Genomic DNA, 144,179 nt, shown 5'->3' on the forward strand with positions numbered 1-144,179 from the left:
CATTCAGCTTTCTATCCAACTATGTAACTTTAGGAAAACAGAGCAGAGATTTCTGTCTCTTGTTCATTGTTGTATCCCCAGGACCTACTACGGTTTCAGACACACAGTAGTCTGTTCAGTATACAGTCACAAAACGAATATCTTCCTTTGGAAACAAAGCCTTCAACCTAGGGGAGGGAGTAGGGAGGAGAAGGGAAAGTTCTCTTCAGTGGCAGAGAGACCGAGGATGCAGGCTGGTTTGGGCTGGGGAAGATCTGTGAAAGGGAGGCCTCCGGGTACTGGCCCAATCCCATAGGTCCAGTTTATTTGTCCCTGCTTCTGCACATCTCTATCATATTGGAAGGAGCTGGTCAGAAACCACTGGAAGAGCACCAGCCTCCAAAAGTGCAAAAGTGGTGACCAGATAGAATTTTAAAAGATGAGACAGAAAGGAGGTCCGAGAGCTTGGGGAGAGGGAGCAAAGAGCGCAGGTTCCTGTGAAAGTGAAGTGGCCCTTCATTTGAATGCAAATGCTATGTAAAAGTCCGAAGCCCCTTGACGTCAGGCCAGTCTATACTGGGCTACCAGTCACCTGGAAACGGTCGGGGTAGGAAACGCGGAATGGAGCAGTCTAGTGAGCGCAGAAGAGCGCGCGGTCAAACTACTCGCTGACCCATTCTCTGTTGTTTCTCAAAGTCGGTTTGGGACCTTAACGGGACCTCAGGATGGCTTAGGGAGTTCCTTCCTTCTACCCAAGCCACCATGTATGGAAGCTGCCTTTTGGAGAAAGAAGCGGGCATGTACCCGGGCACACTCAGGAGCCCCGGAGGAGGCAGCACCGCCGGGGTGAGCAGCACTGCAGGCAGCGGGAGTCGGCTGCCAGCCGCCAACTTCGCTGCGGCCCCAGGTTACCCGCACTACGTTGGGTATCCTCATATGCCCAGCATGGATCCCCACGGGCCATCGCTGGGGGCCTGGAGCTCACCCTACAGCCCCCCGCGGGAAGACTGGAGCGGGTACCCGGGGCCGTCCAGTACAATGGGCACAGTGCCCATGAACGACATCACTTCGAGCCCTGCCGCTTTTGTCTCGCCCGACTACAGCAACCTGGGCTCCACCGGCGGTGGGAGCCTGCCAACCTCAGCCAGCGGATCACTGGTTCCCATTGACTCGGGCACCACCGACGCCTGTTCCTCCAACAGAAGCCGCCACAGCCCCTATGCGTGGATGCGCAAAACCGTACAGGTGACGGGTGAGTAATCGATTCTGATGCCAGCACACTTTTCCCGCCCTCGCTTCTCCAGTACTCCTCCTGGTCGGCCAGCCTCCCTACTCTGCGGGCTTCTCCGGGGAGAGTTTGGCTGAGGCGACTCCGTATCTGGCTGACGCACTTAAGTACTTGCCTTGCGTGCGCTCCAGCTCAAATCATGCCGAATAAGGAGCGTGTAACTAAATCTCTCCTAGATGTGTTTTTCACCATCCCCTGGCGATCCAAGGGACTTAAGACCCAACCCTGTAGTTGTCCGGGAAAACAGACGCCCTGAAAGGCTTAAAGGGTGAATTGCAGGCCGACACCCCCCAGAGCTAGGGATACTGAACTTAGGTTCGCGGTGCGTGGCTAGCGGCAATTCCAGTTTAGCTAGGAAGGCTCCTCCAGCAAGGCAGCCTTATCACTCGGGGCTCTCTGGAGGAAGCTCTAGCTTCCTTCTCAGAGGTTGGCAGAGACGGGTTGTTCTCCAACCCGTTGCCTTCTTCCGACATTCTACCTCTAATGGGAGCGTTGAGGCGGGTGAGAAAGCTAAAACACCTAGTTGACACAGAAGACGCGACACAACCCTCACACCTGCCAGGCACGCACGAGTAGCAGCCCCAGCACTAAGAGGCTAAAGCCCTCATCACTATTCAGGCAGGCGTCCGGGCACGGCAGGGGCTCAATGCTAGTCTGCGACAGTGACGAGGATCCCAGTCTAACGCTGACCAGCAAGCCCAGCAAATCATTGGCCTATCAAACGCTGGAAGCTGAGGGCGGAGAAATGAGCGCTCTGCTTTAATCTTGGATGGTGAGGGAGATGTTTGTTTTCAGCTGCGGTTGTTCTTTTATCACCTGCTTATTATTCTCTGTCATTAGAGAAAATCAGTAAAACTTTGCTCTATCGCTTTCATCCCTCTGGGGAGGAAATGACATTTGTCCACAATGATTATGTTCCTGTTCACAGTTCTCCATTTTCTCTCTTCCAAATAGTAAAGGCCAGAAGATGGGAAGGAACAAACTTCTACTATTAGTAGGACTTTTAGCTAGGAGGAAGTTCCAGTGGACTACAATATTACTAGAGCGGCAATCCTGAATTCAAAGTAGAGCTTAAATACTTGGTTTCAAAGCATGTGTGTGAGGGTAGATGTAGATCTGAATATATATACATATATATATACATACATATGAATATATATATGTATACATACATATATACATATACATACACACATACATAGAGAAAGAGACAAAGAGAGGAAGTATTCCAATGCTCAAGAAGAATCTGAATATATATGCATGTGTGTATGTATGTGTGTGTATGTATGTATGTGTATATATATATATGTGTGTGTGTGTGTGTATGTATATGTATATGTATATGTATATATATGGTATTCTGGTTGCTAAGGAGGATTCAAAATAACATTAGGGTAGGGTATTCCCAGAGTTATTATATCTAATCTCAGTGTCCTAATTAGCATCCATTCACTAGAACCTAAGAATCAGCACACACACACACACACACACACCCAGAAAAGTAGTTGCTATCTGTCCAGGATTATTTTTTAAAGCACTTCAGGAAAGAAATATCACTGGCATGTTTTTTGGAACAGAAAATACTTTTTTTAAAGGACAAGATATGAAAAGTATCTTGAACTGTGAATTTTTATGTTTATGGGAAAAAAATATAACAGGTTTCTCTTCCATTTGCAGTTGGTTTGTATGAGCCAGAGCCTCTCTCTTGGGCATTTCTGCTGCCAGGAAAAGGGACCTCTTTAGTTTGAGACATATTTATTATTCAATAAAGCCTCAAACTTGACTTTACAATGCCTCCTTCACCCGATTTTCTCTAAAATTTTTACAAAAGTTTTCCAATTCAATGGAATTGAAACCCCCTCTGACTTTTGGCAACCTGTCCAATAGATGAAGTTTTATTAAATTCAATCTTTGTTTCATTTTAATGACTTAAAATTAAAACTATCCCTTTAATGTCTTGAAAATTAAAACTACCCTTTAACTATATTCTTGTGATTCAAGCTATACAGCAACAATGTAAGACCATTATGAAAATAAGGGCCATTCCCCTAGAAAACTGCACAAAACACACTAGCACACACACACACACACACACACACACACACACACACACGCTGTTTTGTATAATTTCTGGAGATTCATGAACTCCACTGAGGCCCTTTTGTGGGCATCAGGTTGTAAAACTCACAAAAAAGTTAAGCTGATCACCCTACTGGATCACTCTAGACCAAAATGCACCCATTTATATACTTAACACATAGTGAGTATCAAACAAATATTTGTTAAATGAATGAATGAGTCAGATCATCCTAAATTTCCTATTTTGCTCTGTGGAATTGTAGAACATATGGTATATGTCTGAGAGAAAAGTAGATGAAATATAGAATTGAAGTAAAGTTCCCCTGAATTAAGATAATCAAGTGAAAGTTCTTCTATGACTAAAGATTGTTTTAAATTGATTTAAGTTAAAAAAAAGAAAAGTATACATTGGGAGACAATCACAACACTTTCATAGTGATCATAATAGCATTCCATCACTAGTAAGAATAAAGATACTGACATATAATTGATTGTCCCTTAGGAGATGTGACTTTAAGGTATTTTTATTTTATTTAGTTCTTGAAGTGATTTGAAGAGTATATGAAAAGGTACCTGACAGAAAAATTTCTATGGGACGTTAAAGATTTTCATGCATTTTCATATTTTAAGTACTGTTAGTGCATTAGAGCAAGGCATTGCTGTTTGATTATTTTTTACAGAGAGCTGTGGCCTTGATTGGCAAGGTGGTAACCTAAGCAGGAATGGAAAGAGGCTTTCTTGTTAGGAGTGAAAAAGAAGGGGAGAAGAGGAAGTAATTTGATTGGTTCTGATAAGCCACTTGAAAAGTTGTGCTTAAAAGGATTTATTCAATTAGAAGACTTCATAAATTAAATTGCTTTATAATTCTTGAGGCTTACCATTGTCTTCTCTGGTTTTATTTATTTCATTGGGCAACATTTAAAAGTGAATTTAGATCAGTTTTTAGCTAAAAGCAGTGAAAAAAATACGATTAGATGAAAAGTCACCATACCAGGGCAAATAAACAGTACTCCTTACAAAACAACAACAAAAAAATGGTAGTGGAGGTTAGACCCAGAGGCTACACCCCCAGTCATACTTTATCTTTTTATTTTGAAATAGAGTCTAAGTTGCCGAGAGTCTTGCTAAATTGCCAAGGTTGGCCTCAGATCTGCAATTCTTCTGTCTCGACCCACAAATACTGGAATTATAGGAGTGTGCCTCCAAGCCAGGCTCTATTTTTTATTTTTTTACTTCATTCATTCATTCATTCTAAAATTTTTGGTATCTGGGGATTGAGCTCAGAAGCATTCTACCTCTAAGTGACTCTCCAGCCCAATTTTATTTCTTATTTAGAAACAAAATCTCACTTGGTTGCAGAGGGCCTTGTTAAGTTGCTGAGGCTGCCCTTGAAACTGTGATCCTCTTATCTCAGCCTCCCAAGTATAGAGATTACAAGCATGTGCCACCAAGCCTGGCTCTTATGTTTTATTTTGAAACAAGATCTTGCTTAATTGCTGAGGCAGGCCTCAAACCAGTAATCCTCCTGTCTCAGCCTCTCAAGTACTGGGATTACAGGCATGCACCACCATGTCTGGCTTCAGAAGAAAATTGATTATCATCTTTACCCCCTCTGCCATCATCTCTATCATCCTTAGGTTTGGACAGGGCTTTTCTGCCTAACAGCACATTTGCAGCCAGTCTGTCAAATGAGCACTATTTTAATTTCATTTAGGGTGATAATGAGTCATCATATAAGATGCCATTTGCTTGCAAACTCTGCCAGGATAGCGTCTCCTGGGTGATAGGAAGGACTGCATTCATCACTATGGAGGTCTGTCTGAGTCTTTGGGGAGGAAGCAATGAAATCCCTGCCATACGGGGATAAAAGTAGTTCTTTAATAAATCTTGGACTTCTGTTCCTTTCCTAAATTCACTCAAAAGAGCAGCTGAGAGTCTCTTGCCCCAGAATATCATTGTCACTGGAAAGAAGAGAATAGCTTGAACAATGAAAGCGAGGACCATCAGTGCTTTGTTGGTGCTGGATGTGAGAATATGAACATTAGGCTCTACCACATAGTGTCCGCGTCCCCTTCAATCATTTAAGGGTAAGAGACAATGGAGAGGAGAGGCAGTTCTGGGAGGGGAGTGCAAGGGAGCACCAGGACATTTAAATTTATTTCTCTTTGTAAACTGTGCAGTTAGTATATTCCCCTGAGCTATATCATCTGAGGGTGGGGAGTTTAGGTCTTATCTGTCAGATTGGGGCTACGGACCCTTTCAACACTTTGCTTGGCTTTGATATGCATCCAGGCTCTTCCTCATCCCTCCTTTCTTCAGGGGTTATATTGCCGGAAAGGGTGAGGATTTTCATAGCAAATAAAGAGGCCTGGTCTTGACTTTATTGTCCTCAGGAGAAGCTTCAGGAGGGGAATTTATGGCCAATGGGGGTGGAGTAGGACAGCAATGTTTCTAGAGTTCCTGAAGTCTGGTTATGTTTACTGATTATCAAAGAGCAGAAAACACAGACACATACAAGTTGAATTTTAACTCCTCTGTCTCAAGTTAGAATGTAAACACCCAGTCACTTTGGGATTATAGAGGATTTTAGGAAATATCTCCTCAAAGATAGATTTCTGATTCCCAGAATTGAGGTTCCGAAAATAAATTGAATCTCAGGTTTTCAATTTCTGTCCCCAAATATACTTTGTCTTTGCAAAATACCAAAACCAAGATTCCTGGTTTCCTAGGTTTCCGTTTGAATTTAGAAAACCAGCTCAAAACATGGGTCTTGGATATAGGTTAATTGACTGGGGTTCATCATTTTCCATTTTCAAGGTGGGGGATTTAGTTTATTAGCCTATGAGTTATTCAGGTATTTAGTTTAATCCTAAAATAGAATTTCTCAACTAGAATTTGTTACTACATTCTCTTTCGCCTTCCTTCCTTCATTCCTTCCTTTCTTTCTTCTTTCTTTCTTTCCTTCTTTCCTGGAGATAAAAGGGTGTCTGACATTTGTTTAGGGCTTGTAAATTCCAAGCCAATTGGTTGGTGTTTCTGAATGTAAAGAGGGTTCAGGATGGGATCTGATGCTATGTAGCTCCTTTGTTCAGATTATGCTGCATCTTAACACCTCAATGGCGTTTAGGGGACTACTTTAAAGAAGTCTTTGTCCTACAGATGGCCCCCCCAAAACCTCACATCAAAAACAACCAAGGAAGATCAGAAGGAGTTTCTAAAAGCCACACAGAAAAAGAGGAAGACCCTGAAGGAGGTTAGAGAAACTGAAAAGAAAGGGAAACTTCCTAATCACCTTTGGAAAATTTGAAAGGGGGCATAAAACTCTATTTGAAGGAGGACGTGAGAAATTAGTGATAAGTTGTAACACAAAACAAATGTTTGCATATCCTTTCAAAGTACATGGAGTACTCACTTTTTTCTGCTTAAATCAATATCTCTTTCTTCCACCTAAGAATGAATAAAAATTGGCTAAAGAACACAACAAATATAAAACTGTTTTTGCCCAATAGGTAATATAGGCAGTTTCAAGACAGAATCTGCTGAGTGAAAAGAAGTAAATGTTTTCTTTTAAAATTATTTATACAAGTCAAATTCTGCCTCAGTAGTATATGTAACTAACACATCAGTATTCCAGAGTAGTATATGTAACTAACACATCAGTATTCCAGAGTAGTTGCCATACTTGGTCCAAGCTTGATTAAACTGGTAAAAACAGCACACTAAACTTGGAGTCAAAATATGTGTTTGGATGCCCACTCCTAGCACAAACTTGCTTACTTACAAATAATGAGCCTCACATCTTTACCTGTACAATGGGAATAAGATGCATAATTCAAGGGGAGAAAGTAAGGGATTTAAGAAGAACCAACATGAAATGTAATGCATAATGGATGTTGCTGTTATTGTCATGACTACTCCCATATGTGAATGGGATGGAAATGAACATAATGGGTTAAGTATAGGTCAGTGGTAGTGATTGTTATTTGAGTGATAATGTTAGGAGAAGTATTAAGTAGAAGGATGTGTTTTCATATATATATATATATATATATATATATATATATAGAGAGAGAGAGAGAGAGAGAGAGAGACAGATAGCTATAGATATAAATATGTGATATATAAATATGCCTATATCTAGAACTAGAAAGATACATATAGATATAAATATTATAGACACAGATGAGAATGTACATAGTGGAGAAATTGACTTATGACATATTTCAGGGTTTTTTGTGGTACTGGGGGTGGAACCCAGGGGCTTTTCTACCTCCGGTCTATGCTCCCAGATCTATTTTATATTTTTATTTGGAAACAGGGCCTCACTAATTTGCTGAGAGCCTCACTAAGTAGCTGAGGCTGGCTTCGAACCTGTGCCATCCTCCTGTCTCCGCCTCCCAAGCGCGGGGATTACAAGTGTGGGCCACCGTGCCCGGCTGACTTATGACATATTTAGTTCAAAATTATAATTGCTTTACATTTCAAAGTAATAGATGAAAGCCGGGCATGGTGGCACATGCTTGTAATTTCAGCATTCAGGAGGCTGAGACTGGAGGATCGCAGTTCGCAGTCAGCTTCAGATACTTAGTGAGGCCCTCCGGAACTTAGTGAGACTGTTTCAAAATAAAGAATAAAAAATAGGGCAGGGAGTGTAGCTCGGAGGTCAAATGCTTCTGGGTTCCAACCCCAAATCCACAAAAACGAAGGTAATAGATGAATATGAGAAGCGTAGTCATGATTCCTTTAACCCAATCTCCAAAGCAGCAGAATAATATTAAATGCAGTGCTTTTTCCACCAACAGGGAAAACCAGGACAAAAGAAAAGTATCGTGTGGTTTACACAGATCATCAAAGGCTGGAGCTGGAAAAAGAATTCCACTGTAATAGATACATCACCATCCGGAGGAAGTCAGAGCTGGCAGTTAACCTGGGCCTTTCTGAGAGACAGGTATTTAGAAGTACATCCAACATGTCCCACATAGTCAATTCAATAGTCTGAGGTTTGGAAGAAGTCTGTAAACAGGGGTGGAAGAAAAACAGAAGGACCAAGACATTCTCCAGGCTCTCCTAAAGCCCATATTCATCCTACTGGAGCTCCTAGCTTAGTGTCATTGGTCAGTGGGTCCATTAACTATTATATGTGTGGACACCAGGTAGGGTTGGAAATAAGGGATGGGTCTTAGCAGGTGGAGAGAAATTACAACTCCAATAGAATTAATCAAGCGAGTCAAAACCTTGATCTGGTTCCTCATATGGTCACAAGCAATGTGTGAAGTGGAGATTTGGCCGCAAGGGCAATTATACAGTTCCTATTAGTCAAGCCACAAGAGTAACTGAACTCTAATATTGTTGCCAATATTTTCTAGTATTGAGGGTAGGAAATTTAATCTTCTATAGTCAATATAATCCTATGATGCCTGCCTCAAATTTAGTTTACTACTGGTGCTCCATGAAAATCAAATTATGGCAAAAATCAACACTATACATTTGTTCAGACTTTGAAACTACATAACTAACCAATGATTTTTTTTCATCACTTAAGTCCAGGAGTACTCCTGGAATCATAGGATTTTGGACTTGTAGAGTCCATTAATGTATTGCCTTATTCCAAACAATTTGCATTTCAACCACAGGTATAGGCAAATTAACATTACTCCTGCCTTTCATGACCCTTATTTATGCAATTCTATGTTTCATTAACCTTTTATTACTAGGTAGTTTTTCTTTATGAATGATTGTAATCACTTTGCTATTTAAATTTCTCCCACTTATCAGCACTACTGAGCATCTGTCACTATCATTGTTTTTACCTGTCTAACAAAGGAGGTGGATAAAGTATACCATAAAGAGCACTGCATTCAGAGTCAGTGGCCCTAGACTTTATCTCAGTTTCATTTTATGCAAGGCAAGTCTGAGCCTCACCTGTCTGTATGTGTGTGTCTGTGTGTCAGGGGGGGGAGGGAAGGAGGGAGAAGAAGAGGAAGGGAGGATAAGAGAAAGACAGAGACTGAGGATTGAATCCAGGGGTAATCTACTTCTGAGCTACACCCCAGGTGTATTTTATTTTATTTTGAAAGAAGGTAGCAAGGCATGGTGGCACACACTTGTAATCCCAGTACTTGGGCTAAGACAGGAGGATCGCAGGTTCTCTGCTAGCCTCAGCTACTTAGTGAGGCCCTCTGCAACTTAGTGAGACCTTATTTCAAAATAAAGAATAAAAATGGCTAGAGGTGTAGCTTGGAGGTAGAATGCTCCTGAGTTTCATCCCCAGTACCAAAAAGAAAGGAAAGAAAGAAAGAAAGAAAGAAGGAAGGAAGGAAGGAAGGAAGGAAGGAAGGAAGGAAGGAAGGAAGGAAAAGAAAGGTCTTGCTATATTATCATGCTGTAGCCCCAAACCTTCAGTACTCCTGTCTCAGCCTCCCAAGTCCTGGGATTTCCGCCTTAAAAAACTTGTTAAACTGCGTGTGGTGGCACATACTTGTAATCCCAGGATTTGGGAGGTTGAGACAGGAGGATCAGGGTTTGTGGCCAGCCTCAGGTATTTCGTGAGGCCCTCTGCAAATTAGTGAGAACCTGTTTCAAAATAAAGAATAAAAATAGGTGTGGGGGCTTGATGTAGTGGTGCATGCCTGCTGTCCTAGCACTTGGGAGGCTGAGACAGGAGGATCGAGGCCAGCAGAGACCTTCAGCAACTTAATAAGACCCTTTTTTAAAAAAATAAAAAAATAGGTGTGGGGGTGTAACTCGGAGATATAATGCTCCTGGGTTCAATCTCTAGCACCATACACAAAAAAACTTGTTAAATGGGCATATTTCACAAGTTCATTGTGAGGTTCAAATTAAGTAATGTGTTGAAAGGAGCTTTGTAAATATTAAAATCCTGGTACAGTACCAGCACTCACTATGTTAATTGCAGTCAGTACAGCACACCATTAAATACAAAGAATTTTCTATTTCAGGTGAAAATCTGGTTTCAGAATCGTAGAGCCAAGGAGAGAAAGATGATCAAAAAGAAAATCTCCCAGTTTGAGAACAGCGGAGGCTCCGTGCAAAGTGACTCTGGCTCCATCAGCCCTGGGGAACTGCCCACCACTTTTTTCACCACCCTGCCAGCAGTCCGTGGATTTCAGCCCATTGAAATACAGCAGGTCATAGTTTCTGAATGAAAGAAAGGCGAAGTAAAATGGAAAGTGCCCTTCCCTTAGCAGTGTCTTTCTGGTCTCTAAGATGTCAGCAAAATGGTTGGAATGGGGTGTCATTCCTTGTAAGGCAGTATCCTGAACAAGTGGACATACGATGTGTTGGAGATAATTCAGAGGACTCTTAACTTTTAGAAAGTCCAGAAAACTCCTGCTATGTGTTAGACTATACAGCATTCACTCAGGAAACTTAATGATGAGCTAATTAATTAAACACTACCATCACAAGCCCTGGCAGCTCTGTTCACAATTTCAGAAACTTGCTGTGAACAGATTGTAAAATACAGTCCTGCCAGAAAGCACATTTGTTTATTGTGTCTTTGTGATTGTTATTTGAGGCTAAATGTTTTCTTTTATGCTATCTTTATGGGGTGGGAAGAAGGTAAGCAAAAATGTATCTACCTCTAAATACCTTTTCAAGTACAATTCAAAAGCTAACAGAGTTTTATAACTTTTTACAAACTCATTAAGAGGCAACACTAAATCCATTGTTATTGGCTAATAAAAAATATTTTTGTCCCTCAATCAGACTTGCCTGACATCAATTACTTTATCTCAGAATTTCCCACTTACAGTGTCAATCTCAAATCTTGTCAAAGAAATGAAATTGGACTAGAACAATATAGGCCAGCTTGCTGGCCGTGGTGGCACATGCTTGTAATCCCAGCATTTGGGAGGCTGAGACCAGAAGATCCCGGTTCGCGGACAGCCTCAGCTACTTAGTGAGGCTCTCTGCAACTCAGTGAGACCCGGTTTCAAAATAGAGAATAAAAAATAGTGCAGGGGGTGTAGCTCGGAGGTCGAATGCCCCTGGGTTCCATCCCCAGACCTGCAAAAAAAAAAAAATATATATATATATATATATACATATATATCATATATATATATATATATATATATATATATGCCAGTTTGGTTGAATCATTAGCACAGCAGATCTCCTACGCACAAAATAAACCCTACAGTCTTTCTACTCCCACTACTGTTACGGTGAAATACTAGATTTCCATAAGCACCAGGACAGTAAACCAGTCTGTCGGAACCCCCACCCTGCCTCCAATCATCTTTCAATCTGTTCAGTTTTACTCATGCCATATTCTGTCAATACAGTGTAACCCAAGGAGCTTCAGTTTACAGATTATAAACACATAATTTGGGCAAGGGATGGGATTACAGTGAGCAGGGTTTCCTAGAGTTTTCAGTGTGTCTAGTTCTACTGTTCGCGTAGTGAAGTGGCTAGAGACAAGGCTCTGAATCATTTAAATTGAGGTGGTTGAAAGGAAAGATTGACTAAAATACGAAAAGCAATCGGATTCAGTTTTTCTCTCCTTTTCAAAATGCATCTTCATAGTTCTTAAGAAAATCAGGATTTTGAGTACAGCTAGCTGTCTTTAGATTGAGATTAAGAAATTTGTTTCTTCTCCTTGTGAAAATTTCCAAAACAAGGTTTACACTCCTGAAGGTACTTCATTTAATCCTGAAAATTTTTAAGAAAAAAACCTTCCATCTTTGACCCAATCTCTTGAGAATATATTCTTTATAACATATTTATGACAAAAGTATCAATTGCCCTATTTTTCTCATAAGGAAACTGAGATGTGAGTAATCAAAGTCACTTTCCAGTGACACAGAATAAGGCAATTGTATATGCTGACAAGAACACCTAGCTACATAGGGTGATATCCCCCAGTTTCTAGTAGGTCCAAACTCAAAGCACTCCTCTCTATTCATTTGTTATGTGATTGTATCATTGAAGTTGCATATAGCTACGTCATCAGTGGGTAATTACCACCCAGAAAAAGTAGGCTTTTTAAGCCAAGCATGGTGGTGCATGCTTGTAATTCCAGCATATGGGAGGCTGAGACAGGGGAATCCCATTTTGCGGACAGCCTCAGCTACTTAGTGAGGCCCTATTTCAAAATAAAGAATAAGGCCGGGTGCGAGGTGGCGCACGCTTGTAACCCCCGCGCTTGGGAGGCTGAGACAGGAGGATCACGCAGGTTCAAAGCCAGCCTCGCTGGCTTAAGAGACCCTGTTTCCAAATAAAAATATAAGAGCCAGGCGTGGTGGCGCACGCTTGTAATCCCAGCATTTGGGAGGCTGAGACTGGAGGATCGCGGTTCGCGGACAGCCTCAGCTACTTAGTGAGGCCTTTCACAACTCAGTGAGACCCTGTTTCAATAATAAAGAATAAAAAATTGGGCAGGGGTTGTAGCTCGGAGGCTGAATGCCTCTGGGTTCCATCCCCAGACCCGCAAAAAAAAAAAATATATATATATATATATAATATATATAGATATTTTATAATATATACATATTATATATAGATATATTTTATATATATTATATATATAATATATATAATAGGTCTGGGAGTGTAGCCCGGAGGTAGAAGGGCTTCCAGGAACCCCAGTACCACCAAAAGAGGTTTGGAGTATATCCTGGAGGTACAAAGCCCCTGGGTTCCACCCCCAGCACCACCAAAACAAACGAACAAAAAAATAAAATAAAAATAAAAAATCGGGCTGGGGGTGTCGCTTGGAGGTAGAATGCCCCTAGGTTCCATCCCCAGTGCCCCACCAAAAAGTAGCATTTTTCCCTATCTCACTTACCATGCTAGTCAGTGAACTTGGAGCTTCTACTTATAACACTTTATATATATGAATATCATATTTTCCCTGCACCTTCATGCTTATTTTATTATTTGGCTCAATATTCTCATAAGATATATAACAATTGCTGTCCCCATTTTATAATTTAAGAAAATAGGGACTAGAAAAACTTAAGTTTTTTTTTGTAAATCAACTCAATTTTTTAGCTCAGGTGTATATATTGAGGGATGAATGATAAAAATAGACCTATTTTAAATTCCCTTTCTCTTAAACTAGGCAAAATGGGGCACCCCTGTAATTCCAGGTTTGGGGAGGCTAAGATAGGAAGATCACAGGCCTAAGACCAGTTTCAGCAACTTAGACCTTACCCTATATTCTTTTTCTTTTTCCTTCCTTCCTTTCTTCCTTCCTTCCTTCCTTCCTTCCTTCCTTCCTTCCTTCCTTTCTTTCTTTCTTTTCTTTTTTTTTTTTTTCAATACTGGGGATGGAACCCAGGGGCATTTTACCTCTGAGTTACACCTCCCAGCCCTATTTTTTATTTTTTCTTTTAAAACAGGGTCTCACTGAGATGCCAAGGGACTCACTAAGTAGCTGAGGCTGTCAAACCACGATCTGCCTGTCTCCACCTTCCAAATGCTGGGATTAAAAGCGTGCCTACACCACACCTGGCCCCTGTTTTCAAAATAAATTAAATTGAGCTGGTGTGTAGCTTAAAAGTAGAATGCCCTTGGGTTCAATCTCCAGTAACACACACACACACACACACACACACACACACACACACACACACTTTTTTTTGAGTGCCTACACTGTGTGCCAGGTACTGTGCTAAGTTGTGTTTTTTGTTTTTGGGGTGTGTGTGTGTGTGTGTGTGTGTGTGTGTGTGTGTGTTATTGTGGATTGAACACAGGACCACTCTACTTCCAAGCTGCACTCCCAGCCCTATTTTATTGCTTATTTGGAAACAGAATCTCACTAGGTTGATGAGAGTCCCACTACTTGCTGAGGCTGTCCTCAAACCTCCTCCTGTCTCAACCTCCCAAGTTTTGGGATTACAAGCCTGCACCACCATGTCCAGTTTCTTTATTTTTGTTTGTTTGTTGATACTGGAGATTGAACTCAGGGACATTCTATCTCTGAGCTACACACCCAGTCTTTTTTATTTTTATTTTGAAACAGGGTTGGATCCCAACCTTCTGTCTCAGCCTCCCAATTACCATACTAAGGTGAGTTTTTTGGCAGTACTGGGGATTGAACCCAGAGGCATTCTACCTCAGAGCCACACCCACAGCCCTACTTTTCTTTCTTTCTTTCTTTCTTTCTTTCTTTCTTTCTTTCTTTCTTTCTTTCTTTCTTGGTGGTACTTGGGGTGGAAACCAGAGGTTTTCTACTCCCGGGCTATACTCCCAGACCTATTTTATATTTTGTTTGGAAACAGGGTCCCACTAAGTTGCTGAGAGCCTCACTAAGTAGCTGAGGCTGGCTTCAAACCTATGTGATCTTCCTGTCTCAGCCTCCCAAGCACAGGGATTACAAACATGCTCCACGTCTGGCTTTTATTCTTTATTTTTAAAACCTGGCATGGTGGTACACGCTTGTAATTCCAGCATTCGAGAGGCTGAGACAGGAAGATCATGGTTCTTGAACAGCCTCAGCTACTTAGTGATGCCCTTTGCAACTCAGTGAGATCCTGTTTCGAAATAAAAAATAAAAAATAGGGCTGGGGGGTGTGGCTTGGAGATAGAATGCCCCTGGGTTCCATCCAGTACCGAAAAAAAAAAAAAAAATCAGGGTCTCACTAAACTGTGGAGGGCCTAAGTAGCTGATGCTAGCTGCGAACCTGTGATCCTCCCATCTCAGCCTGCCAAGTACTGAGATTACATGTGTGCACCACCACGCTGGCTTGTACTAAGGTTTTTTGACTGCCAGGACAGCGCACATTCTACTCTACATCACTGCCTCAAATAAAATTTGGGAGGGACTGTACAGCTTCAAATAAAATTTGAGAGGGACTATACCCATCAGAAGAGGTAAATATTAGAAACACCAGCATTAGAATGGGTCCTTTCAACTGGGCGTGGTGGCACACGCTTGTAATCCTAGCGTTTGGGAGGCTGAGACCGAAGGCTCGTGGTTCGCGGACAGCCTCAGCTACTTAGTGCGGCCCTTTGCAATTCAGTGAGACTCGGTTTCCAAATAAAGAATAAAAACTTGGGCTGGGGGTGTAGCTCGAAGGTAGCATGCCCCTGGGTTCCATCCCCAGTACTGCAAAAAAAAGAAAGAAAAGGAAGGAAGAAAGAAAGAAAGAAAGAAGTGAGAAAGAGAGAAAGATAGAAAGAAAGAAAGAAAGGAAAGAAAGAAAGAAAGAAAGAAAGAAAGAAAGAAAGAAAGAAAGAAAGAAAGAAAGGGGTCCTTTCAATCTAGTGAAGGCAAGGTGGGGGTTTACTTGTCTATGCACTCAGAATGTATACTCATACCTTAGCCCCATTCCACAACAGGTATACCTTTTGTTATGGTAGCTGGGTTTACCCAGAAGTTGTTCTTTCCTGCTATAAAATTTTTGTTCCATAGAGAAGAGACATTATGTCCGGTGTGGCACCACACACCAGTAATCCCGTACTTCAGAGGCTGAGACAAGAGGATTGCAGCTTTGAGCCTAGCCTTAGCAACTTAGCAAGATCCTCAGCAACTTAGAGTGATCCTGTTTGTTTGTTTGTTTGTTTGTTTGTTTGTTTGTTGTGGTGCTGGGGGTGGAAGCCATGGGCTTTCTACCTCCGGGCTATACTCCCAAACATATTTTATACTTTATTTGGAAATGGTCTCACTAAGTTGCTGAGAGCCTCACTAAGTAGCTGAGCATTACAAGCATGTGCCACCACGCCTGGCGAGTGACCCTGTTTAAAAAAACAAAAATAAAAAAGGTTGGGGGAAGCGCAAAGGTAGAATGCCCTACATTCACTCTCCAGAGAGAGAGAGAGAGAGAGAGAGAGAGAGAGACAGAGAGACAGAGAGAGACAGAGACAGAGAGAGAGAGAGAGAGAGAGAGAGAGAGAGAGAGAGAGAGTTTCCCCTTTTTTTGGTGGTACTGGGGGTGGAACCCAGAGGCTTTCTACCTCCAGGCTATACTCCCAGACCTATTTTATACTTTATTTGGAAACAGGGTCTCACTAAGTTGCTGAGAGCCTCACTAAGTAGCTGAGGCTGGCTTCGAACCTGTGCAATCCTCCTGTCTCAGCCTCCCAAGTGCGGGGATTACAAGTGTGCGCCACCACGCCTGGCTTGAAAGTTTCCCTATTTTTATAGATTCGGTTTCTCTGGAATATGCAAACAAACCCCAAAGCAGGAGCTTTTGCTCTTAATAACATGTTGTAAGCATTTCCTCTAAGATGACATGTTGATTCTCTCTATGAGTCCTGAGAAAAATCTGGACCCCCATGCTTTTATAGTAGTATATGTTGGAGGTATGTAAAAAAAAGAGGGTAAACACCAAAGCTCAAATGCTGCACTTAAAGTAGGTTTAAGTAATGAATATTTCCAGTCGGGCGTGGTGGCGCACACTTGTAATCCCAACATTCGTGAGGCTGAGACCGGAGGATCACGGTTCACAGACCAGGAAAAAAAAAAAAGAATATTTCCTTCTGGTGAATCAAGAAACATGAATGAAGATATACCAACCTAACACTTAGGTTAGTGGAAATGTAGGAGGTTATTTTCTTTTTAGTATTTTCAAAATTCATGCAGTTTTATAAATGTTTCCTTTAAAACTCTGTTTTCAAAGCTGGGCATGTTGGCACATGCCTATAATCCCAGTACTTTGAAAGCTGAGATAGGAGAATTGAAGGTTTAAGGTTAAGGACCCTGTTTCAAAACAAAAACTGAAAAGGGCTAAGGGTATAGCCTAGAGGTAGAATACCCTTGGGCTCTATCCCTAGTACAAAAAAAGAAGAAATATGCTTTTACCCCAAATGTCTTTATCCTCAAGTAATTTGCTAAAATTTGGAATCCTCCTTGCAATTTATTCAAGTGTTCCAATCTCCCAGAACTTTTCTTAATGCCCTTGGTCTTATCTGGGAGCTCGTGTACATCTGCAAAGAAAGTTCTAGAGAGGATCTGACTTTTTTCAAAGGGGGAAGGAAGCAAGACATAAGGAAAGTTTTAGGTTCTTGGCTCAGATGCAGAGAATCTTACTACTTTTCTGGTTGAAACATGTTAACTCTATCAACACTAGTCAAGAGGGGAAGGCATTGGGAAGCTAATGATGGAAGAGAGGAACATATTCTACCAGGGCTCAAGAAACATTTAGGGTGATGCTAATTATCTGAATTCTTTTTAATGCAGTACTGAAGATGGAGCCCAGGGACGTTCTACCTCCAAGCTATATCCCCAGCCCTATTTTTTTTTCTTTTCTTTTCTTTTTTTTTTTTTTTTTTTTAGGTCTGGGGATGGAACCCAGGGGCACTCGACCTCCGAGCTACACCCCCTGCCTTATTTTTTATTCTTTATTTTGAAACAGGGTCTCACTGAGTTGCAGAGGGCCTCACTAAGTAGCTGAGGCTGTCCGTGAACCACGATCCTCCGGTCTCAGCCTCCTGAATGCTGGGATGACAAGCGTGCGCCACCATACCCGGCTGCCCAGACCTATTTTTTATTCTTTATTTTTGAAACAGGGCCTCACCAAGTAGTTGAGGCTGTTCTTGAACCGTCATCATCTGGTTTGTCTCAGTCTCCCAAGTACTGGAATAACCAGCGTATGCCACCATGCCCTGATCCTTTTTTTACATTTTGAAATAATATCTTACTTGTGCAGGATTGTAATCCCAATACTTGAGAGACTGAAACAGGAAGATTGCAAGCTTGAGGATGGCCTCAGTAACATAGGGAGACTCTCAGCAATTTAGCAAGCTCCTGTTTCAAAACAAAAATTAAAAAGCGCTGAGCTGAGGGTGTAGCTCAGTGGTGGAATGTTTTGGGTGATTACAAGGATGCACTACCAGATCCAGCTTCCATCTGTTCACTTTTTACAATAGTTTCAGTACCTTATTAGCACTTGTCACAAAATCTACCCCTTATTCCTTCTACCATTGAAGGAGTAGTCAGTGAGATATTTTCCCTCTACCATAGATTTTCAAACTCTGTAATACCAACCCCAGAAGCAGGGTGGATCCAGGACAGGACCAGTAATAGCCTTGGGTGCAATTGAGGCTCTGAATAAAAATAATGGGATGCTGAATAATTTTATTTCTGAAAATAAGAAAATGAGCTAGACTAGACATTGACTTAATGGGCTTTTATGGATAATATGAAAAATACTTAGACTCTTATTTTTTTGTCTTTTATTTTTGTGGTATTGAGGATTGAATTTGAACCTGAGGACATTCTACCTCCTAGCTACATCTCCAACCCTATTTTTCCAGCTCTATTTTTTAGTCTTTAATTTTAAACAGTCTCACTAAATTGCAGCTGACCTCAAGAAGTAGCTGAGTTTGGCCGCGAACTTATGGTTCTTCCTGTCTCTTTTTTTCCTTGAAAGAGTGTAGAATACTGAGTTTGACTAAGTTTGTTATTTAAGTTATTTCACTCCCATAGTTAATGTGACATATTTATTATCACCCACGAAAACTAAAGATATATATGTGTTGCCAGAAGCCTATCATAAAATATTTTAAGAGTCCATCTTTTGTTATAATTTCCGACTAGTATATAAAAGTTTTCTATGCTACAAAAAACTAAATTTTTAGTCAGGCGTGGTTGTGCTGCCCCGTAATCCCAGTACTTTTGGAGGCTGAGACAGGAAGATCACAGGTTCATGGACAGTCTTACCAACTTAGTGAGAACCTGTTTTATAATAAAATAAATAAATAAAATAAAATGGGGCTGGAGTGTAGCTCAGAGGTAGAAAGCCCCTGGGTTCAGTTTCCAGTGCCAAAAGAAAGCTAAATTTTGTTGCTTACAATATAGCATTATAAGTTCCTAAAAAAGCTTAACTATTTAATACAATGGAAAGATTTTCACTTTAATAATACCACTTCTTTGTGGTGTGCAGATGGTAGGGTAGAATACACACACGCGCATGTGTATATATGTGTGTGTGTGTGTGTGTGTGTGTATATGTATGTGTGTGTATGTGTGTATACGTATGTGTGTGTGTATGGGTACTGGAGATTGAACCCAGAGGCATTCTACTGCCAGGCTATACCCCCTACCCAATTTTATTTCTTATTTGGAAACAGGGTCTCATTAGGTTGCTGAGGCTGGCTTTGAACCTGAGATCATCCTGTCTCAGCCTCTCAAGGACTGGGATTACAAGCATATACCACTATACCTGTCTAGAATAGAATATCTGAATTGAAAAATTTGGACAAAAGGTTACTGTAGATCTTAATAAATTAGACTTCCTGAAACTTGGTTTTATTGTCTGTAAAATAGGTGTAATGATTTCTACCTCACACAGGATTCCTTAAGGGTTAACTGAGATATTGTATGTGAGTGTATCTCAGTGTCTGGAAAATAGATGGTGTTATTAATGTTTCTTTTTTGTTTTTTTGGTGGTACTGGGATTCCTGGAAACCCTTCTACCTCGGGGCTACACTCCCAGACCTATTATATATATATATATATATATATTTTAAATTTGGAAACAGGGTCTCTTAAGCCAGCAAGGCTGGCTTCGAACCTGTGCGATCCTCCTGTCTCCACCTCCCGAGCACGGGGATTACAAGCGTGCACCACCACGCCCGGCTTATTAATGTTTCTTTAAAGTTAGAATGTTCCCTACACTCTCTCCATCTCCCTGAAAACTCTCCAAATTCAAACCAGAATATTCTTAGTCATGTTTTTGAAAACAGTCCCCAAAGCACCACTCTACAAAAATTTTCCCAAACCTTCGGGCACTATAGCCCTTTGATTAAGAGTACTAGACTTTTAGAATCAGAAGGGAGCCCCAGCCAGGTGTGGTAGCGCACGTTTGTAATCCCAGCACTTGGGAGGCTGAGGCAGGAGGATCGCACAGGTGCGAAGCCAGCCTCAGCTACTTAGTGAGGTTCTCAGAAAGTGAGAACCTGTTTCCAAATAAATTATTTAAAAAATAGGGCTAGGGATGGAGCCCAGAGGCATTCTACCTCTGGGCTCCATCCCCAGTACTGTCCCCCCCAAAAAAGAAGGGAGCCCCAAATTTAAAACCAGGTCTTTTATTCAGTAGCTCTATGACCTTGAACAAATTATTTATTCTGTTTCCCGGTAGAGTTCCCATCTGTAATATGAGTTCATTATGGTACCCACTTCACAGAGTTGTGAAGGATTAAATCAGGTATGTACAGCTGGGCGTGGTGGCCCACGCTTGTAATCCCAGCATTCAGGAGGCTGAGACCGGAGGATCGTGGTTCGCGGACAGCCTCAGCTACTTAGTGAGGCCCTCTTCAACTCAGTGAGACCCGGTTTCAAAATAAAGAATAAAACATAAGGCAGGGGGTATAGCTCGGAGGTCGAATGCTCCTGGGTTCCATCTCCAGACCCATAAATAAATAAATTGCCAAGGCTTTTAAAAAAATCCGGTATGTACACCCATGCTCATAGCAACACAATTCATAATAGCCAAACTATGTAAATATCCTAGGTGTTCATCAACAGATGAATGAATTACAAAATTATGGGAAATACACACAATGGAATTCTACTCAGCAGTAAAGAAAAATAAAATGACATCATTTGCAAAAAATAGAAGAACCTGGAGAACATTATGTTAAACGAAATAAGCCAGTCACAAAGAGCGACGGGTCATAAGTTTTCTTTAATATATGCAGGATAGGGAGTAATTGGTAGACAAGAGAGACTCTAGATGACGAGGAGAAACCTCAGGAGAGCCAGGGAGGAGAGATAAGGGTAGGGGTGGAGGAAGACTGCGGTTCGTTGATAGAAATACTACCATAGACTGCTGGGCATGGTGGCGCACGCTTGTAATCCCCGTGTTTAGGAGGCTGAGATAGGAGGTTCTCACGGGTTTGAAGCCAGCCTCGGCTACTTAGTGAGGCTCTCAGCAACTTAGTGAGACCCTGTTTCCAAATAAAATATAAAATGGGTCTGGGAGTATAGCCCGGAGGTAGAAAGCCTCTGGGTTCCACCCCCAGTACCACACACACACACAAAATACTACCATAGACTATGTGTATACATGAGAATATATACCAATGTCAGTCTGGGCACTCTGTATTGAGAGGGAGGGAAACGGGGAGGAGGCGCCAAGAACGTGTGCGTGTATGTCACTGGCAACATGATTTACATTATGATGTGAGACTATAATGCACCAATAAAAGCACACACAAAAAATCAGGTATGTACATAGAGCACTTAGCACAGTCCCCGTCAGTACTCAAGAAGTACTATACAGTAGAAGTAGTAATAGAAAATTACCTCTAACAAACTGTTAAAGTATTTACTTGCCTCCCTGGGTTGCAGCAAAGTTCCAAAGCAAGTCTCTTAAACGGGAATATAGAATAAACCTAAGAGACTGGCATAGGTGTACCTTGAGATATTTTGGGCAGAGTTCTAAGTTCGCTTTTATACAACATACTCTCTCTCCATCATCTGCACTTGGGGGGGTAATAATAGCCTAGCATTAATTAATAGAAAATAAAATCGGAAGGCATATCTCCTGAGTATAAGTAGCTGACGCCGACAGAGCTGCAAGAAGATCAGCACCCGCAGACCGGACCTCGATAATTCCCTGGAGTTCACCTCTAAGGGCCCCCTCCCCTCGGAGCCGCGCAAGCGTACACTGATTTTGAGCCTCTCTCCCTCTTGCCCCCGCCTCCGGCATCCCCCCCCCCCACTCCGCCAGTCCAACACGCAGGCGCGTCTCTTCAAGTCCGGTCCCTACCCCCCTCCTCTTTCTCGTCAGTTCGTTCCCCCTCCTCTTCCAGCACCTCCGCAGGTTCAAACTCGTCTCGGAGAGAGTGGCGGCGATCGCGAGGTCACGTGATGAGCATCCTGCTGCCCAACATGGCGGAGTTCGACACCATCTCCGAACTGGAGGAGGAGGAGGAAGAAGAAGCGGCAACGTCGTCGTCGTCGTCGCCGTCGTCGTCCGTATCTGGGCCCGACGATGACGAGGAAGATGAAGAGGAGGAGGAGGAGGAGGAAGACGAAGAGGAGGAAGAAGAAGAAGAGGAGGAGGAGGAGGAGGCGCCGCCCCCGCCTCGGGTAGTGAGCGAGGAGCATCTGCGGAGATATGCCCCCGACCCTGTGTTGGTGCGGGGCGCCGGCCACATCACTGTGTAAGCGAGAGGGGACGATGGGTTCTGAGAAGGCAGAGATTTGGCGTCAGGGAAATGAGAAGGTGATAGAGGGGCCCGTGGAATGGGGGAGGGCTGACTGCGCGCAGTTAGGAAAGGACACCTGGTCCAAATGGAGAACCCGAGGGTGAATAGGTGTAAAGGAAATGGCAACGTAAGTGTGATGCGCCAGCGCCAGGTAGCCAGTGTAAGCAGGGAGGATAGGGGTTGGAGAGCCAGAGGAATTGGAATAGGGGCGAGTCTCTCTTGTATGTCTGTTGGCAAGTGAATAGTCTCTAAACTGCGGGATATACTAGAGGGTTCTTTGCTGCCAAGATTGGTGTCTAGTGGAAAACGGCGACTGCTGTGACATGTGACAAGAGCTAGGCTTGGAATCTTCAAAACAGAAACGTGATATGTTTTGTGAATATTATAAATATCCATCCACCCACATATTCATCAATCCATTCTTTCTATCCGGTCCATATATGAATGAAGACAATCATTTTCCCCCCGTTTAGAGTGCTATTGAGTATGACGTTTCTTGTACATCACACCATTAGAAGGTTCGGGTTGATACGCAGCTATGGAAAGTGGAAAGAGCAATGGATTGAGAGTCAGGGGCTTGGATGGTAGGCCCAGTTTTGCTTCTTACTGGCCCTGTGACCTTGGTCTGTCTCTTCCTGTTTCTGGGCCTTGATTTCTCCATCTGTGAAGTACATTGTGTCTAAAACCTTCCAGCTATGAAATAATTTAGGATACCTCCAGGGGATTTTATACGCTCAGATACTAAATATTCAAACATTATATAAGTGGAAATTAGCTCTTCAAGAGCTGAGAATGATTTCTTGAAAACTTACCCAGTGCACCTTTTGAAAAGAAATTGATATATTTTATGCTTGAGAAAATAAAATGAGGAGGGATTCCATAACATATTAGTTGCAAAGCAAAAAAAAAATCCCCCCAAATTAATGGTTTTTCTGGACTTCAAACAGTGCTTCCTCGTTTTTAATTTTCATAGATTGTAAATAACTGGAAGTTTGAATACGTTGTATTGTTCATTTTCTTAACTCTACTGTCTTGCTGCATTTTCAAAGTAGGCCTATTTTTTTTCCTATTATGTCATGGCTCTAATTTTGATAATGCCTAGCCCCTTTGACTTTCAACTGAGTTTATGTGATGAAATCATGTATGTAGTATGTCATGTTAGTTTTTAATTACTGCTGTGTGGAGTGTTTTGGCTGCAGTACACCTTTGCAATCTTTACATGAAATGTGTTAACAAACATCTTGGAATTGGGGAAGGATTTGGGGAAGATTTTAGATCTGCTTTTTGATTAGGCAATTTTAAATTTTTCTTAGTCCATGGATTTTGCAGATAGCCTACAGTGTTCAAATGCCAACTCACTGCGCTGTTTTACTTCCATTCCTTTCGTTACTAGGGAGACAGTTTATTACTCAAACTAATTATGATTCTGGCACCAAGGACTCCTTTTAGCAGATTATTTTACATGGCCAAGCAAAGGAAAGGTACCTTATTCCAGTCCATAATATTATACTCCAACATTTCACTTCCCCTCACCAAAAGTTTTTAAAATTCAGATGATGAAAAAGGAGCAAGGAAACATAATTAATGTTAGGCCCTTTTGATAGGTATAATGTCCCTCCTAGCTTATTTCTGGAGCTAGGCGTATGAAGTGGTGATGCTGGTAGTAACTGTTAATATTGACTGAAGTCAAAATCTGAAAAGCACAAACCTGCGTGTGAATCACTAGACACAGTCTTATGTGGTTTGGAAACTTATTTGGTTTTATTATACACATTCTCTCACCTTGAAAGCATATTTGATGGTAAATATCTGGGGTTTGAAAAAAGACTGGATGTTTATAAGAAAGTTTTGCTGGATTTAAGAAACAGATTACAGCATTAAAGCCTTTCTTATCTCAGGTGAAGTGAAACCCTTAGGAAATGATCTTATTGTGAAACATCTAAGGTATCAGCTTCTATTTAATTTTTTCTTAAACAAGAGTATTCAACAGTTGGGCATGCTGGCGAATACTTGTAACTCCAGTACTTGGGAGGCTGAGACTAGAGGATTGAGGTTTGTGGCCAGCCTCAGCTATGTAATGAGGCCCTCTGCAACTTAGTGAGACCCTGTGTTGTTTTGTTTTCTTTGTTGTTTTTTGCAGGTCTGGGGATGGAACCCAGGGGCATTCTACCTCCACGCTGCACCCCCAGCCCTATTTTTTATTCTTTATTTTGAAACAGGGTCTCACCTAGTTCTAAAGGGCCTTACTAAGTAGCTGAGGCTATCTCCAAACCCTGATCCTCCTGTCTCAGCCTCCCAAATGCTGGTATTACAAGTGTGCTTCACCATGCTAGTGAGACCCTGTTTTAAAATAAAGAATAAAAATAGGGCTGGGGGTGTAGCTAGGAGGTAGACTGCCTCTGGGTTCAATCCTTAGTACCCCCTCCCACAATATTGGAGTTGCTGTAAACTATCTGTCCTATGTTTTAATTTGTGATGCTGGAAATCAAACCAAGGGCCTTGCATGTGATAGGCAAGCACTCTACCACTGAGCTACCCGCCTCCCTATGCCATAGCTGGATGAAATATTTTTATTCTCTCTTAATTAATTCTGAATTTTTCTATTCTCTGAACTTTTTTCTGTAGCAGACTTTCTTTCTTTCTTTTTTTTTTTTTGCAGAATGGGGATTAAACCCAGAGACATTCTACTTCCGAACCTATCTCTGAGAGATATCCCTCAGCCCTATTTTATTTATTTATTTATTTATTTATTTATTTATTTATTTATTTATTTATTTTGTGGGTCTGTGGATGGAACCCAGAGGCATTTGACCTCCGAGCTACGCCCTCTGCCCAATTTTTTATTCTTTATTTTGAAACAGGGTCTCACTGAGTTGCAGAGGACCTCACTAAGTAGCTGAGGCTGTCTGCAAATCCCGATCCTCCGGTCTCAGCCTCCCAAATGCTGGGATTACAAGCATGTACCACCACGCCCAAGCATGTGCCACCACGCCCGGCTTATTCTTTTTGAAACTGGGTCTCACTGAATTGCAAAGGCCTTTCACTAAGTAGCTGAGGTTGCCTTCGAACCTGTGCAATCCTCCTGTCTCAGCTCCCAAATGCTGGGATTACAAGCGTGTGCCACTCGCCCAGCTCTTTTTTATTTATTTATTTATTTATTATTTATTTATTTATTTATTTTTATTCTTTATTTTCAAAACAGGGTCTCCCTGAGTTGCAAAGGGCCTCACTAAGTAGTTGAGGTTGTCCTCGAACCACAGTCCTACTGTCTCAACCTCCCAAATTCTGGGATTACAAGTGTAAGCCACCATGCCTAGCTTCCCAGACCTATTTTATAATTTATTTGGAAATAGGGAAATAGATATGTCTAACCTGATTTGAACTCGGTATATGTAAAACCTAGCAATTTTTTCTCCTCACATTGGTTGTTTTCAGTTGCTCCATTTCTGACCCCGAGACTACTATTCCCATCTCCCAGAATAATATTTAAAATATTTGAATCACCAGGCGTGGTAGCACACACTTGTAATCCCAGCATTTGGGAGGCAGAGATGGGAGGATCAAGGTTCAAGGACAGCAGCCTCAGCTATTTAGTGAGGCTCTTTGCAATTCAATGAGACCCTGTTTCAAAATAAAGAATAAAAAATAGGGCTTGGGGTGTAGCTTGGAGGTCGAATGCCCCTGGGTTTCATCCCCAGACCCACAAGAAAATAGGGCTGGGGGTGTAGCTCAGATGTAGAATGCCTCTGGGTTCCATCCCCAGTACTGCAAAAATAAATAAATAAATAAATAAATAAAATCTTTGAATCATCTCAACTTTTCCTTCTCCTTGAAATGCCCTATGCCATTCTTTCCCAGAATTATGTCATACCCTTTGAAATATCTCTTGCATTTTTTTCATTTCTCCATTCCTGTTTGGCAACACTCTAGTTTGGGTTGCCATCAACTCCTGCTTAAATTATTGCCACAGTCTGTTGCCTTTCTCCACTCCAAGCTACCCTGCATGCTTGTGCCAAACTAATTTTCTTAAAACACAGTTTAATCATGTCACTTTCTTGCTGCAAACCTGCAGTGGATCTTAATTAAATTTGAGTTCCCATGCTGCCTTTCTCCAACCTCAAGGAACCCCATCCACGCATCCAAATCTCACCCCTCCACCCATGCCTTCCATTCTCTCTCTCTCTCTCTCTCTCTCTCTCTCTCTCTCTCTCTCTCTCTCAGGGATGTGGGGTTTGGGGTGGGGAAGCACTGGGGATTGAACCTAGGGGCATTCTACCTCTGAGCTAAACCTCTCACCCTTTTAATTTTTGTTTTGAAACAGGATCTCTCTAGGTTGCAGAGGCTTTCACTAGTGCCAAGGCTGGCCTTAAACCTGAAATCCCCCTGTCTCAGCCTCCCATGTACTGGGATTATGGTATGCCTTCCATACCCTTCTCTTCCAGCCTTCCTCTTCCCTACCCTTCTTGTCTAGCTCTTGCTCCATCAGGCAGCCCTTGTTTCTCTAATATCACCTGTCTGCTTCTCTGCTAGCTCCTCCTATAAATATATTCAGTCCCTCTGATTGTTTTTTTTAATTTTTTTTGGTGGTACTGGGGGTGGAACCCAGAGGAGGCTTTCTACCTCCGAGCTATACTCCCAGACCTATTTTATATTTTATTTGGAAACAGGGTCTCAGTAAGTAGCTGAGGCTGGCTTCGAACCTGTGCCATCCTCCTGTCTCTGCCTCCCAAGCGCAGATTACAAGCCTGCGCCACCATGCCCGGATCCCTCTGATTGTTTAAAAACAAAGCAAGGGCTGGGCGTGGTGGCGCACGCTTGTAATCCCTGCGCTTGGGAGGCAGAGACAGGAGGATCACGCAGGTTCGAAGCCAGCCGCGCGCGCTGGCTTAGGAGATCCTGTTTCCAAATAAAAATGTAAAAATAGGTCTGGGAGTGTAGCCTGGAGGTAGAAGGGCTTCCAGGAACCCCAGTACCACCAAAAAAAAAAAACAAAAAAAACACAAAAAAACAAAGCAAAACAGAAGTTTTTCTCTACCTAAAGTCCTTTTAGCTACTGTCTCATTGCTTTTCTTTCTCCTCCAAATTCCTTTTGTGTGTTTGGGGGAGGGGCATGGGGATTGAACCCAGGTACACTGTGCCTCTGAGCTATACCCTCAACCTTATTTTATTTTGAAACAGGGTCTCAAAGTTGCTGAAGCTGTCCTAGAACCTGTGATCCTCTTGTCTCAGCCTCTCAAGTACTGGGATGACAGGCCTGTACTTCCTCACCTGGCTGGAGGAAAGCACTCTGTAGGTCCAGTAAGATGGGAGTAAGAGGCACAAAGAACACGAAAAGTGGTGATTTCGAAAGTGAGGTGGCAATAAATAACAACTTTCTGAACTGTCTAGGAGAAAAATTTTGTGCAGAAGAGCTGACATTCCCTCCCCACTCCCAGGATTCCAAGCACAAAACTTCCATGCCAGGCTAGGGAAATTTCTTAAGAGTAGATACACTCACTATTTAAGGTCATCATGATCCTCTTGTTGCTAAACCAGGAGACATCTTTCATTCTCTTTTTGTCCTCTCTGTTGCATTTGACACATATCTATATACTTTTATTGATGTATTGCAATTTTACATTATAGTGAGGTCCAAAGTGATGTAAACATACATGCACATGTCATTTAGTGTGTTTCCCTCCAGATCCTAACCGGCTGCTCTTCTCCCCATACATGTTAGTGGGATTGGTAGTGATACCTTCATATATGGACATAGCATTATTTGAACTGTTTCCTTCGTCCAGTCTCCTTTTTTCAACCCCCACTTCCATTCCTCAATCCCTTCCCAATATTCTACTGATCTCTTTCCTCATTTATCTGAGGTCCCTTTTGTTTCCTATCTTCTCTCTAGCTTCCACATGTGAGGGAAAACATAGGACCCTTGACTTTCTGTGAATGGCTGATCTCACTTAGCATAAGATTCTCTAGTTCCATATATGAAGACTCCCCATTTCTTAGAGGTTTCTACTCCAAAAGTCATAAACACATAAGCCTTCAAAAGCAAAGTAAATGACAGAAGATGGTGTACCATAAGTAGCGACAGGGCCTTAGTTAAAGTGAAAGTTATAGGTCTTGCCTGAAGGTGTTCAGATTCTGATTTTGAAAAGTTCAAAACTTGACACTCCTTGCCACTTTACTCTCCTGGTTCTCCTTGGACCAGTGATCTGCAGAGTTCTGTGCTCAGCCCTCTATTTTTCTTATTCTCTCTGCTCCCTAGGTGGCCTCATCATACTTCTCTCATGATTTCAATCACTCAGTGACTCCCAAATCTGTACCTCTGTATTAGACTCTGCCCATAGTCTTACCTGGGCTGCTTCATTTGCTGGCCCACTGTCATCTTAAATCCAGCATATGCAAGCAGAACTCATCCGCTCACATCCCCTTGTGCCCCCAAACTCTCAAAAAACGCCTTTTATTTCTTTTTATCTCAGTTGAATGTTCCTTTACCTACCCCATTTCCCATCCCTGGATCTCCTTCGCATTTACACTTCTCACAGCTTCAGCAATCAGCAGATATTAATATATGAGCCAGGCGTGGTGGCACATGCTTGTAATCCCAGCATTTGGGAGGCTGAGACGGGAGGATCAGGGTTCTTGGCCAGCCTCTGCTACTACTTAGTGAGCCCCTTTGCAACCCAGTGAGACCCTGTTTCAAAATAAAGAATAAAAAATAGGGCTGGGGGTATGGCTCAGAGGTAGAATGCCCCTGGGTTCCATCCCCAATATCACAAAAAGAAAAATATATGACTGATAAATTGTTTCTTTCCCTCCCGCCACCACTTCCCTGATCCAAGCCCCTTTCCCAACCCTACCTAGTTTTCTTGCCTTTATCCTTGTCAGTCTGACTGCTATGCTCCAGCCTACTGCTAAATTAAGATGCCAGAAGTACAAATCTAATTAAACTACTTTCTTGCTTGGTATTATTCTGTGGGTTTTCCTTTATCTATAAGATAGACTCTAAGCCCCATAGAATGGCATACAGAAATGGCCCCTACTTATCTATCAGCCTCATCTCCTGCCATTTCACCCCACTGTTCACCACCTCAGTTCAGACCGGGGTCTTTATCTAAAGTGCTAATATCCACTGCACCTCACATTAGCTCTCCATATGTCACCACCTCTTACAAGTCTTATTCTGTGTGTGTGTGTGGTGCTGGGGGTGGACCCCAGAGGCTTTCTACCTCCAGGCTATACTCCCAGACCTATTTTATATTTTATTTGGAAACAGGGTCTCAGTAAGTTGCTGAGAGCCTAAGTAGTTGAGCCTGGCTTCAGACCTGTGCAATCCTCCTGTCTCAGCCTCCCAAGCTACAAGTGTGTGCCACCACACCCAGATTACAAGTCTCATTTGCCCCCGCCAAAGTGTAAGCTGTAATAGCAGGGACAATTTCTCATTTCCTCTGAATCCTCAGTGTCTAGCACAATGCATGGTCTGAAGTAAGTTGAATGTTGGCTCAAGATAGTAGTACTCAATATGCCCATTGTGGTGTAAACTATATTAAAGACCCTCAACAAATGCTAGTTATTGAAACCATACTGTGGAAAGGAGTTTTGCTGAGTATAGCTTTATATGTACACAAAAATATTGTCAGTCCCAGAGATGGGGTTTATGGCAAGTCCTTACCTATGAAAGCCCTGTTAAGCTTTCCCCTAGGTGCCTAGGTGTCAAAATACCCTGTCTCTTTGTATCATCTTTTTTTTCAGTACTGGAGATGGAACCCAGGGACATTGTACTGAGCTATACCTCTAGCCCTATTTCTTAGTCTTTTTAGTTTCGAAACAGAGTCTCACTGAGTTGCGAAGGACCTCGCTAAGTAGCTTAGACTGTCCATGAACCCATGATCCTCCGGTTTCTACCTCCCAAATGCTGGGATTACAAGCATGCACCACCGTGCCCAGCTCTTTGTATCTACCATCTTAATATTGTGGCTTTCTCTTTAACATGATTTTAACTTTTTTTCAGTACTGGGGATAAAACTCAGGGGCATTTTACCTCCAAGCTATACCCCCAGCCCCATTTTTTATTCTTTATTTTGAAACGGTCTCACTAAGTTGCAAAGGGCCTCACTAACAAGCTAAGGCTGGCTGTTACCCAGATCTTCCTGTTTCAGCCTCTCAAGTATTGGGATTACAAGTATGCACCACCACGCCCAGCTTATAGTTTTTTGTTTGTTTGTTTGTTTGTTTTTGTACTGGGGATTGAACTCAGGGCACTCTGAGCTATACTTCCAAAACTTGTTTTATTTAATATTTTGCAACAGGGTTTCATGAAGTTATCCAGGTTGGTCTTGAACTTGTGATCCCCTTATCTCAGCCTCCCAAGTAATGGGATTACAGGAGTGAATTAATATGCAAGGTTTATACTGTTTTCTTAAACAACCTTAACACTTGAACTTTTAATTTGTGCAAGGTTTGAAAGGGCTGATGTATAGCCAAAAAGATGGAAAATGGTGAGGGGTGCAGGAAGGGAGAGAAGAACATTTTAACGAGCCCATTCTTCTTGTCCTCAGTCTCCTTTAAAGCATTTTTCCAAGAAGTTAAAAATTTGGCCATTGAAGATATTTGACAAAGAAAATACAATAATTGAGAACCACCAGCTGGGTCAGCTTCAAACACATAATATATTCTATATTTAATGAGATCGATAAGTGACAGTGAGCAGTTCCCAAGTGTCTGGTTGTGTAATGCTGAAGAGCTCCACATCTTGGGCTAATGTCTACCACTGATAATGATTATATGAGATTGTCTAACCTCTGTGGACTCGTGGATCTTAACATTATGGTTTATGAAAGAGAGCTGAGGTGTTAATTCAGCAGTAGGCATTATCCTAATAGCTACTAAGTGAAACTTTTAGGCCTAACATTTTTTTAGTGAAATATTATTTTTATTAGTGCTGAGTCTCTAAAGAGAGTACTTAAAGAAATCCCAGCCGGGTGTGGTGGTGCACACTTGGAGTCCCAGTCCTTGGAAGGCTGAGATGGGAGGACCAGGGTTCGCGAACAGCCTCAGCTACTTCGTGAGGCCCTCTGCAACTTAGTGAGACCTTTTTTTAAAAAATAAAGAATACGTTAAAAATAGGACTGGGGGTGTAGCTCAGAGGTAGAATGCCTCTGGGTTCAGTCCCCAGGATCAAAAAAAAATAATAATTGATCCAGGCGTGGTGGTGCACTCTTATAATCCCAGCATTTGGGAGGCTGAGACGGGAGGATCATGGTTCGCGAACAGCCTCAGCTACTTCGTAATGCCCTTTGCAACTCAGCGAGACCCTCTTTCAAAATAAAGAGAATAAAAAATAGGGCTGGAGATGTTGCTTGGAGGTAGAATGCTCCTTGGTTCCATCCCCATTACTGAAATTAATAATAATAATAATAATAATAATAAGAAGAAGAAGAAGAAGAAGAAGAGGAGGAGGAGGAGGAAGAGGAAGAAGAAGATGAAGTAAATAAACAAATGAAAGAAATTCTTGGCAGGCAAGAACAGGATTTCTACCACCTATTATAGCCAAAATTATGAGAGAATATCTACCTAATTTCTGTTTTCTTTTTTTTTGTGGCGCTAGGGATGGAACACAGGGGGCATTCTACCTTTGAGTTACACACCCCAACCCTATTTTTTATTCTTTATTTTGAAACAGGGTCTCACTGAGTTGCAAAGGGCCTCTCTAAGTAGCTGAGGCTGTCCTCAAACCGAGATCCTCCTGTCTCAGCCTCCCGAATGCTGGGATTATAAGCATGCACCACCACACCCAGCCCTAATTTATTTTCTCTATACTTTTGGATGTGGATATACATTTGGCCTTCTATATTCTCAGGTTCCTAATTCATAGGTTCAACCTACTGTAGATCAGAAATATATGAAAAATACACTCTTAGTATACACATTCCAGCTTTGTAGGGACATTTCCCCCTAAATAATACTGTATAGCAACTATTTACATTCTATTACTTATTACAAATAATCTATATAGAGATCATTTAAAATATACAAGAGGAGGATGTGCATAGTTTATATCCAAATACTGTGCAGTTTTAATATAGGATTTTGAGCATCCAAGGAATTAGATGTCCAAGGTAGAGCCTGGAACCAATCCTTCATAGATACTCAGGAATGACTATATATTGGTCATGGGAGTATTTTAAGAAATAAAATAATAAGCCAGGCATAGTAATCCCAATACTTAGGAAGCTGAGACATTGAAGGTTCACAGCCAACCTCAGCTACTTAGTGAGGCCCTCCGCAACTTAGTGAAACCCTATTTTAAAATATAAAGATTTTTAGAGCCGGGCGTGGTGGTGCACACCTGTAATCTCAGTACTTGGGAGGCTGAGACAGAAGGATCACACAGGTTCGAACCCAGCCTCGGCTACTTAGTGAGGCTCTCAGCAACTTAGTGAGACCCTGTTTCCAAATAAAGTATAAAATAGGTCTGGAGTATAGCCCGGAGGTAGAAAAAGCCCCAGAGTTTCACTCCCCAGAACCACAAAAATAAAATAAAATATAAATAATTTTTTTGGTGGTACAGGGGATGGAACCCTTCTAACTCCAGGCTACATTCCCAGACCTATTTTATATTTTTTATTTGGAAACAGGGTCTCTTAAGCCAGCAAGAATGGCTTCGAACCTGTGCGATCCTCCTGTCTCTGCCTCCCAAGCTCTGGGACAAGTTTGCGCCACCACGCCCGGCAAATATAAAGAATTTTAAAAAGTAGGGCTGAGAGTGTAGCTCAGAGATAAAAATGTCCCTGGGTTTAATCCCCAGTACTGAAAAAAAAAGAAGTAAAGTTATACTTTCTTTACCATTTCTAATATACTTTTTATATTTTAGAAATGACAATTCTTTTTTGTATTACAGGAGAAAATTAGGGATGTTAATATATTAGTAAGTATTTCTTCAGAACTTGAGCACTGTGGCTAAGTACTGTGAAGAATACAAAAAAAAAACAAAATACAGGCCTTGCTTTGCAAAGATAACTGGAAAATTGCCTTTACGATACTGATATGGAAGAGCAAAAGACAATATTTTGCTAATTGTTGAATTGTATAGTACAGATTAAAAGTGGCTAAGAGCATTCAGAGATAGGGAATCTATGCTGGGTGTGGTGGCATACAGGTGTAACCCCAGTACTTGGGAGGCTGAGATAGGAAGACCACATGTTTGAGGCCAGCCTCAGCAACTTAGCGAGGTGCTGTTTCAAAATAAAAAAATATAAAAAAGTCTGGGAGTATAGCTCAGAGCTTAGAATGCCCTTGGATTCAATCCTCACCATCAAAAGAAAAAAAAAAGAAGGAAGGAAAAAAGAGAAAGAAAAAAAGGAATCCATGAAATAAAAAAAGAGAAAAGAAAGGGAATCTATGAAGGTTTGAGCATTCAGTGCATGACAATAGGGTTCATAGCTTAACTTGAGCCTTGACAACTGTAAGATTTCAACTAGGGAGAGCAGTCAAGCGAACCACATGAGCAAAGATAAGGGCCAGAGTGACAGTGACAGTGGGAAGAAAAGGATCATTATAAGAATAATTTCAAAGGAGTATGTGACAGAACTTAGGGGCCACCTGGTTTTAAGTATAGCGCGCAAAAAAAAAAAAAAAAATAGGAGAAGGAAGGTGTAAAAATAATTCCTAGGTTAAAGGAAGAGAGTAACATGCCATTGACAGACATGAAGACTTTGAAAAGAGGAACCAATTGCCCGGAAAGGATAACATTTAATTTTAGCCATGTTTCACTTCCGTGTTATTTTGTGGTGACAAATGAAAATTTTCATTATACAGTTAGACATGTAAGACTAGAGCATATTTGAGAGTATGTATTATTAGAGATAGTACATCCCATGGTTACTCGCAGAGGAGGGTTGTCAAGGCCATTCAGTACAGATATGCTTCCTTACAAGGAGAAGCAGATGAATTAGAGCTAAGTTTTGGGGAAGAGCGAGTGTTGGGGCAGAATGACAAGTGGGAGTATTAGGAGAGGAGTGACCAACAGTATCACCACAAGCAAAGTCAAGAGAAAAATGTGTTCTAGACGAGCACATTGAATTTGCCAATAAATAAGACAAGATGAGCTTGTCTTTATAGAATAGAAGATGTTGAGTAAAATGATAGCATAAAAATCAAATTTCAAGCCAGGCATGGTCGTGCACACCTGTAATCCCAACAACACTGGGGACTGAGGAGGAGAATCCTAAGTTCGAAGCCAGCCTGGGCAACTTAGTGACTCCTTATCTCAGAATACAAAATAAAAAGGGCTAGGAATGTAGCTTATGGTAGAGCAGTTTGCTTTGTGTGCCCAAGGCCCTGGGTTCAATCCTCAGTACCAGAAAAAGCAAAGAAGCAAAAAGTTTAAAAGAGAAGATTTTAGAGAAATGCAAAACAGTTATTTTGTCTGGTTATAAGTCCAAGGAGAAAATAAAGAGAAGCTAATAATTTTTTAAATATACATATTTGATATGGAGTGAGGGAGTGGCCTATTGAAAAGTGTAAAATGAGCTGGGCGTGGTGGCGCACACTTGTAATCCCAGCATTCAGGAGGCTGAGACGGGAGGTTTGCAGTTCGCCGACAGCCTCAGCTACTTAATGAGGTCCTTTGCAACTCAGTGAGGCCCTGTTTCAAAATAAAGAATAAAAAATAAGGCTGGGGGTGTAGCTCGGAGGTGGAATGCCCCTGGGTTCCATCCCCAGTACTTACTAGAAAAAAAAAGTGTAAAATGGTAGCAGTCTCTATCTGAGGTACGAGCATGTTGATATGACATCTAAAGGAGTTTTGACAAGATGTGGAAATAGAGCTCTACTTTAAAACATGTATGTCCAATTTTTCTCTCTGTGGCAGTGGGGATTGAATCTAGGGGCATTTTGCCTCTTGAGCTACACCCTCAGACCGATGTGTGTGTGTGTGTGTGTGTGTGTGTGTGTGTGTGTGTGTGTGTGTGTGTTACTGGTGATTGAACTCAGAGGACTTCTACCTCTGGGATATACTTGCAGCCCTATTTTTAACTCTTTATTTTGAAACAGGGTCTCACTAAATTGTGGAGGGCCTCACTAAATTGCTGAGGCTGGCGGTGAACCTGAGATCCTCCTATCTCAGCCTCCCAAGGACTGGGATTACAGGAGCATGCCACCACACCTGGCTTCCTCAGCCCTATTTTATTTTATTTTATTTTATTTTATTTTACTTATTTATTTTGCAGGTCTGGGGATTGAACCCAGAGGCATTTGACCTCCGAGCTACACCCACTGCCCTATTTTTTATTCTTTATTTTGAAACAGGGTCTCACTAGTGAGTTGCAGAGGGCCTCACTAAATAGCTGAGGCTATCCACGAACCGATCCTCCTGTCTCAGCCTCCCAAGCACTGGAATTGCAGGAGTATGCCACCAAGTCTGTCTCTTTAAATACTTCTATTGGTGCATTGTAATTATGTATCATAGTGAAATTCAAATTGACTCATCCATCCATGCACACATCACTTGGAGTATTTTCACACCACACCCCAGTATTCCTTCTTTCCTCCCCTGCATGCTGGTGAGATTGAAAAATGGATGGAACTTGATAATAGTAGGCAAGCAAGATCAACCAGGCTCAGAAAATCAAGGGTTATATGTTTTCTCTCATATGTGGAAGCTAGAGAGAACATAAGAACAAAAAGGAACTTCAGATAAATGAGGAGAGAGACAGTAAAATAGTGGAAGGGGATGGGGGTGAGGGGTGGTGGGGAAGGGAAAATCAAGGCTTGAGGAAGGGAACAGCTCAAATACTGTTATGTCCATAAGATGTAAGTAAAATATACTTCTTGCTCTTTTAAAATATTTATGTTACTGAATCCAGAGGTAGCACACAAGGACAAATATATGTATAATGCCAGAGCGTTGCATTTCTCAAGCAGCAGATGAAAATTGTCATAAAAATTTACTCATAGGGATGTCCCATTTTATTTTAAATTTAGCTGTACTTCTGTGTCTTTGTGTAAATTATTCCCTTTGTGTAAAGGGAATTGTGTATTTTTATCACATGTTGTGCTGACATCTGAACAGCAGTAATGAATGACATTTTAATGTAGTTTAGTTATTTTTGCAATTGGTAATTGATTTTCTCAGCTATTTTGGGGAGGGATACTGGGGATTGAACCCAGGGACATTCTACCTCTGAGCTATACTCATAACCCTTTCTAAATTTAATTTGAAACAGGGTCTGGCTAAGTTGCTGAGGCTGGCCTTGAACCTGTCTGTGCTCCTCCTATTTCAACCTCCAAGGTACTGGGATTATAGGCATGTGCCACCATGCTCAGCTTTCTCAGCTATTTTTTTTTTGCCATACTGGGGATGGAACCCAGGGGGCATTCTACCTCTGAGCTATACCTCCAGCCCTATTTTTTATTTTTTATTTTGAAACAAGATCTCACTAAGATGTAGAAGGCCTCATTAAGTAGCTGAGGCTCCGCAAAACCAGATCCTCCTGTCTCAGCCTTCCAAGTACTGGGATTACAAGTGTGTACCACCATGCCTGGTTCCTCAACTATTTTTAAATATAGAACTTGATTTAGTGAGATTAGTCAGTAAAAAAAAAATGGATGTTCTCCCTAATTTACAGAAGCTAGGGAGAAAAAGGGTCATAGGAGGAACTCAAGATGAAGAAGGAGAAACCATAGATGAACAAATAAGGTGACCTACCTGAGGGGGATGGGAGGGAGGAAAGGGAAACTCCCTAATATACATGATGTAGATTCACAAACATATCAAAGTCAATCACTAAGCCAAACATGAGAAGGAGGGAGTAGGGAGGGAATGGGGCGGGAATTGGGAAAGGGCTAAATGAGTGATGTGTGCATGTATGCCTCTATGATCTTATACTCCATTAAGATGGATGACTATAATGCACCAATAAAAAAGTAATAATAGAGAAGAAAAAATATAGAACTTTTTAAAAATAATTTTTCTCAAAATGTCAATATTTATATTATTTTTCATATTCTGGCTGTAACATATAAGATATAGCATATTTATGCATAAGTGTATATCTTGGTACTAGCTGCTAAATATAGAGCGCCTTTGTGCTTCAAAAGCCTCATGTGCTTCAAAATGAACTACTAGTGTAAGTGATTCAAGGAGAATAAGGAATTCTTGCATGGAGTTCAATCAGATATTGGATTCCTAACCTATCTTTTTCTTTTCTGTTTTTGTTGTTGTTGTTGTTGTTGTTTTGTTTTGTTTTTGTGTGTTTGTGGTGCTGGAGATTGAACCCAGGGTCATTCTACCTCCAAGCTATACCCTCAGCTTTATATTTATTTTTTATTTTGAAATAGGGTCTAGATAGTAACTGAGGCTGGCCTTGAACATGCTATCCTCCTGTCTCAGCCTTCCAAGTACTGGGATTACAGGTGTCTTTCATCACGCTCAGCACTAACTTTTCTTTTAAAAGTCCCCTAAGACCAAAATGCCATAAATCAGTTGAATCAAATAGTAGAGAGTAACTTATTACTCAGCAAGCTTTTATTAAACACCTACTAGATTCAATTATGCTATTAGGCATAATGGAAAGTAGCGAAATAAACAACCCACAGATTCTATTCCCAAGGAGCTTTATACAGGACAGAAAGGACACAGAGATTAGCATTTGAATTTTGATTCCATGCACTTACTAAATAAATACATGACTTTGAGCAAGGCATTGAATATATTTATTATTTTTTTGTCTTTTTTTTTATTGGTGCACCGTATTCATACATCATAGTGGGATACAAACTTTTGTAGACATATATGCACACATCGCCCAGTCAGCCCCCACCCGAACCCCACCCCATTCTCTCCCCATCCCTCCCTCCCATGTTTGGCTTAGTGGTTGACATCTAGTATTATAGCAATTTATCCAAAATTAAAAATGATAATCTCACATAACAGTTTCATTTGTCTGATACCAAGCTTTTATGTATTTATTTATTTTTGTGGTACTGGGGATGAAACCCAGGGGCATTCTACCACCAAGTTACACCCCCAGCCCTCCTTTTTTAATCCTCATTTGTGAAACAAGGTCTTACTGAGTTGCAAAGGGCCTCACTAAGTAGCGGAGGCTGTCTGCAAACTGTGATCCTCCTGTCTCAGCCTCCCAAATGCTGGGATTACAAGTATGCACTACGAGGCCCTGCTCAAGGCATTGAATTTATTTAAAAATATTTTCCTGAATTTCAGCTTCTTTATTCAATAATTGAAGGTGAAAGTACTTCCTTTATGGGATTTTAAAGTTTTGTAGTAACACAATATGGTTAGTAGTTTAGTACTTAGCACACATCGCCTAGCCTGGTAAGTATGTACCTATTGGTAAATGGCACTGCCTTTCTCCCATAGATTCTTCAAATGTTAGTATCTTTTCCTTTTTGTTTACAACCTGACATCCACTAACATAAAATTGTAGTCACTATGACATGCTGCTATCTCACATTCAGGAGTAGGTAAGCAAAGTCTTACAAGATTCATTTTTCTTCTTATTATAGCAACTGAAAGAGAAAGCTTCAGGTTGTGGGATCTATTTTCTCAAAATTTGCTGAGCACATAAAGCCATTCATAAGGATCAATCCATGACTGGCTTAAGAATATCTGCACAGAAGTTACCAAACTCTGTAGTTTCAAAGGCTCCATTAGTTAGGGAAAAAGGATATTTTGATTAGGGACATTTTCATAATACACAAAAATAGAATAATACTTTCTCACATACTGCCCATCATCTAGCTCTAACAGTTATAGCTTAAAGTGAGTTTTAACAGAGAAGTATTTTAGCCATAAATTATGACACAGTTCTACCATAAATGTTTCTCAAGTGTATTCATTTTAATGGCATATTATGGGTGTAATTAGAATCCCACCTTAGCATTTGCTCTTGTTAAGTTTCTTTTACTATTAATTTGGATTAATGCTCAAAGGTTTGTTGTCTGTAAAGGTCATAAAAATTTTTCAGTGAGCTGAGGTTGTAACTAAGTGGTAAAGCACTCGCTAAGCGTGTATAAGGAAAGCCTTTGGTAGGATCCCCAGTACTATTAAAAAAGAGTCAAGGCCGGGCGTGGTGGCGCACGCTTGTAATCCCCACGCTTGGGAGGCCGAGACCAGAGGATCGCGCAGGTTCGAAGCCAGCCTCAGCTGGCCTAAGAGACCCTGTTTCTAAATAAAAATGTAAAAATAGGTCTGGGAGTGTAGCCCGGATGTAGAAGGGCTTCCAGGAACCCCAATACCACCAAAAAAAAAAGAAGAGTCAAGACCACTTTTTTTCAATTTAGTATTAAAAGTTCTAAAAAGAACTTATGCATCTACTTTATCTTTTTAAAAATTTTTTGTGCATTATATTCATACATCATATTGGGGTAAAAAAAACTTGTGTGTACATATATGTACACATCACCGATTTAACCCTTACCCAATACCCACCCCATTCCCTCCCCATCCCTCCTTCCCTTGCTTGGCTTAGTGGTTGACTTCGATATGTTTAAATTTAACTGGTACATAAAATGCAAAAAATTGTACATATTCAGGGCACATTTTGAAATTAGAAGACCAAAAAAAATGCATGAGTTTTAAGAAAGAGAAAGGGTTAAATATGCTGGATTAAATATATTTTGTTCTGTCTTTGTTTTTAAGGTTTGGCTTGAGCAACAAGTTTGATACTGAATTTCCCTCGGTTCTTACAGGGAAGGTAAGTGAGTTTGCTTTGAATTTTCCAAATCTAGCATGTTGTTTTATGTCTTATTCAGTGTTATGACAAATGCCTTGACTCATTGGTAATTAAGTCAAATAACAGGAGGTTTCTGTTCTTGGAAGCTGTGTTAGAAATAACTAAAAGCTGTTTCCTTGACTACCAGCTTCTGACCAATTATTTTGTCTATTGTTCCTTAATGTGGACCATTATTTGTGTGTTCAGTTTTCCCCCGGTTTGCCTGTTTTCCTGCACAGGTAGCTATAATTGCTTTTGTTTAGGTCAATAAGTCCCAGTGTTTGCCTCACATCATTTTAACAACATCACTGTTATTTTTTTGTATGTGTGGTACTGGGGTGGAACCCAAGGGCTTTCTACCTCCGGGCTATACTCCCAGCCCTATTTTTTTCTACTTTATTTGGAAACAGGGTCTCACTAAGTTGCTGAGAGCCTCACTCAGTAGCTGAGGCTGGCTTCGAACCCGTGCGATCCTCCTGTCTCCCAAGCGTGGGGATTACAAGCGTGCGCCACCATGCCCAGCTTCACTGCTATTTTTTAAATGCCATATGGTGTGATTTGTTATACATAAAAAGAATCAAGTTTTTGGTTAAATCGTTTTCTGGCTTTTAAATATTTTTAGTTTCTAAAATTGGACTCACGATAATAAATTACCTTTCAGTTTCTTGGTTCTTTTACATTTAGTAGCACTTTCTAGCATTGAGGCTCGAAATACAAAGACTTCCTAGGATCAAGATTGCAATTCTAGAGAACCAATGTATAAACATGATGATTATAAATAATAATGTTCTATTCTATACTAGAAATTTGCTAAGCAAGTAGATTTTAGGTTTTCCTAGCACAAAAAATTACTATATAAGAAGATGGCTATGTTAATAATTAGCTTGACCATGGTAATTACTTCACTGTATATTTTATGTATATCAAATCATCATGTTTTACACATTAAATATACATAATTTTTAGAGCAGATCGTGGTGGTTTAGGCTTATAATCTCAGCATTCATGAGGCTGAGATAGGAGGATCATGGTTCAAGACAGCCTTAGGTACTTAGTGAGGCCCTTTGCAACTCAGTGAGATTCTGTTTAAAAATAAAAGCCGGGTGTGGTGGCGCACGCTTGTAATCCCCACGCTTGGGAGGCTGAGACAGGAGGATCGCACAGGTTTGAAGCCAGCCTCAGCTACTTAGCAAGGCTCTCAGCAACTTAGTGAGACCCTGTTTCCAAATAAAATAGAAAAAAATAGGGCTGGAGTACAACCTGGAGGTAGAAAGCCCCTGGGTTCCACCCCCAGTACCGCCAAAAATAGATAAATAAATAAATTAAACATAAAAATAAAAATAAAGAATAAAATATAGGGCTGGGGATGTTGCTTGGGGTAGAATGCCCCTGGGTTCCATCCCTAGAACCACAAAAATATCGAGGAAACAATGTTTTTGTTTTTTTGGTTTTTTTTTTTTTTTTTTTTGATGCTACTGGATACGGAACCCAGCTTAAGGAATTCAATTTAGAAAATTCTCTTACAACAGTAATGCTAGCTTTCTAGACCTATAGAAAAAGATTGCCTAAAGTAAAAAGCTATTTGCACCCATTTGTTACTTGAAGAAATGTAGAAAAGGGAAACGCCATTAAATTACAAAATGCTCAATTTCCATATAAATAATAGCTGAGGGCTTGCTATGGGATTAAAAGAAGTTAACTTTTAATATTTTGGAGGCTGTATTTTGAATTTCATTTTATTTATTTTAGTAATAGCATAACATTATTATAGATTTGTTCATGTTTTATAATCATTTTCTAAAGAACCTTTATGCTCGTCTAGTATTTTTCTTATGTAGTTAGTTTTTTAAAAAAGGTAAAAATCTGTGTATATTATATAGATAGAAAATGGGAGAAATAAGCTCATTAATTTTGTATTTTACATAAAGAAATTCTAGAAACCTATACATGAAACTAATAAATTATTATCTTTTATGGAAAAAGCAGAATGAGATGGACAGAGGCAAAGGTGAGGATGAGACTGTTTTCTGAGTATCTTTTAGTATTGCTTTTATTTTTTTAATTATGGGACTGTTTTACCTTTTGAACCTTTGTACCAGTATTGGGAATGACCTAAGAAGATTTGAAAAAGCTCTGATTATTAATATATTTCAAAAATAATTGTGTCAAAATGGCGGCAGACCTGGAGAGAGAAAGGCTTGGCTTTGGTCGGGAAGCAAACAGCTATTGAAACTTAGATTGACTTAGCTAAAAGTAATTAGCAAGTCAATAGGACAGGGAGCTAGGGCTTCCTCTTTCTAAAGACAGATCTACATGATAGTCTAGGGAGGATCGAGCAGGGCCTTGACCTTGTCCTTCATGAAAGGAGACACCTTGACACACCTTGCTGGGGAGAATTACTTAAACAAGATGGAGGTCATGGGCATAAAAAGTCTGGTCCACGTGCTATATCTTGGGGGTGGTGAATTGGTTCGGACCACCCTCCCCCCATGCCAAATGGCATGGGGCTGTAACTATCTTCTGTATTTCTATCTTTTTAATAAACTTCTTTAAATCGTTAGCAAGTGTCTGAGCTATGTGTACTTATCCTTAGCTCAAGACAAGAACCTGCGGTTTTTTATGTTTTTCTGTTTTGTTTTTTTTTTTGTTTGTTTGTTTTGTTGTGGTTTGAGGGAAATTGTGTCCGGGACCCTAACAGCCCCCCCCCCCCGACAGTTTCCCCAAAACCATATTCTCCCAATCCATAACATATTTTACCGTAACACCTTAATTTACTTTTGTTTTCTTTTCTCCTAAACTCTTTGAGGATGAGATACTAACTAGTTCCTTTTTGTCATGATGCATTCCTGCTGTTTAATTTCCTCATTTTTAGCCTAATTCTAATCTTCCTACTAGCCATCCTGTGGGTTAGGTGAAGAGAAAAAGATATCAGACTTATTTCTTTTGTCAAGAGGTATCGCTGAGATCATAAGAAATTCTATTTTATTTAACCATGAAAGGTAATTTATACTTTATTGACTTTATAGAATAAAGTAAAGGTTGCAGTCAAATCTTGGTTGCAACCTATGTTCTGACACACTTTCTGGGTAAGAACATAGATTGGGCGAACCACTTCTAAGCCTCGGTTTTTTATTTTTTGTTTTTTTGTTTTGGGGTTTTTTTGGGGGGGGGGTGGTTGGTGGTGCTGGGGTTCCTGGAAGCCCTTCTACCTCCGGGCTACACTCCCAGACCTATTTTTATATTTTTATTTGGAAACAGGTTCTCTTAGGCCAGTGGTGCTGGCTTCAAGCCTGTGCAATCCTCCTGTTTCTGCCTCCCAAGCTCAGGGATTACAGGCCTGTGCCACCACGCCTGGCCTAAGCCTTGGTTTTTAAGAAAGAAATAAAGCACAGGTTTGTAATCCCAGCACTTGGGAGGCCGAGACAGGAGGATCATACAAGTTTAAAGCCAGCCTTAGCTACTTAGTGAAGGTCTCAGCAGCTTAGTGAGACCCTGTTTCCAAATAAAATATAAAAAAGGCCTGAGAGTATAGCCCGGAGGTAGAAAGCCTCTGGGTTCCACCCCCAGTAGCACCCAAAAAAAAATGGAGATGATACTGATAGTTACCTACTTCTTTTTTGTTTGTTTGCTTTGCCCACTGAGGATTGAACCCAGGGGCATTCTACCTCTGAGCTACACCCCCAGCCCTATTTTTTATTCTTTATTTTGAAACAGTCTACGTTGCAGAGGGCCTCACTAAGCAGTTGAGGCTGGCTGCAAACCTATGATCCTCCTGTCTCAGCCTCCCAAGTACTGGCAATTATAAGATGCATCACCACACTTGGCTTCTTGATTCTTATTTATTTATTTATTTTTGTAGTACTGGGGATTGAACCCAGGGGCATTCTGCCTCTGAACTACACCCCAGCCCAATTTTTTATTCTTTATTTTGAAACAGGGTCTCACTAAATTGCAGAGAACCTCACTAAGTAGTTGAGTCTGGCCATGAACCTTCGATCATTCTGTCTCATCCTCTATAGTACTGGGATTACAAGCCTGTGCCACTACCCCTGTCTTCTCTTCTTCTTTAAAGGATTAAAGGAGCATGTATATGTGTTTGTGTGTGTGTGTGTGTGTGTGTGTGTGTGTGTGTGTGTGTGTATGTGTATACATATATGCAATTCCTAGTGTATTCTCAGGTACTTATTAACTTTCTTTCCAATGTTAGTCTGTGGTTGCTTTTTTTTTTTTTTGGTAGTACTGGGGTTCCTGGTAGCTCTTCTACCTCCGGGCTACACTCCCAGACCAGACCTATTTTTTATTTTTGGAAACAACAGGGTCTCTTAAGCCAGCACGAACCTGCCTCCCAAGCGCAGAGATTGCAAGCGGAGATTGCAAGCGTGCGGCACCACGCCCGGCCTGTGGTTGCTCTTAACTATTTTCTGTGTATCCAAGTTTCATTCTTTTGTTTGCCCAGTTTACTCACTGTCTTCCAATTTTTAATTGCTTTTGTTACTTTTTCTTTTTCTGAGTAATAATTTATTCTCTGGTCTCTCTACTCATCTGTGCTACTGAGATTTGCCACTTTCTGTCTTGAGGTATAATGTCACATTCTTTCATAGGACTTAGCATCATTCCTGGCTAGGTGAACATTTGAAAATATGTTGTCATTTAACTTTTTAGAACACACATATGCGGGCACGCACACGTGCGCGCGCACGCACACACACACACACACACACACACTTTCTCTCTCACAAACACACCTTTGGACTCTATTGTATTCTATCATCTATCCTTATCAGTTAGAATAATTTACCAGTTGAAGCAGCAGCTTGGACTTAGATTTGTTTTATATAAATAAATCATAAATATTTTCTTCAAGTAATCAAAGCAGCCCTGGAAAATCTCTTGAACATGTTGGCAGGAAGATGGTAAATTCCATATTAAAATTAAAGAGAATATAAATTAAAGCATTCCCATTTTCTTTGTTTCCCTTGATGCTGTTGCATGTGTTGTCTTGGCAGTTATGTCCAGCTCTTTACTGTTGGCTTAGTTTTAAAAAGTTTGAATTACTAACCCAAGAAATTCTAAAAAATGAATAATCTAAAAAATGTCAATGAATACATTTTCCAGGCAGACTTATACTTTTTTTTATATTGACCAGTTTCATGTGCTTAATATCGTTCCATACTTGTCATAGCTTTCCATCTAAAATTTCCACTGACCCAAAGGTTAGTATAATTTTTTAAAAATAGATGAATAAGAACATTAATATGCTTTTGGTATGCATTCATACAATGTGGAGGATCCGGGTAGGAGCTCTTATTAAAGCCATCCATTTTTTTCAGGTGACCAATTTTTGTTGTCTTACATCTAACAATGTGTGGATATTTAACCAAGTGTGCACCATTTATAGTGTACAAAATTTCTCATGTATTGGATGAAGTATGAGTGATACTGTGATATCTTTCTTAGAATATATTTGGTGATGAGACAATCACTAAAAAGAATTCTGAAGGTCTGACATTTATTTATTCATAATTTTGGTGTTAGGGATCAAATTTAGGTTTTGCACATTGTAAGCATACACTCTACCACTGGGCTACACATCCCCAGCCCTGGAATATTTGAGTATTAAAAATCACATGGTTGTAGCAATAGTTTTATTCATTTTTCTTTTTTCTTTTTTTTTCTTTTTTGTAGTGTGTGTGGTACTGGGGATGGAACCCAGGGGCATTCTACCTCTGAGCTATATACCCAGCCCTATTTTATCCTTTCTTTGGAAACAGTTTCACTTGAGTTGTGGAGAGGCTCACAGGTTACTAAGGCTGGCTCCAAACTGTGATCCTCCTGTCTCAGCCTCCCAAGTACTGGGATTACAAGTGGGCACCACCTCACCTGGCTCATTTTTTTTTTCTTTAAGGAGAAAACTTTTCTCCAATAGGCACTTTCGTTTGTATGCGTTACTTTAGACTATCAACATGCTTCTTTGGTAACTGGAGAAAGAAACCTTACATGAACGTGAAAGAATTGAAAAGAGGCTTGAATTCCAGACTTAGTAATCCTTGTGTTAAAAATATTTAAAAATAAAGAATAGCCAGGGCCGTGGAGGAGCACGCTTGTAATCCCAAGCATTTTGGAGGCTGAGACAGGAGGATCGTGGTTCGTGGACAGCCTCAGCTACTTAGTGAGGCCTTCTGCAACTCAGTGAGACCTGGCTTCAAAATAAAGAATAAAAAATAGGGCAGGGGGTATAGCATGGAGGTCAACTGCCTCTGGGTTCCATCCCCAAACCCGCAAAAAAAAAAAAAAAATTAATGTATGCAGTAGCTAGGATAGAAAAAATATTCTTTATAAAATCAGTCTTCCAACATGAATGAGATTCTAGGTAGCTTTTATACCTAAGGAAATCAAACTTAGAGAATGGATTCTGAAAACCTGAAAAGAGATTTTTATAAGTTCTATATATTAGTATTAGTTTATTTGGTTCTTTTTTTGTCGATGCTTTTAATGCAAAGAAAAAGACTATTTTATATTAAGTGCAGAAAAAATTGTTTTCCCTTTTGCACTAAAGGTAAGTCCTTCTGTCCTAAGACATAAAACGCAGGTATATGCAGTGATTCTGGTGACCAGAAAATGAAAGAACGACAGAGCTTTAGAAAATAAATCCAAGCATCCGGCTCTCAGCTTGAAACAATTAAATGTTATGGGGAGATGTGTGTGCAGTGTTGGTAATCGTAAGCCTTAAGAATTGACCTTTACTATTGTGATTCAATATGACAAGTGATTGATAGGGTTGTGTTCCCCACAATTGAAAGAGGGAAATCAGCCCTGCTGGGGTTTGCTTTGATTTTCTTTTGTTTTCAGAGTCTCTTGCATCCTGTTATAAAATATTATGACCCTTTCCCCCACCTTTATGATGTGGTTTTCTTTTTTCTTTCCAAGAGACTCATAAGAAATGAGATGTTTCTTTACAACCTACCATTCAACTAGAAAGCAAGGGCTTCTAGCTAACCTTCATTACTAGAGATACTCAATTATACGGAAGTAAATGAGTAAAATGTTATTAACTCTGATTCTACAGAGTTAACTAAACATTTCTTTCACATGGTTTAAAATTGAGAGTTAACCAATTCTCATTTCCTATGCCTTTATCTCTGTTTTATGACTTTTACTGTTATTCAAATACAGCCCCCCCCCAGACCATCCTGGCTTCCTTTTAACCTCAAAATGCAGATCTTAGTTTGTTTGAAATTCTAGTAAAAGTTTTCCTTTCAATATAAATATGTCTTATGACTTTAAATTTTTGAATTTTCAGTTTTAGTAACTTGAATATTTTAATTTGCCTGTGATAAGACTATAAACTGATGCTATTTGTTAAAAGTAGAAATTGTTGCCACATTTACATAATTTTTTTTTCAATCCCAGAAGCATGAAATAAATGACAAGTTTTTTGGGCATGTGTGGTACTGGGAGTAGAACCCAGGGGCTTTTCTACCTTTGGGCTATACTCCCAGACCCATTTTATATTTTATTTAGAAACAGGGTCTCATTAAGTTGCTGAGAGCTTCACTAAGTAGCTGAGGCTGGCTTCGAACCTACACGATCCTCCTGTCTCAGCCTCCCAAGCACTGGAATTAGAAGCGTGCACCACCACGCCCAGCAAGCAACAAGTTTTATTACAAATATTTTATATCTTGGCATATAATTTATTTCATTCGCAATGTTTTAAATAAAAAGCCAGTGTCCCTTTCCCTTTCCTTTTATTATCTATTTTGTCTCCCTCACTTTTGTAACTGTTCTTCCCTAGTGAACGTAGTTTTCTTTTCTAAAACCCCTTATAAACATGTTTATTCTTTTAGACAGACTCATGCATTTATTTCAACCTTTAATTTTTTAATTTATACTTGTACTCACTTTTAAACCAAAAATTAAATTCTAATTAAAATCTCTTAAATTTGCTAATGGGCAAAGTTAATAATTTTATGACTTGTATGAGTTTATATCATAATTTGCCTTATTTTAGAACATGTTGTCAATTATGAATGCACAATTTAAAGAGCTTTGATGGCAATGTTATGTTACACATTTGAGCTAAATATATAAATGCATTTTTATTTACTTTCATTTCTACTTAGTTACTCAATGACTCCCTAGGAAAAAGGAAGTTGGTATTGCTGTTTTAGAGAGGTAAATCTCTTTTCATATTTAGTACTAGAGATTGAACCCAGAGGCACTCTACTATTGAGCTACACCTCCACCCCTATTTTATATTTTATTTTGAAACAGGGTCTCACCAAGTTGCTGAGGCTGGCCTTGAATCTGCAATTCTTCTGTCTCAGCCCCTCAAGTACTGGCATTACAGGAATGCTCTAAAACACTTGGCTAATGCAAACATGAGATAGTAATTTGGTACCTGTTTTTAAGACGAACATCAAGGGGCTAAGGCTACAGCCAGTGGTAGAGCGCTAGTGCTTAGTGTACACAAGGCTCTAGGTTCAAACCCCAACACCAAAGGAAAAGAGAAAAAAGCACATCTCTGAAGAATTGAAGTGCACTGAATTTACATACAAAATGTAGCAGATTCTCCTTTTGTTATGATATAATAAGTAGTAAAACTATGGAGTATCAATAATTATCTAATCAGTCTCTTTGCCTTCAGGTAAGAGTCCATGCAAAAGAAAGCCTTTTTCTTCTACAAATCTATTCAGAGGCCTGATTTCCAAACGTTCTTTTTTCGAAGTATTTTAGTGGGGAAGTTCTTCCTATAGATGAGAAACTGAAACTTAGAAAAATTAAGCAATTTTGGCCCAGGATATTCATTGCCACTAAGAACTAGAATTCAGATCTTTTGATTTTTGTTTTCCTAATGTGCTTAGTTTATTCCTATTTCCTATTTTCGGTTATGAGGCATTGTTCTCTAAATTTTTTTTCATATTTGCCCCAGAAATTTTGTCATTTAACTGTAATTCTTTGCACATGGTGATTGTTGTTGCATCATGTTGCTGACAATCTAGTTGGAGAATGAAATGAGTTTATATGTCTCATGTAACAAAGTTTTGAGCCTTACAATTTCCAACTACTGATTGTTGGGAAAAAAAATCAGATTTATGGGCTAATCAATTAACATTATTGAGTGACATGAACAATTCTAATAACGCTTATATAATTAGTGTTTTAATCATGATACTGTTGAATTCTGTGGTCATTTATCTCTATATCATAGATTCCCAAACCTATGGGCTAACCGCCCCCTTTTCAGAAAAAACAATTATTTAGTGCCCCCCTGGGGTGCTTTCACTATCCTCTTCTTTTTATTCAATGACCCCCAATTGTGCCCAAGGCTGCTACTTCCCCACCTGGATCCTTCCAGCATCCTTCCTCCCCTGGTGTGCTATCAGTGTCTTTGGGAATCTGTGATCTATAACATCTACTTAATTAGATATATGTTTTGTAGTGTTGATTCTGAGACATCTGTATTAAAAGACAAAAATTAATAAAATGAGTCTTCTAATACACTTTTTCCTTAGAACGAGTAAATACCTAATGTACTAATTTTTATTTTATAGAAGCTCACTTTTCCTAATAATATCATATACTCTGCTTTTACAACCATATACTGAAATATTTTCCCTGTAAATTTTACAGGCTGACAACTTTCTAAATAGAGAGGAATAATGTTTGTGATCCAGAAATATTATTTCACTGAAAACAAACTATTTTAGTGTACCTTTGAATTGTATAACCTTCAAGCAGAATTTTGGGTATAAATCAAATTATGCCGGTCATGCTCATGCCTTTGAACAGACTTTGTCATTGTTTTCAGAGAGGAACAAGCAACCACTTCCAGGTATGGAGGTAGTAACTAGAAATGTTTAATTTGTATGTTTGAAAACCTTTCAGCTTTCAAAACTTACAGAAGTTATGTCCTGTTTTTTGTTTTGTTTTGTTTTGTTTTGTTTTTGCGGGTCTAGGGATGGAACTCAGGGGCATTCTACCTCCGAGCTACACCCCCAGCCCTATTTTTTTTCTTTATTTTGTAACCGGGTCTCACTGAATTGCAGAGGGCCTCACTAAGTAGCTGAGGCTGTCCATGAACCGCCATCTTCCAGTCTCAACTTCCTGAATGCTGGGATTACAAGCCTGAGCCACCACGCCCGGCTTATTATGTCCTTTTTATGCTGAATATTAGGAGACAGTATTGAATGTAATTACTAAGCATTATCTTTTGTTAGTCTTACTTTTCTCTTTAAACAATGGCAAGTGTGAGCTGGGGATGATGGCACATGCCTGGAATCCTAGTATCTGTAAGGCTAAGACAAGAGCATCGCAGGTTTGAGACCAGTTTCAGCAATGTAAGGAGACTTTCAGTGACCTTGTTTCAAAACAAAAAACAAAAATGGCTAGTAGTGTATCTTGGGGGGGGGGTAAAATGTCTCTGAGTTCAGCCTCTAGTGGCAAAATAATTGTTATGTTGCAAATTTTCCAGGAAGAAAAAATGTGTACAAGTTGCCTTTTTAAAAAAGTAATCCAGAAGTATTGCCAAGGTCTAATTTTAATTTCACTTCCTCTGGTAGTATTTGTTTTTTATTGTCTTATGCTTCTAGTCTTACTCAGTTTTAAGTCAGAGTGGAATATTGTCTTAAAATAATGAGAATATTTGGTAACAAAACTGTTTGACAGGTGTCCTTTACCATCATTTTATTGCTGCCATTTTATTTTTTATCATTTCAGAAGATTGTTACAAACATCCAGCTAAGATCTGTGAACATGAAATTATATTTTAACTTTCCAGTGTCTTAAGGGTATATGATACATACTAATGCTTGAAGATGGGGGATAAATATGTATAGCATTTTTAATTTCTTAACATATTTCTAGTCATACATTTTCCTTAGATTTAGACATACTTAGTAGGAAGCTGCCCACAAACTGTTAAAGAAAGTGCCTTTGTTGTAGGTGGCCCCAGAAGAATTTAAGACCAGCATCGGCCGTGTGAATTCATGTTTGAAAAAGGCTCTCCCAGTCAATGTGAAATGGCTGCTGTGTGGCTGTCTCTGCTGCTGTTGTACACTGGGCTGCAGCCTGTGGCCTGTTATTTGTCTCAACAAAAGAGTGAGTATAACTGTTCTATTGTATTAATGAAAATAAGAGCTAATATTAATTGTGTACACACACACACTATGTGCAGAGAACTGTTTCCATGTACTTTACATGATTTATTTAATTCCCATAACAATACTACCATTTTAGAGGTAAAGAAACTCAGGAACAGAGAGATTGTGCATTTGACCAACCTTTATCAATACATTATCATTTAATAGAAGTTCTCATCATTTTTTGTGTGGTACTAGGAATGGAACCCAGGGGCTTTCTACCCCTGGGCTACACTCCCAGACCTATTTTATATTTCATTTGGAAACAGGGTCTCACTAAGTTGCTGAGAGCCTCACTAAGTAGCTGAGGCTGGCTTCGAACCTGCGCGATCCTCCTCTCTCAGCCTCCCAAGTAATGGGATTACAAGCGTGTGAGCCACCACACCTGGCGTCTTCATTTTAAGTAAATGGAATGTGAGTGATGTACTTAACTAAAAATAAATATAGAGGGACTAATTATTTTTACAAAACCTTAAGCTGTAACTTAAATGTATTTCTAAGCTGTAGGTACCTAGAGCTGCTTCTGACCTGAAGAAAGGCAGAGAAAGAGTAACCTACAAAGTTAGTTACAAAGTTGGGGTGGGGAAATCCTTGATTTTTAACATGTAAAATTATAAAATTATAAAATTTTAAAATTATGAAATTTTTAATAATTTTGTAGGATTAGTAGTTATGCCATGAAATTAAGACAACTATCTTAATTTGTTTTCTTTAAAATTTTATTTTTTTCTTGGGAAGTTTCCCAGTGGGAAAACATCTCTAGAATTTAAAGAAGCCAATGAGGATAATGAATTCATTTTACCTAATGTTCTTTCCCTAGTACCACAGTAACGATTTTATTTAAACTTTTAAATAATTAGCCCATTAAATCTGATTCAGAATTATAACAATTTATGGAAGAATAATTCTAGTGGCGCAGTAGTTTTAGTAAGGTGAAAAATAATGCCAAGAAGTACTCATTACTTTTTTTCTCCATTTTCCCTCTACATTCTTTCATGTCTACTACAAAAAGAAAAATAGTAAGATATTGCCAGCCCTGTGACTTTTTGAATGGAAAAGTTAAGCATTTTATTGATTTCCTTGGTATAAATTAGTAAGTCAGAACTTTAAATACAGCTTAATTGTTTTTTGAGAAAGCATGGATAGTTTTATCAGCTGGCTTTCTATAAGGAAAGGAGGAAAGAAGGAAGAAGCAAATTTCTTAATTGTCATATCTTTTAACAATTACAAATTATTAATAACTCCTAAGACACCCCCATTATTTAAAAATTAAATTATTAATCATTATTAATTAAATTAATCATGATTTGAATTTCCCCATCATGTAAATGCAGCCAATTTCAATTACTTAAGGACAGATTTTTTTACTTTAATATTATCTAGAATCTATCTTTTCTCTTTTATGATCTATTTCTGCTTTGCCTATTTATCAATACCTCCCCCAGAGGGTCTTAAATAGAGGAGCAGTTTTTTTGTTTATTTTTGTTTTGTTTTGTTGTGGCTCTGGGGATGGAACCCAGGGGCATTCAACCTCTGAGCAACTCCCCCCTGCCCTATTTTTTATTCTTTATTTTGAAACCCGGTCTCATTGAGTTGCAGAGGGCCTCACTGGGTAGCTGAGGCTGCAGTGAACTGCCACTCTCCAGTCTCATCCTCCCAAATGCTGGGATTACAAGTGTGAGCCACCACGCCCAGTTAGAGGAGCAGTTTTTAAAAATCTGTGTGTGGTGCTGGGAATTGAACCCAGGGGCATTCTACCTCCAAGCTCCACCCCCAACCCAATTTTTTATTCTTTATTTGGAAACAGGGTCTCACTAAGTTGCTGAGGCTAGCCGCAAACCTGCAATCCTCCTGCCTCAGCCTCCCGAGTACTTGGATTACAAGCTTGTGCCACCACGCCCAGCTTTTAAAAAGCATTTCATTGCTTCAGTGGATGCTATGACCTCTCCCTTTCCTTTATTACTGTGATTAATTACGGCTTCATACTGATGTTGAAGTATCATTGTATTCTAATTCAATAATAAGCTTAAGCCAGGTGTGGTGGTGCAGGTTTGTAATGCCTTGGGAGGCTGAGACAGAAGGATCACACAGGTTCAAAGCCAGCCTTAGCAGCTTAGTGAGGCTCTCAGCAACTTAGTGAGACCGTTTCCAATGCTTATAAAAATCTTTCTAGGAAAAGAACTTCCATGTACCAATAAAAGCACACAAAAAAGAACTTCCATCTAAATGTTGAGTTATGAGCTGTGTGTGTGGGGGGGGGTACTGGAGATGGAACCTAGGGGCCTTCTACCTTTGGGCTACACTCCAGACCTATTTATATTTTATTTGGAAACAGAGTCTCACTATGTTGCTGAGAGCCTCACTAAGTAGCTGCAACTGGTTTTGAACCTGTGAAATTCTTCTGTCCCAGCCTCCCAAGTACTGGGATTACAAGTGTGCACCACCACGCCTGGCTTGAACTATTTTTTAACCAGTATATTTCATGGACATTTTCTCTAGCAAATTAAGTGACAGAGAAAAGAAATAGAGATCAGAATAACATGAGTTCTCTCTAATAATATTTGGCTTCAGTAAGAATTTCATAGTGACATAATATATGAAGTGAGGAGTTTTATTTACCTATTCTTGTATCTACCACTGAAACAGCATGATACAGCCTTTTCATGCCACTGTCCTTAAATTCGAAAATACTTTTTTTTTTTGCTTTACTGGTCATGGAACCCAGGGACATTCTACTTCCGAGCTACACCTCCAGCCCTATTTTTATTTTGAATGAAACAGGATCTCACTGAGTTTCAAAGAGCCTCATTAAGTAGCTGAGGCTGGCTGGGAACCGTGATCCAACTGTCTCAGCCTCCCAAATGCTGGGATCACAAGTGTGCGCCACCATCCCCTGCTTTGAAAATATTTTTAATATTTCCCTTTTTGCTTTAATACATGATAAATTGAGAAGGTCGTTCAAAAGGAAGAGAGTGTTCTCTGTCTCACAACATGAATATGATGTTGTTTTAGGAGACAGAGTTTATAATCCTCTATCTTGTTTGGTTCCATGTATCTAATTATAAAAAGAAGGAAAAACAGATTATAGAGGCAAAAGCCCCATCCACACATTATGCTACATGGAAAAGGAAATCAGCCTTTGAACTGAGAGACAAATAGTTCTAAGAATTCATCATATAACCTTAATCTATATTTAGGCCTTTTATTTGTACCTTTCATAAAAAATGTTCTGTGCTCTTGACTGAAGGTAGCATGCATAAAGCTAGTTCATAGTCTTATAACTTGGTCATCTTTTCCTTAATATATTTGTCCTTGCTATATTTGAACCTTTTAATTTTTGTATAGAATTCGAGTCATTTGGCCATAAACATATAATAGAAAGTGGCGATTTTAATAATATAAATACTAAGAAATGCTGGACGTGGTGGTGCACTATTGTTATCCCAGCATTTGGAATAGTGGAATATTGTTATCCCAGCATTTGGAATGCTGAGAACAGCAGGAGGATCGCGGTTCGCGGACAGCCTCAGCTACTTAGTGAGGCCCTTTGCAACTCAGTGAGACCCTGTTTCAAAAGAAAGAATAAAAAAAAATAGGGCTGGGGATATAACTCAAAGGTACAATGCCCCTGGGTTCCATCACTAGTGCCACAAAAAATAAAAATAAATAAATACTAATAAATGATGAGTCCATATCTTTTGTCTTTTTGTCAGCTCTAATGCCTAATAGCTGTACTGCATGTACATTTTTACCTGCTCTATCAAAGTTCAGTGATTGATATTAAGCTAACTTTAATGCTTTCCTAGTCTATTTAAGAGTCACCTGTTTAGTTTAAATTTATTGGTGCAAATTAATTGTACATACAAGCATATATAACTACTTTGGTCAATATTACACCCAAATGCCTCCTCTTCCCCTCCCCTCCTCCTTCTCTCTGCTCCCCTAACTCTATCCTAAAGGTTTCCCCTCTATTTTCATAACCTTGGGATTTTTTTTCTTTTTTCCTTCTAGCTTTCACATTTAAGAGAAAACAACAATATTTGTCTTTTCTGTGTCTGGTTTATTTTGTTCAACATGATACTCTATAGTTCTAGCAATTTTCCTGCAAATGACATAATTTCATTCTTCTTTATGGCTAAATAAAACTCCATTGTATGTGTAATGCACACACATATACACACATTTTCTTTATTCATTCATCTGTTGATAGACACCGAAGATATTTACAAACTTGATTATTGTGAATTGTCCTATAATAAATTTGGGTATCCCTGCATGTGATACATGCATGTATTCCTAAAGTATACGACTTTTATTATTTTGGACAAATACCAAGGAATGATGGAGCTGGATCATATGGTAGTTGAATTTTCATTTTTTGAGGGCCTTCCATATTGATCCTCATAGCAGCTGAACTAATTCAAAATCCTACCAACAGTGTATAGAGTTTCTCTTCCCCCATCTTCGCCAGCATTTGTTATTTGTATTCCTGATTATTGCTATTCTAACTTGAGGTAGATGGCATCTTAGTATAATTTTGATTTGCATTTCCTTGATTGCTAGTGATGATTAATATTTTTTCACTTGTCTGTTGGCCACTTGTGTGTGTGTGTGTGTGTGTGTGTGTGTGTGTGTGTGTGTGTGTGTTGCTAGGGATTGAACCCAGGGGCATTCTACATCCAAGCTACACCCCTAAACCCATTTTTATTTTTATTTAAAAACAGGATCTTGATAAGTTACTGGGGCCCTCACTGAGTTGCCAAGGTTGGCTTCAAACCTACAATCCTCCTATTTCAGCCTCTCAAGTACTGGGATTACAAACGTGTTGCCACCACTTCTTTTGAAAAGTTTCTATTGCTCTTTTTTCATTGAGTTTTTGTTCTTTTTTTGGTAAGTTTTTGAGTTCTTGTGTGTGTGTGTGTGGGGGGGGGTGGTACTGGGGATGGAACCCAGGGGTATTCTACCTCCAAGATGTACCCTCAGCCCTATTTTTTAGTCTATTTTATTTATTTATTTTTTTTTTTATTTTTTGTGGTACTGGGGATGGAACCCAGCCCTATTTTTATTCTTTATTTTGAAACACTGAGTTGCGGAGGGCCTAAGTAGTAGCTGAGGCTGTCCACGGACCACAATCCTCCTGTCACAACCTCCTGAATGCTGGGATTACAAGCATGCGCCACCACACCCGGCTGAAGTGCTGTATTGTAATGTCTCCAGCTTTCCTTTTTTTTCTGTTCAGGATTACTTTGACTATTCTGGGTCTTTTGTTCTTCCATATGAATTTTAGGATTTTTTTTTCTGATTCTGAAAACAAGATCATTATCACTGGGCATGGTGGTGCATGCTTGTAATCCCAGCATTTGGGAGGCTGAGACAGGAGGATCTCAGTACAAGAACAGCCTCAGCTACTTAATGAAACCCTTGGCAACTAAGTGAGACCCTGTTTCAAAATAAAGAGTAAAATATAGGGCTGGAGGTGTAGCTCTGAGGTCCAATGTCCCTGGGTTCAATCCCCAGACCTACGAAAGAAGAGAAAGGAAAAGAAAAGATAAGAAAAGAAAAGAAAGTCTATTCAGTTGTTTTTTATGCTTTGTATATTTTTTTCGTAACAGAAACTAGTATGCTCAGCTGGACATGGTGGCACACACTTGTAATCCTAGTAATTGGGAGGCAGAGACAGGAGGATCTGGGTTTGTAGCCAGCCTCAGCTACTTGGTGAGGCCCTCCACAACTTAGTGAGACCCTGTTTCAAAAAGAAAAAGAATGAAAAAAATAGGTCTGGGAGTGTAGCTTGGAGGTAGAATGTTTCTGGATTCAATCACCAGCACTACAAAGAAAGAAAGAGAAAGAAAGAAAAAAAGAAAGAAAGAAAGGAAGGAAGAAGTGAGGGAGGGAGGGAGGGAGGGAAGGAAGGAAGGAGTATGATCAGTTGAAAAGACTAGCCATTAAATAATAATAAAACAGTCTGGGCATGGTGGCGCATGCTTGTAACCCCAGCACTTGGGAGACTGAGACAAGAGGATCATACAGGTTCGAAGCCAGCCTCAGTTACTTAGTGAGGTTCTCAGCAACTTAGTGAGACCTTGTTTCAAAATAAAATATAAAATAAGTCGGAGGTTTAGCCCGGAAGTAGAGGCCCCTGGATTCCATTCCCAGATCACTAATAATAATAATAATACCCGTATTAACATATCTACAGACTCGCAAAAAAAAAGTATGACTTCCAAGGAAGAGATAACTGTAAACTGTAATTGATCATATTTTGATCATATTCTGACTATTCAAGAGCAAGGGAGATTTTTCCACCTTTTAAGATCTTGAATTTCTTTAGTATTTTTTAGTTTTCATTGTAGAGGTCTTTTACTTCCTTAGATTTATTCTTAGGTATTTTATTGGCTTTTTTTTCTTGGTGGTATTGGGGTTCCTGGAAATCCTTTTACCTCCGGGCTACACTCCCAGACCCATTTTTATATTTTTATTTGGAAACAGAGTTTCTTAAACCAGCCAGGCTGGCTTAGAACCTGCATGATCCTCCTGTCTCTGCCTCCCATGGGCAGGGATTACAAGCATGCGCCACCACACCTGACTATTGTTTTTTGAGGTTATTGTGAATGGAATTGCCTTTTCGATTTCTTTCTCCGTGTATTTATGGTTGGCATATAGAAAAGCTACTGATTTTTTTAGATTGATTTTTGTATCCTGATATTTTGCTGAATTTGTTAGTCAACTCTTAATCTTTTTGTTGAGTTTTTTTGGTCTTGTAAATACAGGATCATGTCATTTGCAAGTAGAGGTAATTTCAGTTCTTTTTCTTTTTCAATTCCCATTTTTTATGTGTGTAGTGCATTCTACCTCCGAGCTACACCCCCAGCCCTATTTTTTCTTCTTTATTTTGAAACAGGGTCTTACTATTGCAGAGGACCTCACTAAGTAGCTGAGGCTGGCCACGAACCCCAATCTTCCTCTCTGTCTCCCAAGTATCATGCCCAGCTCTTGGATTTCTTTTATATCTCTGTCTTTTCTTATTGCTCTGGCAAAAGTCTTGAAGACTATTGAAAAGGAGTGGTGACAGTAGGCATCGTTGTCTTGTTCTTGATTTTAATGGGAATTCCCTCAGTTTTTCCCTATTAAATTTGATGTTGGCTTTCAATTTATTGTGTATTGTCTTAATGATGTTGAAGTAAATTCCTTCTACTTCAATTTTCTGCAACGCTTTTTTGTTTTTGTTGGTTTCTCGGTTTGTTTTTGTTGTACTGAAAATTGGACCTGGGGCATTCTACCTCTGAGCTACACTCCCAGCCCTATTTTTTATTCTTTATTTTGAAACAGGGTCTCACTAAGTTGCTGAGGACCTCACTAAGTAGCTGAAGCTGCCTGCAAACCTGTGATCCTCTTGTCTCAGCCTCCCAAGTACAAGCATTACAAGATTACAAGCATGTACCACCATGCTCAGCTTTCTGCATTGTTTTTGTTTTTTGTTACTGAGAATTGAACCCAGGGTTATTCTACTGAGCTATGCCCCCAGCCCTTTTATTCTTTATTTTTGAAAAAGGGTCTCATTGAGTTGCAAAGGGCCTCACTAAGCAATAGCTGAGGCTGTCCTTGAACCAGGATCCTCCTTCCCTCCCTCCCTCCCTCCCTCCCTCCCCCCTCAGCCTCCCAAATGCTGGGATTACAAGTGTGTGCCACCACACTGGGCTCATTAGGTCATTTATTTGGTGACTTTCTGTTTTTCTTATGTGGGTACTCAGTGTTACAAATTTCCTTTTTACAACTGCCTTCAGCCAGGCATGGTGTAGCTGGGCGGGGGTGGGGGTGGGGGGGTGGGGGTGTAGAATGCCCCTGGATTTCATCCCCAGTACTGCAGAAAAAAGCTGTCTTCAAAATGTCCTATAAAGCCGGGCATGGTGGTGAATGCTTGTAATCCCAGCATTTGGGAGGCTGAGACAGAAGGATCTTGGTTTGCGGCCAGCCTCAGCTACTTAGTGTTACAGTTTGAGATGATATGGTTTTGGGGAAACTGTCCCCGGGGACCTTTGTTAGGGTCCCGGACACAATTTCCCTCAACACACAAAAAAACCCAGAAACAGAAAAATAGAAAAAAAAAAAAAAAAAAACCCACAGATTCTTGTCCTGAGCTAAGGGTAAATACACATTAGCCCAGACTCTTGCTGAAGATTTAAAGAAGTTTATTAAAAATATAGGAATACAGAAGACAGTTACAACCCCCAGCATGGAGGGGGTGGTTCAAATGAATGCCCCACCAAAGATACAACACGTGGACCGGACTTTTTATACCCATGACCTCCATATTGTTTACGTAATGCAGAGGGCCTCACTAAGTAGCTGAGGCTGTCTGTGAACCGCGATCCTCCTGTCTCAGCCTCCCAAAAGCTGGGATTACAAGCTTGCGCCACACCACACCCGGCTTAATACATTCATTCTGAATGGAGAAGCTCAGTCTCTGTTTCCCTGTCTACTACATTGCTATTTCTCTCATTTACATTGTTTCCCTGTAAATACAAGTGTCCCTACTGGTTGTTTCTAATACGTACTTTACAGTGTAAATTCTGATATAGGTTGGCTTGCACTATTCAGCCTATAAATCTTGACTATATGATGAGAAATAATCCTGTGAGAGGTCTGTGAAAATCTGGATTGGATTTGTAAATGAATGACTAGTTCAACTTAGCAGTATTAGTAAGGTTTTCAGAATAGCTCAGTGAATGGCATCACAACACCGAGCAATCCATACGTATTTCATTTTCAGTTACATTGCCTTTTCCTGATTTATAATAGAAACATAAGAGGAGAAATTAATAGGAACTTAGAAGGAAACAGAAACATGTAGGTATACATGATATTCTTCAGAGCATCCTGTAACAAAGTCTTGATCCTTTTTCTTAGACCAGAAGATCAATTCAGAAGTTATTAGAGTGGGAGAATAACAGATTGTATCACAAGGTAAGAAATTTCAGGCAAATGAGTGCCTTATTCATATATTTTCATTTTTAAATTGAAAAAGAGTATGAAATGGGAATTTTTCAGACCAGAAAGGATGAACTTGAAAACATTCAATTTTTAATAACAGGTTCTTACTAAGTTTATATAAGATTTTAAGTACTGTGTTTCATATCTTATACCCAGATTGTTTTCAGTTGCTTACTCAAATGTGTAGGTTGTAATTAGTTTATGTCGACGTAAAAATTCTTAACTAAATTGTGCTTTCTTAGCTTGCTTTGCACTGGAAGTTGACTAAAAGGAAATGCGAAACTAGCAATATGATGGAGTATGTAAGTATGAAGTCGTTTTAATTATTTTTTTTATTTCTTCCTCAATGTACCATTTTACTATGTTTATCATCTGTCAGCTATTCATTGTTTTCCTCCTCAGCCTATATGTTCATCAGTTTCAATGTAGATGCTTTCTTTCATCTTGAGATTTTTGTAGCCAATCTAAAATAATATGAAAGCTAACAATTATTTAGAAATTATGGTAACATAAATGTAATCTTGTCGAAATTGCATAAAATAAACTGGGCACCATGGCACATGCCTATAACCCCAGCACTTGGGAGGCTGAGATAGTGAGATTGTAGGTTCACAGCCAGCCTCAGCAACAGAGCAAGACTCTCAGTAATTTAGCAAGACTGTTTCTAAATAAAAATGGGAAAAAAGGGTCTGAGGGTATCCTTTGGAAGTAGAATTCCCCAGGATTCAGTACCAAAAATATTTTTCATAAAATCGAATTCAGAATTCTGACTTCATATTTCTGGATTGTTTTTTGTTGGCTAACATTTAACTTTTAGTGAACAAGCTATAGGTTTTAATATAGGTTGTTTTTTACTGAAAATTCTGCAATCTTAGTCATAAAACATAAATTCACATATAGCCAATGTGATCAATTCAACAGCATTCAAAAGAATAAATTTATCCAAGGTTCAAGTGGCCGACATGTAGTATATATTTATTAATAAGCATTCCAAAGAATCCCATAAATAAGGATTACTATGGTATCTCTATCCATTTTTAAATAGTTTTGAGGAAAATATGTAAGTGACCACAGACCTAAACTCTGTTATAGATAGGACAATTAAAAATGTCTTAGTAGCCAGCCATGGCTCAAGCTTGTAATCCTAGGACTGGGGAGGCTGAGACAAGAGGATCACAGTCCATGGACAGCCTCAGCTACTTAAAGGCCCTCTGCAACTCAGTGAGACCCTGTTTCAAAATAAAGAATAAAAGAAAATAGGGCTGAGGGTGGAACTTGGAGGTAGAATGCCCCTGTGTTCCATCCTCAGTACTGCCAAAAAAAGTCTTAGTTTTTTATTATTATATTCCTGAACCTTTCTGTAATTAAATGTTTTAGTTAGTAAATCTTGACACTCTTTTTGCAAACATCTTTTAAAAATCGTAATTCTCAATATCAACTGCTTCAATTGAAATATATATAAACATAATGTACAGGTATTGTTCTAATTTGTATAATGTCATTTTAATCCCATCTACTTTGATTTTTTTAAAAAATGTAGAGGGTGAAGGGAGGACATAATAATGTAATAGAGTTTGCTCCTCTGACCTTAAACACATAATTACTATAAATTAGTTTTGTTTGCCAGTTTGTTTGTTTGCTTGTTTTTGTGCAACTGGGGTGGAACCTAGGAGCATTCTACTACTCCTGAGCTACACCCCCAGCCCTATTTTTTTTATTCTTTTCTTTCTTTCTTCTTTTCTTCCTTTCTTCCTTTCTTTCCTTCTTTCCTTCTTTCCTTCTTTCTTTCTTTCTTTTTGCAGTTCTGGGGATGGAACCCAGGGGAATTCTACCTCTGAGCTACACCCCAAGCCTTAGTTTTTATTCTTTATTTTGAAACAGGGTCTCACTGAGTTGCAGAGGGCCTCACTAAGTAGCTGAGGCTGTCCGCGAACCGTGATCCTCCAGGTCTCAGCCTCCCGAACGCTGGGATTACAAGCATGCGTCACCACACCCAGCTTATTCTTTATTTTGAAACAGGGTCTCCCTAAATTGCAGAGGGCATCATTAAGTAGCTGAGGCTGTCCTCTAACCGTGATTCTCCTGTCTCAGCCTCCCAAGCACTGGTCTTACAATGGTGTGCCACCATGCCTAGCTTCTGTTTGTTTGTTTGTTTGTTTGTTTGTTTGTTTGTGGTGCTGGGGATTGAACCCAGGAGCATCCTACCTCTGAGCTACACCCCCAGCCCTAATTTTTATTTTTTATTTTGAAACAGGGTCTCACTGAGTTGCAGAGGGCCTCACTAAGTAGCCGAGGCTGTCCGCAAACCATGATCCTCCCAAATGCTGAGATTACAAACATGAGCCACCTTGCCAGGCTTCAGTTTAATTTTTAAATTGCAAATATAATCACAGCTTCTAATAAGTAATTTACTTAACTTTGTTTTATGTAATTCACTTATTTCATATAGTATGTAATCAAAATATAGTCCTAGCTGGGCATGGTGCCCCTGGGGTTCCATCCCCAGACTTGCAAAAAAAAAAATATATACACACACACACACACACACACACACACACACACACACACACATATATATATATTCCTTTGAAAAAAGACTATAGACTTTTTGGGTTATATATATAATTATATTAAATTAAACATATTTTGTCATATATGCTTGTTTATTTTTCTTTTACAGGTAATACTGATAGAATTCTTACCAAAATATCCCATATTCCGACCTGACTGAGAAGTCTATTCAGTTACTTCTGTGTTTCCTGTCATTTCCTACCCTTAGTGCCTTGTAGATGATTATGGAATGAAGATGGTCTTCTTTGCTGTGTTCAACTTATTCTTTATAATGATAGAATATTCTCCTCGCTTTTTTATTTGTGTTAAGAAGAAATTTTGCACATTTTTGGGTTGCTAAACGAGGCTTGTGTTTTGCACTCATTTTTAAAATAAATACACACATACACACATATACACGTATATGTATATATACTTATATGTATAGTTGCCACTAGAAGTAAAACATCAGTGCTGGTGTTTAAAAAACAAAAACAAAAATCTTGTTCTGAGCATGCTGCCTTATAATTTTCATACTCACTTTCTAAATCTGCATCATTTTTCTAGGCTACTTACCGCTCTGTAATCCCTTATTGGACACAAATAAGCTTTTGGTAGCTTTTAGAAATGGTTTTACTCGCTTTTAAAGGACATGCAATTAATAGCACTGGTTTTGTCCTGCACTTTGCTAAACTATCACTTATGTTAGTGGATAAAATATTTAAACTTCTAAAGTCTTGTAAATACTGTCTTTTTGCATAATGTAAAAATGTGGTATGCCATAGTTTACAGAATGTAATATTACTCTTACTATATTGCCAACAATTCTGCATAGATTTTAATATGAATGAAGTTTGCAAGCATCCTTTTGAATGTAAAGACTGAGATCTTTAACATACAATTTTTATGGCAAAACCATAGTGAGTATGTTAAATTTCAGGTGTAGGGCAGGATTGCCCTTTGTAACAAGTGGATTAAAATTGAAATCAGCCAGGGCATGGTGGCGCACCTTTGTAATCCCAGCATTTGGGAGGCTGAGACCAGAGGATTGCAGTTTGGAGACAGCCTCATCTACTTAGTGAGGTCCTTTGCAACTCAGTGAGACCGTTTCAAAAATAAAAAGACTAAAAACTAGGGCTGGGGTTGTAGCTCAGAGGTACAATGCCCTTGGGTTCCATCCCCAGTACCACACACAAAAAAAATTGAAGTAATTATCTCAGATATTGTGCACCAAGAACCCTGTTTTTCTATTTAATCCACTATTTCCTGTTTTGACTTCTATTCCAACCTCCACAATAATTTATTTTACAACGGGCACATTTTTCAATCCCATTATTCTTTCTTCCTATTCTGTCCCATTTCTTTGGAACTACACACAATTATGAGCTTTAAGAAGTATCTTGAGCTGGAAGTGGTGACACACACTTGTAATCCCAGTACTTGGGAGGCTGAGACAGGTGGATCTCACAGGTTGGTGGCCAGCCTCAGCTACTTAGTGAGGCCCTCCACAACTTAGTGAGACCCTGTTTCTAAATAAAGAATAAAAAACCAGGGCTGGGGGTGTAGCTCAGAGGTAGGACACCCCTGGGTTTAATCACTAGTACCGCAAAAACAAACAAAAAAAGTATCTTGAGATTTCACTTATCTTGGGGGAGATAATTTAAACCCCCGGTAAAGCCACTGCTAACCATTTTCTGTAGTTTACATACTCCACGTCAGAAAAGAGAGCTAATTAAGAAGCTATACCTAAATAATTTATAGTGGCTAAATGATAGTTGATCCAATATTCTGTCCTCTTTTCAAGGATTTTAAAAAATCTTTTGAAATTATTAACAAAGAAAGATAAGTGTTTAGACAAAAAGTATTTCAGTTAGCCAGGCGTGGTGTCGCACGCTTGTAATCTCAGCATTCCAGAGGCTGAGACAGGAGGATCATGTTTTACTGGAAAGCCTCAGCTGCTTCCTGAGGCCCTTTGCAATTCAGTGAAACTCTGTTTCAAAATAAAGAATAAAAAAAAAAACAGGGCTGGGGGTGTAGCTCTAAGGTAGAATGCCCCTGGGTTCCAGCCCCAGTACTGCAAAAAAAAAAAAAAATAGTATTTCAGTTTGATTGTTATGTGCATATTTCTCTTCACAATTAAGATGAGTGAGAGTACTGCTTCTAGTCCTGCTAGAATTTGAAATTTTAGTAGAGCAAAAGCTTTGTATCACCCATTTTCACCACAAATGTTTGCCTGTATATAGGCACTGTTTGTAATGCATAGTACTAAGAGTAAATTAAGTGTCTAAGACTGAATCATACCACTTGTCATCTTACTCTTACTTCTTTTAGTAAGCTTTGTAGGCAAGCACTCATCTCAGTGAAGAGAACAATCATTTCTTCTTACAAGGCCAGCCTTTTGAATCCACTTTTAAACTTTACACCAAGCCGGGCATGGTGGCTCACGCTTGTAATCCCAGCATTTGGGAGGCTGAGGCAGGAGGATCATGGTTCAAGGACAGCCTCAGCTACTACTTAGTGAGGCCTTTTGCAACTCAGTGAGACTGTTTCAAAAATAAAGAATAAAAAAAATAGGGTTGGGGCTGTACCTCAGAGGTAGGATGCCCTGGGTTCCATCCCCAGTACTGCAAAAAAAAAAAAAAAAAAAAAAAAACCTTTACATCTAATTTAAATCCACAGTCTTTGACCAGTAGAAAAAGAGGAGAAAAGAGACACTGTTTGATATGTGATTATAATTGTTTGCACACTTCGCCACATCCCTCTATGGAGCCTCATAACCCCCATTCTACCCCAAAGCTCTAACTTTTAATAAATATATTGTATATGCCTGCAAATGTCATATATCTGCCTATTACGATATTGAGTGTATTTTTGTAGACAGGATGGAAACCTCTGAAAATGCATACCTAATGTCTTGTTTTATAGCTAAGGTCAGGGAAAAATTGTATCTGTGGTTTATGTTCCAGCTAATGTCATCAAATTTATGCTTCAAACTGTGACATTTTAATACCAAAATTGGTTTCCAGGATAATATAAAATTTCTAATTTCACTGATAAAATTCCTGCTCTTAAGTGTTAACCCTTAAATATCTTATTTGTTCCTGGAACTTTAGAATTTGACCATATGGTGATGAAAGTAACTTTGTCTGCCATGTATGAATCATACTTGGTTTTCTTCAGAGAACAGCAGGAAATGATTAATTGTTTCCCTGAAACAAATATTATGACAAGAATAGAGTGTATTGGGAGGTAACAGTATAATTTAAGTTACAGTAGTATTTGTAATAAGAAACCATTTGCCAGCATGTTTAAATACAATTTTAACCAATCATTCTTAAATTTATTATTCTACTGTTCATTATGCTAGTTGACTAATATTAATTTCTTGAGTTACCCAGAAAACAATCAACCAGCCTCTCCCTCTCTCCTTCCCTACCTATCCTCCCTCTCTCTCCTGACCACTCTTTCAAACTGTTTTCCCCTTGAAGGAGGCCAGTTAGTACTTGAGTATTTCGGAGTGCTTTGGGGAATTGTTTTCTTTTCATTGAAATTGACAGTGGTCAGTGCTGAAGTGATAGAGTACACTGTGGTAATTCCTCCCCCATCAAACCTTTTTTCTTTTCTCATCATGATGGAGCATACTTGTGTTTTTCCACTAGGTTAGTAAAGTATTTTTGTGGAAGTTGTTTTTACATTGAAGAAATAAACTTTGAGTTTCTTTATTACATAATATTCCTTTATGAAATCTGCCATGATAGTTTCCAGAGAAAAAGAATATGTATTTGCTGAAGTATAAAAATCTCACCAGGCTTTGAGGTTACAAGTCAAAAGAATTCTCTTTAAAATTCATCTTCCGGCCAGGTGTGGTGGCGCACGCTTGTAATCCCTGTGCTTGGGAGGCAGAGACAGGAGGATCACGCATGTTCGAAGCCAGCCGCGCTGGCGTAAGAGACCCTGTTTCCAAAAATAAAAAATAGGTCTGGGAGTGTAGCCCAGATATAGAAGGGCTTCCAGGAACCCCAGTACCACCAAAAAAAAAAAATTCATCTTCCGATTCTTCTCATTTGGCTCAAGATTCTGGCTTAATAAACTGATCCAACTAATGATTATTTTAAACCCATCCAAAAGCTCAATATCATAAGTGTTATTAGTAACAAATATGGGCAAGTGTCATGTACAGATTTATTAACTCCATCCCAGATATATTCTGTACTTTTTGTTCTCTCCCACAGCCATTAGAGTCCCTATCCCCATTGCAGTCAAACTTTAAAAGTAGATGGAGAAGTGCCTTGTTTTTTTTTTTTTTGAACAAAGATAATGTGGAAGGAAGCAGAATAAATGAATTGATAACATCATTAGATTACAAATCATTCTTTTCAATTAGGTATAAGAATATTTTACTAGAATATTTTGTTTCTTGTGTTTATTATACAAAGCCACTTGCCTTGTTTTCCTCAAATCATGAGATGTATTAATGATAAAATATTAATGAATAGGACTATCAGCCACTTAAAAATTAATATAATTGTAATGCTGGTGAACATGTAATTTAACATGGTTCTGGAAGGACAATGGTCTTTGATTGAAGTCCTACCAAACCCATTTAAGTATTTAATGCCCAAATTATTCATATTGTTATAACTCATAAACACTAATGTCTGAGAATTTCAACTTTTTTAATATTTATCATTCTTATGATTTTTAATTAAATTTATTCTTATTTTTAGATAATTTGAGTAAAGTTCAGTAACATTTGTAAACCTTTGAACAAATGGGTTTTTTTCAAATGTAGGAGAGCTTTAAAAATCATTAGCTTTTTTTATTTTGTTTACAGATAAGCTGACACTTTAAAATATCAAACCTTACTACTTGAACATAAAGCCTAAACAATATTTTATTATTGCTATGTTAGCCTAGAAAGATATAGAAGTTATATTCCTCTGACTAATTGAAGAAATTTCACATAGTGGAAATACTTTTTGCTAATTGGTGATAAGTGCTCAAAATGATTGAAATTGGGTCCCCTTTACCTATAAAAGTGCTTTTTAAACAAATCGCTTTTGCAACAATTGTCAGATCATTCAGGTTCCTTTAAATTGTGAACTGTTGGGATTTTTTTGTTTGTAGAAAAGGAATGGGTTTTATTAATACCTATTCATGTAATATGTGGGCTAAAAGAGGATATGTATCCTTATTTTGTCCAAAATTTTCCTTACCTGATTCTGAGCCAGCCTCTTTATTTTGATGATGGCAACCTGAGAATATGTTCCATTTTCTATGGACTCTGTCAAACTCATTACTATATGAAGAAGTGATCTAATATTGTCAGCCCTGGGCAAGTCATCTAAAAAGCATGTCAGTCTTTTCACCTGTAAAGTTATAGAGGTGAACGTAGAGGTGGACAGAAAATTAGAGATTATCTAACATTCTGTGACTCTAGGAATCCTTAGAAAACATGTACAGAATCTCAGAAGGATCATTCATTCTCAGATCTACTACCATTGGTGGAAACTCTCACAGTGCCTTTTGCTGGCTGGCTGCTAGTTGATGTGTGTTAATATCACATAGACTCAAAGAACCTGATGCCTGCTAGACCTTTGTCCCTCCATGGTGATAGAAGTGAATGTAGTTATCCTAGGAAATAAACACTGAAATCTCTGAGTTTTGCCTATGTGGAATCTGACTATGCAGTTGGTATCCAGGCAAGAATTATAGCTGTGACAAGGGTGGAGATATGGGAGAATCCATTTGATTTTTTATGTGAGAAGTTTCATGTTCTATTCAACATCTGCTTCAGTGTCTTATCTAATTCCATGCCCTCTAAAAGTTCTATTGGGACAAATTGATGAAATTAGGTAGAAAAGAAAATGGCGTGGAATTCAAGCCCAAGTCACTTATGGTTTAATTCTTAGCTCTGCTGCTTAATTCCTCTGTACCTCATGTCCTCATTGCTGAAGTGGGGACAATAATCTGGACCTACCTCACAGGGGAATTGAGGATTGTTTTTCATATATTAGTGTGCTTTGAAGTTGACAGAAAGATATACTGGATATCATACTTGTGTAATTTCTAAATAGATTTTTTTAAAATCCATGTTGTTATGATTTTTTTCTCAGTAAGATCCTACAGAATGAGTATCGTAGTTGATCTAGTGTTTCAGGAGTAAGTTTTGTTATTAATCCTTTATTTGTTAAACATAAGTACTTGTATTATGTTAATGCTTTGTTTAGGGAGGAAAAGCAGGTAATGTATACCCGTAGTTCCCAAGTTGGAGCAGATGGATTAGTAGGGATATTCTTGAGTCATTTTCATTTCAGAAAATATACTAGAAACCATATGTTGACCCATTATATTCCTGCTACAGAAGCCAACTAAGACATGGAATTTCCATGCTTATATTCTTTCAATTCTGTCTGTTAACACTACTTATCAACACAGATCAAAAGCTGTGAATTGTGGTATACTTTTGATTAATAAAAAATCAAAAAAGCCTATTTATTCCATACAATTCTGTAACTACTTGAAAAAATGGAGAAGGAATCATAAGGAGATCCACATGGTGAAAATGTTGGGAGCCACTTTTCTAAAGAAACTAAAGATTATTTGGCCCTCTACACAGATTGCATACCTAGTCCCTAAATAATTAAATGCCTCTGTGTGTGTGTGTGTGTGTGTGTGTGTGTGTGTGTGAGTGATTTGGCTAGATTGGGCTATATAACTTCAGGTTAGAATTTGCCTTCAGTTTTTTTCTGTTTCAGGGTGATGTAATAGCTAATTTATTGAGATGTGTACATGTAATTCATACACATACACAATATAGGTTTGCAAATGTGGAAAGTGTTATAATGTGTTCTGGCATTGGACTAAATATAAATTTCTGAGTCTCTTAAAGTAGTTCTGTGTGTAAACTCAATATGATGAATCAAGGCAATAATTTCTCAAATGTACCTTTCATTCCTGCTTTCTTCATTTAAGCTTTTATCTTGGCTTACTTTTCTTAATTTCCTATTTTTCTAGTAAGCAAATAGTGTAAAATTGTTATAATGCTTGGACTTTGAAACAAGTTACAAATGTTTGAAATTATATAATCTATAAACTAGTTTTCCACCCTTGGACTTAACACACACAAATTAATCTTGGCAAGAACAGAACATCTGGATAGCTAGAGCATGAATATTGACCAAAACATCTGGTTGAAAAGCTCTCCGATTTCTTCTTTTTGACAGAGGATTCCTGTTGGGATAGCTTTACCAGAAGAGAATAATAGTGTATATGTCCATCAAAACAAAGAACTTTCATGCATTTTGTAATATTATGTAGCCTATGGAATGAATTCATTTTTCTCCCTTGAGTCCAGGAATGATTTCCCTGGAGGAACTCAACCCATATACAGCTGTGCCAAAATGAAGGGTACCTGCCTCTCAGAAACTTTCACTGCTGCTTCTGTTGTTGTTCACTTGTCAGATAAAATTTTATTCTCAGGATGCAAAATTAAAATAAAGTGCAAATCTATGTTAATGAATTGTAATTGTGTTATTTTTCAGTGAATCTTTTTTTTTTTTTTTTTTTTTTTTTTTTTGGTGGTACTGGGGTGGAACCCAGACGCTTTCTACCTCTGGGCTACACTCCCAGACCTTTTTTATATTTTATTTGGAAACAGGGTCTCACTAAGTTGCTGAAAGCCTCATTAAGTAGCTGAGGCTGCAAACCTGTGCAATCCTCCTGTCTCAAACTCCCAAGCGTGGGGATTACAAGCATGCACCACCACGCCCGGCTTTTCAGTGCATCTTTTTCCCCTTCTATTATGTGTTCATTCTTATAAGGTTACTGAGAATTAAACCCAGATGCACTCTACCTCTGAGCTATACTGCCAGCCTTTTTTTTCCTGTGGTACTGGAGAAGGACTCCAGGGGCATTCTAACTCAGAACTAACTGCCCCAGCCCTATTTTTTATTCTTTATTTTGAAACAGGCTCTCACAAAGTTGTATATGGTCCAAGTAGCTGAGGCTTTTGGCAAACCAGTATCTTCCTGTTCCAGCCTTCCAAATCCTGGAATTACAAGCATGCTCCAACACACCCAGCACCTATTTTTTATTCTTTATTAGGAAACAGGGTGTCATTGAGTTACAAATGGCCTAATTAAGGAGCTGAGGCTCTCCAAGAACCCAGGTGCTCCAGTCTCAGCCTCCCAAGTGCTGGGATTGCAAGCATGCACCACCATGCCAGCCCAGCGAGATGCCTTGTTTTCAAAATAAAAAGGGCTGGCAGTGAGCTGGGCATGGTGGCGCACACTTGTAATCCCAGCATTTGGGAGGCTGAGACAGGAGGATTGCTCATGTTCCAAGCCAGCCTCAGCTACTTAGTGAGGCTCTCAGCAATTTAGTGAGACCCTGTTTCCAAATAAAATTTAAAATAGGTTGGGGAATATAGCCCAGAGGTAGAAAATCCCCTGCGTTCCACCCCCAGTACCACAAAAAAATAAAAAATATTAATATTTTTTAAAATATTAAAAATAAAAAATTTATTATATAAAAATAATAAAAGAATAAAAAGTAGGGCTGTAGGTGTAGCTCGGAGGTAGAAAGCCTCTGGGTTCCATTCCCAGTACCAGAAAAAGAAAAGACAGAGCATTTTTTTTTCTATTTTGCCATGTTCATGACTATTCTCCTTCTCCCTAAAGTTTGGGTATGTTGTGATGGTTTCGAAGTGGAAAGTCCCCTGAAAAGCCTATATGTTGACAAGGCAGCAAGATTCAGAGGTGGGCAAGGCTGGAGGTGGGTGACTGGGGGCGTGGTTTGGGGAACTCTAGCTGACCTTGATCACTCCCTAGCCCTCTGCTTCTGGCCACAGCTAGCTGCAGCAGTTTTCACTGTGCCACACCACTGCAACATTTTGACCCTCAAGATGGCCTATCGTGGACTTAACCTCTGAGACTGTGAGTCCAAATAAACCTTTCCTCTTCTATGTTGTTTATGTCAAGGCAATTTGGTTATAGCGACAAAGAAAAAGCTATCACAGTGATTTTCCTTATAATTAAAAGGAAAGCAAAAAGTGGGCGTGGTGGCGCACACTTGGAATCCCAGCATTCAGGAGGCTGAGACTGGGGGATGGGAGTTTGCAGACAGCCTCAGCTATTTAATGAGTCTCTGCAATTTAGTGAGAACCTGTTTCGAAATAAAAATAGGGCAAGGGGTGTGGCCCGGAGGTCAAATGCCCCTGGATTCCACCCCCAGACCTGAAAAAAAAAAAAAAAAAAAAGCTGGGCGTGGTGGCACATGCTTGTAATCCCAGCATTTGGGAGATGGAGACTGAGCATCACGGTTCACGAACAACCTCAGCTACTTGCTACTTGCGAGGCCCTTAGTAACTCAGTGAAACCCTGTTTCAAAAACTAAAAAGACTGCCGGGCGTGGTGGCGCTTGTAATCTCAGTGCTTGGGAGGCGGAGACAGGAGGATCGTGCAGGTTCGAAGCCAGCCTCCCTGGCTTAAGAGACCCTGTTTCCGAATAAAATAATAAAACAGGTCTGGGAGTGTAGCCCGGAGGTAGAAGGGTTCCATCCCCAGTACCACCAAAATAATAATAATAATAATAATAATAATAATAACAACAACAACAACAATAATAATACTTAAAAATAGGGCTAGGGGTGTAGCTCGGAGGTAGAACCTCCCTGGGTTTCATCCCCAGTACCGCAAAAGAAAAAAAAAAAAGGAAAGCAGAGTATGTCTTCAACCCATGACTTTGCAATTGAAGGGGAAAAATACAGACCATAATCCATATATAGTTATTTTACCTGCTTTGTCTATTCTGAACAGCAGCCATGATTCCAAAAGAGGAGTATTGAATTTATTAGAAGGGTCTTTATGCTTCCCGCCTGCCATTTTCCATTCTAGATAATCTTACGAATGGAACTTTATTCTTTTAGCCTTGTTTGTGTGTGTGTGTGGGTGGAGGGGTACTGGGATGGAACCCAGTGTCTTTCTTTTCTACCTCTGGGCTATACTCCCAGACCTGTTTTATATTTTATTTGGAAACAGGGTCTCACTAAGTTGCTGAAAGCCTCAAAAGCACAAAAGCCTCATTAAAAAGCAGAGGCTTGCCAGGTGTGGTGGCGCACGCTTGTAATCCCAGCATTTGGGAGGCTGAGACCAAAGGATGGCAGTTAGCAGACAGCCTCAGTTACTTAGGCCCTTTGCAACTTAGTGAGGCCCTGTTTCAAAACAAAGAATAAAAAATAGGACAAGGGGTGTAGCTCGCAGGTCGAATGCCCCTTGGGTCCCTTCCCCAGTACCACACACACACAAAAAAAATACTCCTCCTAAACTGGGTGTGGTGGCACACGCTCATAATCCCTGTACTTGGGAGGCTGAGACAGAAGGATTGTTCAGGTTCGAAGCCAGCCTCAAACTACTTAGTGAGGCTCTCAGCAAGTTAGTGAGACCCTGTTTCCAAAGAAAAAATAAAAAAAATAGGTCTGGAAGTCAGGTGTGGTGGCGCATGCTTGTAATCCCAGCATTCGGGAAGCTGAAACCGGAGGATCACGGTTCACAGACAGCCTCAGCTACTTAGTAAGGCCCTCCTCAACTTAGTGAGACCCTGTTTCAAAATAAAGAATAAAAATAGGGCAGGCGGTGTGGCTTGGAAGTAGAATGCCCCCTGGGTTCCCTCCTCAGATCCAGAGGGGGAAAAATAGGTCTGGGAGTATAGCCCAGAAGTAGAAAGCCCGTGGGTTCCATCTCCAGTACTATACACACAAAAAAGTCCTAACTAGTTTGGGTAAAAAATGAATTATTTGATATAAGGTACAAGACAAGTAAATCCAGTCTACCAACATACTTCTGAGTAGCTAAGAGTCCAGTTCTCATGTATTTTATCTGAGAAAGTATCCTGAACTACTTACAGATTGATAAGAGGTTTTGCAAATAAAAAGTATTTATTTTTTATACTGGGTACTCTACTGGTATCAAATGCTTCGAGGAGCATTCTACCTCAAAGCTACACCCTAAGCCTTTAAAAAATGTGTGTTGGGGGAAGTCACCAGGGATTGAACCCAGGGGTGTTCTACTTCTGAGCTACACCTCCAGACCTTTATTTTATATTTTGAAACAAGGTCTCACTAAGTTGTGGAGAGCCTCACTAAGTTGCTAAGGCTGATCATGAACCTGAAATCCTCCTGTCTCAGTCTCTCAGGTACTGGGACAGGCATGGGCCACTGCCTACAGCCAGTGCAGGTGTTTAAATTGGCATAAATGATGATAAAAGTTGAATGCAGAGGGAGACTAAAGGAGACCTCCAAATGCCTTCGAAAGATAAATCTACATTAATGAAGTTTCAGTAAAATAGGATGTGTATGTTGGGAGCCAAACAGCATGAGTAGTTAGTGATTAATTACAAACAAGGCCCTGAAGCCAGGCATGGTGGCGCACGCTTGTAATCCCAGCATTTGGGAGGCTGAGACGGGAGGATCTGGAGGATCACAGTTTACCAACAGCCTCGGCTACTTAGCGGGGCCCTCTGCAACTTAGTGAAACCCTGTTTCAAAATAAAGAATAAAAAATTGAAACCCTGTTTCAAAATAAAGAATAAAAAATAGGTCAGGAGTTGTAGCTCGGAGGTAAAATGTCCCTGGGTTCCATCCCCAATACTGCAACACACACACACATACATACACACACAAAAACAAAGGCCTGATACTTTGGGTTGTTAGACACATTTTCTTTGTTTTTCTTTTTCTTTTTGGTGAGGTATGGGGTATGGAACCCAGGGGCCGTCTACCTCCAAGCTACATTCCCAGACTTATTTTAAATTTTTTTGGAAACAGGGTCTTACTAAGTTACTGAGAGCCTCACTAAGTACCTGAAGCTGGTTTCAAACCTGCATGATTCTCCTGTTTCCACCTCCCAAGTACTGGAATTACAAGCATGTGCCACCACACCCAGCTTTTTTTCTTTTTCTTTTTTGCAGTACTAGGGATGGAACCCAGTGGGTTTCTACCTCCATGGTTTGTGAAGCATGATCTTCTGGTCTCAACCTCCTGAATGCCAGGATTACAAGCATGCACCACCACGTCCCACTTTTATTCTTTTTTAATTTTAATTTTTTATTTATTTTATTTTTGTGGGTCTGGGAATGGAACCCAGGGCATTCGACCTCCGAACTACATACACCCCCTGCCCTATTTTTTAAATTATTTTATTTTGAAACTGGGTCTCACTGAGTTGCAGAGGGCCTCACTAAGTAGCTGTGGCTGTCCAGTAACCGCGATCCTCAGGTCTTAGCCTCCCGAATGCTGGGATTACAAGCGTCCACCACCACCCCCCGGCTTTTTTTACTTTGAAACAGGTTCTCACTAAGTAGCTGAGGCTGGCTGTGAACCACGATCCTCCTGTCTCAGCCTCTCCAAAGTGTGCGCCACCACACCTGGCATAAGAGGACGTTTGTTTTGTTTTTGTTTTTTGAGGTACTAGGGAAAGAAGTCAGGTTTTTTTTCAGTACTGGGGTTGGAACCCAGGGGTACTCTTCTATCTTCGAGCCACACCCCAGCCCTATTTTTTTATTCTTTATTTTAAAACAGGGTCTAGCCTGGCATGGTGGCGCACGCTTGTAATCCCCGTGCTTGGGAGGCTGAGACAGGAGGATCACACAGGTTCGAAGCTAGCCTCAGCTGCTTAGTGAGGCTCTCAGTAACTTAGTGAGACCCTGTTCCCAAAAAAAAAAATATTAAAAAATGGGTCTGGGAGTATAGCCCGGAGGTAGAAAGCCTCTGGGTTCCACCCTCAGTACCACCAAAATAAAAAATAAAGAATAAAAATGAAACAGGGTCTTACTGAGATGCAAAGGGCCTCACTAAATAGCTAAGGCTGGCCGCGAACCACGACCCTCCTGTCTAAGCCTCCCAAATGCTGGGATTACAAGCGTGCACCATCATGCCTGGCTTAAGAAGTCAGTTTTTAAAAGACTCCATTTCCTTTTCAGATCAGTGAACTTGAAAGACATAACACTAAGAAGCAAATAACCCAGTTATAAAAGGTACACTTGAACTGAATAGTTATTTCTTTTTTAAGAATTAGTCAACGCTTTTATTTTATTTTATTTTTGGCACTGGAGATGAAACCCAGGGGCATTCTATCTCTGAGCTACACACTCAGGCCTTTTTATTTGTTATTTTGGTTTTTTTTTTTTTATTGGTGCACTGTATTTATTTATTTATTTATTTATTTTTATTTATTTTTTTGGTGGTACTGGGGGTGGAACCCAGAGGCTTTCTACTTCCGGGCTATACTCCAAGACCTATTTTATATTTTATTTGGAAACAGGGTCTCAGTAAGTTGCTGAGAGCCTCACTAAGTAGCTGAGGCTGGCTTCGAACCTGTGCGATCCTCCTGTCTCAGCCTTCCAAGCTCAGGGATTACAAGCATGGGCCACCACGCCCACCTTGGTGCATTGTATTTACACATAATAATGGGGTAAAAAAAAAAACTTGTGTAGACATAAATGCACACATCACCCAGCCAGTTCCCACCCCATTCCTTCCCCATCACTCCCTCCCATGCTTGGCTTAGTGGTTGACTATGATAAGTACTTCCTATGCTTTAAAGAATTTCCTTTTTCCCCCTTCCCATCTCCACAGTGAGGTTGCCATATTTGCTCCTCTATAGGATCTCCTTTTTAATCTGGAATTCCTTCCATGACCCATTTCACCTTAGATTTCACATATTAGGGAAAGCATCCAATCTCTAACATTTTGTGACTGACTAATCTCAGCATAATGTCTTCCAGTTACATCCATTTCCCTGTTAGTGCTGCAATTGTGATTTTTTATGGCTGAGAAAATTCCATTGTGTACATATCCCACAGTTTTGTAATCCATTCATCTTTTGATCGACATCTTGGCTGGTTTTATAGTTTGGCAATGGTGAATTGTGCAGCTATGAACATAGATACACATGCATTAGTTTGGTAGTTTGGTTTCCTTTCTTTTGGGTAGATACCCAGAAGTGGTATTGCTGGGTCAAATGGTAGATTTGTTCCCATTCTTCTGAGGATTCTCCATACGTTTTCCAAAGTGGTTGCATTAATTTGCAATCCCACCAACAATGTTTTAGAGTTCCCACTTCTCCACATCCTCGCCAGCATCTGTTGTTGTTTGTGTTTTGAATGATTGCCATTCTAGTTGGAGTTAGGTGAAATCTCAGGGTAGTTTTGATTTGCAACTCCGATTGCCAATGATGTTGAGCATTTCTTCATTCATTTATTGGCCATTTGAATTTCTTCTTTCATGAAGTGTCTATTTAGTTTGTTTGCCCATTTTGTTATTGAATGATTTGTTTTTTTAGTGATGAGTTTCTTGAGTTCTCTGTATATTCTAGATATTAGTCTTCTATCTGAGGAGTAGGTGGCAAAAATCTTCTCCCATTCTGTTGGCTCTCGGTTGAGGTTCTTGATAGTTTCCTTTGCTGAACAGAAGCTCTTCAGTTTCATGCAGTCCCATGTATTGATTCTCCTTTTAATTTGTTGTGCCTTTGGGGTCTTGTTGAGAAAGTGTTTATCTGTGCCTGTGTGTTGCAGTGTTGGACCTATGCCCTCTTCAAGGAGCTTCAAGGTCTCTGGTTTGATTTTCAGGTCTTTGATCCATCTTCAATTGACTTTTGTACAGTGTGAGAAAGTGGGATTAATTTCCAATTTTCTGCATATGGTTAGCCAGTTTTGTGAACACCATTTTTTGAACAGGCTATCTTTTCTCCAGTGTATGTTTTTGGCCCCTTTGTCAAAAATCAATTGGCTGAAAGTGTGTGGACTTGTTTCTGGGTCTTCTATTCTGCTCCATTGGTCTATATATCTGTTCTTTTGCCAGTACCATGCTGTTTTTATTACAATGGCTTTGTAGTATAGTTTAAAGTCAGGTATTGTGATTCTTCCTGCATGGTTTGTGTTGCTGAGAACTACTTTGGCTATTCTGGACTTTGGTCATTCCAAATAACTTTAGGTACTGATTTTTTTATGTCTGTAAAGAATGATCTTGGTAGTTTAATGGGCATTGTGTTGAACTGTAGATCACTTTTGGAAGAATAAGCATTTTGATGATATTTATTCTCCCTATCCATGAACATGGAAGATCTTTCCATCTTCTAAGATCTTCTTTGATTTCCTTTTTCAATGTTTTATAGTTTTCTTTGTAGAGATAAAATCCCTAAGTATTTCTTTTTGTGGGAGATCTTGAGTGGAAGTGTTTTCTGAATTTCTTTTTCAGTGGATTTATGGTTGGTGTAGAGAAAAGCTTCTGATTTTTTAAGATTGATTTTATATCCAGACACTTTGCTGAATTTGTTGATCAGTTCTATAATCCTTTTGGTTGAGTTTGTTGGGTCTTCTAAATATCGTATCATATCATCTGCAAAAAATGGAACTCTGGCCCCTTTTGGGGAACCCAACCTTTACATAGATTTTTGTATTGGTGTCAGCATTACCAAGGCAATGGGCTAGTTCCTTATTCCTTAGCAAGGTGGTACCTCTTTGTCTCCATAAAGTGCACTTCCTAAGTAAGTGCAAGGGTCAAGAATCTACCTGGCCCTTGTCTATTGTATTGGGCAGTATTAGTTGCTCGTCAACTAGGGTGCTTTGAAGCCGCACACAAAGTTTACCTTTCCTATGCCCAGGCCGGATCACAGAGGAGAGGAGGTAAACAGAGGCACTGTGTTGCCTCTATTGTAGTTTTAGAGCTAAGGGCTTCAGTTGACTCAAAGGCTTTTACTATAGGTTAAGCATTAGAATGAAGGGCAAAGACAGAGAGGAACTCTGCATTGTAACCGCTGCAGCCCCCTCCCTACCTGAGTGCCTGCACAGCACCTAGGCTCTGGCTATATTTTACATTTTGAAAATTATCAAAGCAATTTTCCAATACCGGCACATTAATACATTTTGATGCCTACCTGGTCATGATGTATGATTTTATGTGGTTTTGATGCGTGTTGCTAGTATTTTGTTTAGGAGTTTTGCATCCAAATTCATCAAAGATAGAGGCCTGTAGTTTTCCTTCCTTCAGATAATAGAAGGTAATCTTCAGTGGAATCAGGGAGGTGGTCTAGGGGAAGGGGAAAGATACATGAAGGAATCACTTCAAGTGACATTATGTACATATTTAAGAATACCAATGCCAACCTCAATACCCCATAAGGAAAGCAGGAGTTTTGTAATCCACTCATCTGTCGATAGACATCTTGGCTGGTTCCATAGTTTGGGAATGATGAATTGTGCATCTATGAACATAGATACTCGTGCATTGGTTTGGTAGTTTGGTTTTTTTATTTTTGTGGGTAGATACCCATAGGTGGCATTGCTGGGTCATATGGTAATTTTGTTATCATTCTTCTGAGGATCTTCAATGCTGTTTTTCAAAGTGGTTGCATTAATTTGCAATCTAATCAATAATGTATTAGAGTTTCTACTTCTCCACACCCGATGGATTACAGTTTATCTCTTCCTTGGAAGTTCTACTTTTTTTTTTTTTGCAGGTTTGGGGATGGAATTCAGGGCCATTTGACCTCTGAGCTATACCCCCTGCCTTATTTCTATTCTTTATTTTGAAACAGGGTCTCACTATGTTGCGGAGGGCCTCACTAAGTACCTGAGGCTGTCCGCGAACTGCAATCCTCCAGTCTCAGCCTCCCAAATGCTGGGATTACAAGCATGCACCACCATGCCTGGCTTTAGTCCAAACTCTTGCTGAAAACTTAAATGATTTTGTTATTACAAAAACAGGAATATAGGAGAAAGTTTACAGCCCTCTACTATTCCGGGATAGTATAGGGGAGTGGCCCGAAATGAAGTCACCAGAGTTCAAAATACAAAACAGCTTTTATAGATACATAGTTCCCTATCTTGCTCTACTATGTAATCCTATGACCTAGGTGTAAGTCCACTCCTTAACTCTGTGCAGGCCTCCTTTGTTATACTTAATGGGGATTTCTGGGTAGCAAAAAAAAAACCTTCCTGCCTAACTGCAGATAAAAGCCTAGGTGTCTTTGTTGAGAGCAGAATGATTCACAAGGTCTAGGGCCATATGGTATCTACTCCCTTTTCACAAAGGTCAATACCCTCCTCCCATACTCTTGGGGAATTCTTAGCTTCTTGCTAGATATTATTTATTATGTAAATCTGTTTTTAAAATGTGAAAGTCAAGCCGGGCATGGTGACACATGCTTATAATCCCCTAGTGTGGAAGACTGAGACAGGAGGATCCTGCAGGTTCGAAGCCAGCCTCAGCTACTTAGCGAGGCTCAAATGCTGAGATTACAAGCATGACCTCACTAAGTTGATGAGAATCTCACTACTTGTTGAGACTGTCCTTGAACCTACAACCCTTCCAAATACTGGGATTATAACCATGCACCACCACACTCATGTTGGCTTTTTTTAAGAATAAAATGATTCTGCAGTCCCTATCTCACTGCCTTCTCCCAGGTCTTGTTTTCCAAAATAAAACTGTGATTGTCATGGTACAATATAGTCCATATGCCAGGAGGTTAGTATGAAGGCAAAGGTGTTTTTCTTGGACAAAAGCCAAACTGGGAGCTGGTATCAAGACAGGGAGCAAAAACACTCTGGTAGTTATTGTCCAAAGTACTGAATGGGAAGCTGGGCGTGGTGGCCCATGCTTGTAATCCAGGCTGAGATGGGAGGGTTGTGGGTAACAGGCAGCCTCATCTACTACTTAGGCCTTTTGCAACTCAGTGAGACCTTGTTTCAAAATAAAGAATCAAAAATAGGCTGGGGGTGTAGCTTGTAAAAGGACAGAGTTTGACCACACCAGAGACCACCTTGTAGCCAAGAGATTTATTTATTGGAGGGACCAACATGAAAGGCAGAAACAAAGAATGAGAGAGAGAGAGAGAGAGAGAGAGAGAGAGAGAGAGAGAGAGAGAGAGGCAGAGAGGGAGAGAGAGAAAGAAGAACAGAGAGCGAGAGAGAAAAAGAAGAACAAAAGAGAGAGTGCCTACAGGCTGGGGTCAGGGTTATAAACCAGCTCAGGGTTACATGTTGGGGGCTAACAGGCCAGGAGAAATTCATTTTGAACTAATTGGCTGGGATCCAACAGGAGGGGGTCATGTGGCCAGGTAACTGGCTCAAGATCAGCGGGGAATGTCCTTTCACTGATTAGCCAGGGTGGACCAGGACAGGGCAAGTCTTCTTGGTATCTGTCCAGGTCCAGCTGGAGGGAGGATGGTGGCTTATCTGGTCAGACCAGGTCCTCTCTGGAAACAGACTCATAACTCATGGGGGTTTCTGGAATAGGAAATTCATCTAATAGCTCAGAGGTAGAATACTCCTGGGCTCTACCCCCAGTACCTCCAAAAATAATAAGAAATAGTGTTCTGGGTGTATCTCAGAGGTAGAATGTCCCTGGGTTCAATCCCCAGTACTGAAAAAAAAGGGTACTGAATGGGAAGCAATGGGACCAAAGGAAGGTTTTTTTCAGGGCCTATGAAAGGCCTTGAACAATGCTGCTGCTTCAATAAGAGTTGAAAGGGTAATTAGGGGCTGGAAGTCTCCTTCATCAAGAAATGGCAGCAGGCCAAGCATGGTGGAACAGGTTTGTAATCCCAGCATTCCAGAGGTGGCAGAGACCTGAGGATTGTGTTAATGGCCAGTCTCATCTACTTAATAAGGTCCTTTGCAATTCATTGAGACCGTTTCAAAATAAAGAATAAAATATAGGGCAGGGAAGGTGGTAGAATGCCCCTGGGTTCCATCACCAGTACTGCCAAAAAAAAAAGAAAGAAAAAAAGGAAGGAAGGAAGGAAGGAAGGAAGGAGCCCCAAGTGTGGTGGCGCACGCTTGTAATCCCAGTGCTTGAGAGGCTGAGACAGGAGGATCGCACCGGTTTGAAGCCAGCCTCAGCTACTTAGCGAGAGGCTCTCAACAACTTAGTGAGACCCTGTTTCCAAATAAAATCTAAAATAGGTCTGGGAGTAGCCTGGAGGTAGAAAGCCCCTGGGTTCTACTGCCAGTACCACCACACACAAAAAAAAAAAAAAGAAAAGAAAAAGAAAGGAAGGAAGGAAAAGAAATGACTTCAATGGGAGAGGCGGCTGACTTGCCTCCAAGATGTTAACCTGGGCTTTCAAAATGTCAGTGCAAACTGGGTGTGGTGGCGCACACTTGTAATCCTTGTGCTTGGGAGGCTGAGACAGAAGGATCACAGAGGTTCAAAACCAGCCTCAGCTACTTAGTGAGGCTCTCAGCAGCTTAGTGAGACCCTGTCTCCAAGTAAAATAGAAAATATGTCTGGGAGTGTAGCCCAGACGGAGGAAGCCTCTGGGTTTTATTCCTAGTACCACACACACAAAGAAATGTCAGTGCAAGTAGGAGCTGGGAAGGATGGCACACGCCTCTAATTCCAGTGCTTGCGCGGCTGAATCAGGAAAGTCACAGGGCAGCCTCAGCAACTTAGATCAGATGGAAGAGCTGTAAGTACTACGTGCACCACTTGAGGAGACATGGGGGAGGAGGGCAGACTGCCACCAGGCGGTTAAAGCGTATAAGTTCTATGCGCGTGGTCCTTTAAATCGTCACTAAGAGCACATTCCAAACGCCTGAACCTCTGAGGTGGATCTCCAGAAGGCCGAGGGGCTGCGGCCGTCTGCGATTCGCAAGTACCGCTGGGAAATCAGTAAATACTAACGGTCTGGGTAGCCAGTTGGGAAGGAAAGTCTTGCTCCAAAATGAACATTTAACAATTTTCTAAACTAGGAAGGTCAAAAAACCGACCCAGAGGCGGTATGCTGCCACCTCCCACTGCGCAGTGAAAGGAAGCAGCGCAGTGAAAGGAAGAGGACAAGGCCAATTGCCCGCCCCACCCCCTGTCCAAGGACAACTAGGCCACTGACATTGGGTAAGTTTTTCCACTCCTGGGGAGAGAAAACCTAGGGGCTAGGTCTTTAAGACTTGAAGGAGGTGGGACCTTCCTTTGTCCTACAGTTTTCTTTTCCACCCCCCACCCACCCACACCCCCCGGGGCGGAGGGGGGGGGTGATCTCTGTTCCCTGCCTTATCCCTCCATCACACTCCTACATTTTTTTTCCTCTTGAAGACGAAGAGGACTAAAAGGAGAGTTTGACAAGGTCCCTGAACTGCACTCCGCCTTTCCTCCGGTTCAACTTGACTCTTGCAGCTTGGTGGGGCTCCCCTTCTCTCTGCACAATTCTGCTACTTGTTCTCCATCCACGCTAATTTCTGTGGCTGTGGCTGCTACTGCAATTATCAATAAAGACCATTTCCTCCAACAGGCCTCACCCTATTCTAACCCCAAATCCAGAAGCGTAATCCCAGAGCTATGTCGAAGGAGCAGGAACCAGAATCTTTAGAAACAGAGTGCAATGTGGGCCATCTGGAGTTGGAAGACAAAGAGCACTGGCTTTGCAGAGGTGAAGACCTAGGTTGGTATCATTACCCTAAAGGGAAGGGGATATCTCCTCGCTCCTGGATTCAGAGATGCTCAGATTTTCTCTCAAGCTCCCAAGGAGCAAAGGAAAACCACCTCCAGTGTCTTCTCAGCTTTTTGCTGTCATGCCTTCTCTTCCTAATTTAACACAAAACTATTAACTGAATCAAGGGTTCTATTTAACTAAAGTGAGCCAGAATGATGAATAGTACAGCTATGTAAGCCTTGAAATAAATGGGCATTCCATATTAATTTTTATGAAGCTGCAGGCGGATACTGTTGAAAAGCCAGGAGTATTTAAGAAATGTTTTTAGTGAGAACGAATGGATATTATATTCTCTTTCTATTTTTCTCCTCCTATGCAGGTCATCTGCTATTGAGCAAATTGAAGGTCCTATCAGACAAACGAGCCCTTTAAACTGTGGCATTTACTTTGAGTTCTTTTTACCATCTTGGGATAGTAGCCTAAGTTTCCCATGTCACAGTCTTACTTTCTATAAAATCAGGATCAATACATACTCCTGTTTCTTTGCCTTCTAAAGCATGCCATTAATGCATGTTTTCAAAGTATGTTGACCTTTTAAGATGAAATGTATTAGCCGGGCGTGGTGGCACATGCTTGTAATCCCTGCGCTTGGGAGGCAGAGACAGGAGAATTACCCAGGCTTAAGAGACCCTGTTTCCAAATAAAAAATATATATAAAATAGGTCTGGGAGTGGAGCCCAAAGGTAGAAGGGTTCCATCCCCAGTACCACCAAAAAATAAATAAATAAAATGTATCCATTTCATTTACAATTGAGTCTGTATATTTCTTTCTCCTGTGTGTTATTGTGGGGGGGGTACTAAGAATTAGACCAAGGGGCATTTTGCCTCTGAGGTACACCCCCAGCTTTTTAAATTTTTTGTTTGGAAACAGTGTTTTGCTAGGTTACTGAAAGTCTTTCTATGTTGTTGAGGCTGTCCTCAAACTTGAAATCCTCTTATCTCAGTCTCCCAAGTACTGGAATTACATGTATGTACCTCTGCACCTGGCTCCCTCTGCACATTTGATTGAGTTTGTACATTAACCTTTTTTCATATTCACAGATGACGATAACATCCATAAGCAGGAGGATAGATCATTACTGAGGTAAGTTCTAAAACCTTTTGTTCACTATAACAATTGCTATCTTTGTGGTGACAGTTGATTTCAATCAAAATGAACAACAAGGACTACATTACAGACTATCTTGTTTTATGCTGTGATGAACAATACAGCCTTGTACCCTTCCATGGGACTTTCTGGAACAGTAGCTAGGAATATATCACACTTTATTTTCCAGTAGAAAGAAATCTTTGGCCTTCTCACTGATTGAAACTGATAATTTGCTTTGTCTCACAAAAGAGGGTTGTTGGAACAAGCTTTATTTTTTTATTGGTGCATTGTAGTCATACATCTTAATGGGATGACTTGTGTAGACATACATGCACACATCACCCAGTTAGCCTTTACCCAATCCCCACCTCATTCCCTCCCCCTCCCTCCTTCCTATGCCTGGCTTAGTGACTGACTTTGATTTGTTTAAGTACACCCTGTGCTTTAGAGAGTTTTCTTCTTCCCCCTCCCATCCCCTCAGTTAGGTTGCCTTATTTTCTCCTCTATAGGATCTCCTTCTTTATCTAGAGTTCCTCCTGTTACCCATTTCTCCCTAGCTTTCACATATAGAACAAGCTTCTGAAAATGGTGTCTTTGGGATCTTGATTTCTTATGTTCTGTAGTCCTTGCAGTATGGTAGGTGGCAATTTCTGTTTTGTACACAGCTTTCAGGTAGGGATTCTCCCAAGGCTAAATGATCAACATTGCTAATAACTCTAAAGAATGAGGTATGATGCATTCTGCCTTAGAGAACCAATAAACTGTGATCCCAGGAACTCTGGGAGAAAACAAATCACTTTTGTTTAGTTTTCTTTGGAGCTTATTTATTTAATAATAAAAACAGAGGTATGGATGGCGAATTAGAGAAGCCCTCCTCAATCGAGGAGCTCTCTGAAAATGAAGCAAAATAACAGCTCTATACCACCAAACTGAGGTAGGTGGACCTTGGGAAAAGTTGGTGGGAAGCTCAGCAATCGTACAGTAAAAATCAATAATTCTGATTTCTAGTATAGCTGGAAAACTGATAAAAACAGATTCTGCTCCTACTCCAATAGAGGACTAATATCTAGAATAAATAAAGAACTTAAACTTAACACTAAATAACATACAACCCAATATAAATGTAGGTCATTGAACTAAATAGATACTTCTCAAAAGAAATTCAAATGGCCAAAAATATATGAAAAAATGTTCAACATCATAGCAACCAGGGAGATGCAAATCAAAACTACCATGAGATTCTATATAAACTCCAATTAGAACAGCAGTCATCAAGAACATAATAAATACTGGTGAGGATGTGAGGAAATAGGAACTCTTCTACATTGTTAGTGGAATTGTAAATTAGTGTAGCTGCTATAGAGATCATTATAGAGATTCCTCAGAAAACTGGGTATGGATTCACCGTATGACCCAGCTTTATCACTTTTTGCTATCTTTTTAAAAGAATTAATGTCAGAATTCTATAGGATTACATGCATATCCATGTTTATGGCAGCACAGTTTTATAGTAGCCAAATTATGGAACCAATCTATGTATTCATCAGTAGATGAATAGATGAAGAAAATATGGTATATACACACAATGGGCTTTTACTCAGCCATAAAGAACATTATGTTAAGTGAGATTAGCCAATCACAGAGAGTGAAGGGTCATATATATGTGCAGGATAGAGAGTAATTGGGATACAACGAGAAACCTCAGGGTTTCAGGGAGTAGATATAAAGGTAGGGGTAGAGGAAGACTTAGAATCAGTAATAGAAATACTACCATAGAAAAAGCTGGGTATGGTGGTACATGCTTGTATTCCTAGCATTTGGGAGGCTGAGACAGGAGAATCAAGGTTCTTGAACAGCCTTAGCTACTACTTAGTGAGGCCCTTTGCAACTTAGTAAGACCCTGTTTCAAAATAAAGAAATAGGGCAGGGGGTATAATTCGGAGGTCAAATGCCCCTGGGTTCCATCCCCAGTACTGAAAAAAAAAGAAATACTACCATAGAATATGTATATACGTGTGAATATATCAATGTCAATGTGGGTATCCATATTGGGAGGGAGGGAAATGGAGAGGTGGGGGCACCAAGAGCATGTGCATGTATGTCATTGTCAACGTGATTTACATTACGATGTGAGACTATAATGCACCAATAAAATCACACAAAAGAAATATTTAAAAAGAACAAAATTATGTCATTTGCAGAAAAATGGATGGAATTAGAGCATATGAGGCTAAGCGAGATCAGCCAGTCTCAGAAAGTCAAAGGTGTTATGTTTTCTCTCATATGTGGAAACTAGAGAAGAAATAGGAAACAAAAGGGACCTCAGATAAATTAGAAGAGAGAATAATAGAAGGGGACTGAGGAAAGGAGGTTGAGAGGGGGAAAAGGAGGCTTGATAAAAGAAACAGTTCAAATGATGCTATATCCACATGCAAAGGTATTAGTCACTACCAGTCTCATTAACAATGTACAGGGAAGGAAGGAGAGGAGAACAGGTGGGATCTGGAGGGAAATAGCAAGTACTATGCATATGTGTGTTTGTATCACTTTGCACTCATGATGTATAATTATAGTGTACCAAAAAAGTATAAAAAAGAACAGAGGGTAGAAGATTTTCAAAGTGCAACGATTCTCTCTTGCAGAAGCATATATTTGGCTGCCCAGAAAAAGTGCACATTTTCTTTTGTGTATGATTTCAGATCATCCTCTTAACATAGTTAAAATATTTTGTTACTACTGATAAGTCCATTTTTATTGTGAATATTGGAAATAGAACTTATGTTAGTAGCTGTGGACTGAAAAATCCCAAATTAAAACTCTTTAAAGATAATTATTAAGTCAGATGCACTGGCACATGCGTGTAATACCAGTACTTGGGAGACTGAGACAGGAGGATTATAGGTCCAAGGCCAGCCTCATCAAGTTAGCAAGATTCTCAGCAAATTAGCAAGAACTTGTTCAAATTTTTAAAAATTTTTGAAGAGGACTGGGGGAAAATCTTATAGTAAAATGCCCCTAGGTTCAATCCTCAGAAGCAAAAAATAAAAATAGAAAATTTAACGTAATCATCGACCAGAACAAAGTGGCCAAAAAGTAAAATATATCAAGTGTATTAGTTAGCTTTTCCATTGCCATAAATAAAAGGCCTGACAAGAATAACTTAGCAAAGAAAATATTTATTTGGTTTTTTTTTTTTTTTGGTGGTACTGGGGTTCCTGGAAGCCCTTCTACCTCCGGGCTACACTCCCAGACCTATTTTTACATTTTCATTTTGGAAACAGGGTCTCCTAAGCCAGCACGCGCGGCTGGCTTCGAACCTGCGCGATCCTCCTGTCTCTGCCTCCCAAGCGCGGGGATTACAAGCGTGCGCCACCACGCCCGGCAGAAAATATTTATTTGGATTAGAGTTTCAGAGGTTCAGTCCATGATTGGCTGACTCAAACACAGCAATATCCTAACAATAAAGTATGATGAAAGAAAGATGCTCAGCTCATGGCGACTGAGAAACAAATAGAGGAAATTACCAGGGACAGGTCTAGTCCCCAGTGCCATGATCCCAGTAACCCACCTTCTCAACCATGCCTCACCTGCTTACAGATAAACCCATTCAAATTATTAATTCATTGATGGATTTATCCACTGATAACCTCAGAGCTCGATTAATTTATTTCACCTCTAAATAGTTTTGCATTGCCAATACATGAACTATTCTGCAGGACATTTCATAGTCAAACCATAAGATGAAGTAAACCACTTAAAATTGCATAGGTACTTTGGAGCAATTAAATTGGAACAAAGTCAATTATCTGGCTAGAGGACTGTGATAATACTAATTCATCTCTCTGAGTTTCAGTTTCCTAATCTGTAAAATGAAGTTGGCCTAGTTGCCCTCTAGTAGCTCTTCAGCTTTAGTATTCTGTTCACTGCATTCTCAGAATTAAATCTTAACTATTCATTCATTTGGTTCTAGTCCCCGGTTTGCACTTTAGATTAATACTTAGGTCTCTGTTTTTAATTGCATTGTCTGATGTTGGGGCAAACAGCCCTCCAGAGTGTTTATTGTTGTATCATTTTTGTCTAGCCATACAGAATCATCTCTGCACCAGCAAGGTGTTCTTCAAAAGAACAAAGTCAGCAGTACTGATGAGAGAGACTATTGCCAGAGTGTAAGTAAAGAGAACAGAAGAATATTATCATTTGGGAACCTAGAAAGCATAAAAAAATGGCAAAGGGGAAAAATTCCAAAGACACTAGATTATGTGTGGTGTTGGGCTAATGATGCCAACTGAAAAGTGGTCACAATCTTTTCTTTCATAAATCCTTCTAAGAGATAGGTAGGTTGACAGGTACTTAGTAGAGTTTTCCATTATTTCTTGTACTTTTCCTGTCTGTTGGTGGAGATATTTGGGGAAGCAAGAGGAAGAAAAAGCTAATGAACTCATGGAATTTACTCTTTTTAACTCTTAAAATACTGAGACTTGGGGGGGGGGCGGGTACTGGGGATGGAACCCAGGGGCATTCTACCTCTGAGCTACAGCCTCGGCCCTACTTTTTATTCTTTATTCTGAAATCGGGTCTCACTGAGTTGCAGAGGGCCTCACTCACTAAGTAGCTGAGGCTGCCTGTGAACTGCGGTCTTCCAGTCTCAGCCTCCCAAATGCTGGGATTACAAGTGTGCACCACCATACCAGGCTCATGTTGTGTACTTTAAAAATGTGTGGTGGTGCACACTTGTAATCCCAGCATTTGGAAGGCTGAGACAGGAGGATTGAGGTTCCCGGACAGCCTCAGCTACTTAGTGAGGCCTTTTGCAATTCAGTGAAACTGTTTCAAAATTTAAAAAAATAGTGTTGAGGGTGTAGCTTGAAGGTAGAATGCCCTGGGTTCCATCTCCATTATAGCCAAAAAAATATACAACATGATGATACATTGTGAAGTGATTACCATAATGAAGTGAATCAACACACCCATCATCTCAAATAGATACCTTTTTAATTTTTACTTTTTTAGTGCTGGGAACTGAAACCAGGGCTTTGTATATGCTAAGCACATGTTCTATCACTGAGCTACACCCCCTTCTCCATTTTTTATAGTGAGAGCATTTAAGATCTAGTTTCTTTGCAAATTTCAAGTATGCAACACAGCCTTATTATCTGTAGTCATCATGCTGTACATTTAATTCTCCAGAACTTACTCAGATAACTTGTACTCTTTGAACAATATATTTGTATTCTTTGACCAATATATCCCCCTTCTTCTACTCCTCAGCTCCTGGGAACAAGTGTTCTACTCTCTGCTTTTGAGTTTGATGTTTTGAGATCCTACTTATGTGTGGGATCATTCATTATTTATCTTTCTATATATTGCTTATTTCCCTTTGAATAATGCCTTCCAGGTTATTCCACATTGTCACGAATCACAGGATTTCCTTTTATATAAGTGAATACTATTTCAGTATTTGTATGTGTGTGTGTGTGTGTGTGTGTGTGTGTGTGTGTGTGTACGCACCACATTTTCTTTATTAGTCTGTCAGTGGACACCTAGGTTGTTTTCACTTTCATGTTCATAGCAGCATTATTCAGAAAAGCCAAGATATGAAAACAACCTAGGTGTCCACTGACAGATTAATAAAGATCAGGATCAAGGTTCGTGAACGGCCTCAGCTACTTAGTGAGGCTCTCTGCAGCTTAGTGATACCCTGTTTCAAAATAAAGAATAATAATAGGGCAGGGGGTGTAGCTCGGAGGTTGAATGCCCCTGGGTTCCATCCTCATACCCCCCCCCACAAAAACCCTATTTTGCTGGGCGTGGTGGCGCATGCTTGTAATTCCACTACTTGGGAGGCTGACAGGAGGAATCCGGTTCCTTGTAATTCCACTACTTGGGAGGCTAACAGGAGAATTCTGGTTCCTGACCAGCCTCAGCTACATCCTGTTCCTGACCAGCCTCAGCTCTCTGCAGCTTAGTGAGATGCTGTTTCAAAATAAAGAATAAAATTGGGCTGTGGATGTAGCTCAGAGGTAATATGCCCCTGGATTCAATCTTCAGTACCGCAAAATAAATAAATAAATAAATAAATAAATAAATAAATAAATAAATAAATAAATAAAATTTGGGGGGGTAAATTATATACCTTTTTCCATAATCTTACCTTACCAATTTCATTCACCCCACTAGTGTACAAATGTTCCCTTTTCTTCACATCCTTACTAAAACTTGTTAACTTTTGACTTTTTGACAATAGCTGTCTTAATAGGTTTGAGGTGATATCTCACTGTGATTTTTATATGATTCTGATAATTAAAGATGGTAAGAACCTTTTCACATATCTCATGGCCATTGTTAGGTCTTCCTTGGAGAAATGTCTTTTGGGGTCCTTTGCACTTTTTTTTTTTTTTTGTGGGTCTGGGGATGGAACCCAGGGGCATTCTACCTCTGAGCTACACCTCCAGCCCTATTTTTTATTCTTTATTTTGAAACAGGGTCTCACTGAGTTGCAGATGACCTCACTAAGTAGCTGAGGCTGTCTGCGAATTGTGATCCTCCTGTCTCTGCCTCCCGAATGCTGGGATTACAAATGTGTGCTACCACACCAGACTATTTATTTGGTATAAGGATTCAAATTTATTCTTTTGTATATAGGTAAGCTATTTATCAATATTACTTCTTGAAGAGATTATCTTTTCCCAGTTGTGTGTTCTGAATAACCTTATCCAAGATTGACCATGTACACATTTATAGCTTGGAGTGCTATTTTCTTCCATTTGGCTTATTTTCTTGGCATTTTATTTGGGCACATGTATATTTAATTGACACTAATATGTGTGTGGGTTTCCTTTTTTCTCTCTAGCTTCTACATATGAGAAAAACATACTACCCTTCACTTTATGAGTGTGGCTTCTTTCACTTAGCATAATATATTCCAGTTCCATCTATTTTTCTGCAAATGATATAATTATGTTTTTCTTTATGGCTGAGTAAAACAACATCGTGTATGTATATACCACATTTTCTTTACCCATTCATCCATTGATAGACACTTATGCTGGCTTTTTAACTTGGTTATTATGAATTGTTTTACTATATACATAGATATGCATGTGTAATGTAGTATTCTAACTTTAATTCTTTTGGATAAATAACAAGGAGTGCTATAGCTGAGTCATATGGTGGTTCTATTCTGTGTGTGTGTGTGTGTGTGTGTGTGTGTGTGTGTGTGTGTGTGTGTGAGAGTGACTGGGGATGGAACCCAGGGGCATTTGATCTCTGAGCTATACCTCCAGCCCTGTTTTTATTCTTTATTTTGAAACAGGGTCTCACTAAGTTGCAAAGGGCCTTATTAAGTACATGAGGCTGGCCTTGAACCTGTGATCCTCCTGTCTCAGAGTCCCAAGTACTGGGATTACAAGTATGCACCACCATATCTGGCTATTCCTAATCTTTTGAAGAGCCTCTATTCTGATTCTCATAGGGTTGTACTAATTTACAATCCTACCAACCAGTGTACATGTATCCTTTTTCACCCACTTCTTCACCAGCATTTATTATTGTGTTCTTTCTGTGATACTGGGGATTGAACCCAGGCACCTTCTACCTCCTATCTACTCCCAGCCCTTTTTAGTTTTTATGTTGAAATAGGGTCTCACTAAGTTACTGAGGATCTTATTAAGTTGTAGAGACTGGCCTGGAACTTAAGATCCTCCTGTCCCAACCTCCTAAGTACTAGAATTACAGGCATGTGCCACCACACTTGGCTACATGTTTTCTTTTTTTTTTTTAATGTTATTGGTGCATGCCGGGCGTGATGGCGCACGCTTGTAATCCCAGCATTCGGGAGGCTGAGACTGGAGAATCGTGGTTCGCGGACAGCCTCAGCTACTTAGTGAGGCCCTCTGCAACTGAATGAGACCCTGTTTCAAAATAAAGAATAAAAAATTGGGCAGGGGGTGTAGCTTGGAGGTCAAATGCCTCTGGCTTCCATCCCCAGACCCACAAACAAAATAAATAAAAATTAAATAAATAAATAAATAAATAAATAATTTTTTGGTGGTACTGGGGTTCCTGGAAGCCCTTCTACCTCCGGGCTACACTCCCAGACCTATTTTATATTTTTATGTGGAAGCAGGGTCTCTTAAGCCAGCATGGCTGGCTTCGAACCTGCGCAATCCTCCTGTCTCCACCTCCCAAGTGCCGGGATTACAAGCGTGCACCACCACACCCGGCATAAAATAAATAAATAAATAAATAAATAAATAAATAAATAAATAAATTTTATTGGTGCAATATAATTAGTTATACATCATAGTGAGATCCAAAGTGATGCATTCATATATGCACTCAATATATCTTGCTGTTTCCCCCATAACTCTATCTCAAGACGCCGCTCCTCCCTCCCCATGCATCCTACTAAGGTTGTTAATGATATCTACATATATGGACATAATATTATTTGGTCTGTTTCCTTCTTCAAGCCTCCTTTTCTCTCTTCCCCATCTCTTTCCTTCAGTTCCCTTCTCTCCAACTGGTCTCACTCGTTATCACAAAGTCCTTTTTATTTCCTATTGTTTATTTACTTATTTTATACTTTTGTTGGTGCACTGTAATTATACATCATCATCTCTCTAGCTTCCATATATGAGAGAAAACATATGACCCTTGGCATTCTAAGACTGGCTGATTTCACTTCACAATAACAAATAGAACTTCCTCAAAATGAGAAATACAAATGGCCAAGAAATACATGAAAAAACTGTTCAACGTTGTTAGCAATCCAAACTACCCTAAAATTCCATCTAATCCCAGTTAAAAGGCAGTACTCAAGGATATAAATAGTAGTAAATGCTGGCAAGGATGAGGAGCAAAAGGAATTATTATACTCTGTAGATAAGACTGTAAATTAGTGCAACCAATATGGAGATTAGTATGGAAGTTCCTCAAAAGACTAGGAATGGAACCACCATATGATCCAGCTATACCATTCCTTGGTATCTTTTCAAATGAATTAAAGTTGGAATACTATGTAGTGATACATGCATACTCATGTTTATACAAGCACAATTTTTCTCATGTTTCACTTGTAGTGTGTAGAAATGACACTGATTTTTATATGTTGGTTTTCATATCTTCCAAATTTACTGCATGTATTCTAACATTTTTGTTGAAATCTTTAAGGTTTTCTATGAAAAAGATCATATCTTCTGCAAACAGTTTAACTTCTTCCTTTCCAATTTTGGTGACAATTACTTTTTACATTTTGCTAATTTCTCTATCTGTTGCTTTTAGTACTATATTAAATATAAATGGTGAGAGTGGGCATACTTGTCTTGTACCTGTTAGATCCCTTTCAGCTTTTCAGGGTTGGGTATGGTATTACTCTGAGCTTGGCATATATGTTCTTTATTATGTTGACAGACTTTCATACATTAGCTAACATGATGAAATTTTTTATTATAAAAGATGTTGTTTAGCCAGGCATGGTGACGAATGCCCGTAATCTCAGTACTTGGGAGATTTAGACAGGAGAATCACATGTTTAAAGCCAGCCTCAGCAATAGGTGAGACTCTCATTAACCTAGGGAGACCCTGTTTCAAAATAAAAATAAAAAGTAGGGCTGGGAGATAGAATATCCCTAGGCTCAATCCCTAGTAACACACACACACACACACACACACACACACACACACACACACACACACAACTCTTTTTTTTTTTTGGTACTGGGACTAAAATCCAGGGACTCTCTTACTTCCAGGCTACACTCTCAGACCTATTTTATATTTTATTTGGAAACAGGGTATCACTAAGTTGCTGAGAGCCTCACTAAGCTGGTTAGTGCAATCCTCCTGTTTCAGCTCCCAAGTGCTGGGATTACAAGTGTGCGCCACCACGCCCAGCTCACATCCAACTCTTATTCCTATTGATTTTCTCTATTATCTTTCTAGCCTCCATTTCAGTTATTTCTCTGTGGATTTATTGTTTACTTTTCTGCTAACTTTGAATTGAGAAGAGCTAGCGTCAAATCACAGGGCTTCTCTAGGGTCCAAGGCTGATAATGAGGTAGACAGGCCTGGTTCCTGCATCCTGCTGGGCTCCTAGGTGGACAAGACTATCCCTCACTACAAATGAACAAGCCTGTTGCAGTGGAAAGCTAGAGGAAGGTTACTTTCTGTTCTTCCATGTTGTTCTTACATCATTTCCTAGCACATCAAACTGGACAGCCTCCACTACTTAGTAAGGCCCTCTGGAACTCAGTGAGACCCTGTTTCAACATAAAAAATACAAATTTGGGCAGGGAGTGTAGCTCGGAGGTCAAATGTCTCTGGGTTCCATCCCGAGACCCACCAAAAAAAAAAAAAAAAAGAAAGAAAAAAACTCTGTTAAACATGCTTTTTATTTCTTTATAAAAGTAACTGTTTAAAATATTTTAATGAACAAGGCTTGGAAGAATACAGATTTAGTACAGTTGCATAAAATAGCAACAGAACCCTTTTTTGTGGTGCTGGGGGCATTCTACCTCCAAGCTACACCCTCAGCTCAATTTTTTATTCTTTATTTTGAAACAGGGTCTCACTAAGTTGCGGAGGGCCTCCCTAAGTAGGTGAGGCTGTCCAAGAACTTGGATCCTCCTGTCTCAACCTCCCAAGTACTGGGATTACAAGCCTGTGCCACCACACCAGGCTAACAGAACCCTTTTTGTGTCTTTGCAGTTATAAGGCCACTAAATTGTATTATCATTTAGCCCATATATCTTATCCAAAAAGATACAGTGAAAGGTCTTGTTAAATATTATGAGGTTGTAATGTGATCTAATTCATATCAGTAATCTGTCAACTATGTAAATATGTCAAAAACGTAGTTATTCTGATGTTACCAGAGGGTTTCTTTTTTGACTCAATCCTGGGGCCTAGTAAGGAGCTTTTTTCATTTCTAAGTGCTCAAGAACAATCATTTTAATAAACCACTCTAATATTATTTTTTGGGTGAGATGGGCATGAAACTTACTGGTATTTCATTAAGAAATTACATTTTTATGTGTTATATACAAATATAGTCAAGTCTAGTATTCACTGTCGTTACATTGTATAACATCTGTCCAGAAACTTAATTTGCAAACTCCGAGTCATTACTGCTTGGGGAAATACAGGATTAGGTTCCTATCAGACTCTGATCACATTTGTGTGAACCATTCAAGACATAACCTTGTTTTTTGTGTGATCCCATTTAAAGTGACCTTATTTTACTTATTTTTGTGGTACTGAGGGTGGAACCCAGGGGCTTTTCTACCTCCAGGCTATACTCCCAGAAACAGGTTCTCACTAAGTTGCTGAGAGCCTCGCTAAGTAGCTGAGGCTGGCTTCGAACCTGTGTGATCCTCCTGTTTTAGCCTCCCAAGCCCTGGGATTACAAGCATGTGCCACCATGGCAGGACTAAAGTGATTTTATTTAAATGCATGGCTAATTCACTAACATTAAAATCATGACCAAAAGCACTATAACTCATACCTGAGCAGAGCTTATCTAGCCCCCACTTTTTTTTTTGTGGTACTGGGGGTGGAACCCAAGGGCTTTCTACCTCCAGGCTATACTCCCAGACCTATTTTTTTAATATATATTTTATTTGGAAACAGGGTCTCACTAAGTTGCTGAAAGCCTCACTAAGTAGCTGAGGCTGGCTTTGAACCTGTGCGATCCTCCTGTGTCGGCCTCCCAAACGCGGGGATTACAAGCGTGCGCCACCATGCCCGGCTTAGCCCCCACTTTTTCCATAAAGCACATCACAGCTTTATTTAGCACATCTTGCGTTTAGACAGCATTTAGCCATTGAAACAGTGAAATAATCAACAAAGAGAACAAAAATTAAAATGTGACATTAAAGAGCCAATACAGAGATACTTGTTTAAGTATGGAAGCTAAAACAAGAAGGCACAGTTTCACTTTGTTCAACCTCAGATGGAAACAGGCATATCAGGTGACATATCAGGTACTCAAAATTTTCATCACGCTGATAATATGTGCTAAAGATTAAGAACACACTCCAAGTATTGATATGGGGATCACAACTAATTTTAGAAAATAGGTGAATTTGCATGCATACAACCTATGAAGATTGAAGATCAACTATGTAAGTAATAATCTGCTCAAATATCTTCAGTATTTCTAACCTGAAGCCAGCATGATAGCACTAGAGAGGTATGCTGGATTAGACTTTGATGGCTGTAATCTCTGAGAAAGAGCATAAGTATCAGCAACAATAGATGTGAATTAAGGATTTTAGTCATCAACTGAAACCATAAAAATATTCTAGAACTAATTCAGATCTCCTCAGGTTATTTGGTGCTATTATTAAATTATGTAATCTACCATCATAAAAGCCCCATACTCAAAGTCTATTTTCCAAAGGTTATCATGATACTTACCTAGTGATTTTTTTTTTGATACTGGGAATTGAACCCAGGAGCAATCTACTTCTCAGCTACATCTCCAGCCCTATTTTATTTTTTATTTTGAAACCAAGTCTTGCTAAATTGCAGAGACTGGCCTTGAACCTGCGATCCTCTTGTCTCAGCCTCCCAGTAATTGGATTATAGGCTTTTCCCACTGTGCCTGGCTTGCCTAGTTATCTTAATGCAGGAGAAAGGCAAAAGTCAGGTTATTGGGTAGACTTGGTTGCTAAGCTTTGCCTCAACTTTATTTTTCCTCCTTTAAGAGTATCACTTATAATGTTAAATTAAGGCATAAGCCCTCCTTCTTTGACTGACAGATCTATCTAAATGCCCTATTTCAATTTTTTCTTTTCCTTGTGTCTTCATCACTCCATAGGCACCCATAGAGGAAGAAGATGAGAACAGTGACAGTGACACTGATGATAATGTGAAAGTCATCATTGGCAACATAAAGATAAGCCCCTCCATGTTCATGTAGGTAGTCTTAAGCTTACTTGAGTTGTGAGGTATTTAGGGGAGACAGACAGTACAGAAACAGTGTGAGAATTACCTAGTCATTACCTATGCTCGAAATGTTCACTTTTGTTTAAAATTTCAATGATTCACTTAGAGTGCTTTTATTATTTATTTATTTATTTATTTATTGCTGGTCTGGGGATGGAACCCAGGGGGATTTGACCTCCAAGCTACACCCCCTGCCCTATTTTTTATTCTTTATTTTGAAACCGGGTCTGACTGAGTTGCAGAGGGCCTCACTAAGTAGCTGAGGCTGTGAGCAAACCGTGATCCTCCTGTCTCAGCCTCCCAAATGCTGGGATTACAAGTGTGCACCACCACGCCCGGCTAGAGTGGTTTTTTTTTTTAAAAAAACAAAAATAGTAGTTGTAGTGAAAGTTCTTTTATCAAAGACCCCAATTCCTTGGTCTTTTCTTTCCACATGTTTCCCATATCATTAAAATAAAAAATAAATTAGCCAGGTGTTGTGGTACTCACCTGTAAACCCAGTACTTGGAAGGTTGTGACAGGAAGATCGCAGATTTGAGGCCAGCCTCAGCAATTTAGCAAGACCCTCAGCAATTTAATGAGACCCTGTTTCAAAGTAAAAATTAAAAGGGCTGTGACTGTAGTCCAGAGATAGAATGCCCCTGTGCTCAATCCCCAGTACCATTTTTTAAAAATTTTACATCTCCCATCTCTTTTAATTGGAACACATCTTGCTATAGAATTAATATCAGAATCCTCAATCAGTATCCCTTTCAGTATGAATGTGTAGAAATATACTACTGTCAGTGAGTCCTTAAATTGTTGATGTCAACTTATTCACAATTACAATGGATCTCTGTGTCTTAGGGAGATGCAGAGAAAAGTAAACTCACAAACAGACCAAGACCTTGGAAAATCTGCATCAGGTATCTTCTCCCTTGTTTGTATTGTTATTAAAATCAGATGTTACATTCTTGTAGCCCAATCATCCCCTTGGGTATTTGGAACTAATAGGTAACATACCCATGTGGGATACATTCCCCAGAAATAAGAAGGTTAAGATTACTAGAAGTTTCAAGGTTATTCCAAAGGGTTTGCCTTTTGGAATTTTTGGAAAGAGGGATCTTTTTTGTCATCAGGAAACAGTCAAAAAATATTTTCTGCTGATAGATTGATTATGCTTAGAGCTTAAAGGTATTCTCTGTTCCCTCCTCCCTCTTTAGTAGGTTCAAAAAAGCTCATGTCTCCTTTCTCCAAATTTTCTAGACACCTGACCCCTTTTCTACCAATCTTTAGCATATCACCTTTATAGAGAAATCAGTACCCAAATGGTAGTCACTTATAGTCACATATCTTTTTAAAATATAATAGATATATAGGAGCCAGATGTGATGAGGTATGCCTGTAATCTCAGTATGTGGGAGGTTGAGACAGGAGGATTGAAAGTTTGATGCCAGTCTTTGCAACTTTGTGAGATTCTACTTCAAAATAAAATAGGGGTGGGTGTGTAGCTCAGTTGTAGAACACCTCTGGGTTCAATCTCCTGCACCATACACACACACACACACACACACACACACACACACACACACGCGCGCGCGCAAAAAAAAAAAAAAAGCTGGGTGTGGTGGCGCACTCTTGTAATCGCAGCATTTGGGAGGCTGAGACAGGAGGATTACAGTTCAAGAACAGCCTCAGCTACTTAGTGAAGCCCTCCACAACTCAGTGAAGAACCTGTTTCAAAATGAAGAATAAAAAATTAGGCTGGGGGTGTAGCTCGGAGGTAGAATGCCCCTGAGTTCTACCCCTAGTACAGGAAGGAAGGAAGGAAGGAGAAGAAGGAGGAAGGAAGGAAGGAAGGAAGGAAGGAAGGAAGGAAGGAAGGAAGGAAGGAAGGAAAAAAATGGGGCTGAGAGTGTAGCTTAAAGGTAGAATGATCCTGGGTTCTATTCCCAGTACTGCAAAAAAAAAATGAGAGTAAGGTTTTTTGAACTATGAATCTGTTTTTTTCAGGCAGAAAAATGTCTTTGTGGATTGATAGAAGGCATGCTCAATTGTAGCCATATGCTACATATTACTTTATAAATGAGAATCAGGCTGTGGTTTCTTGGGCTGTTATAGTCTCCATAATAAACTCAGAGGCTCGAAGAAGCTACACAACATGGTAGACGCAGGCAAGTAAAAGAATTGGGGAAGAAAAGGATAGGAGCATCATACTTTACCCTAACATCTGAGAATTTATCTACAAATTTATGTATGGGAGGTACTCCACTACTGTTGGTTGCTCCTGACCTTTACTCCTTTTTTTCCCTAAAGTATCAAGCATTGCATAGTCACAGAGGTTAACAGAGGGGGGGGGTGGGGAGAGAAAGGAATAGAAACCACTTTCTAGGCGTGGTGGCGCACGCTTGTAATCCCAGCATTTTTTTTCTTCTGTACTGAGGATTGAACCCTCTTTCTTTCTTTCTTTCTTTCTGTACTGAGAATGGAACCCAGGGGCATTCTACCTCTGAGCTATATCCCCAACCCTATATTTTATTCTTTCTTTCTCTTTTTCATTCTCTTTCTTTCTTTCTTTCTTTTCTTTCTTTTCTTTTCTTTTCTTTCTTTCTTTCTTTTTTTTTTTTTTTGGTACTGAAGATGGAACCCAGGGGAATTCTACCTTCGAGCTACAACCCCAGCCCTATTTCTTATTCTTAATTTTTGAAGCAGGGCCTCACTGAGTTGCAAAAGGCCTCAGTAAGTAGCTGAGGCTGCAATCCTCCTGTCTTAGCCTCCAAAATGCTGGGCTTACAAGCATATGCCACCATGCTTGGCTTTTATTCGTGTGTGTGTGTGTGTGTGTGTGTGTGTGTGTGTGTGTGTGTAGGTCTGGGGATAGAACCCAGGGGCATTCTACCTCTGAGCTACATCCCCTGCCCTATTTTTTATTCCTTATTTTGAAACAGGGTCTCACAAAGTTGCAGAGGGTCTTCACTAAGTAGCTGAGGCTGGCTGAAAACCCTAATCCTCCTGTCTCAGCTTCTGGAATGCTGGGATTACAAGCATGCACCACCACACCCAATTTGGCTTTTATTCTTTATTTTGAGACAAGGTCTCACTAAATTGCAGAGAGCTTCACCAAATAGCTGTGGTTGTCTGCAAACCTCTATCCTCCTGTCTCAGCCTCCCAAGTACTGAGATTACAAGCTTGCACCACCGCACCTGGCTCACCATATACATTTTTAGTTAGACATAAGATACAGCTGAAATGTGAATAATGTTTGGCTTTCAATGTGTGCTATCAGGTGGACTCAGTAATGCGACTCTCTCCCCGGGGAGTGGGGAGGGAGGAACACATTACTGGGAAGTGGAAAGAAGAAAGTAACTAAAAGCCTTCTTTCACAGTTTCTACCATGGATCCTACTTCTGATTAAACAAGATTAAGAAAACGTACTATCATCATCTGCTTTGGCCATGGTAATGAAACTGATGATCAAATCTGTTTAGAAAGAAAATAGCTTCATCTCTGCCCTTCTTCAAAGGGCATCTAATACAAAATGCTAAAATAAATGGAAGACACGTGGACTTGTGAACTGATGTGAAATGTAGCCTTTCTTGATTCTCGTATGTTTAATAGATTGATAACTCTTGCTCAACATAGACATCTGGCCACCAAAAAGCAATCTGAAGCCATCTTTGTATCACAACTGAGACAAATTGGGGAGTTTTGTTGTCCATTGTCAAATAAAATGTTCTGATTTGAAAACTGTATTTCCTTGTAGCAATTTTTTTTCTTATTTTTTCTTTTTTCTTTTCTTTCTTTCTTTTTTTTTTTTTTTTTTGCGTTACTGAGGTTGGAACCCAGGGGCACCCTACCTCCGAGCTATACCACCAGCTCTGTTTTATATTCTTTATTTTGTTTTTTGTTTGTTTGGTTTTTGTGGTACTGGATTGTTTGGTTTTTGTGGTACTGGAGGTGGAACCCAGGGGCTTTTCTACCTCTGGGCTACACTCCCAGACCTATTTTATTTTATACTTTCTTTGGAAACAGGGTCTCAATAAGTTGCTGAGAGCCTCACTAAGCAGCTGAGACTGGCTTTGAACCTGTGCAATCCTCCTTTCTCAGCCTCCCAAATGCTGGGATTACAAGCGTGCACTACCATGCTCTGCTCTGTATTCTTTATTTTGAAACAGGATCTCACTGAGTTGCAAAGAGCCTCACTAAGTAACTGAGGCTGCCTTTGAATGCAACCCTCCTGTCTCAATCTCCCAAATTCTGAGATTACAAGCGTGTGCCACCACGCCCACCTCCAACCCTATTTTTATTTCCATTTTGAAACAGGGTCTCACTAAATTACTAAAGGTCTCACTAAGTTGCCAGGGCTGTCTTTTTTTATTATTATTTTTGTGGTACTGAGGTTGAAATCCAGGGGCATTCTACTTTGGTGCCACAGTCCCAGCCCTATTTTTTATTCTCTATTTTGAAAAAGGGTCTCACTGAGTTGCAAAGGGCCTCACTAAGTAGCTGAGGCTGTCTGTGAACCGCGATCCTCCTGTCTCAACCCCCCAAATGCTGGGATTACAAGCATTCGCCACCATGCAGGGCTTTGAGGCTGTCCTTGAACCAAGATTCTCTTGTCTCAGCCTCCCAAATGCTCAAATTACAAGGGTGAGCCAGCATGCCCAGCTCAGTCTTTCACTATTAACTATGAAGTTAACTGCAGACATTTATGTTTTGTAAATGACCTTAATTAAAGTGAGGAAATTCCTGGGATTACAAGCCTGTACCACCAAGCCTGGCTCCCTGTGGCTATTTCTACCTCTCAGTCCCCTTTCTCACTATACTAATCACCTCCATTTTTTTCTTTTTTTCATTTTGTTTTTGTGGGTCTGGGGATGGAACCCAGGGACATTCTACCTCCGAGCTACACCCCCTGCCCTATTTTTTATTCTTTATTTTGAAACAGGATCTCACTGAGTTGCAGAGGACCTCACTAAGTAGCTGAGGCTGTCCGGGAACCATGATCCTCCTATCTCAGCCTATGGAATGCTGGGATTACAAGCCTGCGCCACCATGCCCAGCTTCTGTGGTTTTTTTTTTTTTTCCTTTACATACTGTAATCATTTTTTTCGGGTGGATGACTTGAGGTCACATTCTTTATATCTTTAGTTGCTTCAGTCAAGAATACTGAGAAGCACAAACCTAATTAACAATTGTGAATTAGTGTGATGTTGGCTTCATAGAATGTATTTGGGAGAGTCCCGGTTTTTTCTATTTCCCGAAATAGTTTGAGTAGTATTGGGATTAGTTCTCCTATAAAGGACATTATGCTAAGTGAGATTAGTCAGGCACAAAAAATAAGAAATCAGATGCTTTCCCTAATATGTGAGAGTTAGGGAGAAAAGAGGAGCAAACAAGTCAACCTAAAGGAGGAGAAATGAGGGGGGAAGAGGAAAATCTCTAAAGCTCACAATGTACTTAAACATATCGAAGTCAATCACTAAGCCAAGCAAGGGAGGGAGGGACGGGGAGGGAATGGGGTGGGATTGGGGTAGGGGTTAAATCAGCGATGAGTACATGTTTGTACACACAAGTTTTTTACCCCAATAAGTTGTATGAATATAATGCACCAATAAAAAAATTAAAAAAAAAAAACAATTGTGAGAAGCAAAAGAATATTGATGATCCAGAGTGGGAAAGGAATAATGCACATATAAAGCTGTGGGAATTAAGAAACGTTCCAAATGGAACATGGTTGTGAATGCCAGTAATCCCAGTCCTTGGGAGGCTGTAATGGGAGGATTGCAGGTTCAAAGACAGCATGTGGTAACTTAGACCCTGTTTCAAAATAAAAACTAAAATAGGGCTGTGGTAGAATGGGCTCAGAGGTAGAATGCCCCTAGGTTCAATCCTCAGTACCACATTAAAAAGGGAAAAAGAACAAAAATTCACAGGAGCACAACAAAGTTTGTCATATTATACAAGTGAATGCTATATTTTAAAAATCACTAAACTGCCTGTGGTTGAAATGGTTATGACCGACCACCTTTCTGATTCAGCCTAGCTGAAGCTCTTAGGAGTGGTGAATTTGTGTGTGTGTGTGTGTGTGTGTGTGTGTGTGTGTGTGTGTGTGTTACTGGGGATGGAACCCAGGGGCATTTTATCTCTGAGCTACATCCCTAACCCTATTTTTTATTCTTTATTTTGAAACAGGGTCTCACTGAATTGCAAAAAAAACCTCACTAAGGAGCTGAGGCTGTCCTAAACTGCAATCCTCATGTCTCAGCCTCCCCAATGCTGGGATTACAACTGTGCTCCACCACACCCAGCTGGGAGTGTGAACTTTTTTAAAACACAAATGAATTCCTATTTGAATGGAAAAGATGTAAGGTGAACTTTGTTCTAAAGAATGGGTCAGAGCTGGGTGTGGTGATGCCTGCCTGTAGCCCCAGTACTTGAGGGGCTGAGACAGGAGAATTGCAGGTTAGCAGGCATCTTCAGGAATGTAGCCAGGCCCTCCACAGCTTAGTGAGACCTTGTTTTGAAATAAAATAGGGCAGGAGCTGTAGCTCAGAGGTGGAACACCTCTAGGTTCTACCCCCAGTAGTGTGCACATGTGTGCATACACAAGAATGTGCCAGCAATTCGGAGAAGCTCCAGTCCCCTGTCTGCATGTAACCTCAAGGCTTAATTTGCTGCATCCTTCATGCTGTATAGCCTGTATTTACATCGTATTGGACCTGCCAAGATCTTGTCAGTTATACCACTGGAAATACATGGTTCCAAGAGAACAGAGTGGTGAAACATACCTAAGCTGTCCTAACAATAGGATTTGACTTTTGGAAGGCTGCTTTTAGACCTCTCTTGTGTGAGTTCCATTTGGTCTCAACTCAAAGCAGACACAGGGGACTGCCAAGCAAATCCTGGATTGTTATCAGTGGAAAAAACAAACACGGTGACCCGCACATGGCTATCTGAGCAAAGCACCTCCAGCTAAGACCAAGGTAAACTTGGAGGATGGTTGAACACGGGGGAGTTGGGAATGGATCTCTTTTTGCCATCAAAATTAACAAGTGTCTGTCTCTGAAGTCTTGAATAAAAATGGATCATTATGCTCCCACCCACAATGTCTCCAGTGGGGGTGGTTGGACTCAGGTCTGGTGCCTGAAACAGAGCAATGTGAACTAGTTGAAGGCACATAGGAAGATACTGCATCCACCTAACCCTCTGCCCTGGCCCTGGACTTCCCATGTCGGTGCCAGTTTTTCCTCTATCAGTACTGACCTGCTGAAACTGCAAGACTACTCTGCCCCCTCTGCTTTCTCATTGTTACCCCTCTCTTCTTTTTTTTAACTTTTTTTTTTTTTTGGTGGTACTGGGAGAGAGAGACTCAACTCAGGACTGGCCAGGTCCTTGGCTAATGTGATGGAAGAGAATGTTATAAGCTAGTCAGAGACCTAGATAGAGCCAGGTGTGGTGATGCACACGTGTAATCCCAGCATGTGGGAGTCTGAGACAGGAAGATCACAGGTTCGAGACCAGCCTTTTTTATATTTTATTTGGAAACAGGGTCTCACTAAGTTGCTGAAAGCCTCACTAATTAGCTGAGGCTGGCTTCAAACCTGTGTGATCCTCCTGTTTCCGCCTCCCAAGCGCTGGGATTACAAGTGTGCGCCACCACGCCTGGCTTACCCCTCTCTTCTTTTAAGTTACTTTTATTGATGCATTATAACTATATATCATATAGAGGTTTAGTGTTGATAGAAATATACATGCACATAGCACCTGGTACATTTCCTAAATTGAGATTGTTATGGAACCACTATAAAACACCAAATAATGGGGTTGTGGGTAGGAAAAAGGCTAGAGAAATGGGAAACAGATGGTCTCGGCTTAATCTTCACATGTAGTGGGGATGTAGTCTGGAGGTAGACTGCCCGTGGTTCAATCACAGGTAACAGAAAAATAAAAAAAGAAAAATAGCTAGCCAGGCGTGGTGGCGCCTGGAAGTGGGAGGCCAGCGATGGGAGGGCTTAGGAGTGACCTTGCTGACTTTGAGGAGATGTTGGGATTGTCGCAGGATGCTGGTTGATTCTGAAGAAGATTTGAGGAGTTCCCAGTGAGAGGGAGAGAGAGACTCAACTCAGGACTGGCCAGGTCCTTGGCTAATGTGATGCAAGAGAATATTATAAGCTAGTCAGAGACCTAGACAGAGCCAGGCGTGGTGATGCACACATGTAAGCCCAGCATGTGGGAGTCTGAGACAGGAAGATCACAGGTTCGAGACCAGCCTCAGCAGCCCTATTTTTATTTTTTAATTTCTTTTTTTGTGTGTTGTTGTTTTGATTTTTTTCTTCAGTACTGGGGATGGAACCCAGGGGCATTCTACCTCCGAGCTATACCCTCAGCCCTAATTTTTACTCTTTATTTTGAAACAGGGTCTTACTGAGTTGCAAAGGGCCTCATTAAGTAGCTGAGACTATTTGCAAACTGCTGTCCTCCCGTCTCAGCCTCCCAAATGCTGGGATTACAAGCATGCACCACCACGCTTGGCCTATTTTTATTTATTTATTTATTTGTTTTTTGTGGTGCTGAGGGCGAAACCCAGGGGTTTTTCTACCTCCAGACTGTACTTCCAGACCTATTTTCGATTTTATTTGGAAACAGAGTCTCACTAAGTTGCTGAGAACCTCACCAAGTAGCTGAGGCTGTCTTCGAACCTATGTGATCCTCCTGTCTCAGCCTCCTAAGCACGGGATTACAAGTGTGTGCCACTACGCCCGGCTCTATTTTTATTTTTGAAATAGGGTCTGACTCCATTATGAGGGTCTCACTAAGTTGCTGAGGCTGGCCTTGAACATGTGGTCCTGTCAGTGTCCCCATTCCTGGGATTACAGGCGTACACCATTGTGCTAGCTTCTTTCTACCTCCTCTTCTACTTTACTTCCATTTTTTCCCAGGGAGTGGGAGAGCCACACTAATGTGAGTGAGGCCCTCATGAGGCCCAGACTCTTGAGAGTTCTCTGTGGGGACAGAAGTGGCTTGGGGCCTGGAGCAGCCTGCTGTCTGTCCACCTCTGGGGCTGGGCAGGGCGGGACGGGCTCAGGCAGCCTTCAGGCTGCCCAGGGCTTCGGACGGCCAGATCTCCCAAGGGCACGGCCTGGCCTGTTTGCAGAAGCTGGTGGCTCAGGCGCCAGGCTGGGCCTCCTTCCCAGAGGCCACTGGGGGAGGTGGCACTTTTCTCTAGAGACAAGCTGAGTTAGTGACTGGAGCCCCACCCAACGGGGTATGTTTGACTCAGAGGAAGCATCCACAATTTTATTTATTTATTTATTGGTATTTATTTTATTTTTTTAGTTTTGTGGTGCTGGGGATTGAACCTAGGGGCATTTTACCTCCAAGATACACCTCCAGCTCTATTTTTTATTTTTTATTTTTTGTGGTACTAGCCTGAAACCCAGGGGCCTTATACTTCTGAAGGTTTTTATTCTTATTTTTGAAACAGGATCTCATTGAGTTGCAAAGGGCCTCACTAATAGCTGAAGCTGGTCGCGAACCATGATCCTCCTGTCTCAGCCTCCCGAATTCTGGGATTACAAGCCTGCACCATCATGCCCAGCTCCTCACAAACCTATTTAGTTTTTTATTTTCAAACAGGGCACCTGTAGTTAACAGAACTTGAGTCCCCATCATGACCTACAGTAAACCCAGATGTTCATGACTGAACAACTGGGGGCCTTGTACAGCATGGTAACCAATGGTGTTTGAACTGTGGACATGAGAGGGTAGCTAATGAAATCTGACTGAAGTAAAGCGGAGGCAATTTCCACCAGCACCACCACCACAGAATATAGAACTGATAAATATTGGTATTATCCCATCTGGTAACAACTCTGCAGGCACCTAGAGTACATGTGCTGTGGAGACATGGCTAACTCTATTTAGATTTCAAAGGATGTTTCAAGGAGCTCTGAAGCACAAGCAGAGAACTGCCACAGGAGTGGGGTTGCTCTAGAAAGTTCCCATTAGGGCAGTGCTTAGCAATGCCATAGGGTTGAATGTCTGCAGGGAGCCAGTCTTAGGACATTATCCACCAGAGCCATGGGGACAGCCCCTTTCTCTTTCCTATTTCTCGCTTTCTGAATAGAAGTGTCTGTCCAATACCTGTCCCACAGTTGTATTATTTATTTGGGGGGAGGTTCTTTTTATTATTGGTGCATTGTAGTAATACATCTTAGTAGAGTACAAGATGGTAGAGGCATTTTTTTTGTAGTAGTGGGGATGGAACCCAGGGGCATTCTACCTTCGAGCTATTTTTTATTCTTTATTTTGAAACAGGGTCTCACTAAGTTGCAGAGGGCCTCACTAAGTAGCTGAGGCTGTCCACGAACCACGATCCTACAGTTTCAGCCTCACAAATGCTGAGATTACAAGTGTGCACCACTACGCTTGGCTAAAACAGGTTTTAAATGTAGCTTTTAAATAATTTTTTAACTTTAAAATTGACTTTAATTCTTTAATCATCTACAGATTTTTATTTTTTGTGCTTTTATGAATGCATTATAGTCTCACATCATAATGTACATCATGTTGTCAATGACATCCACACACACACCCTTAGTGCTTTCCTTCCCATTTCCCTCCCTCCCAATACAGAATATCCAGATTGACGTTGGTATAGATTCACATGTCTATACATTGTCTATGATAGTATTTCTATTAATGAACCTAGGTCTTCCTTCACCCCTAGTCTTATATCTCCTCCCTGACTCCCTTGAGCTTTCTCCTCATCATCTGGAGTCTCTCTTGTATCCCAATTACTCTCTTTTTTGGTCTTTTTAAAAAATTTTTTATTGGTGCATTATATTCATACATCATATTGGGGTAAAAAACTTGTGTGTACATACATGTACACATCACTGCTTTAACCCCTACCCAATTCCTACCCCATTCCCTCCCCATCCCTCCTTCCCTTGCTTGGCTTAGTGGTTGACTTCGATATGTTTAAGTACATTGTGTGTTTTAGAGATTTTCCTCTTCCCCCCTCCTTTCTCTTCTGGGTTGCCTTGTTTGCTCCTCTGTAGGATTTCCTTTTTCATCTAGAGGTCCTCCTATGACCCATTTCTCCCTAACTCTCACATATTAGGGAAAGCATCTGATTTCTTACTTTTTGTGACTGACTAATCTCACTTAGCATAATGTCCTCCAGTTCCATCCATTTCCCTGAAAATGATGTAATTGAGTTTTTTTTTTTTTTTTTGATGGCTGAGTAAAATTCCATTGTGTACATTTCCCACAGTTTTGTAATCCATTCCTCTGTCGATGGACATCTTGGCTGGTTCCATAGTTTGGCTATGGTGAATTGTGCAGCTATGAACATAGATACACATGCATTAGTTTGGTAGTTTGGTTACCTATCTTTTGGGTAGATACCCAACAGTGGTATTGCTGGATCAAATGGTAGATTTGTTCCCATTCTTCTGAGGATTCTCCATACTGTTTTCCAAAGTGGCTGCGCTACCAATTACTCTCTATTCTGCACATATTAAAGAAAACATATGACCCTTCACTCTCTTTGGTTGGCTAATCTCAACATAATAGTCTCCAGGTGTTTCCATTCTCTTGAAAATTATTTAATTTTATTTTTATTTATTGCTGTGTAGAATTCAATTGTGTGTATTTCTCATCATTTTGTAATTTATTCATCTGTTGATGGACACCTAGGTTGGTTTCATAGTTTGGCTATTGTGAACATATTGTCCTGCTATGAACATGGGAATGCATATATTACTGTAGTTCTCTGGTTTAAACTCTTTGGAACGATAACCAGTACTTGTATGGCCAGATCATATGGTGGATCCATTCCCAATTTTCTAAGGAATCTCCACACTGATGTCCATAGTGGCTGGACTAGTTTGCAATCCCACCAACAATGTGGAAGAATGCCTATTTCCTCACAGCCTTGCCAAAATGTATTGTTATTTGATTTCATTATGATTGCCATTCTGATTAGGTTTAGATAAAATCTCAGTGTAGTTTTGATTTGTGTCTCCCTGATTGCTAATGCTGTTGAACATTTTTTCATGTATCTATTGGCCATATGTGTCTTCCCTTTTGTGAAATGTCTGTTCAATTCAGTTGTTCATTTCTTGATTGAAGTATTTAATTTTCTAGTGTAAAGTTTTTTAAGTTCTTTGCACATTCTTGATATTATTAGACCTCTGTCAGACGGATAGCTGGTAAAGGTCTCCCGTTCTTTGGCCTTTCTCTTTAGACTCTTGATGATTTACTTTGATGAGCAGAATCTTTTTAGTTTGATACCATCCCTCTTATTAAATCTTGCATTAATTTCCTGAGCTTTAGGTGTCTTGTTGAGGAAGTTTCTGCCTGTGCCTATATGTTGGAGTGTTGAACCTACGCCCTCCTCTAACAGCTTCATAGACTCTGGTCTAATTTTCAAGTCTTTGAATCATCTGGAATTGATTTTTGTGTAGGGTGAAAAGGATTTAGTTCAATTTTTCTACAAGTGGATAGCCAAATTTTCCAGAACCATTTATTGAAAAGGCTATCTTTTCTTCAGTATATATATTTAGCCCCTTTGTTGAAGATCAATTGACTATAAGTGCGTAGGTTAATTTTTATATCTTCTAATCTGTTCCATTGGTCTGTGTTGACTTTAATTTTTTAAACTCACTCAAACTTTTTTAGTATTTTACAAAAGTTCATTTCTGTCCAGTTTCTGTGAAGTTCTTTATAAAATCTAAATCAGTGGGCTCCTATGTAACATTTGTGCATATGTATTACAGAATATACCATTAAGCTTAGGTGTAGAAATCACCAGGTATCTATAAAATAAAAAGTATTCTGAATTATGCTTCCCTGCCCTGAGCAATAATAACAAATATACTTTACATGGGTTAAACATTTCATGGCTGTCCAATGAAGTAAGCAGAGCAGATAAAAGTATCCTTGTCCTGCAAATTATGAAACAGTCTCATACTAAGATAAAAGAGCTAGGAAGCATGGGAGTGGGCACTAGAATTTAGGCCTTTAACATCTAGTCCTTTGTAGTATAATTCTGTTTTCTTAGAGATAGTAAACTAAAAGTTAAGGTAGTAGTTAGATCTGGAACTATGAAGACAGATAGACTTATTCAAATTTGGGGATTATCATTTGTCATCTAGATGATAATGTTAAATTTCTCTGAGCTTCAGATTCCACATATTTATTTATTTATTTATTCATTCATTCATTCATTCATTCATTTATTATGTTTGTGTGTGATGCTGGGGATTGAATTCAGGGGCATTCTACTTCCTAGCTACACCCCCAGCCCATTTTTTATTCTTTATTTTGAAACCGGGTCTCACTGAGTTGTGGAGGGCCTCACTAAGTAGCTGAGGCTGGCTCAGAACCTGAAATCCTCCTGTCTCAGCCCCCCAAATGCTGGGATTACAAGCATCCACCACCGCACTCAGCCTCAGAGTCCACATATTTAAATGAGAATAATAATAGAACCTACTAGCCAGGCGTGGTGGCGCATGCCTGTAATCCCAGCATTTGGGAGGCTGAGACTGGAGGATCGTGGTTCGCGGACAGCCTCAGCTACTAAGTGAGGCCCTCTGCAACTCAGTGAGAACCTGTTTCAAAATAAAGAATAAAAAATGGGCCGGGCGTGGTGGCACATGCTTGTAATCCCCGCGCTTGGGAGGCGGAGACAGGAGGATCGCGCAGGTTCGAAGCCAGCCGCGCGCTGGCTTAGGAGACCCTGTTTCCAAAATGAAAATGTAAAAATAGGTCTGGGAGTGTAGCCCCGAGGTAGAAGGGCTTCCAGGAACCCCAGTACCACCAAAAAAAAATAATAAAAATAAAAAAAATAAATAAATAAAAAATGGGGCAGGGGGTGTAGCTTGGAGGTCAAATGCCTCAGGGTTCATCCCCAGCATCACACACAAACATAAATAAATAAATAAATAAATAAATAAATAAATAAATAAATAAATAAAATCTGAAGCTCAAAAAAAAATAGAACCTACTTCATGGACTGGTTCAGAAGATTAGGGGAGATAATACCTGTAAAATACTCGATAAATTCCTGACACCAAGTCAGCACTCAATATATACCTACTATTATCTTTAAGAAGAAAAGGTAGCTGGGCATGGTGGTGCATGCACACTTGTAATCCCAGTACTTGGGAGGCTGAGACAGGAAGATCACAGGTTGGCAGCCAGCCTCAGCTACTTAGTGAGGCCTTCTGCAACTTAGTGAGACCCTGTTTCAAAATAAAAATAAAACAAGGCTGGAGGTGTAGCTCCAAGGTAGAATTCCCCTGGGTTCAATGCCTAGTACCACAAAAAAATTATGAAAAATAACAGTTGCTATCTCAGGTTAGTTGTCAAAATATCATGACAGTGAATTTCATTGATGGCTAAAAATTAAAAATACATGTACAGCCGGGCTTGGTGGCACACGCTTGTAATCCCAGTGCTTGGGAGGCCTCAGCTACTGAGTGAGGCTCTCAGCAACTTAGTGAGACCTTGTTTCCAAATAAAGTATAAAATAGGTCTGGGAGTATAGCCCAGAGGTAGAAAGACCCTGGGTTCTGTCCCCAGTACCAGAAAAATAAATAAAGTTACATGTAAAACAAAAACAGTTGAAACATTGATATTTCAGAAAGAAGATAAGTAGAGGTGTTTATTCAATATGTGCAGTTGAGAAAATAAAAACAAAAGGGTTGGATGTATTAGCTCACACCTGTAAACCCAGTACTTGGGAGGCTGAGACAGAAGGATCGCAGGTTTAAGGCCAGACTCAGCAATTTAGCTAGACTCTCAGCAACCTAGTGAGACCCTGTTTCTAAACAAAAATAAAATAAAGTGTAAAAGGCTAGGAGTGTAGCTTTAGAGAGAGACTGTCCCTTGGTTCAATCCCCAGAACTATACACATAAAAAGGAACAAAATATCAACTTTGTCCCCTTTATGAAACTGTGCTCCCACAAACCAACCAAATAAACTAGCAATGTGTAATGCACTCTTTGGCTAATGTAACCATAATATCTTTAAGTAGAAAAACTCAATTCAGAGAAATAAAAATGGAAAATACTTATAGCAATTTCAAAATATGTCTGATGACTAAATTACATTGTTAACTAGACTGAACTCACAGATACCTAGGGTTACCCGACTTTGGGAGGGATTGATGAGATGATTGGCTCGAGGAACAGCAAATCCCAGGGTAAGTCCCACCCTGAGTGATGGTGGGACTGTCCAATAGGCCAGGGACCAGATGGAACAAAGGGAGGAAGAAGGAGGAAGTGGTTTGAATGCAAGCTACATTTTCCCTTGGTGGAGGTACATCTGCTCTCACCTGGGGATGTAGGACTTAAGCTCCTTTCCTTCTGCAAATGTATTCTCACTGGCAATTCTCCTCAAAGCTTTCTGTCTTGTTCTGCACTTTGCCATTGATCTCTCAAACATCCCCTGCTTCATCCAGCTCTCCGGGTCCAGGACTATATGGACTACCGTGCTTCTGAACGTAAGTCAATTTGACAGTTGTTCTTTTATATTAATCATATCCTATGAATTCTGTTACTCTAAGGAACCTTGACAGTCAGGCAAGGTAGTGCAGGTTTGTAATCCCATACTGGGAGGCTGAGACAGGAGGCTTACAGGTTTGAAGCCAGCCTCAGCAACTTAGCAAAACCCTGTTTCAAAATAAAAAGGGCTGGGTGCATAGTTCAGAGGTAGAATGTCTCTGGGTCCAATCTTCAGTAGCCCCCTCAAAGTTAGAGAACCTTAACTATAACACAATATTCCAGAAATATGGAGTAGAGATTAAACTGCTATAATTTGCCTTTCTTTTTTTTTTTTTTTCTTTTCTTTTTTTGGTGGTACTGGGGTTCCTGGAAACCCTTCTCCAGGCTACACTCCCAGACCTATTTTATATTTTTATTTGGAAACAGGGTCTCTTAAGCCATCAAGGTTGGCATCTTGTCTCCACCTCCCAAGCCTGGAGATTACAAGCATGAGCCACCACAGCTGCTACAATTTGCCTTTCTTAAGATCCCACTTCCTCCTAGAATTGTATGATGAAGTGTTGGTTAAAATTACAATGGCCTGGCCCAGCATGGTGGCGCAAGCTGGTAATCCCTGTGCTTGGGAGGCGGAGACAGGAGGATCACTCCGGTTCTAAGCCAGCCTCTCTGGTTTAAGAGACCCTGTTTCCAAATAAAAATATTAACAAATGGGTCTGGGAGTGTAGCCTGGAGGTAGGCTTCCAGAAACCCCAGTACCACACCCCCCCAAAAAATTACAATGGCCTGTCCTCAATTCTCTAGTGCCTCCTCAACAAATTTGCGTATTTGCATATATTTCTTGTTTGCATATTTATTTTCAGTCCTCAAATAAACAATGGAAAAGCATTGATCTCAATGCCCCCTGGTAGATATCAATGAACTATTTCTCATAAGAATGGGCTTGGAGACTTTTGAAGATAAACCTTGGAGAAAACCAGGTAGAGTGTTCTTAGAGATAGGAAAGGAGAGTGTGAGGACATTATTTTCTGAGGCTAGGAAATATATGTCTGCTATTACAAACACAAACCTATGTTTGACTGTAGATTTTCATTAGGTTCACATTAATTAAACTGTGTTTAATATAAGTTTCAGAAACTCTCCCCAAAAAAGTAGTAATGAAAAATACAGAGTATGCTTGTTAAGAGTCCTGACTTAATGGAGCTTTGTACTGATGATTTTTATTTATTTTATTAAATGAAGCTGTAACAGTGTTATAGTGATATAATTAATATGTCATATAATTCATACTTTAAAACTATACAATTCAGTGATTTTTAGTATATTATCAGAATAATCCAACCATCACCAAAATCTCATTTGAATATTTTATGACCCCACTCTGCATTTTACCCCAGGCTACCATTCCCTATGTAATTTCTAATCTACTTTCTGTTTTTATTAATTTGCATATTCTGAACTTTTCACACAAATTGAATAATATATGGCAGCTTTTGAAATTTAGTATTTGTGCATAATAATTAGACATAAAAATGGGATTCATTCTGGCATATTTTTACATGCTTATGACATAATTTGATTGATTTCATTCGTCAGTAACGTGTGGTCTTTTGTGACTGGCTTATTTTACTTAGCATTATAAGGTTCATTCATTTTACAGTATTTCATTTCTTTTATTGCCAAATACTAATTTGTATTTAACTGATTGACATTGATTATTTGAACTTTTTAGCTATTCCTAATAGTTAAAATTGTTGGAGGACTATTTTGTTTTTGTTTTGTTTTGTGTTGTTGTTGTTGTTTTAGGGATTTTTTTCAGTATTGTGAACTGAACCCAGGAGCATTCTACCTCTGAGATACACAAAGTTTCAGAGGGCCTCACTAAGTAGCTGAAGCTGGCTGAGAACCTGAGATCCTTCTGTCTCTGCCTCCCAAGTACTGGAATTACAGCATGCACCACTACACCTAGTTTAGAGGACTAGTTTTTTTTTCTTTTAACAATTTTTTTATTGAACATAAATAGTATACATTTAAACTATATTTGGTGCCCTCTCCCCCTGCCCCCATTTTCCCTTCCCCCCTCCCACCAATGGTTGGAGGACTAGTTTTTATATGCAGATATTTTCATCTCTCTTGGGTATATTACCTGAATGGAATTGCTGAGTCATGTGGTTACTTTATATTTTCCTTTTTGCAAAATTATCAAACTATTTTGCACAATAACTACATTTATTTATTTCACAATGTTCACATATATATTTCACAAAACACAATTTAACATTTCAACCAGTAATGTACAAAAGTTGCATTTTTCTACATCTTTCTAATACTTGTCATTATCCACCTTTTTTATGATAATCAACTATCTTAGTGGATGTATTTTTTGTGTGTGGTACTGGGGATGGAAACCAGGGGCATTCTACCTCCAAGCTACACCTCAGCCCTACTTTTTTTGTTGTTTCTGCTCTTTTTTTAATTTTTATTGGTGCATTATATTTATACATCATATTGGGGTAAAAAAAAAACTTGTGTGTACAAACATGTACACATCAATGATTTAACCCCTACCCAATTCCCACCCCATTCCCTCTCTGTCCCTCCTTCCCTTGCTCGGCTTAGTGGTTGAGTTCGATATGTTTAAGTACATTGTGTGTTTTAGAGATTTTCCTCTTCCCCACTCCTTTCTCCTCCTTCAGGTTGCCTTGTTTGCTTCTCTATAAGATTTCCTTTTTCATCTAGAGTTCCTCCTATGACCCATTTCTCTTTAGCCTTCACATATTAGGGAAAACATCTGATTTCTTATTTTTTTGTTACTGACTAATCTCACTTAGCATAATGTCCTCCAGTTCCATCCATTTCCCTGAAAATGATGTAATTGAGGTTTTTTTTGATGGCTGAGTAAAATTCCATTGTGTACATATCCCACAGTTTTGTAATCCATTCATCTGTTGATGGACACCTTGGCTGGTTCCATAGTTTGGCTATGGTGAATTGTGCAGCTATGAACATAGATACACATGCATTACTTTGGTAGTTTGGTTTCCTATCTTTTGGGTTGATACCCAGAAGTGGTATTGCTGGATCAAATGGTAGATTTGTTCCCATTCTTCTGAGGATTCTCCATACTGTTTTCCAAAGTGGTTGCACTAATTTGCAATCCCACCAACAATGTCTTAGAGTTCCCACTTCACATCCTTGCCAGCATCTGTTGTTTGTGTTTTGAATGCTTGACATTCTAGTTGGAGATAGGTGAAATCTCAGAGTAGTTTTTATTTGCATCTCTCTGATTACCAGTGATGTTGAGCATTTTTCATGCATTTATTGGCCATTTGAATTTCTCCTTTCGTGAAGTGTCTAGTTCGTTTGCCCATTTTGTTATTGGATGTTTTGTTTTCTTAGTGTTGAGTTTCTTGAGTTCTCTGTATATTCTAGATATTAGTCTTCTATCAGAGGGGTAGGTGGCAAAAATCTTCTCCCATTCTGATGGCTCTTGATTGAGGTTCTTAACAGTTTCCTTTGCTGAACAGAAGCTCTTCAGTTTCATGCAATCCCATGTATTGATTCACCTTTTAGTTTGTTGTGCCTTTGGGGTCTTGTTGAGAAAGTGTTTATCTGTGCCTCTGTGTTGCAGTGTTGGACCTATGCCCTCTTCAAGGAGCTTCAAAGTCTCTGGTTTAATTTCCAAGTCTTTGATCCATCGTGAGTTGACTTTTGTACAGGGTGAAAAAGTGGGATTAACATCCAATTTTCTGCATATGGTTAACCAGTTTTGCCAACACTATTTGTTGAAGAGGCTATCTTTTTTCCAGTGTATGTTTTTGGCCCCTTTGTCAAAAATCAATTGGCTGAAAGTGTGTGGACTTGTTTCTGGGTCTTCTAATCTGCTCCATTGATCTATATATCTGTTCTTTTGCCAGTACCATGCTGTTTTTATTACAATGGCTTTGTAATATAGTTTAAAGTCAGGTATTGTAATTCCTCCTGTGTGGTTTTTGTTGCTGAGGACTACCTTGGCTATTCTGGGATTTTTGTTATTCCAGATAAATTTAAGGACTGATTTTCCTATGTCTGTGAGGAATGATCTTGGTAGTTTAATGGGCATTGCGTTAAATCTGTAGATCACTTTTGGAAGGATGGTCATTTTAATGATATTTATTCTGCCAATCCATGAACATGGAAGATCCTTTCATCTTCTAAGATCTTCAATTTCTTTTTTCAGTGTTTTATAATTTTCTCTACTTTTTATTCTTTATTTTGAAACAGGGTCTCACTGAGTTGCAAAGGACCTCACTAAGTAGTAGCTGAGGCTGTCTGCGAACTGCGATCCTCCTGTCTCAGCATCCCAAATGCTGGGATCACAACCATGCGCCACCATGCCTGGCTCACTTTTTCATATGTTTTTATTGGTGGTACACTGTAATCATACATCCTAATGCAGTTTAGGGTGCCATAGGCACTCATTGAGCCCTGCACTCAGCACTCATTGAGCCCTGCCCCAGTTCTCACTCTGCTCTCTCTCCCTTTCCACCTTCCCATGCTCAGCACAGTGATTGGTTTGATAAGTTTGAACATCATGTTTCTCTTCAAGTCTTCCTCCACCTCCCATCTCCTTCCGTTAGGTTTCCTTATTCATTCCACTAAAGTTTCTCCTCCTTTGTCTGGAGTCCCTCCTATGTCCTAATTCCTCCCTAGCTTCAGCATATGAGGGAAAACATCTGACCGTTCACTTTTTGAGTGTGTATGTGTGTGGGGGGGTGGTACTGGGGATGGAACCTAGAGGCTTTTCTAACTCCAGGCTATTTTATACTTTATTTGGAAACAGGGTCTCACTAAGTTGCTGAGAGCCTCACTAAGTAGCTGAGGCTGGCTTCGAACCTGCGCGATCCTCCTGTCTCAGCCTCCCAAGCGCGGGGATTACAAGCGTGCGCCACCACAGCTGGCTATCCCATTCTTCTGAGGATACTCCGCACTGTTTTCCAAAGTCATTGCACTAATGTGCAATCCCAGCAATGTATTTGAGTTCCTTCTTCTCTACATCCTCACCCGCAGTTATTATTGTTTGCGGGGTTTTTTTTCTTTTTGCAGTACTAGAAATGGAACTTGGGGACATTCTGCCTTTGAGCTACATCCTCAGCCCTGTTTTTTATTCTTTATTTGAAACAGGGTCTCACCGGGCATGGTGACTCACACTTGTAATCTCTGCATTTGGGAGGCTGAGACTGGAGGATCCGGGTTTGCAGACAGCCTCAGTTACTTAGTGAGGCCCTCTGCAACTCAGTGAGACCCTGTTTTAAAATAAGGAATAAAAAAAAATCGGGCTGGGGGTGTAGCTCAAAGGCAGAATGCCCCCAAGTTCCATTTCTAGTACTGCGAAGAAGAAGAAGAAGAAGAAGAAGAAGAAGAAGAAGAAGAAGAAGAAGAAGAAGAAGAAGAAGAAGAAGAAGAAGAAGAGGAAGAAGAGAAGGAAGGAAGGAAGGAAGGAAGGAAGGAAGGAAGGAAGGAAGGTCGGTCTCACTGAGTTGCAGAGGGCTTCACTAAATAACTGAGGCTGGTCATCAACCATGATCCTCCTGTCTCAGCCTCCCAAATGCTGAAATTACAAGCGTGCGCCACCACACCCTGATTGTTGTGTGTGTGTGTTTTTAACTTTTTATTGGTGCATTGTGGCCATACATCTTAACGGAGTACAAGATGGTGGAGGCGTAAATGCACACATTGCCCAATTGGCCCTTACCCAATTTCCTCCTTGTTCCCTCGCCCTCCCTCCTCATGTTTGGCTTAGTAATTACTTTGCTTGTTTGTGTTTTTAATTACTGCCATTCTAATTGGGTTTAGGCGAAATCTCAGGGTAGTTTTTATTTACATCTCTCATTGCTTATGATGTCAAACATTCTTTCATACATTTATTGGCCATTTATATTTCTTTTGTGAAGTGTCTATAGTTTCTTGCCCATTTTTGCTATTTGTTTTGTGGCAGTGAGTTTCTTGAGTTCTCTGTATATTCTTGATATATGTCCTCTATCAGAGGAGTAGCTGACAAAGATCTCCCATTTTGTCAGCTCTTTTTTGAGGTTCTTGATAGTTTCTTGTGCTACACAACTCTTCAGTGTCATGTAATCCTATGTAATTAATCCTTGTTTTAATTTCTTGTACCCTTAGAGTCTTGTTGAGTAAGTTTTTACCCATGCTTTGCCGGGGTCCAGCCTCGGCCAGTCCAGGGGTCTTGAAGGATGCGTAGGGTCGGCGAAATTGAAGAATGAGAGACGCCCTGCTTAGTAGCAGGGGGAAGGCATCTCTGCCTGTGCCCTAGAATATACTTTATTTATACATAAAAATCTGACAAATTACAGCAAGCCACATCATACATATTTTGTTTTTCATTTAGTTTTTTTAAAACCACATTACACATACATTGTTTTTCATATAGTTTTTCATTAACCTGAATTCCATGTAGCAGGCACACCTCGAAGCCACCTGTTTTTCCTGTTTTTTGCTTTTTGTATGCTTTTACATGGAAATACTTGGTATTAACTTTTGGCAAAACATGTCCTAAATACACTTGGATACAAACAACTTTTAGCAATACATGTTTTTAACATATCTAGGTACATTTTGCATTTTATTTGGAACAATTCAACTTGCCTCAATGAGCTCATATCTCAGTACCCAAAATTATCCAAATTAACATCATACAAATCATTTTGGTTACCTAGCCACAAACATCAATTTTATTCTAATTATTAACCTAACAATGGAGCTCTGCAAAGCATGTTCAAATCTAAAGCTAAATCAAAAGTACAGAAAACAAGGGGCTTTTCCATTAAAAGGAACACAAAGATTTTAAAAGATCTTTAAGGGGCACAAAACATTTTACTTTTATATTTTAAAATACTAAATATACAATTGATTTTCTTAAATTCTTATGATCTTTGATCAAAAACACTAGAAAAGGGGGGGGGCTCTGCCTAGCCGATTTCTCCATCACACATAATAAACTTTAACTAAACTTATCCTTGACTACTAAATGCTAAACTTCCTATTTTTACTTCTAAAATTAGCTGCTAATTTTATCTCTTATTTTTGACTACTAGGTATTCTATAACTTATTTTGACCCAACCACCAAATTTATACTAAACTTATTCTATTTCTTTAACATACAATGCCTACATCTAATTTCCTATAATACCTATTTAGTTGTTTACCAAGAGAATTCTTTTGTCTTTAGTGAGCAGGCACCAAGAAGGTCCCCGCCTGCTCAACCCTCTGTAGGAACTGCGGAGTCCTGACATCAAGCCATTTTCCAGTAATATTAACTGTGTTTTCCAGTGATCATCGCTCCTTACAGGAAAGTGGAGGATGTTTGGAAGTGGAAAAGTATTCTGATTAGTGTTAGCCCCTTGAGGGGGATACTATAGTCGACCCCCTAAGTTCTAAGCAGTCATATGGAGGGCCTTGTACAGTAGGTATAATTTGCCTAAGTTAACTTTTTCCTTTCATAACTAAAACCTTAAGTGAGTCAGGTGTGGTAAGCAGAGGAGCAAAGAGTTCTTTCTATGTAGGTTTTTGAAAGCTTTCTCATAGTCATATTCTTCTTAATGCTATTCCCAGCACAAATCTTAGGGCATTTTCCAATCATTTTCACATCAATTTTCAGATTATTATAAAACATCAATCCTCAATCAAAGCAATATTCAAATTTCATTAGTATTATCATTGTTTTAACTAAAATCAAGAGGGATTATGGCTTCAGTCTTCCAGCCCTGTGGAATTCTCTTCCCAGCTGTGACCAGCAGGAATGGCGCCGCTTCCGCCATTGCTTATAAATTGGAGTGTTGGTCCCATGCCCTCTTCTTTGGTTTTATGTGTTTTTTACATTTATTCTTATTGTATCTATGAAGATGATAAATGCAACAAATACTTTCTCCTATGTTTTTTCTTAAAAATCTTATATTAAGGTCTGTGGTCCATTAAAGTTAATTTTATATACAATGTAAACAGAAATTTCAACATTATACTTTCACATATGCATATCCAGTAGTACAGGCAACATTTTTTGAAAAGGCTGTATTTACATATTGAATGTTTTTTGATCTTATTGAAAATGATAAGGATTTCTTTCTGAACTTTAAATTCTATTCCATTGATTTTTTTTTCTGTTTGTTCTTGTCTTAGTACCACATTGTCTCTATTTTGATTATTCTAGCTTTGTAATAAGTTTGAAATTGGAAAGTGTATTCTCCAACTTTGTATTTCCTCTCAGGATTGTTTTGGCTACTCTTACTTCCTCGCATTTTCATATCAATTTTAGGATGTGTTGCTCAATTTCTGCAAAACAACCAGCTGGAATTTTTCATACGTATTGCATTGAATCTACAGGTCAATTTGCACCATATTTTCATCCTTGGACATGGGATGTCTTTCCATTTATTTGTATCTTTTGACAATTTTTTCTAGGTATCAGTGGGTAAGCTTCACCCTTTATTTGTTAAATTGGTTCTGAAGTATTTCATTCCTTTTGATGCTATGGGAAATGGAATTTTCTCCATTTTATTTTTCAGATGGTTCATTGCTACAATATGCAAATACAATTGATTTTGCATCTTATTACTGCTGAATGGTCTACTATACTTTAGTGAATTCCTAATTATATTCTATTATAGAATTATGTCATCTGCAAATATAGTTTTACTGCGTTTTCAATAAGACTGCATTTTTTTTAATAAGGCTACATTTAAATTCCTTTTCTTGTCTAACTGCCTTTCCTAAATCTACAGTAAAAATGTTGAATAAGAGTGGCAAGAGCATACATATTGTGATTTGATTTTAGGGAGAACACGTTTAGTCTTACAACATTGAGGAGAAGGATGCAATCTGTGTTTTTTTATAGATACCATTTATCTGGTTGAGGAAGTTTCCCTTTCTTCTCTATTCTCTGTTATCATAAAGCTTCCTTAACTTCTTTAAGCATGATTCCATTTATTTATTTATTTATTTATTTATTTATTTATTTATTTATTTTTGCAGTATTGGGGATGGAACCCAGGGGCATTCTACCTCTGAGCTATACCCCAGCCCTATTTTTTTTTTTTTTTTTGGTGGTACTGGAGTTCCTGGAAGCCCTTCTACCTCCAGGCTACACTCCCAGACCTATTTTTACATTTTCATTTTGAAAACAGGGTATCCTAAGCCAGCACGCGCGGCTGGCTTCGAACCTGCGCGATCCTCCTGTCTCTGCCTCCCAAGCGCGGGGATTACAAGCGTGTGCTATTTTTTATTCTTTATTGTGAAACAGGGTCTCACTGAGCTGCAAAGGGCCTCCCTAAGTAGCTGAGGCTGTCCTCAAATCTGTGACCCTCCTGCGCCTCCCAGTGGCTGGGATTACAAGTGTGCGTCACCACGCCCAGCATCCTTTTAGTTCTTTGTCTTTTTGGAACCGGAATGGAACCCAGAGCACCACACCTGCAAAGCAGGTGCTTTGCCACTGAGCTACATCCTGGACCCATCCTTTTAGTTTTGAACATACTTATAATATCTGCTTTGACATTTGGTCAGCTAACTCTTATTATTTATTCTCTCAAAAGTCCTTTCTGTTTTCTACTATTTTTTCTTGGTATGAGTTCAACTTGCCTCTTTGTATGACCTATGATACTGTTGTTGTTGAAACCCTGTTTTGTTTTGCTTTGTTTTGTTTTGTTTTTGGTGCTGGGGATTGAGTTCAGAGGCATACTTCTTTCAAGCTATACCTCTAGCCCTGTTTTATTTTTTATTTTGCAAAAGGGTCTTGCTAAGTTGCTGAGACTGGCCTTGAACCTGTGATCATCCTGTCTCAGCCTCCCAAGTATTGCATTATAGGTGCGCGCCACTGTACCTGGCTTGAAACCTGAGTTTATAGATATTAATATATTAGGAAGATTCTGGATTCTGTCATACATGCTTCCCTCCATTGAGGATTGTTGTTTGTTTAGTGAATACAGTGATGTCAGTTTCACCTATAATAAACACAAAGGTGCTGATGTCATATTCCAGAAGGCATACCAATGCAGATGGACAGTATGCTGTTTTAACAATTTATCATGAATATGGTTGGAATTATGCTATTCTTTCCTCTGTATTAAACTGCTTGCCTCTGTTGGCAATAACACCAGCTATTAGTTTCTAATAACTTCCATGAATTGCTCTATTTCTTTTGACAATTTTCTGGGGTTAAAGTAGCTCTGTAATACAACCCAATTAAGCTCAGGCCCATTTGCAGGAATACTCCTTATTTTATTTTTAAAATACTTTTATTTGTGCATTGTAATTATGTATTATAATGAGGCACAAAGTGATACAAGTATACATGAACACATCACTTGGTACCTTTCCCTGGCATCTCACCTTGCTCCCCCTCTTCTCTCCCTGTACATGTTAGATTGGCGGTGATACCTTTATATATGGACTATTTGAACTGTTTCCTTTTAAAATTCGCCTTTTTCCCCTTCCTACCTTCCTACCCCAGTTCCTTTTCACTCTTCCCCTGGTCTTTCTCCTCAGTCATCTCAAGTCCTTTTTCTTTCCTAATTTCTTTCTAGCTTCCACATACGAGAAAAGCACACAGCACTTAACTTTCTGAGACTGGTCGAACTCAGCATGATGTTCTCTAGTTCTATTCATTTTCTTGCAAATTACATAATTTTGTTCTTTTTCAAAAATTTTTATTGGTGCATTGTGGTCCTACATCTTAACGGGGTACAACATGATGGAGGCATACGTGCACACATCACCCAATTAGCCCTTACCCGATCCTCACCCCATTCCCTCCCCATCCCTCCTTCCCAGGCTTGGCTTAGTGATTGACTCTGATATGTTTCTTTAAGTACATCATGTACATTAGGGAGTTTCCCTCTCTCCCCCTCCCATCCCCTCAGTTAGGCCTCCTTATTTGTTCATCTATGGTTTCTCCTTCATCTAGAGTTCCTGCTATGACCCTTTTTCTCCCTAGCTTCCATATATTAGGGAGAGCATCTGATGTTTTGTTCTTTTGCGACTAATCTCACTTAATTTTGTTCTTCTTTATGGCTCAGTAAAAGCTCATTGTGCATATATTCCATATTTTCTTTATCCCTTCATCTGTTGATGGACACGTAGGTTGGTTCTATAATTTGACTTTTGTGAATCATGTTGCAATAAACATGGGTATCACTGTAGTATTTTCTTTTCTTTGCGGTATCGGGGAGGGAACCCAGGGGCATTCTACATCCGAGCTATACCCCAGCCCTATATTTTTAGTATTTTTATTTTCTTGAAACAGGGTCTGACTGAGTTGCAAAAGGTCTCACTAAGTAGCTGAGGCTGTCCGCGAACCGCAATCCTCTTGTCTCCTCTTGTCTCGGCCTCCTGAATGCTGGGATTACAAGTGTGCATCATCACACCCTGCATTCACTGTAGTGTTCTTGATTTAATTCTTTTGGAAAGATATTGAGGAGTGATGTAACTGAGTGAAATGTTGGATCCATTCCTAATCTTTTGAGACCTTACTGATTTCCATAGTGGTTGTACTAATTTACAATTCTACCAATGAAATATAAGTTTTCTCATTTCCCTACATCTTTATCAGCATTTATTATTGTTTTTATTTTTTATTTAATTTAACTTTTTAAAATTTTACTTTATTGGTGCACTAAAGTCTCACATCATAATGTGGATCATGTTGACAATAGCATATATTCATACAGTACGTGGTGCCCTCCCCCCTTCCCTTTTTCCCTCCCTCCCAATACTGGGTGTCCAGGTTAAAAATGTTATGTTCACATGTATACACACATTCGAATGTAGCTTTTTTTATTGATTAGCCTCAGCCTTCTTCCTCCCCTAACCATCCTTTCTAGTGATTTACATACTCCTGATTCTAATGCTATTAAATATATTTCATATATTTTGCCAATTTAATGGCGTCAGCTTTTTTTTATTATTGTGCTATCCTATTTATTGATTCTTAGTTTTATTTCCCGAGATTTAGGTTTCTGATTGAGGAAGTCTCTATCAGTGCCTATATGTTGGAGATTGGGTCCTATGCTTTCTTCTAGCAATTTCAAAGTTTCTGGTCTAATTCCTAGGTCTCTAACCCATAATGAGTTGATTTTGTGCACAGTGAGTGATAGAGGTCTAGATTTGTTACTGTAAATATCAATATCCAGTTTTTCCAACACTTTGTTGAAGGGGCTGTCTTATCCAGCGTATATTTTTGGCAACTTTGTAAAGAATCAACTCAAGAACTGGACATGGTGGCACATGCCTGTACTTCAGTTCTTGTGAGGCTGAGACAGAAGGATCGTAAATTCAATCCCAAATACAGGGATTGCAGGCATGAGCCACCAGGCCCAGCTCTTTTTTCTTTTTCTGTGGAAAATGCCACTGGAGCAACTGAGACCTGAGGATCACAGGTTCACTGCCAGCCTCAGCTACTTAGTGAGACCCTGTTTCAAAAAAGAGTTAAAAATATGGCTGGGCATGGTGCCACACCCTTGTAATCTCAGCTTTTGGGAGGGTGAGGCAGGAAGGTCAAGGTTCAAGGACAGCCTCAGCTACTCAGTGAGGTCCTTTGCAACTCAATGAGACTCCATTTTAAATTAAAGAATAAAGATAGGGCTGGGGGTGTAGCTCCCAGGTAGAATGCCCCTGGGTTCCATCTCCAGACCAGCAAAAAAGGGGGGGCATCCTTGTCTTGTTCCAGATCTTAGGGAGAAAATTTCTGCCTTTTCCCCATTTCCTATGATGTTAGTTTTACTCTTACTATTCATGGCCTTTAATGGGATGAGCAGTGCTTGGACAAAAGCCTGCCAAAGGTTCTTGTGTTAAAGGCTTAATCCCTAGGTGTGGTACTATTGGAAGGTGGAGGAACCTTCAAGAGGTGTGGCCTAGAGGGAGGAAATTACATCATTGGGGCATTCCTTTGAAGGGGATAGTGAGCCCCACCACTTGCTGTCTCTCCTTGCCTCCATCCCAGGAGGAGGTAAGCAGTTTAGTTGTACCATTCACTTTGTGCCAGAGTTCTGCCTCCTCACAAACCGAAAAGCCATGGCGCCAACCAACGTTGGGATGAAATCTCCGAAATTGTGAGTCAAAATATACCTTCCTCCCCATGAGTTTATTATTATCTTAGCTATTTTGCCACAGTTATAAAAAGCTGATAAAAGTCGGGCATGGTGGCGCACGCTTGTAATCCCAGCATTTGGGCGGCTGAGACTGGAGGATCGCGGTTCACAGACAGCCTCAGCTACCTAGTGAGGCCCTCTGCAACTCAGTGAGACCCGGTTTCAAAATAAAGAATAAAAAACAGGGCAGGGGGTGTAGCTCAGAGGTAGAATGCCCCTGGGTTCCACCCCCATTACCACACACACACACACTCTCACACACATCCTTAGAAATGTAGTGAGACCCTGATTCCAAATAAAAAATAAAATAGAGATAGGGGAGCCGGGTGTGGTGGTTCACGTTTGGAATCCCAGCATTTGGGAGGCTGAGACTGGAGGAATCTTCTAATATTTAGAGCTGTTTAAAGTGGAACAAGCCAGGCATGGTGGCACAGGCCTGTAATCCCCGTACTTGGGAGGCTGAGGAGCACAGATTGGAGGATAACCTCAGCAAATAGACTCTCCTTAACTTAGCAAGATTCTGTTTACAAATAAGAAATACATTCAGGCTGGGGGTGGAGCTTGAAGGTTAGAATGCCTCTGGATTCAAATCCCCAGTACAAAAAATAAAATAGTGAAACAACACCAGATATGGCAGCACATACCTCCAATCCTAGTGCTTAGGAAGCTGAGACAGGAAGATTGCAGGTTCAAGGCCAGCCTCAGCAACGTAGTAAGACTCTCAGCAACCTTGTGAGACCCTATTTCAATACCAACAATTAAAAAAAAAGGGCTAGGGGAGCTGAGCATAATGGCGCACACTTGTAATCCCACCATTCGGGAGGCTGAGACTGGAGGATCTTGGTTCGTGGACAGCCTCAGCTACTTAATGAGACCCTTTGCAACTCAGTGAGACCCTGTTTCAAAATAAAGAATAAAAAATAGGGCGGGGGATGTAGCTCAGAGGTCAAATGCCCCTGGGTTCCACCCCCAGACCCGCAAAAAAAAAGCTGATAAAAGATATTTTCTATTTCTAATTAGAGTGTTTTTCATAAAGGGATGTAGAATTTTTTCAAATGCTATTTCTGCATCTATTCACATGATAATATGTATTTTGTCCTTATGTTAATATGGTTATATTGCTTTTATTGATTTGTACATATTTAGCCATTCTAGCATCCCTAGGATGAATTCCACCTGAAAATGGTGAATAATCTTTGTTTTATATAATTTTTTCCTCCTCTCTTTCTTTCTCTCTCTCTTTTGTTTTGGTCTAAGGATTGAATCCAGGAGCCTTCTACCTCCAAGCTATACCCCGGTCCTTTTTATTTTTTATTTTTTTGAAACAGGGTCTAAGTTGCTGAGAATCTCACCACATGGCTGAGGCTGGCCTCAAACCTGTAATCATCTTGCCTCAATTCCAATGACTGGAATTAAAGGCATGTACCACCACACCCAGCTATATATACTTTTATTAGTGCATTCTATTTATAAATTATAGTGGTATTTGAAGTGATACATTGATATATGCACACATCAGCCAGATGTAGTGGTGCATGCCTATAATTTTAGGAGACTGAGCCAGGAGGTTTGTAGGTTCACTGTCAGCTTCAGAAACTTTGTGAGACCCTCTGCAACTTAGTGAGACCCTGTTTTAAAATAAAAACTAGCAGCCGGGCATGGTGGCACACGCTTTAAATCCCAGCATTCAGGAGGCTGAGACCGCAGGATCATGGTTCATGGACAGCCTCAGCTACTGAGTGAGGCCCTTTGCAACTCAGTGAGACCCTGTTTCAAATAAAGAATAAAAAAATAGGGGTGGGGGTGAAGCTCAAAAGTAGAATACCCCTGGGTTTCATCTCCAGTACTGCAAAAAAATGAAAATAAAAATTAAAAAATAGGTCTGGGGGTATAACTCAGAGTTAGAATGCCCATGTGTTCCATCCTAAGTACTAATCAAAATTAAAATAAAATAATAAAATAGGGCTAGAGGTGCCATTCAGGTGTAGATTGCCCCTGGGTTCAATCCCCAGTACAAAAGAAAAGAATAAATAAAAATGAAAAAAAAATATATATATATATGCATAAATTATTTGATATATTTCCCTCTGGATTCTACCCTTCTCTCTCTGCATGCGTGGTAGTGAGATTGGTAGTGATACCTTCATAAATGAACAGAACATTATTGGATCTATTTCCTTTTTCAAACCTCCTTTCTCCTCTCTTTCATCCTTTACTAATCCCCTTCCAATATTTTACTGGCCTCTCTCCTCTTTTATCTGAGGACCATTTTCTTTTATTTTTAATTTTTAAAAAAAATTTATTGGTGCATTATAGTCATACATCTTAATGGAATACAAGATGGTGGAGGCATACATGCACACATCACCCAATTAGCCCTTACCCAATTCCCACCCCATTTCCATCCCCTCCTCCTTCTCATTTTTGGCTTAGTGATTGACATTGATATGTCTGTTAATGTACATCATGATCATTAGAAAATTTTCCTCTTCCCCCCTCCATCTCTCAATTAGGTCATTGTATTTGCTCATCTGTAGTTTCTTTTTCTTCGTCTAGAGTTCCTCCTATGACCCATTTTCTTTCTAGCTTTCGCATATGAAGGAGAGTATCCAATTTCTTATTTTTTGTGACTGACTAATCTCACTTAGCATAATGTCCTCCAGTTCCATCCATTTCCCTGTAAATGATGTAATTGTGTTTTTTTATGGCGGAGTAAAATTCCATTGTATACATATCCCATAGTTTTGTAATCCATTAATCTGTTGATGGACGTCTTGGTTGGTTCCATAGTTTGGCAATGGTGAATTGTGCAGCTATAAAATACATAGATACGCATGTATTAGCTTGGTAGTTTGGTTTCCACTTTTGGGTAGATACCCAGAAGTGGTATTGCTGGATCATATGGTAAGTTCATTCTCATTCTTCTGAGGATCCTCCATACTATTTTCCAAAGTGTTTGAACTAATTTGCAATCCCACCAACAATGTATTAGAGTTCCCACTTCTCCACATCCTCAGGCAGGTAGGTTGTTGTTACTTAATCAGTGGTCCATATCAAAGTTCTTGGAACTAGGGGACATCTGTATCAGGAATCTGGTGACACATGTGTTTTCAGTTGTGCGCACTGGCCAGGGCAGTTAGGCCATTGTCGTTTAACTACAATTACAGGCATCAGCCAACTGGAACTTTCAGGGGTGGGGGGCTGCCAACGTCCCTGCTCTGACCTAACATTATGTAGACAGCAGTGTTTATTGGTGAACCCTCTGTGGTTGACTTAACATCCAGGCCTTTTGGTGATAGGAGGTACTGAAATCTCACAAACTACTTCCTTCTGACCAAGGGGCTGTAGTAGGGGACCATAGGCTGGGACTAGGTGGTCAGAGGTTCGTGGGCAGGGATGTATGGCTCTAGCAGGAGTTGATTAATGGTCACTCGAGATACCTCCATGATGCAGGGGCAGATGAATTTCAAGAGGCACAGGGGTTAAAAGAAAAAAAGAGACAGGTTAAGATCACTGACCCTGTCATGGATAGGATCCAAGTAGCCAGGGGATGTTGAAACCAGCCAAGGAAAGAGTCGGACCTTTTGTGTCTTACTCGCAGCTCCTTACCCAGTTTGGCTAAGGTATGTACGTTTTGTTTCACCAGACCAGATTCATTGATGTAGTAGCAACATTCTTTCTGTAAAAAACAGACAGGTTCCCCCCTGTCATGCTCTAAGAAGATTTTGAGCTCCCCTGTTTTGTAAGATGACCTGAGTCACCGAGGTCACCTGTCCCTGTAGGGAGGTGAGAGATGTGATTGTGGACTCTAGGGCAAGCTGGAGTTTTTCATTAAAGCCCTGAGCTGAGAGCGGACTGTGGCCAAGAACTAGGAGCTGTGTTGCAGGCACTGTGTGGGTCTTCAGAGGTCCTGTGCATTTGGGCGGAGGATGTATTGCCTTTTGTCTACAAGAGAAGAACTTCATTTACAGAGCGGTTAGTGAGGTGTCTTTTTGTTTGTTTGTTTACAGCCTAATCAGGTTGATTATGCATGGCCTGAAGAGTAGAATGAGGAGGAAACCAAAGGAGTTAGAAACAGCAGGAGCCATGGTGTCCATGAAGATTCATAGTCAAAGATTTTATTTGATTGGTGAGTACTGTCCAGTTGTTTTTACATATCATATATTAAACTGGTTATGCTTTTGAATTATTAGTAATATTAAAACAACATATCCCAGGGAAGTCCTGGTATCCCAAATGGTAAAGTAAGAGCAGGTTATCAATTGTTGTCTTATTTTATCTGTTATGGGAAATATGGACAAGGGACAAAATATGAAGGGCAGAGGAAGCAAGACAGGGTGAAATGAAGCAAATTTGGATGAAGGTATCAAGGGGCACAGGTGTAACAAGGTTGATCACAATCATCTGGAGCTGGAGGGCTGAAAGAATCTGGTTATTTTGGCTCAAAGTCATTTGTGGTGGTTCAGTGACCATCTACATGAAAAAACTGTTGCAGTAATCCATATATCTTGCCATAATGGTTTGTCATAACCCATTACCTTATTCTATCTATTTGTTAGCATTCTAAGTTGGGGGCCAGATAGCCAACCCATTTACAATAGACCATGAGTAATTATATGTTAATGCTGTGAAGCTTTTGTGGCACAAATCTTGAAAAAGATCCAGCATGTTATATTTTACTTAGCTCAAACAGGTTTTTTGTCTGTAGGATTTTGAAACACAGGACTTAGATTCTCTAGGATTTTACAAAAATAGGAATTTCCAGTTTTTGATAGAAGTCTGATGATGCTGTACTTGTGAAACTTCAAGAACAACAGGTTCAACTTAACATCTTATATGGACTTAAGCCAAGGAAGGTTGAGTATTGGTGTCATATCTTATTGTTTTGTCGGTTTAAAAATAGAAGTATTGTATAAATGGCTTTAGTACAGATCTTTTCTGTCACCCTTGAAATAGCTCATTTGCCTTTGATTATACTGTTTTTCTGGGAATTCAAAGCCAAGCTGGGAAAACACATGTTTTTAACAATTTTGTTGTTAAAGTCAGTCAAGTCTTCTCAGGGTTACTCTCAGGGACTTGGTGAGGCTTTACCTCTACCAGTTGTGCCATCTGTTGGGGCAGGTCATGTTGTGGCATTGCTGACCGCCTGGCTTCACTTGATGCATAGAGGACATTTACTCTCTGATGACCTTCCTTTACAGAGTATATATGTTGGTGGCTTTATCTCTGGGGTCTCCACAATCTCCCTTCTCGGGGAATCGGGTGACTTTCCAGAATTTACAAAGCCCTTAAAAGTCCCATTATTTATTCCCTGGGTTGTATTTGACCTTGGAGGATTAGGGTCAAAATATTGATGGTCTTTCCCTAGTCCTTTATTTTCAGATTGTTTCCTAAGTCTCAGCTTAAAGACCCAGAAGGTCAGTTCTACCAGGTCTTTTAAGCTGCCTTGTAGGTGATGGAACATAGCTCTTTTGGAAAAACACAAAGCAGAATTACCAGGAAAGAAGATGTCATAGTGTAATTAAACCTGTACATTTTGGGAACACAGATATTAAAACTTTATAGTCCATAAATGTACAGATTTTGTAAAACTTTACCTAAGGCAGGCCAACATAAACAGGAAGGATCATTACAGCAATGTATATTTCCAGTGGCAAAAAACAAAACTTTAAAAGAAATGAAAATTGTATTTGAAAATATCTATGAGCTCTAAAGAGTGAAAATGGCCATATTTCCTGTAATAAAAGCTATATTTTGCTGTAAACTTGTATAGAGGCCTGCATTTTAAAAAAACTAGTTCTGCCAGGTATGGTGGCTAGGCTTATAATCCCAGTACTTGGGAGGCCGAGACAGGAGGATTGCATAAGTTCGAAGCCAGCCCTAGCTACCTAAGTGAGGCTCTCAGCAACTTGGTTAGACCCTGTCTCCAAATAAAATATAAAATAGGTCTGGGAGTATAGCCTGGAGGTAGAAAAAGCCCCAAACTCGTTCTTCAATTTATCCTTTTATGTGTGTTGAGTCCCTAACTGGGAACAGAACCCAGGTTGCCAGACTGAATGCACAGAGTTTGGAGGATGTGAAGCGGGGGGCAATGTTTACAAAGAGATGGCCAGGAATGGAGTAGAAAAAACTACTCCCTTTTGCCAGTCCAGATAATAAAGTTGTCCAAACCTTGTACAGCAGAAAATAAGGCTTTTTGATCTATGTTTCCCTTTTAGTCCAAAGTAGAATGGTGTTTTAAGAGACATGCCAACGGGGACTCAGAGGGTATCTTTGAGGTTTGGGAATCCATCTGTTGGTAAGCAAGATGCCAGAGGGACAAGTACAGCCTTTTGGGGGGGAGTCCCAAAAAAGGGGCAGTGTGGGACCAGAGGGGATATCCCAAGGTTAGGGCTGTGTGGGGCTTGGACATCCTGGATGCAAGAGAAGGTGGTGGGGGTAGGGCAGCAATGGCTGTGGGACTTGGCAAGAGCCATAGAAGGCTGGGTGCAGCCTGGCTGCAAGAGCAGGAGGAGGAGCAACAGGGAATGTCAGGGAGGGGTGGGCCAGCCGAGTTGGCCAGGTTCCGACGTTGACCACCCAGAGGGAAGGCAGGTGGGAGCAAGAAAGGGGGTCAGGTCTGTGATGGGGATTGAACCTGTATTGACTGTTAATAAGAACAAGTTTTCATACTTAGGCAAAACAATAAAATCATTTTCTCTGCCTCTAAGCTGTCAGCCAAAGTTGGTCAGCTAAAAGTTGGCTTTTAGCACAGCTGAACACTGAATGTTAGTTAAAATACAGACCCCTACACTTAGAAAAAGAATTATACAGACTCTCACAACAGTTTAGACTAAAGTTAAAATATGAAAAAGCTACCTCTATTAACCCAATATTAATTACTAATTACACAAAATAGTTATAGCCCCAAACCTTCCTACTTTAAGACTATATTCCTGTGTCTTTTTATAAAACAAGTTTTCAACTTAATAAGTAACTTTTAGCAGACAGAAATAGAGAAAGGCTTAGAACTCACCAAGGACACAGGTAGATAGTACATGCCCTAAACTTCAAAGCAGGTATATACCATGTAGCTCCTGACCTTGCTAATAACCAAGCAACACATTTTGATCAGTGATCTAATTAAAGGCTTACACAGCAGAGATTTTAAACTAGCTTAGAACAAGAAATCACAGTGACATCTCAAGGAGGGGTGCACAGATGTGTAGGTGGCCCCACTGGCATCAATGTTGGAGTGGGAATGTTAGCAAGCACTCCAAAGGGGAGTAAACCTGGGACCCGAAGCACTCTGGCAGGGAGAATTAATGAGGTAGGGTCCTTAAGTCTAGTTTAATGGCATGATGTCTAGCCATCACTGGTGTCGAGGTATCCCAGATCTATGGGTTTACAAGGGATGGTAGGTGGCAGGAGAGTGGCCCGGTAATTAGCGAGCAGGTGAGTTTGCCATCAATACCCATAACGGAGAACTGGGAGGAAAAATCAGGCCCTGAAAAGGAGGGCAGGACAGAGTAAATAGGTCCTATGTCGACCAAGAAGGAAATCGACTTACCCGCTATCTTGAGCATTACCCTGGGCTCAGCAAAGGTGATGGGGCTCATCAAGTCTGGGCTCCATTAATCTTTGGCCAATCCCAACATATCCAACAGCTGGGCCTGATGGAAGGGTGGTCCCCCCAAACTGAGATGCAGGAGGCCCACCACTTTTCGAGGGTCAGTCACTCTTACAGTGACCACTCTGGCTGCACGCTGGACAAGGCGCAGTCAGTGCTCCGGGTTGAGGACACTGTCTTACCCAATGGCCTTACTCACTGAACTTGAAGCAGCTTCTGGATGGCGTTCGTCTGGTCATTGTGACTCCACCATACACAGGCTCCCTGGAGTCTCACCTGGTTGTCTTCGGCTTCAGGGCTGCAACCAAGGCTCAAATTTGCAGATTTGCCTTCTGTTGGAGATGGGCCTTTCATTCAGATTCTGCCTGCTCCTCTTGGGCATTAAAACCTTAAACGCCATATTCACCAGATTTCAGATGGGGGTCTGAGGGCCAGCCTCAGCTTTTTAAATTTTTTTCAGATGTCTGGGCCTGATTGTGTAGGACAGCAGCCCCAGCCAGAGACCCAGGATAGGGTGAGAGCCTCCATCAGCTGGTTAAGGAAGGCTGCAGGGTTTTCATCTGGGCCCAGAATGTTTTCCTTCAATTTGTCAAAGTTAGCAAGTTTATGAGAGATTGCCTGCATGCGTGAAAAAGAGAATGGAATTCTTTAATGAAATGGCTGGGGTTAAAAGAAAAAGAACCAAGTCATTTTTCAATCTGAGAGAGGTTTAGCAGAGAAAAAGGAACATGAACCTGGACCACCCCTTGGCACCAGTGACCTCTGGAAGAAGACAGAGAAGGGAGGGTTCTGAGAACGGGTATGTTTGTTGACCAGAGAGGGCTGTGGAGGAGGAGGAGGAGAAAGGGGGTCTGCAGCAGCAGTAGGCAAAGAAGCAGAGGGTGATGGTGTCGGAGACAGGTCATTGAGAGGTGATAGAGAAGCTGGGCTGTAGAACAGGAGGGACAGAGAGAGGGACGGGAGTGCAGAAGGAAAAAAGCTGGACATAGGGGACCTCGGAGTATTTATTGGCTTGCTTGCAAAAATGACTGAGGTCAGCCGGGCATGGTGGCGCATGCTTGTAATCCCTGCACTTGGGAGGCGGAGACAGGAGTATCACACAGGTTCGAAGCCAGCCACGAGCACTGGCTTAAGAGACTCTGTTTCCAAAAATAAAAAGTATAGGCCGGGCGTGGTGGCGCACGCTTGTAATCCCCGCGCTTGGGAGGCAGAGACAGGAGGATCGCGCAGGTTCGAAGCCAGCCGCGCGCGCTGGCTTAGGAGACCCTGTTTCTAAATAAAAATATAAAAATAGGTCTGGGAGTGTAGCCCAGAGGTAGAAGGGCTTCCAGGAACCCCAGTACCACCAAAAAAAAAAAAAAAACAAAAATAAAAAGTATAAAAAATTGGTCTGGGAGTGTAGCCCGGAGGTAGAAGGGCTTCCAGGAATCCCAGTACCACCAAAAAAAAAAAAAAAAAAAAAAAAAAAAAACCAAAAAACAAATTACTGAGGTCAATGGATACATCAAAATCAAACGTCCTATTTTGGGGCCACTGTGACCCATTTTCCAATTGAAAGAAGGTATCCCAAGGGAGATTTCAGATCTGGCTTAGAATTTAAATTTCCCATGTCTAATCCTTGAAGCCAGTAGGCAAGAGCAAAGGACCAGCATCTCAGTCATTTGGTCAGGCCTACAGATGGAAAACCTGAGAGTGGAGGGGACATATTCCCAACCAGCGTAGGTGTAGAGCCTTGCGGTGGAGAATCTGGTGGAGGAGATGTCTCCCCAGCCAATCTAGGTCCAGAGCTTTGTGGCGGAGACCATCTCTAACATGGCTGCAGGTTGTGGACAGAGAGGCTGGGAATGGCCGCCCAATATAGACATGAGTAGGGACTTACCACTGTCGTTGCAGAGCCCAGGAAAAGATGTCTGAGAGTCCTGGGTCTCAAGGAGGGAGAAGAGGGCATCCCAGGCTGCCCCGGAAGGCAAGGCAGGGCACTCACTCCTCCAGGGTTTTGGCACCAAATGTAAAGTCACAACACGGAATGAGGCAAGCAGGCCAAGTGAAAAGCAAGAGGCTTTATTCTGCACTCCTGGGCGAGGTTCACCAGTCCAAAGGTGGGGCCAATGAAGCCTGCACCTAGGGTCAGCAGGTTGAAGCTTTATGGAGCTCTTTTCTGAGAGTGGGGAGGAGAGGGGAGTTGCATGCAATTAGGTTGTTGTTTTTTAAGCAGTGGTCCATATCAAAGTCCTTGGAACTAGGCAACACCTGTATCAGGAACCGAGTGAAACATATGTTTGCAGTTGTATTCATTGGCCAGGGCAGTTAGGCTATTGTTATTTAACTGTAGTTACATGCATCAACCATCTGGACCATTTAGGCGTGGAGTGCTGCAACGTCCCTGCTCTAACCTAACATGATGTAGATGGCAGTGTTTATTGGCTGAACCCTGTATGGTTGCTCCCATGATAGGAGTGGTACCCCCTATGAAGTGAATGAGGGTTTCACTGGACTCTGTTGATATTGTTTATCTTATTTGAAAGTGATTCTGATAGTGGTTGAAGCTGCTATCCTCTGAATGAAAACTGGTGCAGACACAAGTGCTTCACAAAGAGGGGTGGGAGCTGGAATCACAGCCTTTTCTCTGAAACATCAGACCAGGTCTTTCTGCAATCAGTATGGAGGACTTAGCCAGGCATAGTGGCACACGCTTGTAATCCCAGCATTCGGGAGACTGTGACAGGAGGATCGTGAAGGCCAGCCTCAGCTACTTACTGAGGCCCTCTCCAACTGTTTCAAAGTAAAGAATAAAAAATAGGGCTGGGGGTGTAGCTCTGAGGTAGAATGCCCCTGGGTTCCATCTCCAGTACCACAATATATATATGTGTGTGTGTATGTGTGTGTATATATATATAATATGGAGGACTTGTATAGATACACTCTCAGCACCCATTGTGTTTTTTCTCTCTGTAGCTACTTTGGGAATCTCTGCCCAGGAGCTGGAACTCAGCCTTTACCTAGATGTGCCTTCATGGGGGAAGCTGTGCAGCTAAAATTTGATGCCTAGCCCCCTTCTTTAAGTAAAAGAGCCCACTAGGGTTTCAGCAGGACTGGGTTGTGTGGGAGTTGGGCTTAATTCCTCTCACTTGAGCTGAGAGAGTAGCACAAGGATTTTTATTTGCTTTTTAAATTGCTTCCCTCTCCCTGTTTAGTTTCTTTGTTAGAGCATTAAATCATTTCTCTGTGTTCTCTGGAAGCTCATTGAGCTTCCTTCAAACAGCTGTTTTAAATTCTCCATCCAGGAGTTTGTCCATACGGGTTACCATATGGTAAGTTTCCGGTGGCTTGTTTTTACTATTAGGTGAAGTGATTGTTCTCTTAAAGTTCCCAATGATTGTTGACATGCCACATCATCTGTGCATTGGGGATTGGATACTCATTCCAGTCTTTGTAACCTAAATTTCTATCTTGAAAGAAATTCTAAGCAATCTTTGGCCTATAAGCACTCTTTATTTCACCACTAGATGGCAGGCTAAGTCCGTGTTTCCCATTAGTCTGGCAGTGAAACAGGGTGAATCAAACTCAGGCACAGATTTGTGCCTGCTGCAAAAATAAGTGTATTCTGCATCTATGAAGACTGGTACTGGGAGAATGGTGGTGCCCAGGGTTGGAGAATGGGTAGTGGAAAAAGTCCCTTGATTGCCAAGGCTGTTGCGAAGCCAGGTCACATCTGAGTGTAACAACCACAGAAACAAGCAAGGTCTTGGGATGAATGAGCCCCAAGCCCATTCCCAAGGTTTGCAGTGATGCACCCACATGTTGAATTTATCTTACCAGTGTACAGATCTTCAAGTGATTCCTGGACTTGTCTAGAGTCTTCATCTGCAAGCTCTGGCCCTTTGTTCCTATCCAGCGTTGTGTCGCATTAAGCTGAAGGCATGCTAGTGCATTTCCTTGGTCACCTGGCTATTGCAACTAGCTCTATGGGCTGACTCCATGTGTACCAACCTAACTGCAGAGGTTGTGGGGCACTGCATCCCAAGGTTAAGGGTCTGAACTTATTTTCTTCTTTTTTCCTCAAGGAGGAGACATCTCCCTCCACACCACAGTGTTTGAATTGAGGAAGTTGTGACCCAGGCAACACTTTCCTTTCTATCTTCTTCAGATACTATGGTCTCTCACCTAGCTTCCTTATCTGTTGTAAAGGTTGTTTGTGGTGTGAATAGCTGTTCAAATTGGTATGTCTGTGTGAGATCGTCACTGGCAAACCTTACTCAGACACCATCTCACTCGACTCCAACTTCCGAAAAATTTGAGTCGTGGTAGTTGTTTTAAAATATACTATTGGCCAGGTGTGGTGTTGCACGCTTGTAATCCCAGCACTTGGGAGGCTGAGACAGGAGGATCGCACAGGACTGAAGCCAGCCTCAGCTACTGAGTGAGGCTCTCAGCAACTTAGTGAGACCCTGTTTCCAAATAAAGTATAAAATAGGTCTGGGAGTATCGCCTGGAGGTAGAAAAACCCCTGGGTTCCATCTCTAGTACCAGACACACACACACACACACACACACACACACACACACACACACACACAGAGTAAAATATACTACACACACAGAGTAAAATACACTATTCAAGCTAGGGTAGTGCACACCTGTAATACCAGTACTTGGGAGGCTAAGACAGGAGGATCGCAGGTTTGAAGCCAACCTTAGCTACTTATCAAGGCCCTCAGCCATTTAGGGAGACCCTGTTTCAAAATTAAAGATAAAAGCCGGGCATGGTGGCACACACTTGCAAATCCAGTACTTGGGAGGCTGAGACCGGAGGATCGCAGGTTCACAGCCAGTCTCAGCTACTTAATGAGGCCCTCGGCAACTTAGTGAGGCCCTGTTTCAAAAATAAAGAATAAAAAGTACGGCTGAAGATGTAGTTCGGAGGTACAATGGCCCTGGGTTCAATCCTCAGTACAGCAACAAAAAAAAAAATTAAAAACTAAATAGGACTGGGATGTGGCTCCAATGTAGAACACTCTGGGTTCAATCCCAAGTACCACAAAAATAAACAAACAAACAAACAAACAAAGATACTATTAACCAGATATTGCTGTTTCACTGGATCTGTAAAGCTTCTGAACTTAACATTTTGGAAGTATCTTCCTACCAATTCGATTTGAAGGTAACAACTCTTCCCTACTATTTTCTTACTTAGCCTACTTTTTTTTTCTGTACTGGGGATTGAACCCAGGGGCATTCTATCTCAGAGCCTCATCCTGAGCTCTGTTTTTTATTCTTTATTTTGAAAGAGAGTTTCACTAGGTTGCAGAGGATCTCACTCGTAGCTGAGGCTGGCTGTGAACCTGTGATCCTCCTCTCTCAGCCTCCCAAATACCAGGATTCAAGCATGCACCACCATGTCTGGCCTTAGCCTACTTTTTTAAATCAAGAAATCACTCATAAAAATAAAGCATACCCTTGACTTTAAGGAGCTCACACTTTAGCTAAGGAAATAAAGCATAAATGTAGGAAATAAAAATAAGTCCAAAGCAGTTAAGTAACACTATAAAACATCAGTTTAATATGCCAAGTAGGCCAAAAGGACAATAGATTTTCAAAGGATAAAGAGTTTACTCTAATTCATGAAGGCTCCCCCCAAAAAAGTATGATAGGCCTTGAAATACTCCGCTTAAAAAGAAATGACAGAAAAATGAAATTAAAGTTGCATCTTGACATAGCCCATGTCCTAGTATGCTAGAGTTCTCAGAGAACTTGTTCATCTTGATTTCCTGGCAGAGCCAGTCAATGACCCCGTTAGTGCCAGGTCAGAAGCATACCCTACCTTGGTTCCTAGAAGGTTTCAAGCAGCCTCTTTCCTCATGCCCATCATAGAATCAGTACCTGACATGATATGCTATAAATCCTTTTCTCTTTAAGGCTCCAGTGGAGCCAGGGAGGAATTCTAAGGGAAGGGGAGGGGGCAGACTGATGTTTATCAATGGATATAACATCCACTCTGTGTACCTAGATGAATATACCAATGTCAGTCTCAGTACTCTGTATTGGGAAGGGGAGGAATCAGGAGGTGGGAAGGGTCTACCAAGTGCTGTGTGCATGTGTGTCATTGTCAACATGATTTACATTATGAGAAGAGACTATAATTCACCAGTAAAAGCACATTATAAAAAATCCCTTTCTCAGCCTGGCGTGGTGGCGCACGCTCGTAATCCCAGCATTTGGGAGGCTGAAACAAGAGAATCGCAGTTGATGGTAAGCCTCATCTACTTAGTGAGGCCCTCTGCAATTTAGTGAGACCCTGTTTCAAAATAAAAATAAAAAATAGGGCTCGGGGTGGAGCTTTGAGGTAGAATGCCCCTGGGTTCCATCCCCAGTACCACACAAAATAAAGTCCTTTTCTCTTTTTCTTTTTTTAAATATATTTTTATTGGTACATTGTAGTCAAACATCTTAATGGAATAAAAAACTTGTGGAGATATACATGCATACATCAACCAATCAGCCCTTATCCAATCCCCATCCCATTCCCTCCCCCTCCCTCGTTCCCATGCTTGATTTAGTGATTGACTTTGATATGTTTGCTTAAGCACATCATGTACTTTAAAGAGTTTCCCTCTTCCCCCCTCCCATACTCTGAGATAGGTCACCTTAATTGCTCCTTTACAGGGCCCCTTCTTCAACTAGAGTTCCTTCTATTACTCATTTCTCCCTAGTTTTCGCACATTAGGGAAAGCATCTGATTTCTTATTTTTTGTGACATTTCCCTGTAGATGCCATAATTTTGTTCTCCTTTATGGCTGGGTATAATTCCATTGTGTACATATCTCATAGTTTTGTAATCCGCTCATCTGTTGATGGACATCTTGGCTGGTTCCATAGCTTGAGAATGATGAATTGTGCATCTATGAACATAGATACTCGTGTATTGGTTTGGTAGTTTGGTTTTCATTTTTGTGGGTAGATACCCATAGGTGGTATTGCTGGGCCATATGGTAAGTTCGCTTTCATTCTTCTGAGGATCTTCCATGCTGTTTTTCAAAGTGGTTGCATTAATTTGCAATCTAATCAATAATGTATTAGAGTTTCTACTTCTCCACACCCGATGGATTAGTTTATCTCTTCCTTGGAAGTTCTACTTTTATTTTCCACACTATTTCCCATTTGCTGAAATCCTGACTACCAGAAGGTGAGTGATTTTGACAAGATAATCTACTCACACCCATTTTTTAAAATAGAGGTCACTTGGATCTGGAAATCTGCTGAGAGATAGGGTAAGGCCGTGGCAACTTCGAATGCTTCCTGACTGCACAATTGCAAGGACCCACTGGCCCTTTGCTGTGCAGCAGGCCCTGGTCCCAGCCTCACCACACAGCAGGCTCCAATCCTGGCCTCGAAGGCCCTGGCATTGGCCTCCCCACACAGCAGGCTCTGTTTCCGGTCTCGCTGGCCCTGGCACCAGCCTCGCTGCTCGGCAGGCTCTGATCCTGGCCTAGCTGGCCCCAGCACCACATCCTACTTTTTGGCACTATACATAAGAATTCATTGCCAAACCTAAGGTCGCCGAGATATGATGTGTAAGTAAAAACTGATATAGCTGGGTGTGGTGGCGCATGCTTGTAATGCCAGTGCTTGGGAGGCTGAGACAGGAGGATTGCACAGGTTCAAAGCCAGCCTCAGCTACTTAGTGAGGCTCTCAGATCATATACTTGGATATATTTGTATGTTCCTATGGAGTGTGTATACTGGTGCATCAAACTGGTGACCTTGGACCTTCATTTACTTAGATATTTGTAACTTTCTCTAGATTTAGGAAGATTTTTATTATCTTTTGAATAAGTATTTTTTGCATATTCAAGTCCCCCTTGAACTCCAAAATTCTTTATATAGTTTCTTTTAATTCTGTCCCAAATTTTCTATAAACTTTCATTATTATTTTCATTTTTCTCTTCTATGAATTTTCTTTGACTTCACTACTCTGCCCTGCTGTTGATGTCTCCAATCACATTTTTAAAAACTTTCATGGTGTATTTTTCAACTCAGAAATTTTATTTTTATTATTTTAAAATTTTCTTCTCTGTTAAGTTGCTCTGCTGGAATATTATACTGTTTCTCTGTGTTCTCTTGAAACTTACTGAGTTTTCTTAAGACAGGTATTTTAATTTCTTTCCCGAAGAGTTCACCACTATTGTTTACTATATGAACAGTTGTTGGTACCTTGTTTTGACCATTAGGTGAAGTTATGGTTTCCTGAAATTTACTGATGGTGATTAACAAGTGATATTATCTGGTCACTGAAGTACAAATTACTTATTCTAGTCTTCATAATATGGGTTTCTGTTGTTTTTGTTTGTTTTAATGCCTGTCTCCAGAAATCCTAAACAGGCTTATTTCCTTTAAGCTGGTGGCCACTTTCACTATTTTACCACTAGGTGGCACTCTAAGATCACGTTTGACAATACTGTTAGTATTGTCACAGCACTAGGAGACCCAAGCCAGGTTTCCTCAAATCTACATTTGTTGGTGGTGTTAAATGAACCTAGCTTTGAAGTACCTTTTTTTGTGTGTGTGGTACCAGGAATGGAATCCAGGGGCTTTCTACCTCTGGGCTACACGCCCAGACCTATTTTATATTTTATTTGGAAACAAAGTCTCATCAAGTTGCTGAAAGCCTCACTAAGTCGAACCTGTGCAATCCTCCTGTCTCAGCCTCCCAAGTCCTGGAATTAAAAAGCACTTTCCTGCCACCACACCTGGCCTAAGGATATTTTTTCCTTACCATTCTGTTTTTGTGATAAATTCTGTCATCAGAGTTTATATACTAAATACTATTATGATTTCTTGGAGGATTTACCCTTTATCATTTTATAATTCCTCTCTGTAATCCTGATAATTGTCCATGCTCTAAACTCTTGCTTTGTCTGAAAATAACATAGCCGCTCTATTTTTTCTATACATTGTTACTATTATACTTTTGAACAAACTGTTACCTGTTCTATTAATTAGTAGTGATTAAAATAAAACATATTTCAACTTGATTTATTCCTTTTCTAATACTTTTCCTCTTTCCCAACTTTCTGACAATTTTTTTTTTTTTTTTTGCGGGTCTGGGGATGGAACCCAGGGGCATTTGACCTCTGATCTACACCCCTTGCCCTATATTTTTAATTATTTATTTTGAAACTGAGTTGCAGAGGGCCTCACTAAGTAGCTGAGGCTATCTGCGAACCCCAATCCTCCAGTCTCACCCTCCCAAATGCTGAGATTACAAGCGTGCACCACCATACCCGGCTAATTTTTCTTCTTTTGGAAGGAATTTTATCCTTTATACCTAAGCAGGTCTATCAGCAACAAATTCTTTTCTTTTCTTGGTTTAGAAAATCGTTATTTCACCTTTAAAGGATAACATTGCTGGATATATAATTCTAGACTAATGTTTTTCTTTCAACACAGTAAATATTTGACTCTGTTGTTGAATACACAGTTCTGAAAGATCTCTAGTGTAATTTGTTTATTTGTTCTATGATCCAGTCCTCAATGAAAAGTATATTGTTAAATCTTCATATATTTATGTGATTTTCTTGTTATTGATTTCTAATTTCAGCCCATTATTATCTGAAAAGATGTAAGGTATTATATCCATTTTTTGATGGTTCCATGAGCAGCTAAGAAGAATGTGAATTCACCAGGCATGGTGGCGCATGCTTGTAATCCCTGCACTTGGGAGGCAGATACAGGAGGATCGTGCAGGTTCGACGCCAGCCTTGCTGGCTTGAGACCCTGTTTCCAAATTAAAAAATATAAAAGTAGGTCTGGGAGTGGAGCCCAGAGGTAGAAAGGTTTCCAGGAACCCCAGTACCACCAAAAAAAAAAAAAAAGAATAAAAAGTAGGTCTGGGGGTGTAGCTCAGAGGTAGAATGCCCCTAGGTTCTATCCTCAATACTGCAGAAAAAAAAAAGGCTGGGTTTGGTGGTGCACACTTGTAATCCCAGGGCTTGGGAGGCTGAGACAGGAGGATCGCACAGGTTGGAAACCAACTTCAGCTACTCAGTGAGGCTCTCAGCAACTTAGTGAGACCCTATTTCCAAATAAAGTATAAAGTAGGTCTGGGGAAATATAGCCTGGAGGTAGGAAAGCCCCTGGGTTCCACCCCTAGTCCCACATACAAAAAAAAAAAAAAAAAGAATGTGAATTCATCTATTGTTGGATGAAATGTTCTACAAATTACTGTTAGGTAGATATGATTTATAGTCTGCTTTAGGTCTGAAGAGTCTTTACAGATATTTTTTCTGAATGAACTATTTCATGCTAAGAGAAGTGTGTTAGTCTCCCAGTATTATTGTACTGAGGTCTACCTGAGTCCTAATATGTTTTTTTTTTTTGTATTGGGGATAGACCCCAGGGACATTCTACCTTTGAGCTATACCCCCAGCCCTAATTTTTAGTCTTCTTATATTTTGAAACAGGGTCTCACTGAGTTACGAAGGGGCTTGCTAAGTAGCTGAGGCTGCCCAAGAAACATGATCCTCCAGTTTCCACCTCTAAA

At 40.2% G+C, this 144,179-nt stretch overlaps 3 protein-coding genes across 4 annotated transcripts; all 3 read left to right on the forward strand.

Annotated features, from left to right (window-relative positions):
- Positions 1–741: 741 nt before the first annotated feature.
- On the forward strand, positions 742–10,512 carry CDX4 (caudal type homeobox 4; the record flags this gene model as incomplete). The annotated part of the gene is made up of 3 exons (XM_080718724.1): positions 742–1,231; positions 8,149–8,294; positions 10,306–10,512. 3 exons carry the CDS (start codon positions 742–744, stop codon positions 10,510–10,512), a joined length of 843 nt encoding a protein of 280 aa, XP_080574850.1.
- Positions 10,513–22,130: 11,618 nt separating this feature from the next.
- On the forward strand, positions 22,131–63,054 carry CHIC1 (cysteine rich hydrophobic domain 1; the record flags this gene model as incomplete). 2 transcript variants are annotated; one of them, XM_080719353.1, is made up of 6 exons in its annotated part: positions 22,131–22,426; positions 40,122–40,176; positions 51,136–51,291; positions 60,240–60,296; positions 60,566–60,625; positions 63,004–63,054. In XM_080719353.1, the coding sequence occupies 6 exons, from the start codon at positions 22,131–22,133 to the stop codon at positions 63,052–63,054; spliced, it is 675 nt and encodes a 224-aa protein (XP_080575479.1). The 2 variants fall into 2 exon arrangements, with proteins under 2 accessions (XP_080575479.1, XP_080575480.1); XM_080719354.1 differs by lacking the exon at positions 60,566–60,625.
- A 20,154-nt stretch (positions 63,055–83,208) lies between these two features.
- LOC308279032 (testis-specific protein TSX-like) lies at positions 83,209–99,417 on the forward strand (the record flags this gene model as incomplete). Its single annotated transcript, XM_080718998.1, has 5 exons — positions 83,209–83,311; positions 84,404–84,446; positions 88,534–88,618; positions 97,273–97,370; positions 99,393–99,417. 5 exons carry the CDS (start codon positions 83,209–83,211, stop codon positions 99,415–99,417), a joined length of 354 nt encoding a protein of 117 aa, XP_080575124.1.
- Between the last annotated feature and the right edge of the window lie 44,762 nt (positions 99,418–144,179).

This window comes from Muscardinus avellanarius (genome assembly GCF_963383645.1).
Source record: "Muscardinus avellanarius genome assembly, chromosome: X".
Classification (NCBI taxonomy): domain Eukaryota; kingdom Metazoa; phylum Chordata; class Mammalia; order Rodentia; family Gliridae; genus Muscardinus; species Muscardinus avellanarius.